At 37.2% G+C, this 130,042-nt stretch overlaps 6 protein-coding genes across 17 annotated transcripts; 3 read left to right on the plus strand and 3 right to left on the minus strand.

Moving 5' to 3' along the window:
- The first annotated feature begins 614 nt into the window (after positions 1-614).
- Positions 615-1,538, plus strand: LOC118347700. Its single transcript, XM_035687731.1, has 2 exons — positions 615-922; positions 1,019-1,538. Exons 1-2 carry the CDS (start codon positions 615-617, stop codon positions 1,536-1,538), a joined length of 828 nt encoding a protein of 275 aa, XP_035543624.1.
- Positions 1,539-16,235: 14,697 nt separating this feature from the next.
- On the minus strand, positions 16,236-88,867 carry LOC109002059 (cellulose synthase-like protein G3). 10 transcript variants are annotated; one of them, XM_035687322.1, is made up of 6 exons: positions 78,128-78,873; positions 41,224-41,376; positions 40,875-41,000; positions 40,308-40,751; positions 17,180-17,527; positions 16,236-16,990 (listed from the first exon to the last, which is right to left on the minus strand). In XM_035687322.1, exons 1-6 carry the CDS (start codon positions 78,740-78,742, stop codon positions 16,436-16,438), a joined length of 2,241 nt encoding a protein of 746 aa, XP_035543215.1. In that variant the 5' UTR covers positions 78,743-78,873; the 3' UTR covers positions 16,236-16,435. The 10 variants fall into 10 exon arrangements, with proteins under 10 accessions (XP_035543215.1, XP_035543219.1, XP_035543221.1 ...); XM_035687326.1 differs by lacking the exon at positions 78,128-78,873 and adding an exon at positions 52,925-53,542; XM_035687323.1 differs by lacking the exons at positions 16,236-16,990; positions 17,180-17,527 and adding exons at positions 37,363-38,121; positions 39,221-39,568.
- A 9,685-nt stretch (positions 88,868-98,552) lies between these two features.
- On the plus strand, positions 98,553-104,073 carry LOC109002090 (cellulose synthase-like protein G3). Of its 2 annotated transcripts, none has more exons than XM_035685671.1 (6): positions 98,553-99,332; positions 101,120-101,272; positions 101,359-101,487; positions 101,882-102,328; positions 102,454-102,801; positions 103,402-104,073. In XM_035685671.1, exons 1-6 carry the CDS (start codon positions 98,655-98,657, stop codon positions 103,954-103,956), a joined length of 2,310 nt encoding a protein of 769 aa, XP_035541564.1. In that variant the 5' UTR covers positions 98,553-98,654; the 3' UTR covers positions 103,957-104,073. The 2 variants fall into 2 exon arrangements, with proteins under 2 accessions (XP_035541564.1, XP_035541566.1); XM_035685673.1 differs by having other exon boundaries at positions 99,166-99,332; positions 101,134-101,272.
- Positions 104,074-104,264: 191 nt separating this feature from the next.
- Positions 104,265-111,847, minus strand: LOC109002091 (cellulose synthase-like protein G3). Of its 2 annotated transcripts, none has more exons than XM_035687900.1 (6): positions 111,192-111,847; positions 108,144-108,293; positions 107,610-107,735; positions 106,610-107,080; positions 105,187-105,534; positions 104,265-104,987 (listed from the first exon to the last, which is right to left on the minus strand). In XM_035687900.1, the coding sequence occupies exons 1-6, from the start codon at positions 111,318-111,320 to the stop codon at positions 104,436-104,438; spliced, it is 1,776 nt and encodes a 591-aa protein (XP_035543793.1). In that variant the 5' UTR covers positions 111,321-111,847; the 3' UTR covers positions 104,265-104,435. The 2 variants fall into 2 exon arrangements, with proteins under 2 accessions (XP_035543793.1, XP_018835237.1); XM_018979692.2 differs by having other exon boundaries at positions 104,265-105,086; positions 111,192-111,837.
- LOC109002092 (cellulose synthase-like protein G2) lies at positions 111,336-111,850 on the minus strand. The gene has a single exon (XM_018979693.2). It carries the CDS (start codon positions 111,834-111,836, stop codon positions 111,363-111,365), a length of 474 nt encoding a protein of 157 aa, XP_018835238.1. The 5' UTR covers positions 111,837-111,850; the 3' UTR covers positions 111,336-111,362.
- Positions 111,851-122,106: 10,256 nt separating this feature from the next.
- On the plus strand, positions 122,107-127,420 carry LOC108994247 (protein FAR1-RELATED SEQUENCE 5-like). Its single transcript, XM_035687732.1, has 8 exons — positions 122,107-122,315; positions 123,581-124,559; positions 124,656-124,886; positions 125,013-125,912; positions 126,002-126,091; positions 126,172-126,246; positions 126,334-126,392; positions 127,273-127,420. Exons 1-8 carry the CDS (start codon positions 122,107-122,109, stop codon positions 127,418-127,420), a joined length of 2,691 nt encoding a protein of 896 aa, XP_035543625.1.
- Positions 127,421-130,042: the final 2,622 nt, after the last annotated feature.

A 130,042-nucleotide genomic window follows, 5' to 3' on the forward strand; every position in this document is an offset into this window, starting at 1 on the left:
GTGAGACCAAAGGAAATGGAGGTATGGGTTTCAAAGACCTTCAGACCTTCAACTTGGCCCTTGTTGCCAAACAAAGTTGGAGAATTTTGACTACAGAGGACTCTCTGCTGCATTTGATCTTTAAATCCAGATATTTTCCAAAAAACAGATTGCAAGAAGCTAAAATAGGATCAAACCCCTCCTTTGTTTGGAGAGGAATTTGGGAGGCCAAGGAACAGTAGGTAAAAGGCTGTCGATGGAGAGTTGGGGATGGGAAGTGTATAAATGTATGGACTGACTACTGGTTGCCACAACACAAGCTAATTCCAAAGCCTGCAACAACTTTGTTGGGTCACCAGAATGATATAGTTGAAAGCCTTATAGACACAGAAACAAGGTGGTGGAATGTGGACAAAATTCAAAGCGTCATACTTGCCCAACAAGCAGCAGAAATTATAAAAATCATGTTAAGCTCAGAACCTGTAGCTGACTGTCTCATTTGGGAACATGAAAAGAATGGTCAGTATAGTGTTAAGTCAGGATACAGGTTGTTCCATTCACAAAAGGAAGGTGGTCAGGTGGGGGAATGATTAGAAGTTCAAAACCAAAGGAAGTTCTGGCCAAAACTCTGGAAGATGAATGTGCCAAGTCGAGTCAAGGTCTTTGCGTGGAGGGCCTGCAAGAATGGACTACCAACTTTGCAAAATCTCAAAACACGCAAGTTTGTTAAGGAAGCTACCTGTGAGTGGTGTAAAGAGGATGATGAAGATACCGATCATGCTCTACTAAGTTGCAAAACTGCTAGGGAGGTGTGGGCTGCGCTGCTTCCAGAGGTCACCAGAGATGCTTCACACAAAAGCTTGTTAGACATTGCAATGCAGATTCAGTTTAGGGGCAATAATGGAGACTTGGAAAAGCTATTTTTGATAGCATGGGGTGTGTGGTATATTTGAAACCAGAGACTACATGCAGAGGTAGTCCTTTCTGCTATATAGGCTGCTGAAAATGCTCTGGTCAACTATAACTCTCACTTACAAAGCCAAAAACCTAATGGTGGAAAGGCAATGTGTCGATGGCTGCCTTCTGAACAAGGAATGCTGAAACTTAATGTGGATGGGGCAGTATTTGCAAGCCAACAAAGGGCGGGGGTGGGAGTTATCCTTCGAGATGACAAAGGTGAAGTTATACTCTCAGCTTGCAAGAAGGAAAATGACATTAATGACCATCTTGAGATCGAACTGATAGCAATCTTGAGAGGCCTCCAGATTTGTCTCCCTCTTGGAATTCCACAACTTGTTATTGAGAGTGACTCTTTGCTCCTGGTTGATGAAATACAAAATGACAAAGCTCCAAGATCACTTCATGGAAATCTTGTGACACAGATAAAACAGCTTATGCAGAGATTACAAAAGTGTTTTATACAACACAGTGGCCGTTTAGGCAATAGTGTAGCCCATGGGATGGCTAGACATGCATGGAATGTTGATGATTTAGTAACTTGGTGGGGTTCTTATCCTCATTGTATTGCCCAAGTTATTTGGTCTGATTCTATGTTGTAACTCTCTTTTCAAAGTATTTGAATGAAAGTTTCCTATTATTAAAAAAAAAAGAAAGAAGAAAAAGAATTAAGCATGCATTAGCGTATAATGAGGCTGCATTACTTGCTCATCCACAACGTCGATGCTAATTATTGTTTCTTTCACATCTTCTAATTCTCCATAAAGATAAGTACTAGAGTTGTGAGGGAGTAAATTACATCAGACTCAAAATGTTCTCAAGACCTAACCCATAAAGGGCCCATCACTAGAAGACAAGATAAGAGAGGGGGAGAGGGGACAATAAGGGACAAGGGGGTGAAGGTGTTAGGAGACAGGGATGTGTCAGGAGAAAGTAGGAAAGAGAGCGAAGGTCAGACACGCCAAGCAAACATCTCTCACTACAATCGAGACGCACACAAGGAGAGGGTTAGATAAAAGGGACATGATGCCTGCGGTTTGAGGGGCTTCTTTTCTTTTGAACACTTGGAGGCTTCTTCGACTGCTTTTTCAACTTCTAGACAGACAGCTCCAGGGAGGACATCTTCTCTAGCAAGTAGATCTCCAACTCTCATTGTATAGTGAGAAATGAGAGGTTATAAGAGATTGTAAACAAGCATATTATAATGGAATCTCCCCTCCCCAAACCCCCGTGGATGTAGGCCTAGTACCGAATTGCTTAAATCTATGTGTCTATCTCTCCTTATTTTCTCTGCATCTAAAGACTGCTCACCGCCATGGATGCATGACACAATAGAGCCACACCGGATCACCACCGAGGGCTCCACACCTCACCGATCGAGGCCCACGCCACCTTAGCACATCTGGGAATAGATCTTCTTCCTTTCCAGGCTACGCCCTTTTTGGTCATTAACAGTGGCGCCGTTTGTGGGATCGAGATTGTTTTTGCACCAGAAGTGGAATAAGGACGATTTCTCGGTGCACTAAATAATCGCCGAAGAAGCATGTGAAAGTTTTAGAGACAAGTATCTTCAATATTTCCACTTTTATTTTTATGAAAAGCACTACTACAGAAAAGGGGCGAGTGAACCTTTCCTCACCCAGGTGATTAAGTGCACTGCACTAATGCTTTTTCATGCACACAACGTGTAAGTTGGGATCCAAACTTCCTGGCCACTTAGGCTGTAAATGCCATTGCTTCGTTTATTTTAAGTACACAGTACATTTGGAATATACTTGGTGCATACACATGCACAGTCGGCAAACACAGTGCACTTAAGTGCACAGTGCTTGCATGGGCATCACGTCCCCACTGTGCATGGCATGCACAGTGCAGGTGCGCTCGGCAGTGTAAGGGGAAGCTCGCGACGGCCTGCCTTGAGTCGGATGAACCCACCGGCAGCCACTAAGTGGGCCTTCGGCAGTCTTTGTCACCGACAGGATGACCCCCGTCGCCAGGGATTATTTGCGGCAGGCCTAACAAGAGCGTGACGCCTACCTCCCGAGGAGCTCACGGGAGCCCGCCATGAGCTCGTGGGACCTGTCGATGGCCACCATTAGGTCTGCCGATGCCTTCTGTACCCACTGGTGGGGCACCTTACACTCGAGGATGGAGCAAGAACTCCACACACGACAACACATGACAGCGGGCAACTAGAAGTGCCACGACCCCACCATGGCACGGCACGGGAGCGGCATCGGCGGTCACCTGCATAACCGCTAGCATCGTCTGTCTCCTTGGGGATGGTACACGACCGCCCCTCAAGGCGGGGACCTCACCGTGCAGGCCCCATGCCCAAAACTACACATGGTTGTTATTTTCCTCGGCCCAGTCGCACCGTGGCACGGTAGGGGTGCCAGCGGCCACCACGTGGACCGCCGACATTTTTTGTCCCCACCTAAAAGCCACCTCTACGGCTAGTAGATGCACTTGTTGGTCATGCACCACGGGCAGGAGCTCCTCGGATAGAACACTCCGCGGCCAGTGCATGTACGCGTTGGCCATGCACTGCGGGCAGGGCTCCATGACCTCCACTCCACAGCCATGGGCTCGTTGCTCAGTCTCCTAGGCCAACCAGTCTCCTTAGCCAGTGCCCACAGCCAGAGATCTCCTTGACCAGTGACAACTCATCATCCAGACCCCACGGCCGGTGAATTTGTCGCCAAGCAACTCATCTGCCAAAGACCTCCGTTCCACGGCCAATACATTTGTCGCCAAGCAGCTCATCAACCACTTGCTCCTCACCCAGGAACTCATCTCCTTTGCTCGGGAATCATCTGCACGGGTGGTAAAAAAAAAGAAATGGAAACCAAAATGATGAGCGAGGAAGAGAAGAAATGGCAAACAACAACTAGCAATTTTGGTTGCAGCTGGCAAACAGCAGCAAGCAAAAATCAGTCATAGCTGCTAAATGCTCTGGTTTGTCTTCTTCAAAACTTATGTGGATTTTTTTTTCACTGTCATAATTGATCCACGTATCATTAAATCTCCATCAACTACTTACCTCCCCCGCGAGGCGAAAGGGATGAGTGTAATACTTAACGCTGCTCTATCCCTCTCACAGAGGAGTGTGGGTCAACCTTCGCCTACCCGAAGATGGAATCTCCACCAACAAAATCTCCATCAACGAAATCTCCATCAGTAACTTACCTCATTACGAGGCAAAATGGATGAGTGTAATGCCTAAAGCTGATCTAGCCCTCTCGTAGAGGAGTGCGGGTCAGTCTATCGACTACCCGAAGATAAAATCTCCACCAACGAAATCTCCATCAGCGAAATCTTCATCAACAACTTACCTCCCCGCGAGGCAAATGGATGAGTGTAATGCCTAAGCCTGCTTTAATCTTCTCGCAGAGGAGTGTGGGTCAGCCTTTAGCTACCTGACAACAAAATATCTATTAACGAAATCTTCATCACTGAAATCTCCATTAATAACTAACCTCCCTGCGAGGAAAAATGGATGAGTGTAATGCATAAGGATGCTTTATCCCTCTCGCGGAGGAGTGAAGGTCAGTCTATCAACTACCCGAAGACAAAATCTCTCTCAACAGAATCTACGACAGTGAAATCGCAATCAGCAACTTACCTCTCAGCGAGGCAAAGGGATGAGTGTAATCCCTAAGACTACTCTATCCCTCTAGCGAAGGAGTGCGGGTCAACCTTCGGTTACCCGAAGACAGAACCACCACCAACGGAATTTCCATCAACGAAATCGCCATCAGCAAGTTACCTCCCTGCATGGCAAAGGGATGAGTGTAATGCCTAAGGCTGCTCTATCCCTCTCGCGGAAGAGTGCAGGTCAGCTTTCGGCTACCCGAAGATGGAATCTCCACAAACAGAGTCTCCATCAATGGAATGTCCACCAACAGAATCTCCTGCAATGAAGTGCCATCTCCAACAACGGAACATCATCCCCAACAACAAGACACCAAATGGATAACGCCTTAGACCATCATAGCACCCTGAAAAGACAGCTCAGGTTTGCAAATTTTGCACTTGGGATTTAAAAATATTTGCATTGACAGGTTTGACTTTGGCAGCATCTCCTACTTACCTTCCCATGAGGGTTAATAGGTGGATCCAACCATAAGGCGGCCCCGCCTACCTCACAAGGAAGTGCGGGTTCAATCTTTCCGGTCTCAACAGCCCGACATTACTTTTCAGATAGCATCTCCACTAGCGAACGCTGAATGTTCGCACTCGTGTCATAACCATTGCCAACGGGTTACCTCTGGAATGAGTCTTTGGAGTTAACATGCCTTCGAGCTCCATAATTTCCTGAAGTGGACCCAGTGGGTCGACAGGCTCCCTGACCACTTTGCGCGGCTTACAACATACTCTAGCATTAACCGTAATTCACATCGAAAAGGAAAGTTCACCAACATCACTAAAACCAAAAATGCCGGGAGGACGTATGCCTTTCGGCAAGACTTAGGGTGAGTCTCGTTTTACAAATTGCTCAACCTTTTTTTACCTTTTTTTTTTTTTTTTTTAATAAAAGTCAACAGGCTAGAAAAGTCAGGGACCGCCCAGTCTCCCAGGTTTCCGAATTGGCGGGCACGTCTCTTGATTGCCTGGCCAACTTTTGCACGCATCTTTTGCGGTTAAGCCTACCTCCCTTTTACCTCGCCAGGACAGGCTTCGCGCTCACACTCCATGCGGTCGGGCCTAGCTCTCGTTCACCTCACTAGGACGGGCTTCGTGCTCGCTCTCCATGCAGTCGTGCTAACCTCCCGCTCACCTCGCAAGACAGAGTTCTCACTCATGCTTCATGTTGCCAAGCCTACCTCCCGCTTACCTTGCCTAGACAGGCTTCGAGCTCGCCCTACATGTGGTCGAGCCTACCTCACCAGGACGGGCTTCGTGCTCGCGCTCGATGCAGTTGAGCCTACCTCCCGCTTACCTTGCCAAGACGGGGTTCGCACTCGCCTCGATGATGTCGAGCCTACCTTCCGATTTGGCACTCTACGCAGTCGAGCCCATCTCCCGCCTAATCCCAGACTCAAAAATCTTTACTACTTAACTCGTGAGGAACGGATGACCAAGGCTAGCTCCTGGAATTTATTTCTCTATGGACGGAGGCGGATCAGGTCGATTGCATATTTTACCTTTGAAGATTATCAAGGTCTGCTTTGGAAAAAATTGCCCTTAAGAATCGCGGGCAACTGTGAGGGGGTAAAATGCACCTAGTCCAAAATGGTTTTCAAGACCCAGCTCATCAAGAGGGCCATCACTAGAAGACAAGATGAGAGAGGGGGAGATGGGACAATAAGGGACAAGGGGGTGAGGGTGTCAGGAGATAGGGAGGTGTCAGGAGAAAGTAGGAAAGTGAGATAGGGTCAGACACGCCAAGCAGACATCCCTCACCAATACCGAGGCACATACAAGCAGAGGGTAAGATAAAAGGGATAGGGTGCCTACGGTTTGAGGGGCTTCTTTTCTTTTGAATGCTTGGAGGCTTCTTCGACTGCTTCTTCAACTTCTAGACAGAGAGTTCTAGGAAGGACATCTTCTCCAGCAAGTAGATCTCCAGCTCCCATTGTACAATGAGAAATGAGAGGCTATGAGAGACTGTAAACAAGCATATTATACTGGAATCACCCCTCCCCAAACCCCCTTAGACATAGGCCTAGTGTCAAATAACGTAAATTTGTGTGTCCATCTCTCCTTATTCCCTCTGCATATAAATTAGGGGTGAGATTTGGCCGGTTCGGACTAGAAAAATGACCGGACCGACATGATCCTGGGTTTGGTCTGTCTCAGTCCAAATTCCATAGGACAAAAGTCATTTGGTCCGGTCCCCAATCTAGGGGTTTTTCACACAGGACCGGACCGAATGAAATAAAAATAATAATTTTTTTTTTATAATTTATAAATATTAATTATATAATTTTATCTAACCTAATCTTATCGCTAACACACCATTAATTAATTATTAACTAATACTAGTATTTATAATAGTTATACTGATACTAATAGTCTAGACTCTAATATGGTTTTAAAAAATAAAAAATAATTAAATACTAATAGTCTAATATAGTCTATAGTTATACTAATATAATTAATAGTTATACTCAATCACTATAACTAATATTACTAATATATAGCTATACTATATTACTAATAGTCTAATACAAATACTATTATATAGTTATACTAATCATAATAACCAAATCACTATAAGTCTATAACTATATATATATAGTATCATTGTATTATTATATTCTTTAACGTATAACTATAATATATAGTACTAGACTACTAGTATATATTAATATATTAACATATTATAAGATATTAAGAGTTATAGTATAAATTACAATATATGTATAAATTTATAATAGTTTGGATACTTAAATAATTTATGCTTATTGCTTCATATACAAATTGTAAAAAGTTGTATATGGCTCATTATGCATTAACTTAGAACTATCATAATACATTGGCATACTCTAAGTTGGTAACAAAGTAATAATTAACATCATCAATATAATTATAACTAAACTAAATCACTATAAGTCTATAACTATAATTATAATTATAATTTATAACTAAATCACTATAAGTCTACTGTCTATATATTATATTAATATCATTATGAGTCTATGACTCATTAACTAATATCACTATGAGTCTATGAGACTAGGGTTGTGCAAAAGACCCGTTAGACCAAGCAACCCGTCTGACTCGATTAGATCCGTCCAACAAAATACGATTTTGCTTAGTGTCGGGTTGAACTCAATAAATGACGGGGCAAACCGACTCTTAACATTCTTCAAGTGTTTTAGACTAAAAACCCTAGGTCAGCCAACTGCTCAACGATTGTGCAAGAACTAAAAACCCAGGAATCTCGAGAAGCTTAGCCTCTCTCTCTTCCACCGGGGCTTCAACTCCTCCAAATGGTACTTGTGTCTTTTTCTTTCCCCTTTTGCTTTTCTATTTTGGCTTTCTTTCCCCGTGCCATCCACAAACGGATTGGTGGGTGGCACAGGAGAGCTGATCGACGAGGGAGAGTAGACGAGCGTTGTACTCATAGGCCTGGTAGATGGAGTCCGCCTCGAGCTCACCGAGCTGCGAGCAGAACCTCTCCTCTGCCTCCTCGGCAACTCTGAGCCTTTCCCAAGCCTTTTGTAACTCCTTCCTCATCTACTACTCCCTCTCTTGACTCTTCCTCAGCTCCCTCTCCAACTCCTCGTTCCTCTTCCTCAGCTTCGCCTCCTCCTCTTCGCTCTTCATTTGACCCGTAATGTCCACCATTTCTCTCTCTTTTTATTTTCTCTTTACCAAGGCTAGAAATTACAGACGTTCCAAGGCCAAAATTGACTCTATTATAGTTTAATAAAATATCAACGTATTATGGGTCAACATTTTAGTCGGTGTATTCTTTTTGACCCGACTCGAATATTATTGGTCGGGTTGTTTGGGGCATGGTATACGGACGGGTCGAGTCAAGGCCAAAACCAGTGCGGGTTGGATGGTGCACAAGCCTATATGAGACTATGACCATATATTATTATATAGTATTACTATCACTATTAGTATAGTATATAGTATTAGTAATAATTTAGTATCAATGTATTATTATATAATATATAGTATTAGTATATATTAATATATTATAAGAGTCATAGGCTTATAGCATATATATAAGCATAATATATATTAGACTATATATGTATAATAGTATAGTATTAATATCACTATAACTATATATACCTAATACAATGATTTATTAATCATATACAAAACTTTAAATTTTAATATATTGAATTATCATAGATTCATAATACATTGAAATACTCGAAGTTTGTAACAAATTAGCATTTAACATTTAACATCATAAATATAATTATCAATCTTTATTTTTTAATGATTTAATTAAATAATCCACATTAAATAGTTTAATTTTACTAATTTAAATAATATTTTTAATTATTTTATGTGCCAAAAAACCACAAGTCAAAAACACACATTATTTGCCATTAAAAAAAGGGCGTCGTTTAAGTCATTATAAAATGAATTCTAAAACTGGGTTGCGTGAAACGGCATCGTTTCATGCAACCCAATTATTTTTTTAAAACTAACGTCCTTGAAACGATGTAATTTAGATGCACTTTTAATCCAAACGGCGTCGTTTCGTTCCACCCCCAGACTTTGTCTCTCTCTCTCTCTCTCCCCATGAGACGGACAATCAGTTTTGTTGACGTCATTTTCCCAATTGCCCCCTCCCATAAGAAAACCCTCGCGCCGCACATCCCCCCTCTCCAGCCCCTCCGTCGCAGGCCCACACACAATTGCAACACCGACGCCGCTCCAGCCCCTCCGTCGTAGGCCCACACACCGACGGCGTTTGGGTACTCTCTCTCTCTCTCTCTCTCTCTCCCTAGTTTTGAATTTTGATGGTGTTGGATTGTTTGGGTGTTGAATCGTTTTGATGGTGCTGAATCGTTTGTTTGATTGTGATGGTCTTGAATCGTTTGTTTGGTTTTTGTTTAGGTGATTTTGAGTTGCTCATTTTGGTGATTTCGTTTGGGTGATTCCATTTGGCTCATTTTGTTTGGAGTTATGTGTTTCAGCATTTGGTCCTCCCCTTGCAAATTGTGGGTTGTTATTCAATGTTTCTATAAATAGAGAAATATATTGTATTTGAAAGATAATGAAAAACAATAAAGCATTTTTGACAGCTTCCTCTTTGTATTCTGTGTATGGCCTTTTCACAAACACTTGGTGGGTCATTGTATTCTTTAGGCTTGAATTAATAAACATATGTTTTAAAAGTTGATATTTCAGAGAAAATCATAACTAATATATCAACTGTTTTCAACTGGAAAAGCATTCTCTTTCTCTTTCTCCACACCAATTACTAATTTACTATGATTTTATTTTTGCGAGTGAAATTGACATTCTAAATGAGTAATGTGTCATTTTCTGATTTTCCCAATCAAAAAATTGACAATCATTGTCTCTTTTGGTCTTGCAATTTTTTCTGCTAGACTACTTTCCTGTTTTGTTTAATTTTAATATACTCTAACATGCTAATTGATGATAATATACTCAATCCTTGATACACTCAAATAAATATTGCAGTACCAATACTGTAAAATAACAATCATTGGATTAGGTCATCTGATAAAATATTGTTCATTACAAACTGTTCATTACAAAATAGTTGATTACAACAGCTTGTTATTATTGTCACGTCCAATTTTAGTCCACTTTCTAACCTCTATGGATCCTTAATTCCTTATTATTAGAATAATATTTCCATAAATATGAACAAAAGTCTCATTGTTTTGCTTGTTTTTTAGAGATGAAGCTTGTGTGAAGGAGTTTAACTTAAAGCAGATGTGGACGAGTCCAAATGTTTAAGTAATGTTTTTTATATTTGTATTAATATGACTTTTCGGTTTATATATTTATAGTTGGATTCAGTCTATCTTTAAGATTGCGTTTAATGTTAAAACTGTTGAACAAACTTATGCTATATCCAAAACCCATGAAAAATGTTGTTTGTTTAATCGAAAATCCATTCATGATTTTCTAATTAATTGTTACAAATTTTCACATATTGGTTCTGTTCAAGTTTCTGTTAAACCCCTTACTCGTAAGGGCATAAATGCTTCTATACTTTTATGTTTAAGGGATGCCGGATTCAAAAAGTTTAAAACTAGCATACTTGGCATGATTCACTCGTCTTTTTTAATGACATTGTTCATTTTGATTGTTTTCCTGATCTAACCATTCCTTTAGATGATCCTAATATTCATAAAACTTTAACTTTGAATATTTTGATATCTGATTATGATATGGATGAAGGGAGTAAATCCCTTTCTGTAGTTTATCGTATTTACTACAAAGTGCTGAAAACTAATTTAAATCTAAAGTTGGTTTGAAGAATTTAGGTGATAAAACTTTTCTAATAGTTCTACCCCTAGTGCTAAAATCCAAATTCTAAAAATGATTCATTGGAAAGATGTTATTCTTCCTAATGATCGCTTATTGGAACATAAATTTCAGCCTGCTAAATTTTTTTCTGATGAGATTAATCTTGATTATATTCACCAATATCTTGATTCTACTGTCAAGATAAGTTTTGATAATAAGGTTAATATACCTTTATTGATCAATGAAAGGAAAAATTATTTTGCTAGATCTATTGCTTCAGAAAATCTAGTAAGGGGAGAGATCAAGATCTTAATGATTTTCTAGAAAGTACTATTAAGCCTAATTTAAAGCTAAAGGGAGTTGCTAGTAATACTTCCCAAGTTAGCACTGCTTATTATACTACTAATAATGAAGATTTATTTAAAAAGGATCAAGCTATTAAAGAAGAAGAAAAAGAAGAAGAGACATCTTCCATGTCTCCTATTTCTTCCGATTTTGCCACTCCTATTATTCACAACTAGCTATCTCTAATAAAAAAAAGCTTTTGAAATTAATATGATTTCTTTGTATGATGAGTATAGTTCTATTAAAAACAAAGAAAAAAGAAAATTATATCATGCTACTTTTGATAACAAAGAAAAATTACGTGTACAAAGAAAATGGAAAGAAAAAAAGCATGATATGCAAAAACGTATATTATTTTTTGATTTTATTGAAAACTACCATATTTCAAAGAATGTTTCTCATAATAGTTTAATTACGGTCAAAAAATCAAATTTTGATACAGAAAACACATATATTATTCGGTCAAGCAGTCCATCTCTTGAGATGATTATTATTAACCATCAAGGATATGAGGTTAAAACTTCCCCTTTTAAAATTCCCATTTTTTATTCAAATGCTCCTATTTCTATTGAGACAAAAAGGATTATAGATCAAAACAATTTTCTCAATAGTTCTTTACATGTTACTGGTCAACAATTGGATCGTATTAAATAAAAATTTGAAAAACCTTTTTCTTCTATTAAGATTGAAAAAATTTTGGTCAACTTACCTGAAACAATGCAAGGTCTAAGTCTTAAGACTAACCAAGCCAAAACATTTTAAAAAACTGACCAAATTCTTTACGATTTACAAAATGTAAAAACTAAGAATACCAAAGTTTATGCTGGTAATATTGCTTGTGTTATTAATAGTAAAGACAAAAAGGTAATCTCTAATGAAGACTCAGAAACTGGATTTTCTAATTTCTCAAAAGATCGGGATATTGCTACACTTGAAGAAAATTTAGGAAAAATTGATTTGGTAAAACCTAAGATAAAAAGGTTTTCAAGCAAACCTAATCCCATGAGTTTTACAAAAAACTGGTACTCCGAACCTACTTCTCTTGATCTACAGTTTGAAGAAAGATTTTTTCAAATATAGTTTTATGTTTCTTCTGACAAACTTTATGAAGGGAATATTGATGGATTATCTAGAAAAGAAATCCTCAATACAATGAATACGATGTTTATGGTTGCTAATGCTTACGTTATTAACCATAATCTTACCCATGTTGAAATTGTTGATTTATTAGTTACTAGATTTTCTGGGACTCTTCATCATTTGTTGGGTAATCATCTTACTCATGATTCAAGAAAAATCATTAGAAATGTTGTTAAGCATGATGATGATGGAATGTCTATTTTTTCTACAACTATAGGTCAGGGTATCCCTGATGGTGTTAACACTCTGATTTATACTGTTGATAAATATTTTCTTGGCACCCCTTCTAATATTACTACTCGTATTAGTGATTATTTGAATAACTTAAGATGTCCTACTATGTCTGACTACAGATGATATCAAAATGTTTTCTTTTCCAGAGAAATGCTACGGGAAGATAGTTTGAAACCACATTGGAAAGAGAAATTTATTGATGGACTACCTCATCTATTTGCTCATAAGGTCAATGATCAACTTACCAACATTACTAGTTTGCTCAATAATGATAATTTCACAAATGGTGATATTTTCAGTACTATAAAAAAAAAAATTGGTATTAGAATGTGAAATGATAAAAAAAAAAAAAAACATTATGAAAATATCTGAAAAATACCAAGAAAGCCAAATATAAAATGAGAAATTTCTTCATTTTCACAAGCCCAACTTTAAAGACTCGAGTCGCAGGAACCTGACCCAAAGACGTATAAAACACAATGTTAACAGGCTGTAAACACCTCACCAAGTGGATACTAACCATGGCAACAAAAAAACATCTCACCAAGTGAGTATTTGCAGTAAACAATCGGAGAGGAATCTCAATGATTAGTACCAGTCAAAACGAAGCTCTTGCTATCAAGAACAACATATTGTAATTTTGTCAAAATTAGACCATAGATGATCCCTCAAAACTCTGATGAAAATTAGAGAAATATTCTCACTCTTTTGTGCGTACGACACTTCTCTCTTTCTTTCTTTTTTTCCTTTTCTTTTCCCACTCCACACACACAACATAACCTACTTATAATAACAAAATCCTAACTCTAACAGCTTACCAAATTTCCCTAAGGGCTTAAATGGGCTTCTCTCACTTGGAGGGACCCACGCAACAAATGTCCCCCTCTCGACTATGTGAGGGGATCCATCAAGCCTACTTTTCCTCTACATACTTCAAGTTTTTGTATAGACAATGGTTTTTTCATTATATATGATCCATTTTCATTATTATGGATTTTCCCAATCTGTATTAACTTCATCTCTAATGCAACACGAATCCAGAATACGTCACATCAATATGCGTAGATCTTGAATGAGAAGTTGAGTTATTCCTGAGATGGATAACACTCTGATTATCATTATAGAGAATATACTTTTCCTGTTCTTGACCTGATTCTTCTAAGAGATTTTTCATCCATAACAACTATTTGCTAACTTCAGTGATGACAATATACTTTGCCTCTGTAGTATACAAAGCAACACATTTTTGCAGTCTGGATTGCCATGACACAACTGCCCTTGAATAAGTAATCAAGTATTTTGAAATAGACTTTCTGGAATCAATGTCACCAGTTATATCTGCATCTGTAAACCCATCAAGTATAGGCTTACGATATCCAAAGCACAGATATGCATTGGAAGTACCTCTGAGATACCTAAGAATCCATTTAACAGCTGCCAATGCTTTTTTCCAGGATTAGAGAGAAATTGACTAAAACCTCTAACAACATGAGCGATAATAGGTGTTGTGCACACCATGACATACATTAAGCTACCCACAACTGATGCATAAGGCACATTTTGCATGTTTTCCTTCTCTTTCTCCCTTGTAAGACTCTACTTTGAACTTAGCTTCGAATAACTTTCAAGTAGAGAACTCATTGTTTTTGCCTTGCCCATATTGAACCTGTCTAGTACCTTCTTGACATAACTCTCTTGAAATAGCCACAGCTGGGCATTCTTTCTATCATGAGAGGTCTTCATACCAAGGATTTGTTTTGTAGGCATGAAGCATTTCATAGCAAAAAAACTTGCTCAACTCTTTTCTCAATTTGTCAAATTTTTCAGAATCACGACCAACTATCAATATGTCATCCACATATAGTAGGAGCATAATAAAGCCACCATTAGAGAACTTTTTGACAAACGCACAATGATCAAAAGTAATTTTATCATACTCGTGCTCAACCAAAGAATCAAATCTTTTATACCACTATCTAGGTGTCCGCTTGAGTTCCAATAAACTCATTTTCAATCGATACACAAGATTTTTTTTCCCTTTTTGTGAAACCCTTTGCTTGCTCCAAATATAATTCCTCCTCCAATTCACCATAGAGGAAAGCAATCTTCACATCAAGCTATTCAATTTCTAAATTATACTAGCAGCCAAACCCAAGAGAATTTTGATAGAAGACATTTGTAGAGGTGTTCATCCAGATTTCAACCCAGGAATCCGGGTATACCCGGACCGGGTTGGTCTGGGTCAAACTCGGGCCGAAATCTCGTTGGATCCCGATTTTTGTACCCAGATTTTTTTTCCTTCAACTTTGGGCTTTTTTCCTTCAACTTTCCCAACAACCAAACAGATTCATTAAACTTTGAGCATGGATGAGTACATACAGAGAGTGTGAAAAGGACGAAGTAAACAAATTTGGGTTTTTTTCCCTCAACTTTCCCAACAACCAAACAGATTCATTAAAATAGAGAATCAATGAATCCATAAACAAGTCGATACCCAATACAGATTAAAAAGAAAAAAACAAGTTTCCAAACATTCCAAAAACCACACGGCCACCAGCAAACAAATGGTCAAAGCATCCATCCACCACCGCACAACCTATCTTAACGATAAATAGTTCACACACCCAATGACCTTGTACTCATGCACAGAAAAATAGTTACAAGGGGGAGAGAGAGAGAGAGCGAGAGAGAGAACCGGAACAATGACTTAGAGGCAAAGGTCGACGGCGAAGGAGATGTGGCGACAAAGTCATGATGGCGGTGGTTAGGGACCTAGGGTTTCTGCTTCTGCCACAGCGCAACAAGAGAGAGAGCGAGAGACTAGAGAGAGAGAGAGAGAGAGAGGTGAGTTGGGGGGTTTATTGGAACAACGACCTAGAGGCAAAGGTTGACGGCGACGGGCTCACGATGGCGGTGACTAGGGTTTCTGCTTCTCCTGCAGTGCAACGAGAGAGAGAGAGCGAGAGACTAGAGAGAGAGAGAGGGAGAGAGAGAGAGAAGTGAGTCGAGGGGGATTTACCAATCAAGGGATTTTTTTTAAAAGACCCGCATACTGGGTCCCAAACCCGTACCCTAACCGTGTTGGTCTAGGTTTTGCAATCCGGGTTTCAGATCCGTTTTTATCCGGGCCGAGACCCGGAATCAAAATCCTATTTTTCGGGTTCCGGGACTGGCCGGGAAAAAATTCGGCCCGAATGAATAGTGCTAGACATTTGTGATGACGTATAGCCAGATGCGATTCAATTTTACTTATATGGCACTTTAATATAAGAACTATCTTCCTTCACCCAAGGATTGTGAGGACACGAAGTGGATCTCCCCAACGATTGCTCCAGAATAATAAGCTGCAATCACACCAACCACCATGGTCTATGCCTTAAGGTTCATAATCTGCTTATCAGTTTGTACTGAAATCGACATTTTTTGCAGCTCCCCCTTGGGGGAAAGGTAGGTAACATTTATTTGTTGCCAGTGCCCGTCTTTTATTTTCTTTTGTGTAGTACTAGTTTTAATGGGTGTTTGTCGGGATCCCTATCCACTATTCATATATTCCTGATCTATCTGTTAATCATTATATGTAGAGCTTGCTTAGAAAAAAAAAATAGAGAAACAACAGAGTCTAGACTCCATACAACAGTGGAAATGCAAAATAGTAGGAAGATGCAATGAAAAAAGCTCTAAATCCCATTTCCTTTTTCACAAGACATTCAACTTTTGCCATGCTTATTTTCAACTCTTAATACCACATAGCACAAATGTTGGCCTACTATATAATTTTCCAAAGGTTACAGATAAATTATATAGTGTTCCACTCATATAAGAGCAAGAATAATATAGACAGTATAAAGCAAATTGGCTAATTTGAATCCGTAAGAGGAAGAGAAACTAGCCCATAAAGAGCCAAAGCTAGACATGTTGAAGTTGCAGTAGTTTTGAATGGTATTCTTCCTTTATCATTCCTCAAGACCATGGCTTCGTAAATTGGCAAGGCATTCAGCACTACAAAACCTGCTAAGAACATCTGCAGAAATAGACCCTCCATTTTGCTACCTCTTAGAACTTGTACAAGCCCCGTAAGAAATGATACCAAGTTGACAATGGCTGCTGTTATTAATGGCACAAACATGTTTGATGAGGCTCCAAACTCGAACATACCTTGCCCATATCTTTTGCTTTGTTCATTATCGATCACTTTGCTGGTCAAACCGAAACCATATGTGGAAATGCCTAAACATTTGAGGAAGAACTCGAGGCATCCATACCCAAAGGATGAGAGCCCCCGTATCATCCACATTCTCTGATCATTCCACCAGTTTTGAACTGTTCCTTCCTCTATCATAAATTCAAGGAGATCTTGTCCATAGGCTCCAAGGACAAGAAACACATACAAGATAAAACTAGGCTCTGATAGCTGCAATATTGTTTCACCAATAAGTAAAATCTAAATGGATGGAAGGTAGAATAATAAAAGGAGAGGCTTAATGTTCAAAAGATTGACCATGAAAAAATGTGCTAGTAATCTTTTTCTATTCATCAAAAACAGTCTTGATTAGTAGCTAAGTAATGAATAAAAAAAATCTATAACCTGTAAAAAGCATACCTTTGGAAATACAGAAAGTCCATGGAGAAGGCATAGTTGGGGGAGGAACGCATAGAGGGTGAGAGGAATAAACCAGGTGGACCAGAAACAATAATGAGTGTAGGCAAGGCCCATAAGAGGGCCCAGAGATCTAATACCGAAGGTTAAGGGACTAAAACTGGAAAAGGCAACCTGGAGAGAACCAATGGACCATCGCTGGACTTGGTTTAGGACATCGACAAGGCTGATTGGTGCATCACCCAAAAAGGCTGCCCTCTTAGGGTTGCAAAATATGGACCTCCATCCCTCGCATTGTAGTCGAAGCCCCGTGAAGAAGTCCTCTACAAGTGATCCATATCTAAAGCCCACCTATATATCCAATTTGTACATCCAATCCATTTATTCTAATTCAAACCATAATTCTCCATTTGAATTCCAATGCTCTACAAATATCCTCTTTATGTTAGAACACAATTAAGTGGATAATTGAGATTCTTGATTGTTTGGATGAATTGAACGGTTCAATACAAAGAGAAATATGTATAGTATTACATGCATATTTGGAGTTCATACTGTCAGAAAATCCTACGTGTACTGCATTAAATGTTGTAGAATCTACATGATGTAATTTAGTTAAAATCATCAATTCATTTCCAATAAAATGAGAGACAATAAGAAAAAACTAAGAGGTTTCCAAGATTGTTTAACTGATGATTGAACCATGTGCTATAAATGGTAAACTCTTTTTTCAAAGAGTTTTATGATCAAGTATTGAAATAGTTTGCGGTTTACCATTTGCACTAGTTTATTTACCTTTTTTAAACCTTCTGCTTCTTATGATTCTGAATTTGATTAGATCAGCCTCTATCAAGCTCCATTACTATTTGACATGTGTAATTTAAAAAAAAAACTACGAAAAAGTTAATTAATAAATAGCAAGTCTTGCATTCTAGTAAATTTAAAGGTTTGAACTACTCCAAATAGAATGAGCTCAGATCTCAGTGTCTTCTGGAGGTTTTCAGGATATTCATCACGATAAACGATGGTCATGAGAAAACACTGACGAGTGAACCACAAGAAAGCAAGGAAAGTATCGGAGACGAGGAAGGAGAGGGAAATGAGAAAGGATCCAAAGGTGGTGGAGTGGATGAGCTTGAGTGCATGGTGATGGAGCAGCACTAAGATGGCACAGAAGTAAACTGCCGCAAACATGCGGTTGAAGGCTGTGCGACTTGCATATCTAAGCCTGTGAAGGAGAGGATCGCGCGCAGGAGAGGTACTCAGGCCCTGATTCATGTCTGTTGGTACTTGGTGGTGTACAACAGTTGCAGGGTACTGACTGTAAGTATAAACTGGGGCTTAATTTATAGGCATGTTTGGAATCTACTTTTTAATTATGAAAAAGAAGTTTGTTCTTCCGGGACTATTTTGATATAGCAGTATATTACTAAAAGAAAATAATTTTTCATGAGACTATATACGATCTATCAACGTTCACAGAACCTTGAAAAACATAATCTTTTCCATTGCTGAACACTTTTATAAATGTGGGGTGGTCTCTCAATGTGAATGTGAGGCAAATCGATTCAGCTAGGTAATTTGCTAATTTCTAAATAAGTAGTTTTGTTTAAACGAAATATTTTAGTTAGAATTTTTTTTTTTTATAAAAATAAATCTATAAACTGACATAACTTGATGTAATACGTTAAATTGTAAAATTATTTTTATTATAAAATAAATTTAATACATCATATAAAATCATATCAATCTGAAATTATTTTTATAAGATATATTTGTGGTAGTAGCTCTTTGTTTAAAAAATGATGTGTCATGTCATGTGTGGTGCGGAGAGAGAAAAAAAAAACAAAACGTGGGAATTTATCTTTTGCAAGAAATCATATGTGGTTTGACTTTATGAAATTTTAGTATGTTATTTTTGTTGGTGACAATTTTGTTTTGATTGGTGCTAATAATTGCAAATTTGAAATTACTTTCTGGATTTTACCGCAAATGCTCAATTGTTGAGATCATTCTCGTTGCTCTAGTTGATATCCACTTATATGGAAATAATTATATGTTGAACCAAAAATATAATTAGTCTTGATGTATTGGCAAGTTCTAGCGATTGCTCTAAAAAAAACAATCTGTAAATCCATTAATATTGATAATAGAAGTTTTAAGTGGATTAAGTCCCATGTTTTTTTCTTTGTTTTGGAAGGTTTTACACGTAAAAATTTTGGTGTCTTGCTTGCCTGTTATTTAATTTTTTTTTATTTTATTTGTGGGTTTATTTTTATTAAATTACCAATTTAATTACATAAAAAATTATAGAAAATATTGTTGTGTTCACTCTAACAAAATGGTAGCATAACTTGATAGGAGATCACAAATAGTATGATTAAACTCAATTCTTCCTAGTGATTAGTCAATTACTTAATTTGAAACACAAGGCTAAAAGACATTATATTACTGTAAAGAGTTATTTTAACTTACTGTTGATTTGGCTGGTGTTCAATAAAAAATAAAAATAAAAATTAATATTTAAAGAAGTTTAGTGAATATTTGAAAAAAAAATTGATATTCGGTAACCCCACTGAGTGGATATAACATCATCCATATATATTTATAATTTTAATTGTAGATATTAAAGTTAAAATAAAGTTGAAAGAGTCAATAATTGATCCTTCGCGACAACTTGCAGCCATATTACCCTCGTAAAAGTGTCATTGTCTATGAGGGCCCGGAGGACTGTGCTTTGCAGTACTGATTGATTTAGGATACATTTCCCTTGGCCAATAACGATTTCCTCGCTAAAACTTCTGAACATATTGATTAGATTAGTTTCAGTCAGTTAGCCAATCATATCAGGGAATTATTTTCTGAATGAAACCTAATAGCAATGTCAGCTTCAGCTAGTGGTACCCATGTCTTATTAGATTTGAATCAGGCTCTTGACTGTAAAATATAAATAAAAAGAGCATTCAGATTTCTCTGGCTCTATTAGGGGTGTAATCGATTTGATCCGGTCTGATTTTAGATAAAATTTAAGACCGAATCAGTATGTACCGGTTTTGTATTTTTCAAAACCGATTACGCACCGATTATCCTCCTAAACCGATACTTCCAGTTTTACCGGTTTCCGGTCCGGTCTGGTCTGGTTTTCCAGTTTTTTTAAAATGTAAATTTCATAATTTTTCATTAAAAATTTGTTTATAAAAAAAAATTTTTGATTTAAAAAAAACTATTTTATACTTTTATTAATATATTAGACTATACAATAGTATTAATATTAGACTATTAGTATAGTTATAAGTTATATATTAGTATTAGTTATAAACTTTTAGTGATTTAGTATTAACATTTTATATAATAATTTATAAATTATAATAAGAAATTATTTCATATATGAATATATATGTTATATATAAAATTTCACATAAAAATTTATGATTATACATTATATATAAACATTATATATATTAATAGTTAATATATATATATATATGATATTTTGTATAAAACTTATATATAAAAATATTATTTTTTATTTTTTTTAATCAACCGGTCCGGTCCGGTCCTGTCCAAAAAATCCCAGAACCGGACCGGAACCGGCCGGTTTTTACGTTTTAAAAACCGGTTCCGGACCTGACCGGTTCAAAACCGGTAAAACCGGTCCGGTTCGGTCCGGTCCGGTCCGATTTTTCAATTTTTCGGTTTGAATTTACACCCCTAGGCTCCACCATTTTGAATGGCATGGGTTGAGTTTGAAAAGTGTCGAATGCATTGTCTTTTTATAGTTTCGATTTGAGTTTAATTGGCGTGGTTATTTGAATTGAATTGTTAATTTGAAAATGGGTCAAGTCTATTCCTGCAAGGGACAATTATTTTTGGAAAGAATATTTAGTTTCATATGCAAACTCTTAGGTTGGAATTAGTGAAATGCTTTAATGAAATAGCCCTGCTGGTAGCTATGAGGGGAGAAATCCCCAGATGCTCAGGATGAGGCCCAGGCTTGTGTAGAAGAATAGGGATGGGCCAGGATGGCACAAAAGGCCCAAGGGGGAGAACGCAGGGCAAGAGTCCTGACAAGAGGACTGGAGACCGTGCAACCTGACACCACTAACCGAAATGGACAAGGGTGCCTCTGCAACCTGATACCACTAACCGAAAAGGACATGGGAGCCCATCCGGAGCCACGCCTCATTTAATGGAGTAGAAACACATCTGACCGAGGCCACGCCGCATTTAATGGTGCAGGAGTAGGCACGCATGGCAAGGCCACGCTGCATTCAATGCACCCCGGGGGATGGCACGCAACGCGAAAGCCCTCCTAGGTGTCAACAACAAATCTGGCTAGGCCTGATAGGACTGGTGGAAAGCAAGAGGTTGGCAAGGATGTGTGATCTTAGTACAAAACCGCATACGGGTCATCATCACCTCGGGATCTGCCTAGAAAAGGTATAAATACCCCTCACCCTATTGAGAGGGGGTGACTTGCATTCTTTAACACTTCTTTGCTATCTCATTCTAGCTCTCACTTTCTCTCTTCACCTTCAACCTTGGACTAACTTGAGTGTCGGAGGTATCACGGCCCTCGAGCTCCCCCACTCTCTTCCTTACAGGGAAGAGCCCGAGTGTTGCTAACGTGGAGTTATCCGGACCCGCGAAACACAACATTAACAATAGCTTTATAGAGTCATGCACAAACAACGTCAATAGTTGCCTTTGTTTATTTTGAACTGTTAGATTTTAGAAAAATATGTTGTAGTACTGGTCTTTGAGTTTAGATTGATTGAAATTTGAATAGTTCATTCTGAGCGTATCATGATGATTTTCTCTCATCATAAAGATTGAATGAAGAGTTGAGATATGCAGACTTTGCCTCATTTGTTTTTACAGATGAGATGATATGAGATAATATGAGTTAAGATGAAAGTTGAATAAAATATTATTAGAATATATTTTTTTTAATATTATTTTTGTTTTGAGATTTGAAAAAGTTGAATTGTTTATTTTATTTTGTATGCAAATTTGATAAAATTATAATAATTAGATGGGAAGAGATGAGATGAGTTGAGAAGAGTTATGAAAACAAACGAGAGTAGGAAAATTATTTACAACTATATTATAGTTTCATATTAAATGAAGTGTAGTTTGTACAATTGATTTTCATTTTTAATGAAGTGACATGTTTGTATTGATTGATTGTAAGATATGTTTTAAGAGAGTTGTAAAAGAATTGTAAGTATATCATTATTCGGTATTAATTAGGTTGTTAATTGGTCTGGTGAACAAAAAGAGTTTTATTACTCGTAACATCTCAACCAAATATCAACGTGACATTATCAACATGATAGTTATTGATATGTATGCCACATCAACTATAAAATTGTCGAGACCAATCCTTTTTATGCCGAAATGTTCAAAGAAACAAGTTAGAAATGTGACTAATAATCACCAAAAACTCTAATTATCGAAACCATCCAGTCTCTAATTTGGGAAAGCATTCAAAATTATGGAGCATGAGAATCTACCAGCTAAGCTTCAGAGAAGAAAATAAAAAATAAAGGAAAAGAGTTTCAAAAGAGAGCTTCTGCAACTTGAATGCAGAGATCAGCTCGTGATTAATATCAACTTCCATTTTTGTAAAGATGCTAAATGGTAAAAAATGGAACATTTTCAAGCATATCTCAATCCATGCAAATCATTGCTACTCGAATGTGTCAAAATGTGCTCAGCTATTAAATATTACTGCATAGAAACCATATTTATTAACTCATACAAAGCATCCCAAAGAGAACTGAGTCAGATAAATCTCGTGCCTTCTGTTGGTAGTGCCTTCTGTTGGTAGTGATTCATCAATGGCTTTTCCCTTTTGAGGGGATTAGTGTTTTCTCTGAATCATTAGGTCTGTGGGTTGGTTTAGATGGGGTTGTGTAATGAGGTATTCATTGATCAGAAGTTGTTTGAGTTTAGAAAGGAGAATGCAAGGTGGTGGAGGATAATAGAAAGTAGTCATCGTGGTGTGAAATATATTTCAGTGGATTGGGAAACTTTGGGTTGGCTGGGTTCTATGGTGAAGGAGTGTGCAATAACATTGGGTACTCAGGAGTTTCTGCGAACTCGTAGAAAAGGGGACACTGTGATAATAGTGAGGAAGGGACGTAACTTTAATGGAAGTTTTATATCCATCTCGGAATTTGGTCGTGATAAGAGGAGAGGATTGATTGTGATTCCGGAAGGAAGAAAGGGGGAGGGATGGAAGAAGCTTGCTGATACTTTAATGGAGATGGCTGATATCCAGTTGGTTGCTGTGAAGAAGAACAAAGGTGAGGGAGGTGCTCCTTCATCGTGGGCAAGAGGTGCAAGGTCGTACAGTGAGGTGCTGAAGAAGGTACCGTATCATGCTGTGTTTGACGTGGTGTCAGGTGCAACCAAGGACGTGCAGCGGCATGGTGTAGCAGAAAGCAGATTGGCGGGGCTAAATGAGGAAAGCATGTTGAAGACGTTAGCTGGATTGGAGGAGAAGATCGGCATTGTGTTAGATGAGATAAACTTTCTAAAACGGTGCGTTAAAGGTAAAAAGGTGGTGGGCCGAAATGGTGGGCTTGGTATGGGTCTGGGCAGCGCGACGGGCTTGGGCAAGGGTCAGGCTTTAGGCCCTGTGAAGGCCTGGAGGGCAGTGGAGACCGTTGGGTCGGGGAAGGTTCTCGGATCCGAGATATCAGACCAGGGACAGCGGGCGGCGCCGATAAGCTCACTACCGGCAACCCTGCCGGCACAGAAGCTGCTGACAACCTTGGTCGAACCCTCTGGTGAGACGGAAAAGGAGATCCGGCTCGGATCCGAGACTTTGGACCAGGGTCTTGTTGCTCCTGTGGCGCCGATAGTTGCTTTATCGGCATCCCTGCCGGCACAGAAGTTGCCGACACCCTCGGTCGACCACTCAGGTGAGACGGTCAAGGAGTTTCGACGGGAAGAGGTCGAGGAGGGGGAGTTTCTGGCGTTAACTCTTGCGTCTGTGGAGAATAGTCTATCGGAACTGTGTGTGGTGGACGAATTCCCAAAAGTGGTGCACGAGCAGTCTGGCTTGAGGGATAGAATTCCAGAAGAGGTGCTCGAGCAGTCTGGCTTGAGGGAGAGAGAGATGTCTCTTTGCGGTGAGGTGTTTTCGCGGGACAGTGAGGTGGTTCAGAGTGGTCTTCCACTTTTGGTGTTGAGTAGTTCTGATGAGTTATTTTCTGGGGATGATCCTTCTCTTAATAATATGGTTTTAAGTGGTGAAACTGTTTCGGTGATTTCAAATAACAGTGTTGGGGAAGAGGGGGCTCTTACTCCTTTATGTACACTCCCCCCCAGTGATTATGGGAGTTGTCCGACGAATTGGATTTTCAAAAAGGTAGAGGAGCTACAGAAAATTTTTGGGGTCTCTTTTGGAGGTTATGAGGAACAATTTATGGCCCTTCTTGTGGCTATTGAAGCTAGCCGCTCGAAATCAGCCTCAAAACAAGATAGGGAACTTAAACGCTTGACATGCTCCATCAATTATGATGTTAAGGAGGGGAGTAGCGGAAGGGTTAGACCAAAAGGGAGGGGTAAGTTAAGCTTTAATGAAGCCTAAGATCATTTCTTGGAATGTAAGGGGTCTCAATGATAGGGACAAACGCATTCGGATCAAAGCGCTATTGAGATTATGGAAGGGAGATTTGATATGCTTGCAAGAAACGAAGTTGGGTTTTATTGATAGAAGTTTTGTGCGTAGTATTTGGGGATGTTCCTATATGGGCTGGTCCTATTTGGCCTCTCAGGGAGCATCAGGTGGAGTATTATTAATGTGGGATAAAAGAGTGTTTGAGGCGATTGAGGAGTGTGTTGGAGAGTTTTCGGTTTCGGTGCTATTCAAAAATGTGAGCGATGGGTGGACTTGGGCTTTTGCAGGGTCTTATGGTCCTAACATAGATAGAGATAGACGACGGTTGTGGGAGGAGTTGGCGGGAATACACTCTTTATGGGATGTGCCGTGGTGTATGGGGGGTGATTTTAATATTACTCGTTTTCCTAGTGAACGATCGGGGCTTCATCGACACACTTTGGCCATGGCGGAATTCTCTGAGTTCATTTTTGATATGGATCTTATGGACCTCCCTTTGGTGGGTGGTGAGTATACTTGGTCTAATGGCCGTGCTTGGTCGAAATTGGATAGATTTCTTGTCTCGCCGAGATTTCTTAGCCAGAAAAGGTTAGCTAGAGTCAGCTCAGACCATTTTCCCATCCTCTTAGATTGTGGTGGCTTTCAAGGGGGTCGCCGGTATTTCAAGTTTGAGAATATGTGGCTTAAGGTGGACGGGTTTGTTGAGTTGGTGAGAAATTGGTGGTCTTCGTACCAGTTTAGTGGCACTCCGAGTTTTATTCTTGCAGGTAAGATGAAAGCTCTAAAGCAAGACCTGAAGAAATGGAACTTGGAAGTTTTTGGTCACATTGACAATCAAAAGTCTATTTTGATGGAGGAGTTGCAGGAGTTGGAGGGTAAGGAATTAATGGGAAGGGCTTCGGAGGAGGAGTTATTGAGAAAAGTAACGGTTGTGGCAGATTTGGAAAGGGGATTGCTTTTAGAAGAGACTTCATGGCGTCAAAAATCCAGAGCTCTCTGGTTGAAAGAGGGTGATAGGTGTACGAAGTTTTTTCACAAAATGGCTAATTCTCATCGACGTAATAATGCGATTGAGTTGTTACATTCAGGTACACAGGTACTATCTTCTTCGGCTGATCTAGAAAGTCACATTGCACATTATTATGAGTCTCTACTTACCGAACCAGTAACTTGGAGGCCGAAGCTTGATGACTTACCGTTTGAGGTAATTGATCCGCAGCTTGTGAGTGTATTGGAGAGACCTTTTGTGGAAGATGAGATTTTCAAGGTCATATCTGGTATGGCTAAGGACAAAGCGCCGGGTCCGGATGGTTTCTCAATGGGTTTCTTCCAAACTTGTTGGGATGTGGTGAAAGGTGATGTTTTGCGGGTGTTCAGTGAATTTCATGCTTATCAAAAGCTTGAAAAATCACTTAATGCGACTTTTATTGCACTCATTCCAAAGAAACATGGGGCGTCGAATATTGAGGATTTTCGCCCAATAAGTTTGATTAGCAGTGTTTATAAGATTATTTCAAAGGTCCTTGCTAATCGGCTTAGTCTAGTACTGGAAAATATTATCTCCAAGCCTCAGAATGCTTTTATTCATGGGAGATATATACTTGATTCGGTGCTCATTGCAAATGAGTGTTTGGATGCTAGATTGAGGGAGGGAAGTCCAGGTATTCTTTGCAAGCTAGACATGGAGAAGGCTTATGACCATGTGAACTGGGATTTCCTTTTGTATTTATTGAAGAGGTGTGGTTTCGGCGATAGGTGGATTTCTTGGATGCGTTTTTGCATTTCAACGGCCCGATTTTCAGTGCTAGTTAATGGCACTCCTGCAGGTTTTTTTCATAGCTCGAGGGGTTTGCGACAGGGTGATCCATTATCTCCCTTTCTTTTTGTCATAGTTATGGAGGCGTTGAGTAAGATGTTGCAGGCTACTGTTAGTGGAGGTTTTTTATCTGGTTTTCAAGTAGGAAATAACTCTGGTAGCTCTTGTATCATTTCACATCTTCTTTTTGCAGACGACACCCTGTTGTTTTGTGAAGCGAATAGGAGTCAGGTCCAAACTTTGCGTGCATTATTACTTTGTTTTGAAGCAGTATCAGGGCTTAAGGTGAACCTTGACAAGTCTGAGTTGGTTCCAGTGGGTGTGGTCCCTAATATACGTAATCTAGCAAGTCTTCTGGGTTGCAGGGTGTCCTCGTTCCCAATGAAATATTTGGGTCTTCCGTTAGGTGCTACTTTCAAGAGTAGAGCTATATGGGATGGGGTGGTAGAAAAGATAGAGAAAAGGTTGGCTGGATGGAAAAGGGTGTATCTATTGAAAGGAGGTCGTCTCACTCTCATCAAGAGTACCCTCACAAACCTCCCCACTTATTTTTTATCCCTTTTCCCTATGCCTGCAGGGGTGGTGAATAGAATTGAGAAACTCTTCAAGGCATTTCTATGGGGAGGCTTAGGGGAGGAGAAGAAAGTTCATTTGGTTAATTGGAAGACAGTATGTTCTCCAGTTGAGTATGGGGGGTTGGGTGTGTGTAATTTGAGAACTTTTAATAAAGTGTTGTTGGGGAAATGGCTTTGGAGATATCATATGGAAGAGGGTTCTTTGTGGAGGGAAATAATAGATGCTAAATATGGGGTTGAATGGGGTGGTTGGTGTTCTCAAGAAGTGAGAGGGGGCATGGAGTGGGGCTATGGAAGTTTATAAGGAAGGGGTGGATTACTTTAGTAAATCATATTCGTTTTGTCGCAGGTGAGGGTAACCGAATCAGTTTTTGGCGGGATGTGTGGTGTGGAGATCATGCATTGGAAAGAGTGTTTCCAGTTTTATATCGTATTGCAGTTAACAAGGACGTTTCTGTGGCGGATGTGCGATTATTTGCTCATGGTTCGCATCAGTGGAATATTCTGTTTAATAGAGATATTCATGATTGGGAATTATCTATGATTTCAGATTTTTTCAGCTTGTTACACTCTTTAGGGTCTACTAGGGCGCAACAAGATAGCTTGAAATGGAGGTCCCAGGATCATAAGAAATTCTCAGTAAAAGTGTTTTATAAAATTTTGACTTCACAGGATCACACCTCATTCCCATGGAGGAACATTTGGAGGTCTCGAGTGCCCTCTAGAGTTGCTTTTTTTGTTTGGAATGCCGCCCTTGGGAAGATCTTAACCACGGATAACTTGAGGAAGAGAGGATGCGTTGTACTGGATTGGTGTTACATGTGTAGAAAGAATGGAGAATCGGTAGATCATCTTTTACTACATTGTGATGTAGCAAGAGGGTTGTGGGATGAGATTTTTCGACGGGCGGTGTGGCTTGGGTAATGCCTAGGCGAGTGGTGGAGCTGATGGGTTGTTGGAGAAAACTGCAGGGCAGTCATCAAGTGGCAGCAGTTTGGAGAATGATTCCGTTGTGTATTATGTGGTGTATTTGGACGGAAAGGAATATGCGCTGCTTTGAAGACAAAGAAAGAACAATGATGGAGCTGAAGAATTATTTTCTGCACACTTTATTGCTTTGGTTTTCAGCTATTGTATTAAATGGGGATGATATACATGAATTCCTATCTTTAGTTTAACGCTCTTAGAATGTATCTAGGTGTTCATCTATATACTTCCTGTGTACTAGGTATATGCCTATTTCATTCACATCAATAAAGTTTATATCTTTACTTATAAAAAAAAAAAAGATAAATCTCGTGTACGGTATTCTTTATTGTAGAGACTTTGTGATCATTTCTTTTCCTCATAGATAGTGTGGTGGGATGCTTGTTTCAGAGCTTTTCTTACACACTTCAATGATTGAATTCAATATTGTTTTGAAGGAAAATATTTCCAAGTTATCCTTGAAGGATAGCGAAACTTCACCTGCCATTCTTAATGCTTCCTCGCCCCCACCAAGTCCCAGCAAGGAAATTCCTTCTCCACTGACCTCCATGTCCACAAATGCTCCCCCGTGTTCAAGCAATTCTGAACCTGGATTGTACGATCAGGAAGACGGATTTTCTTCACTAACATGAAGTCTGGAAAAATCTGGTCTGCTTATGGATCTCAAATTATATGTTTGTATTGCAACATGCCAACTAAGGTGCAAGTTGTGTTAGGGTGAACGCAAAAATGCAACGGAATATTTTCTACCATTGTTTGTGCAAATTAAATTGTCAATCTAGTAACACTAAATTCACAAGCAGAATAAAGAAAATAGGCAACCCACAAGCAAGATACCAAGATTTTTATATAGAAAACTCTCCAATGTGAAGAAAAAACAACGAGACCAGTCCAATTAAACTTCGACTATCAACAATAATGGGGCTAGTTATTTTCCTCCCTAGAGCAATCTCTAGAGGCTACCGGTAAATCAACAATATCTATATTTTTTGTTCAACACATAACCATTACCATTTAGATGGATACTAACCATGCATGGCAACAAAAAAAATCTCACCAAGTGAGTATTTGCATCAAACAATCGGAGAGGAATCTCAATGATTAGTAGGTTGGGTCTTCAAGGCTTCCCACTATTTTGAGTATCATCAAACACCACATGCACATAGATTATTAATAGCATCATATTACATGGAGGGAGAAGGATTAATATGGTACCAAGATGAATCAGAGACTGGTCAATTTAACTGCTGGTAAACCTTCACTAGAGCATTGTTGCTCGATTTGGACTAATAGCCTATGATGATCCAATGGAAGCACTCACACGTCTCAAACAAGTTACCACGATAGTCACTTATAAGGCTCAATTTGAAGCACTTTCAAACAGGTTGAGGGGTCTCTTAGAAATACACATGCTATGTTGCTTTCTGAGTGGGCTAAAGGATGAAATCTGACTTCCCATTCGAATGTTGAACCCACTGAGCCGTAATGCTGCGTTCAGCTTAGCCAAGATACAAGAGGAGTACTTGGCTTGCTTAAAGAAATCTGTGATGGGCTAGGTGGAGAATAGTATGGGTTCATCAAGTTCGAGTTCCAACTTTGGGCCTCAATTTAGTCAACCACAAGGGCATGGACAGAGAATGTTTAAACTAGGAAGGCAATTCTCTTCAGCTCAAGTGGATGAGAAGAGAAAAAATGGGTTGTGCTACCATTTTGAGGAGAAATGGAGCCCCTCCCATATTTGCAAGTCACCAAAAGTTTATTTGCTTCAAGGGTGTGAGGAATAAACAGAGGATAAGGGGGAGGAAGTTTACTTTGATCCGCAAGAGATGATAGACACCCAGCAAGGGTATAAAGTGTAGAAGAAACTGGAAATTTCATTTAATGCCATTACTAGTACTCTTAACCCCAAAACCTTGAAGCTACATGGCTCGATTGGGGGAAAAATGGTGGTTGTTTTAATGGATTCAGGAAGCACATAACTTCTTGGATCCTTCCATTGCAAAAAAGGCTAAACTCTTGGTGGATCCAACAAAAAGGCTAAGTGTAAGGGTGGCAAATGGAGACATGGTGACTAGTGAAGGGGTCTGCCAAAAGGCACCTACAAAATTGCAAGGTACTCAACTTATTATTCCCTTCTATTCGTTGGCTTTTGGAGGATGTGATTCTGTGTTGGGAACACATTGGCTAGGGTGTATCACTTGGGATTTTTCCAAGTTGCTTATGGGATTTCAGTGGGAAGGTAGGAAGGTGGAGTAAGTGGGCCTAAAACTTGGGAAATCATCATTTGAGGAAGGCAAAAGGGTGATGTTAAGTAGTATGAATGGTGCTAAAGGGGTTTTAATTCAACTATGTGCAATGAACCTGCCACCACATCAGGGTAGTGAAATAGATAACCCTTTTAACAGTAAGATAAATCTGTTACTACAACAGTTCAAAAGAGTTTTTGAAGAACCTGTGGGGTTACCACCCAAAAGAGCCCAGGACAATAACATTGTTCTCAAAGAAGGGGCCCCTCCTATTTCAACAAGACCTAATAGATATTCATTTTACCAAAAGATAGAAATAGAGAGAATTGTGACTAAGTTGCTAAAATCTGGAATGATTAGACCAGCCCATTCTCCTCACCTGTTTTGTTGGTTAGGAAGGCATATTGAAATTAGGGCTTATGTGTGGACTATAGGGCCCAAAATCAAGAGACAATCAATGATAAGTTTCCTATCACAATCATTGATGAGTTTTTAGATGAGCTATATGGCTCAGTTGTGTTCTCAAAGATGAATTTGAGGTCTAGATACTAGCAAAGGTGGAGACCCTACTTATTGGTCCAATCTTTTATTGTGAAGATAGACCAACAAGCCTTAAAATTTTTGCTAGAACAAAATGTGAGAACTACAGCACAACATAAATGGGTCATGAAACTCGTCGGGTACAGTTTTAAAATTGAGTTTAAGAGGGGGAGGAAAAATAAGGTGGCAAATGCTCTCTCTAGGAAGCATGAGAAGGATGATGTAGAGGAGGGTAGGTTGGCCATTATCTCGTTCCCAACAACATATTGGATAGAGGAACTTAAACAAAGTTACTCATATGCACCTGAGTTACTTGAATTGTCGAGTAAGTTCCAAGCTAAGCAAGAAGTATCGAGAGGCTACACACTACAGCAGGGGCTGATCCTTAAGAGGGAAACGTTTGAGATAAACCCTATATCTGCATTTAAAGAGAAGGTTTGAGATAAACCCTATATTTGCATTTAGAGAGAAGGTTCTATATTTTATACACAACAACTCACAAGCAGGCCACTCAGGGTTCCTTAAAACCTATCAGAGAGCTAAGCGAGATTTCTTTTGGCATGGCATGAAGAAAGACATAAAAAACCTAGTTAGATGCTGTGATATTTGTCAGGTTAGCAAGCATGAAACCCTCTACCCTGCAGGCCTCTTACAACCTCTACCCATGCCAGATCAGGCCTAGGAAGAAATATCCTTGGATTTTGTGGAGGGCCTCCCATCATCTCAGGGAGCCAATGTTATTTTAGTGGTGATAGGCAGGCTCACGAAATATGGTCATTTCATGACCTTATCACATCCCTACACTGCCACTGATATAGCACAGGTTTTCTTAAAGGAAGTGTTCAAGCTCCATGGTTTTCCCAAGGCCATTATCTAAGATCGAGATCCCACGTTCCTAAGTTCCTTTTGGAAGACACTATTTTCATTACAAGGGACTTACTTAAACTATAGCTTAGCTTATGATCCTTGGAGTGATGGTCAAACCGATGCCTTAAACAAGGCTGTGGAGGAGTATTTGAGGTGCTACATGGGTACTAAACCGAAGCAATGGGCTCAATGACTTCCTCTCACAGAATGGTGGTACAACACTTCATATCACACATTTGCCAAGATGTCACCTTTCGAGGCTCTGTATGGGTATCAGCCTCCCAAGCTCACTACATACGTTCCTGGTACGACTTCTAATGACACCTCTAATAAATTACTCAAAATCAAGGAAAAAATCAAGCAAATCTTAAGGGACAATCTCAACTTTGCTCAACAAATGATGAAAACATATGCAGATCATCGAAGAACAGAGAGGGAATTCACAATAGGGGAGTGGGTGTACCTTAGGTTACAACCCTATCACCAGAAGTCTGTAGCGGCTAGGCACAACCTCAAGCTCTCGCCCACGTTCTATGGTCCCTTCAAGGTGGTTCAACGCCTTGGTGCCGCGACCTATCGCTTGGATCTGCCACCAGAGTTGAGGATAAATCCCGTTTTCTCAAACGGAAGCTAGGATCTCATATACAAGCCCTCCCTTTGCTGCCACTAGTCAATGATTTTGGCAAAGTCCAACCAGAACCTGTGATCGTGCTGGATCACCGCACCACACGCCATGGCAACAGAGCTATTACAGAAGTGGGTTGGAGCTTCGGTCAAGAACAACACTTGGAAAGTTTTGAAGAAACTCCAAGAATCTTACCCCTACCTCGCGGGGCAAGGTTCTTTAAGTGGGTGGGTCTATTATGAAGCCCATGAGGATTGGGTCGAAGTTGATGGGATGATGGAGCCAAATAAAGGAGGATTCAAAAATGGGCCAAGGACCATTACTTAAACGAGTCGTTTTGAAGTTAGACCACTGAAGAAGATTACAGAATAAGAGAGGGAGCAACACTGCGTTTTATATTCAAGTTCTAGAAGACAATTTTTATTCTTAAGTCTAGTATTTTACTATTTTACCCTTGTAATTCAATTTTTAGATTTCCATCTGTAAGCACATAATTGGGAGAGTTAGTTACTTGTTTGAAAGGGTTATGAGGAGGTGGGGGAACAGAGAATATTCATTGATGAAAATTGTAAGGTTCTCGTAGTATGGAGGTTGGGTGTGCTTCAAACAATACTCAATTATCAATACAATTTCCTTGAATCCATTTTATTGTTTTTAGCCATTTATTACATAAATTGCAAAGTCTTTACAGCCTGTAAAGGAAAGGAGAGGAACGCGTGCGGGAGAGGTACTCAGGCGCTGGTCCATGTCTTTTGGTGGTGTATAGCTGTAGTAGAGGAGTGATAGTAGAGATAAACCGGGGCTTAATTTATTGGCCTGCTTTCAAACACAACAAAATAAAACTGGGGCTTAATTTATAGGCATGTTCGGAATCTTCTTGCAAACTTTTTCGACATTCACAGAACCTTGAAAAACACAATAAGTTGTCGGTGGATTCCTGGTGGCCCTGGCAGCATCAACATAGATATGGAAAACGCTTTCTCCCACCGAGAAAAGCTACCAAGAAAATCTGTTTTATTATTATTTTTATTTAATATATAGTTAAGTAAGTGTTTTTTCAATGTATTTGTAAAATTTTCACCTTTTTTCTTTACAAAATATTTAAAGAGATTGAAATAATATTTAAGAAAAAAAAACACAAAAATAAAAAGATAATTTACAGTATGATGCAAGAATCATCTTTCTCCTTTCTCGATTAGCTTATCATCGTCATATAAACCGTTCCAATCTGAGTCACTTTGTGTCAGCTATTTACATGTCGGTATTAATCTAGTAAAGAAACTTAGTAATTTGAAAATACTATTCCAACGTAAAGTTTTTATCGAAAGTTTCTATCCAATTGCATTTTATTTATTTATTTATTTTTTACTTACTGATTAAATAAATTTATGATTTTTTATTTTTAAAAAATATTTAAATACTTTAAAAAAATGTTTAAAAATAAAGAAAAAAAAAGTTTAAAATTTTTTTTTCATCACGCAAGACAAGTTTGATGGTAGACAATTCATGAAGCAATTCTTGAAAAATTTTCAGATGCTTTGCAAAACTTTGTCAAATTCTATACTTTAAATCACAACCCATCTTATCATAAATGCTTTGTTTTGTGGAGTCTTTCGCTTATAAAGACTTTCTAATTTCATTCGCAGACTGTAAGCATATACTTCTTTAGTTACATGATGGAAGACACTTTGATCAACCCATTATCTGATTGACCAACAACTTTCCTATTCAATTTCTTTCATTCATCATTAGTTTTCTTTTCATTGACCAAATCAATATGTTCAAATAACTCTTACCAATACAAAACATCCTCCATCATTGTCTTCTAGATCAAGTAATTGGAAGAAGTGAGTTTAATCATGCTATAAGATGAATCCTCCATTTAATCCACACATATAATTAGCAAAATAATCAACCAAGCTCTGGTACGACTCTATTACGGTGAACACAAAAAAATAGCAAAATATTTTCTACCATTCTTTGTACAAATTATATTGGCAATCTAATAATAATAAATTCACAAGTAGAACAATGAAAATCAAACAACCTACAAGCAAGACGCTAAGATTTTTACGTAGAAAACCTTTCCAATGCGAAGGGAAATACCGTCGAGCCTAGTCTAGTTAAACTTCTACCATCAACAATAATGGAGATACAGATTGTCTTCTCTAAAGCAATCCCTAGAGGCTACTAGTACACAAAAAATATTTATATTCTTGGTTCAACACATAATCATCACCATACAAGTGGTTATTAGCCAATGCAATAAGAAAGATCTCACCAAGTGGCTAGTTGCATTAAACAACAAGAGAGGAATCTCAACAATCAGCACCAACCAAAATGAAGCTCTTGTCATCAGGAACAACATAGTAAAATTTCGTCAAAATCAGACCATAGATGATTCCTCAAAACTATGGTGGAAGTGTGAGAAAAATTTCCACTCTTTTGTATGTATGACATCTTCTCTATCTTTTTTTTTCTCTCATTTATTTTATCTCCCTTCACACGCAATAGACACAACACAACCTACTTATTATAACAAAATCCTAACTTTAACAATTTACCAAATTGGCACTAGAGGCTTAAATGGGCTTAAGGGACCCACCAAACAAGTTGAACTATTGTAAAGGAAATTTCTAGTGTATTTTTTTCACAGATGTTGTGTCTCCCTTGGAGAATTTGAGATCACAAAAGGGTTACTTCAAATTCCAGTATGCAAGCATGTGTTTCATGTTCAATGCATTCGTCTATGATTGCACTCAAACTCAACTTGTCCACTTTGTAGATGCTTGGTCATCCCCATGAAACTTCACAATCCTGCACCACCAAGTATATCTAAGCCCTTCTAGCAAGATGGCACAACTTCTGACTAGACCCCACTAACTTAATCATTAGAACAACAATAGCAGCAACAACAACAAGAAGACAGTCCTATGTCAAACATCACTAATTTATCGAGAGATCACACTCTGATAGCTATTGAATGAGTATGATCTAGTCTCCTGCAGGAAGAATCGGATTAGGAATGTTCATCCGGGTATTGGCTCGGGATTTCGAGTTTCAAAATCGGGCAAGAACTCGGACCTGGTTAGCCAAAGTTTTAAAAACCCGGAACCCGGTTTCGGGTTGCACCCGAACTATTTTTTTAATTTTTATTTTTTAAATCGAAGTCTACATGTTATGAGTATTTTTTCATGAAACTTTTCCTTCCAACCTCAGTCATAAGTTGTCTCGAGCAACTGAAAATACTTGAGATTTATGATAATGCGGTGGATGAAATTGTTGTAGTTGAAGGAGGAGCAAGAGAAGCAGTAGCAATCTGCTTGGTGTTCCCTCGAGTAACTAATTTTGCATATTAACAAATTACAAATGAGTGCATGTTTCAAAATGGTCAATGTTGTAAAAAAAAAAAAAAACCAGGTATTGGGTTTAAAACTTGATACCCGGACCGAGTGTACCAGGATTTTTTATGCGGGTACCGGCCCGGATTTGTTCCGAGCCTGGACCCGAGTAACCCGGTTCTAGACCAGGCCTAAATCGGATAATTCATAATAAAGAATTAGTAGTTTTACCTTGCAAACGCCATAGGAGATTATGCAAAATCAGGCCTTTTCCAAGTTGGAATGGAGTGATTAATTATACACAAGTTTTGCAGGCATGCCAACAGGCACATGCCTGTTGACACTTTACATTCTTGTTGATGTTTTATGGAGTTTTGAGAGAGGAGAGATAAAAAAAAAAATGAATAAAAAATTAAAAAATGAAAATATTATTAAAATATAATTTTTATATATTACTTTTATTTTTAGATTTGAAAAACTTAAATTAATTTTTTTGTTTGTTTAGATAAGATCCGGTTACATAACCAGATCCATTACTGGATCCAGTTTTATATTACCCACCCAGGTCTAATCCGGGCAAATAATCACCCAGATTTTTGAGTTCCAGACTAGATCGGAAAAAAAAATCCGATCTGGTTGTACACTTCTATCCCTTTGGCCCCAAGGTTCAATAAACAAATGATCTATTCGGGTAGACTCGACGATGCGCCAAAATGATGGGCACGTATTCCTTCACACGCGGCCGAAAGTGGCAGGTGGTGACCACACACCTCCCTTCCTTGAAGCCATATCCACTAAACGCACCGGCCCAATCAATTCCCGCCCTCAGATCCTTCATATTTGCCCAACACAATCATGACATGGCCAACGTGTGAGTCTCATGTGCCAGTTTAGATTTAAGAGTTTCAAGCAATTCTTCCAAAAGGACTTTGTCCTCTTTCTTAGTCATTTTCCTAAAATTAGGAGATAACATATCCTTATATAAAAAAAAAAAAAAAAAAGAACCGTTATGGTCTAATTATCACCACCACTCTCATTATCCCTTGGTAGTCTCTGCATGTCACAACCCCCGAGCTCCATCTTTTTTACTTCAGCTCTAAACATGAGAACCCCATGTATTCTTTTAGGAGAGTGCTGAGTTTTGCGATGATGTGTAGCGTGATGCGGTTCAATTTTTTATCTAGCACTTTAATATAAGACCTATCTGCTGTCACCAAAGGATCATGAGGACGAGGAAGTGGATCTCCCCAACGATCGCTCCAGAACAATGAAGTGCAATGCACCAACCACCATCGTCTCTGCCTTTGGGTTCATGATCCGCTTGTAGGATTTTACTAACATTGACACTTTGTGCAGCTTCCCCTTGGGGGGAAAGTTAGGAAAATTTTATTTGTTTCCAATGCCCGTCTTTTATTTTCTTTTGTGTTGTACTAGTTTTAATGAGTGTTTGTTGGGGTTCCCTACCCACTATTCAAATACCTCTATCTGTTAATCATTATCTATAGACCTTCCTTCGACTAAAAACAAATAGGAAACAATAGAGAAATGCAAAATAGTAAGAAGATGCAATGAAAAATGCTCTAATTCCCAGTTCCTTTTTCACAAGACATTCAACTTCTGCTATACTTATTTTGAGCTCTCGCAACCACATAGCACAAAGGCTGGCCTATATAATTTTCCAAAAGGTTACAGATCATAAATTATGTAGTGTTCCACTCATATAAGAGTAAGAATAGTTTAGACAGTAAAAAGCAAATCTGCTAATTTCGATTCCCAAGAGGAAGAGAAACTAGCCCATAAAGAGCCAAAGCTAGACATGTTGAAGTTGCAGTAGTTTTGAATGGTATTCTTCCTTTATCATTCCTCAAGACCATGGCTTCGTAAATTGGCAAGGCATTCAGCACTACAAAACCTGCTAAGAACATCTGCAGAAACAGACCCTCCATTTTGCTGCCTCTTAGAACTTGTACAAGCCCCATAAGAAATGATACCAAGTTGATAATGGCTGCCGTTATTAGTGACACAAACATGTTTGATGAGGCTCCAAACTCGAACATACCTTGTCCATATCTTTTGCTTTGTTCATCATCGATCACTTTACTGGTCAAACCGAAACCATATGTGGAAATGCCTAAAAATTTGAGGAAGAACTCGAGGCTTCCATACAAAAAGGCTGAGAGCCCCCTTATCATCCACATTCTTTGATTGTTCCACCACTTTTGAACTGTTCCTTCCCCTATCAAAAATTCAAGGAGATCTTGTCCGTAGGCTCCAAGGACAAGGAACAAATACAAGACAAAACATGGCTCTGACAGCTGCAACATATTTTCATCAATAAGTAAAACCCAAATGGATAAAACGTCGAAATTGAAAAGGAGAGGCTTAGTTTACATCATTAAAACGATTGAGTGAATGGAATAATTAAAATCTTCTGTCAACTAGGCTTTAATTAGGATAATCATCAACAAATAAAGCAATTAAAACAACCCCTCCCCTTTGACCACCAAACAAAATCTGTAATAATCATATTTTTCAAAAGATAATATTTGGGTTTTGTTCAATTTCAAAATCTAATATCAAATTTATATTAAAAGAAAAATGATTTTAAAAATAAATAAATAAAACCCTTAAAAGATCGACAATGAAATTTTCTTAAGAGAAATTATATTTGCAATCTTAGAGTGTGTGGCCTCTATGCACCCCCTTTGAAAAATGTGGGTAAATCTGGGACCCATGTGAAAAAGTTATTTTTTTAATGGTGGCCCCCACTTTTTTTCTCAAAGAGAGTATGTAGGGAGACTATACACTCCAAGACTGTGTATAGCATTACCCATTTCGTAAACAGAAAAAGCTATATATATGGAAATGTGTTGGTAATATTTTTCTATTCATAAAAATGAGACTTATATTAGTAGCTAATAGCATCCTCATTAGCTTAGGCATACTCCAACTTTAGCTAAAATTTAGCTAATATGTCGAACCTTCACATTGGATTAGGTATTGGTATGTCAATATGTTGAGCTAAGTAACTTACCCAAATGAATTTATATTATTTCTCACTCTTTTGTAAATATATTTTGCATATATTTTAATATTTTGTGTTTGAAAATGAAGTTAATTTAGGTTGATAGATATATTTTATGTATTTTAATACATAGATTGTTGGAAATTATGAAAATAAAAATAAAGAGTATTTAAAAATAAATAATGCATTAAATAAGTAGATAAAATAGTTAAAAAAAATAACATTATTTCATTATTATAAAAAGTGATATGGCTAATCCAATATGTAATTCAAGTTTTGAGTGATTAGCCAAAAGGTAAAAATTGACATATTATATAAACTTGCCTAAACCAATGAGAATGCTATAAAAAAAATTAAAAATAAAAATTTGTAACCTGTAAAAAGCATACCTTTGGAAATATAGAAAGTCCGTGGAGAAGGCATAGCTGAGGGAGGAACGCATAGAGGGTGAGAGGAATAAACCAGGTGGGCCATAAACAATAATGAGTGTAGGCAAGGCCCATAAGAGGGCCCAAATATCTAGTACCGAAGGTTAAGGGACTAAAACTGGAGAACATAACCTGGAGAAAGCCAATGGACCATCGTTGGAGTTGGTTTAGGGCATCGACGAGGTTGATTGGTGCATCACCCAAAAAGGCTGCCCTCTTAGGGTTGCAAAATATGGACCTCCATCCCTCGCATTGTAGCCTAAACCCCGTGAAGAAGTCCTCTATCAGTGATCCATATCTGAAGCCCACCTATATATCCAATTTGTACATCCAATCCATTTATTCTTATTCAAATCATAATTCTCATTTTGAATTCCAATGCTCTACAAATATCTTGTTATATATATTAGCATACAATTTAAGTAGATTGAGATTCTTGATTGTTTGGATGAATTGAATGGTTCAATACAATGAAAAATATGTATAGTATTAAATGCATATATCTGGAGTTCATATTGTCAGAAAATCCTACGTGTGTTGCATTAAATGTTTTAGAATCTACATGATGTGTTTATCTCTTTCAAAAATTTAAATACAATTTAGTAAAAATGATCAATTCATTTCCAATAAAATGAGAGACAATAAGAAAAAGCTAAGAGCTTTCCAAGATGGTTTAATTGATGATTGAGCCTTGTGCTATATATGTCAAACTTCTTTTCAAAGGGTTTTATGATCAAGTACTGAAATAGTTTGCGGTTTACCATTTGCACTAGTTTATTTACCTTTTTTAAACCTTTGCTTCTTATGATTCTGAATTTGATTAGATCAGCCTCTATCACCCTCCATTACTATTTGACACGTGTAGTTAAAAAAAACTATTAAAAAATCAAAACAACAAAAAAGAGGTAAAATTGATAAATAGCATGCAAGTATTGTTTCCTAGTAAATTTTAAAGTTTGAACTACTCCAAATAAAATGAGCTCAGATCTCTAGTTTTTTTATATAATTGAAAGCTACTAATTAACATAAATAATAAGAAAAAGCTTACCTCATAACCCCATTTGGTCTTGTACTCATAGTTACACCCTGCAACCTTGTGTGCCAATTCCAAAACTGGTTGGGATTGGATGAACTTGTTGACAACACTGTTAGGACCAAGTTCGGGGATCTCTGGTGGCACAATGGTTGATGGGCCGCCAAAGAAAGCTCGCCGGTTGAAGAAACATCCGGTTCCAACATAAGTAGGGCCCAACACTCCGTCCAATCCCAAGGGATTACAACGAAACTCTCTTTTATATTCACAACTATAAGTATCATTCTTGTTGATCCCATGAAAGATTTGAGGGAATTGAACATATGCTAATTGGGACATTAGTTTAGGGTCTAATAGGTAACACAATGCATGAAGAGGTGTTCGTGGGTCATTAGAATACATGTCACAATCCAGGTTGAGGATTATGGGTGCGTTGGTCATGGTGGCTGACACTCGAAGCTTCAATACATGATGACAAAGAGAGAGCAAAATTATAAATACATGAAAATTAATGATAAAAAAATGTTAACTGGAACTAACATTGTGGAGCATTTTGGTGTAGATACTGGAAATTAAGCTTACCATGACGTTGAGGGCACCTGCCTTGAAATTGTGGGATGAAGTCCTGCTCTTTTCCCTAGAGACATAGATGAGGCTCGGCATCAAATGGCTGGTCGCATCTTTGTTTTTGCAACTCTCTAATAAGACCTGCTCATGGTTGATTTAAGCTACCAATTAGTATCTAATTAGGAACTAATCAACTTAATACGATAAGAAAAATGCTATTTATACTTATAATTTTTATTTACATAACAATTGTACTGACGTGTCAGTAAAAAAACTAATTAAACAAGTCTTGTATATAAAACTGTAAGTGTGTATATATATATATATATATATATAACGCTACTCAAATGATAAATGTATGTACCTGGATGACAGTGGGATGGTCTTGTCGAGTAAATCCATGATCTGCCCATTTGCTGAAAGCCTTGCGCTCTAGTTCCTCAGTTATATACTCTTCACCAACTTTCCCCTTCTCAAGGACTTTCTCTACCCTTTGTTTCATGCATTCATACATTTTCTGTGATATCATACGTTGAGAACAAGGGGAGTACTAATTATAAGTTAATAAACGAATCGACAATGAGATAATCCTACGTCTAACCCAACAAAGTCAGACACAGAGACTTTCTCAATAGAATGTAGAGAATTGAAATATATGGAAATATTTCAAGGGACGATCATCATGACCACATTCAACAATTGAGGCATTGATTAATGTCTAAATAATAAATTTATTTGAAAATTTTTACACCATACACCATTCAAGTGGTATAATTTATTTAGAATATAAATTTAAAATTTTGAATATTACAAATCAAATTATGTCATGTGGATGATGTATGGTATAAAAGTTTTCAAATAACACTACTCAAGTATTTCCTATTACACATTAAGTGGGATTAATGGGCCCATTTATATAGTATGTTGATTTAACAATATATATATATTATATAGTTCTAAATGTAATATAATTAATCATATAATATGCGAAACATGGAAGATGACATTAATAGACGTGGCAAGATTAACATTAACTTTGTCCCCAAAAAATTACTCTTTAATTTTTCATTCTGAACTAATGATTGGAAACGTCCAAAAAATAGAAACGACAATTATTTTGGTCCATAGGTACTTAATTATCTCTGTCGGCCATATTTATCATGTCTTGGAGCACGCTTCGTCGTCATGCATGTATGGGGCAAAGCAAACACCTTTTTCTTGGTCTTGCTCTACCCTTTCTTTCATGCTTTCGTACATTTTCTGTAATATCGTACGTTGAGAACAAGAGGAGTTCTAATAAGTAAATAAACAAATCGACAATGAGATAATATGCAAAACATGGTAGATGACATTAATAGACGTGGCCAGATATCTTCATTTGGAACTTAAATTCATCTCAACTTATCATTACAATTTTTTTAAATCTCAACATAAAATATAATAAACAATTCAACTTTTTCAAATTTCATAATAATAATAACAATAAAAAATAATATTATAACAATATTTTAATATCTCAACTCAACTCAACTCAACTCAGTTCAACATCCAAACGTAGAAACTTACTCTTTAATTTTTCTCGCTAAACTTATGATTGGAAAAATCCAAATAAGCTTCCCATAAAAAAGACAAACTAAAAATGTGGAGAAGGGGATTTTTCTCCCTACTTGGGTCGTGTGGGGTTTGGCCCCCCTCAGGGCTCAAATTGGCCAGTAGATAGCTTAATACAAAACCAATGAAGGGAAGAGGACAGGGCTGGGCCCGTGGAGGCGCTCTAGATGCAGTGCTAGTCACATCACCTGCTCAGACCACAACCCAAATCGTCGGACAAGCGGGCAAGCCGCATTAAATGGTTTGGGAACCCAACATGCAACGACAGAGCTAGACGTCCACTCACCACCTTGGACAATGTAATGCGCGCACCTCCCACCCCTCACCTGTCGTAGGGGACATACTAGTGACCCACGCACAACGTGGCAGGGCGACGATTGACATGATAGGGGCCTGCCACTAGCACAATGTCCCGTACACTCTTCCATGATCTTGTAGCAGAGGGTAGGGACCACCAAGACCGGGTATATGAATACGTTCGGGGTTCAGGTAGAACTCTTTGAACACTCTCCTTGTACATTCACACCCCAAGAGATAATCCTGACTTAGGCATCGAAGGTGTCCTACACCACTCCGAGCCCTCATCTCCTTGGGTCTTGCTGGTCTCGCGGAAGAATCGCTAAGTTGCCTAGAAACAGATGGAATTGGCTGTCGTCGACGTGAACCAATTGCCGGAGTTTGGAGTTGACCGAAATCGGTAGAGAACTAATTGGCCGGCCGTCGGTAGGAAATGGATGAAACCGACGTAGGCCGGTTAGGTCTCGGTTTGAACTAGGTTCAAACTGCCGAATAGGCTGATAATATATATATATATATATATATATAAATTAGGTAAAATTGTGTCGTTTAAGTGAAATGACGTCGTTTTATACTTATCGTTTAGAAAAACAATTAGAATGAAACGATGCTGTTTGGTTTAATACACCAAACGACGTCGTTTCAATTTAGGGTTTAATACCCCCTTCCCTTCTTCTTTTTCTCCTGATTCTCATTCTCTCTCTCTCTATCCTCTCTCATGTAGTGGCACATCTCACTCTCTCTACCGCCTGCCATGCATCTCTCTCTCATCACACCTCCCCTCTCTCTCTCTCTCTCACATTCATCACGACACCGATGCTAACGAAACACCGTTCTCTCTCTCTTTCTGAGTTTTCTATCTCATTGCGACACTGAAGGGACACTGACGACAAACTGGGATCACACCAAAACCGACATCGCCGATTTTCGCCCTCTTTACTGGTCGAATTTGGCCGATTTTAAACATGTATATAAGATGCCAGTTCGATTTCAGTTTTGGACCGAAACTGAACCGAAATAGTCAGTTTTCACCCCTGCGAAACACCACATCAACAATGGCGCCGTCTATGGGATCTGCGGATTAGCGTGACATTTGTATGCCGGCAACAACGCATTCACAAATCACACACGGATAGGAAGAATCGTCTAGAAATATGGAGGCAAGGATGGTCGAGATGAAGAACATGATAAAGAAGCTGGCCATGGAGGTAAAAAGCTTCTGATTGTAAAATAAAGTCTTGCGAAGGGCAAATGATTAGTTTATGGAAGATGTAGGGCAAGCCCGAATGAACATTCCGAGTCACTAAGCGCTGCAGAGGTTGACGCGTCAAAAGTGGAAATAAGACAGATGCACTATGAGTTACGAGAACTCATGGATAAATATACGGAAATGGCCAAGAAGATGGGCACATCATCCTTTGTGAATCAACTGCTCACTATCACCAACTTACCGTACAACGCGAAAGTCATGGCGCCATCGCTCCCACCCAAGTTCAAGGTTCCTCTGATGGAGATGTGCGATGGGTCTAAGGACCCCCTCGAACGCCAGGAGACTTTTAAGTCCCACATGAACCTTCATGGGTTCTCGGGCGAGATTGCATGTCGGGCTTTTACCATGATGTTGAAAGGCGCGGTGAGGGGGTGGTTCAGGTCGCTACTGCTAGGATCTGTCGACGAATTTGAAGAGTTAGCTTGCCTGTTCCTGACACAAATTATGGCAAGCAGGAAGAGGAGAAGGCCGGCATCGTACCTCTAAATTGTCAAGCAACACGACAACAAGAGTCGGAAGGACGACCAAGATGAGAAAATCACCATGGTCGCCCTGCAGGGAGGAGTCTAGTCGAGGAACCTGTTCATGCAGGAGTTGGCACGACAAACCCCCATGACGCTGGCGACAGACCCCCATGACGCTGAGTTCATGGACCATGTAGAGAGCTTCATCAACGCGAATGACATCCTGCGGGACCTGACGTCTCCCCAGAAAATTGAGCTAGAGCAAGTCGATAAGAAGGCCAGCAGGTTGGCAAAAAGGAAGGCCTGTGAAATAGTCAGGAAAGATTCACAGGACGTTAGGCAAGAAGGCAATAAGTCGGCCCAGGCACATGGCGGGAAACTATCCTGCAAGAAATTGCCCAATAAGGCCAGAGGGGCCAACGGTACTGCTCGTAACACAAGACTGACAATGCAATACTGGGGTGACCGACGCTGAATAGCCTGAGGGCTATCATATTGACTTACCACCTCAAGATCAAGTTCCCCACCCAGTCAGAAGTTGACAAAGTTAATGGCAAGTAGCTATTTGCTCGGGAGTGTTACGCACAGGAGCTAAGAGGTGGGGGACAGGAGGTGCGAACGCTTGGCGAATGGGTTGGTGTCGTGGGGGCTCCACCGCCACCTAACCTAAACGACTAGGATGAAAAGGTCCAAGATGAACAGATCCTTCAGCAGGCTGAGTCGAATGAGCCCCTAGAGTTAATTCCTATGGATCCCTCGAAACCGAGAAACACAGTGCGAATCAAGATCATGATGAGTCCCGAGGTGAGACAGTCCATGAAGCAGCTTCTAGTTGCCCGAGATTGATAGTGCGATCATCAAGCACCGACTATGTGTAGACCCTAAGGCCAAGAAGGTCCAATAGAAGCGGAGGAGCTTCAGTGCTGACAAGTATACTACCATAACTGAGGAAGTTGATCACCTCCTAACGGCGGGGTTTATTTGGGAGGCCCACAACCCCAGTGGGTGTCCAACATCGTGTTGGTGAAGAAATCAAATGGGAAGTGGAGAATGTACATCGACTTCACTGACCTAAACAAGGCTTGCCCAAAGGATAGCTTCCTGCTACCTTGCATTGATTTAATTGTCAATTCCATCGTAGGTCATCATCTACTTAGCTTTATGGATGCCTACTTGGGGTACAACCAGATTCGAATGAACCAGGACTATGAAGAAAAACTACGTTCATCATCGACTAAGGGATTTATTGTTACCGGGCCATGCCCTTTGGCCTGAAGAATGTGGGAGTGACTTACCAACTATTGGTTAATCGAATGTTCAAAAACCAAATAGGCCACAACATGGAAGTGTACATGGATGACATGCTAATCAAGAGCAAAGAACCCATGAACAACTACACGATGTACGAGAAGACTTTGCGGTCCTTCGACGATATAAAATGAAACTCAACCCGCTAAAATGAGCATTCAGAATGGATTTAGAAAAGTTCCTTGGCTTCAGTGTATCGGAGCAGGGAATTGAAGCGAACCTGGAAAAGGTTGCAGTGATAATGAACATGGCTTCTCAATGAACAACAGCGAGGTGCAAAAGTTGGCCAGGTGAGTGGCCACTCTCATTTCCTGCTCAACGATAAATGCTTGTCGTTCTTCAAGTTGCCAAGGAAAGTGTAGGACTGGAATGACGAATGCAACCAAGCATTCAAGAAGTTAAAAGAGTACCTGACTTATATGCCGCTCATTTACCAGGCAGAACCGGGAGAAGATTTGCTGGCATACCTATCAGTGTTGCCACATGTTGTGTTGGCAATCTTGGTTAGAGAAAGAGAGGGCAAATAACATCCTGTTTACTATATAAGTCGCGTGTTCAGAAGAGGCAAGATACCCGTTAATGGAGTTGATGGCTTTCGCCTTGGTGATTGCTGTCAGGTGGTTGAGGCCTTACTTCCAAGCTCACCCCGTGAAAGTTCTCACAAACACTCCCTTAAAAAAAGTCATGTAGAGACCGGACACCTCGGACTGTCTGCTGAACTGGGCCGTTGAATTGAGCGAGTTCGACATGGAGTATTCCCCTCGCACTGCTATAAAGGGGTAGGTGCTGGCAGACTTTGTGGTTGAGTTCACCAGCTTTCCCAAAGAAGTGCCAATAACACTTGTAGAAGAGCCTTGATAGGTCTACGTCGATGGCTCATCCTGACAGGCTAGCGGGGGTGTTGGAGTGTAGATCGTCACGGGAGCCGACAAATAACACAACTACACGATTAAGCTTGCCTTTAAGACGAACAACAATGAAGTCGAGTATGAAGCACTGCTAGCCGAGCTAGCGACAGCCAGAGCTTTGGGAACAATGGAAGTGAAAGTCAGGACAGACTCCCAAGTAGTTGTTAGCCAGGTATGGGGAAAGCTCGCCACCAAAGGCAAAAAACTAAAAGAATATGTTCAGTAAGAAGGAGAGGAGCGCGACTTCTTTCGCTACTTCCACATCCCATAGATACTGAGAGGGGAGAACCAGGAGGCAGACAAGCTAGCGCGAATGGATTTAGGATAAGAAGATCTGCGCCTACCAAAAAATACGGTAACTCAGACAGTGGAGTTCCTAACCATAGGGATCGAGATCTCGATCATTGGTCCAAGAATGGGCATCAGATGTGGTGAACTACCTTAACACCAACGAGTTGTTGAGTGATTGGAAAGAAGCTTGGAAGGTCAGAAATAGAAGAACATGCTTTGCAGTAATAAAGGGGGTCCTGTAAAAAAAGGGTTTCTCCGAACCGCTCCTGAGATGTGTCTCACAGGTTGAGGTCCTGTATATACTGAGCGAGATACATGAAAGAGTCTGCGGCAACAACTTGGGGGGCAGAACGCTAGCCGTAAAAGTAATGAGGGTAGGGTACTAGCAGCTGCAGTAAAGAGTTCGTAAGAAGATGCTAAAGTGCTAGGTAAACGCACCGATCCCATAGTGCTTGGAAGAGGTGTTGACGTCAATCATGTTCCTGGGGCCATTTGCACAGTGGGGGTTGAATCTAGACGAACCACTTTCTCTGGGCAAAGGGGGAGTAAGGTTAGTAGTCGTCGTAGTTGACTACTTTACCAAATGGGTAGAAGCACAAGCTCTAGCAACTATCACCGCAGCCGCTATTACAAGGTTCCTATGGAAATCCGTGGTCTGCCACTTTGGCATCCCTCAAAACATTATAGCAGACAACGACCGACAGTTCGACCTCTCCCATTATCGAGAGTGGTGCGTGGTACTTGAGGTCAAGTTCAAGTACTCTTCCCCGGGCCACACACAATCTAACGGACAAGTTAAGGCGACCAATAAAACCATAATGGGAATCTTGAAGAAAAAGCTAATAAATAAAAAATGAAGATGGGCTGAGGAACTGCCAGAGGTCATGAGGGCATACCGAACGACCGTCGGAACTCCAACAAGAGAGATGCCTTTCGTTTTAACCTACGACAGTGAGGCAGTGACACCAGTGGAAGTGGGGATGCCATCCTACTGAGTGTAACATTTTGACCCAGGCGCCAACATTTGGACCTACTAGAAGATAAAAGATGGGAGGCAAAGATGCAGACGATGAGCAACAAGAGGAAAGTTGAGCAGTACTTCAACAGGTGTGTCAGACCCAAATCCTTCAAGAAGGGTGATTTGGTGTTAAAGGAAACCAAAGTCACAACGCATAAAGAAGGGAAGTTGAGACCATGCTGGGAGGGACCTTACGTACTAACAGCTAGCAATAGGCCGGCGTCATACCGATTGAAAGACGACAAAGGAAATGAACTCCCCCACCAGTGGAATGCTGAGCACCTGAAGACAAGCCGACCTTCATGCTACAAGCCGATTCCTTTGACTCGCCATGAAGTCTGGCTTGGCACAGGTCTCAAGACTTGCCCAGATAGCCCGTCGGACATGTCCCTTGACTTGCCGACTTTCATGCTACAAGCTGAGTCCCTTGACTTGTCGCGAAGTAAGGCCGGGCAAAAGTCCCAGGACTTGCCCATATGGCCCATCGGACACAAGTCCCTTGACTTGCCTACCTTCGTGCTATAAGTCGAGTCACTTGGCTTGCCACAAAGTTAGGCAGAGCACAAGTCCCAGGACTTGCCCAGACGGCCCAACAGACATAAGTCTCTTGACTTGCCGACCTTCGTGCTACAGTCAAGTCTCTTGACTCGCCGTGAAGTAAGGTCAGGCACAAGTCCTAGGACTTGCCCACACGACCCGTCGAACAAAAGTCCATTGATTTGCCGACCTTCGTGCTACTCTCTCAACTCTCTCTCGCATTTACCTAGCTTGTTTTTGAACCAGTCCATCTCCTCTTCCCAAAGCCGGGCTACCAGGTAGAGACGTCCCACCTCCTCCTACACCTTGGTCAAGTTACCCTTGAGAAAGGCTACCCCTTGATGGGTCTTCTCCAACTTGCGCTTGCGCCACTCGCAGTTGGTCTCCAGCTCAGTTACATTTCACACCACGACGTCTCTCTCACGGGATGCCTCCTCCACCTCCTGCTTCGCCTTGTAAACCTCCAGGCAAGCAAGGAGGATAAGGGACCGAAGCACCTGAACCTCCTTTTCGAGCTCCCCCCTCTCCTCCACAATCATGCCAGCCAAATTGTCTGCCCCTTGGAACACACACAAGGTTAAGGACAAAGGTAAAGGAAAAACCAATTAGGAAAGCCAGACTTAGTCCTGTGAATACTTGCAAAAATAGTCCCTTTAACTTTTTGGCCTCACATCCAACGGCCTCAGTCCTCATTGCATCAAAACCTGGGCCTGTCCTCTCAGGATGGCTCCCTTCAGAGGTCACAGACGGGCTGACTCCACCCAACTTCTAGGAAGGGTCAGACGGCCACAGGGTGGATGCCCGTGAAGGGCCGGCACCTTTGAAACCCCTTACAGTCACTTCCCCTCTGCCTAAGGCAGGCCTGGGCTCTATTGTCTTCTTGAATGCCCTCAAAGGGACATCCTAGCAACTTCCCTTTCCTGGTCCCTGACCTTAGAGATTGTTGTCTCCTCCAAGCGACGCTCTGACGTCCTAGGCTCAATCCCCTCGTCCTTGGGTCGCATAGGTGAGTCCTATGAGCCAGGAGACTCTCATACCATCTCTTGCTAAGGCACGACGTTTTCTCCCTCCTTTAGGTTGGGCACCTCTTGCCCTTGGTCGAGAGGTGCCTTGAATGTGGGCTCATCGAAGGTGAAGAATGAGGCGACCTTGAGCTCAGAGGTCTAGCCGAAAGGGGGTGAAGTAATGGAGATTTGGTCTTTGCTGAGATCGACGACAAGGGGATGTCCGAGCTATCTTCATTACGGTTAGGACTCGCGCTTGCCATGACAAAAGAGACGACAACATAAACGTCAACCAAGAACTCGATGGGAACACTCTGTGACACTTTGATGACATCCTCGAAGGGTACCACCATCGTTGAAACCCCCCTCGGGACAGGCTTAAGAAAGGCCTCGAAGAAATCCATCCCAGGAAGCGGAGGGCTCTTTCAAGAAGCGCTGACCCAGGAAATAGGAACGGTCCGAGTGGAAAGTTGGCTATAGATGTTAGAGTCGGTCAGCATGGTGTCTGATATCAAGTCGTTGGGATGGGCCTTGACCCAAGATAGGACGGCCTCCAACCTGGCCTGCCCTTGATAGGATAGAAAAATGGAGATGGACTTGTCATCCGGCATGGCTCCCCAAGCAGCTCAAATCGGGTGGATATCCTACTCAGTATATTCCCAGCCCGAGCCTCACAAAGAAAAGAACTGCTTGGTTGAATCCTTGATGTGAAAAAATTGCTTCTCCAGGCCGGCGATTCGCTTTCAACCACGAGCCTTGAAACTGCAAAGATGACCCATCAAGGTGCAGCACCCTGTACACGGAAGGGAATTCCCCAGCGGTCAAATCGGGATACTCCTCGGTCTCGGGGTTCAACACCAGGTGGAAGATCACAGAGCTCGCGACCAAGAGCTGCCATGCATTTAGGTGGAACTGAGTGGGCGCCAAGCCAAGGAGGTCCAAGACATCGCGAATGGGGTGACATAATGGTAATTGAAGCCTATTTGTGAACATTATAGGAAAAAGGGCCACCTTCTTCACCAGGCTAGCATCGGAACATCCAAGACGACTGAGTCGGTAACGCTGAATGCTCCCCGTAGTGTACAAAAGTCAGTAGGAGAGACTATCGACTCCCAAACTCAACCATTGAAGTGCGGTGACTTCTCTCCCATGACGGATTTCACCTTGCCTTCAAGACCACCAAAAGTCCCCTCAGGGCATACGTAATGGTTCTTCTTGGGGTCAGATCGAGGAACACTCTTGGGAGCCATTTGAGATGAGCAAAAGGTTGAAGTCAATGATGATTAATGAAGAAGAAGGAAGGGGCTCAAAGTAGAAGACAATATGAACACAGAGACGACTAGCTCTCAAGAAGAAAGCAGAGGGAAGTGGAATATGAGGGGGAAACGAGATTTAAATAGAGACTCGCGCTGGTTGGGGTGCCCAACCCAAGAAGTGACAGGAGCCGTTAGAAACAAAACGACAAGAGCGAATCCTGAGATTCATACTACACGCAATAATGATGGAAATAAACTGTCACACATGCCCTGAGTGCAGAAAATGAAGGGATCGCAAACCTGGGAGGCATTGTCCAATTGGTAGTTGCGTGGGAGGCAAACCACCACCCCATGCGTGACAACAACGTGGTTGTAGCCCGTGGTGATAGGCAAAGTGATGCCGACCACGATGAGCATCTTTTGAATTCTCACCGCTCGTGTGCGATGGGAATTCGCGAGGTACTGGGAAGGGGATTTATCTCCTTGCTTGGGTCGTGTGAGGTATGGCCTCCATAGGGCCCAAATCGATCAGTAGATAACCCAGTACAAAATCAATGAAAGGAAGAGGACTACGAGTGGAAACCTGCCACCAACATAGTGTCCCATACACCATTCGACGATCTGCTAGCAATGGGCGGGGACCACCATGACTGAGTATATAAACACTTCTCAGGTTCAGGTAGAACTCTCTGAACACTCTCCTATTACATTCACACCCCAAGAGATAATCCTGATTTAGGTATCGGAGGTGTTCCATACCACTTTAAGCCCTCATCTGCTTGAGTCTTGCATGTCTCACGGAAGAACCGTTAAGTTGCCCAGGCTACAAAATTCGATCTCAACAATATTGGTTCATAGGTACTTAATTATCTCTTGCAGCCATATTTATCACGTCTTGGAGCACTCTTCTTCGTCATGCATATATGGGGGCAAACACATTTTCCTAATCTTTGTACTCTTTTGTTTTTTTTTTACCTCCTCGCAACTTTTCCCATTTGTTTTTGGCTAGCACTTGGCCTAATCAATGAGAACCTTAATTTGGGTCTCAAATGTTTAGGAGACAACCTTAGTTTGGAGAGTTTTACTTGTTTATTTACCATATATATCATTTCTAGGTATTTCTAATTAATTTGTATCGCTAATATTAATGTAATATCTATTAAATATAATTTAAAATCAACATAAAAGATAATAAAAAATAAATTTATTTTTCCTACCTTCCAAACAAGTACTGACAATTGATACATATTCCAAACATGTACTGACAATTACTTTTGTCACGAGCTACAAGTTGGGCTTATACTATCACGTGGACCCGGTAAGATCGAAATATTAAAAATTGAATAATTATACATACAACACTCTTTAAAACACTTTTCACAATACATATAATATAAAATGAAGATATTTTTATAAAATAATATTATAATAATAAATATTTATTATTTTTCTTAAAAATTAATATTGAACACAATTATATGGTCAATTTAGGCCGACTTGATTAATTAATCATTGGGTTACTTTTAGATCATCAATATCGTGTGCTGATTAAATATAATTTAAAATCAACATAAAAGACAATAAAAAATAAATTGATTTTTCCTACCTTCCAAACAATTACTGACAATTGATACATATTCCAAACATGTACTGACAATTACTTTTGTCACGAGCCACAAGTTGGGCTTATACTATCACGTGGACCCGGTAAGATCGAAATATTAAAAATTGAATAATTATACATACAACACTCTTTAAAACACTTTTCACAATACATATAATATAAAATGAAGATATTTTAATAAAATAATATTATAATAATAAATATTTATTATTTTTCTTAAAAATTAATATTGAACACAATTATATGGTCAATTTAGGCCGACTTGATTAATTAATCATTGGGTTACTTTCAGATCATCAATATCGTGTGCTGACCTGATTATTTATGACAAATGATATACAATTGTCATTAGTTTTTTTTTTTCTCTCTTTATTTTTTTCTCTTTTCACGCAAGGCACTAACTCATTATTTAAACAAGACCTTACAATCTATTTACAATTTATCATATTTAATAATTGTTTAATTACTCAGTATTACCTGAATCTCCTCTGCATCAGAGAACCATGAAGAGTGATTTGTTGCAAAATAAGCTTCTGGGCTCCTTTCTATTATATTATTCTTCCTGCAGAATGGTAACCAGTGATATGCAAATTTAGCAGCTTCCATGCAAGCAAAGAGTGTCACCTGCGATCCCCCATCATCCGAGACATAGACCGAAATATTTTCCGTCGGATAGTCATAAGCCATGACTGATAAGACTGTGCTCACCAACCTCATCGGTGGCTCTTTGTACGGATCTGTAGTGCATATAAACACATCCAGTGCCGGAAAGTCCAAAGATTTTTTTAAGAATAGTACCTTCTGGAGATTTTCAAGATATTCATCACGATAAACGATGGTCATGAGACAACACTGACGAGTGAGCCACAAGAAAGTAAGGAAGGTATCGGAGACAAGGAAGGAGAGAGAGATGAGGAAGGATGCGAAGGTGGTGGAGTGGATGAGCTTGAGTGCATGGCGATAGAGCAGTACTAAGATGGCACAGAAGTAAATTGCCGCAAACATGCGGTTGAAGGCTGTGCGACGTGCATGTCTAAGCCTATGAAGGGGGGTAGCGCGCGCGGGAAAGGTACTTAGGCTCTCATCCATGTCTTTCGGAGGTGTACAGCAATTCTAGATCAGAATTGAGGTAAGGATAACCGGGGCTTAATTTATAGGCCTATTTGGAATCTTCTTTTCAATTATAAAAAAGAAGTTTATTTTTGCACAACTGTGTTGATATAGCAGCATGGGAAATGATATTTTCATCTAGACTCGGTCTCGAGAAAGCTGTCGATTGTAGTTTTTTTATTTTACTTAATAGTTACTAGAACTTTTTTAATGAATTTGTAGTTTTTTTTTAAAGCAAATTAAGATTTAAAAAAATATTTGAAAAAAAAATTACACTTGTTGATAGCTTTTCTCAGAAGGGTTTTTAATAATGTTGTGATTCTTTTAAAAAATATTTAAAGATATAAAAAAATGAATGAAAAAAATAAAAAATAAAAAAGACCAAATCATCTTATCGGGACCACTCTCGGACTATAGCAGCACTCTTTTCGTAAACAAGTTGCATGCATGGGGTAGGGGGCTCTAGCATGGAAATCCGATCCAATCAAGAACGTTGACTCAGACTAAATCATCCTCAAATGACAAATACTTGCACGTCATATATAACTAATTAAAAATCCCTTTCTCATGCACATGAAAAATAAAGGTATTAATCCTATATATCTCATTTTGTCCTACCACCTTAAACGTCCTTATATTATATGTTACCCACTTCGTAGAATTAATCCTATATATCCCATTTTATTTCTTCTAGAAACTCGGTTACAAGCTAAAGTAATGAAGAAATATAAATATAGTTTGGGTTTTGATAGTTACTTAGCAGTGAGTAGTGAGGGTAGAAGCGGAGGTTTAGCCTTGTTCTGGATAAAAAAGTTTCAAATTTCGATCCATAATTTCTCTAAATCTCATATCCATGCATTGAATACCTATAGTGAGAGCAGTGATCATGATGCTGCAGGTTGGTATTTGACTGGCATTTATGGTCATCCTGATGTTGCAAGAAGGGAGGAAACTTGGGACTTGATTATCTCATTACGAGTCAGTGCAGACCAAGAATGGTTGATGATGGGTGGTTTTAATGAGATTTTGAGTAATTATGAGAACATTGGTGGTAGGGACAGAGCAGAAAAACAAATGAAGGCCTTTAGACAGACGGTGGACGACTGTGAGGTGCAAGATCTGGGATTCATTGGAAATCCATTCACTTGGTGGAATGGAAGGGAAGTGCAGCATAGCATTTCTGTCAGACTAGATAGATTCATGCAAATGTGCAGTGGAAGATTAAAAATCCATTGGCAAAATTCTACCATGGGATGGCTCCCTACTCAGACCATGTGCCCATTATCCTAAGGCAGGATGCCAGAAGTCACTGCCATAGAAACAAGATCTTTGAATTCGAGGCCATGTGGACTGATGATCCAGGGTGCAGAAAGGTGATTGAGCAGGCGTGGTTTGGACTTACAGGCACAATGAGTTTGTCAACAATCATGGCAAAAATACAACTCTGTGGGGGAGCAACTTACTGCTTGAAATAAAACTAGTTTTGGTAATGTGAAAAGGAACATTGAGATGGCCAGATTGAAGTTCCAAAGGCTGCAACATATGGATCCTTGCTGTCATATGAGAGATGAGCAAAGAACTGCAAGAAATGAGTGAGTAACAGATATGGCTAGAAAGAGATGAATTAATGTGGAAGCAAAGGGCCAAAGTCGTGGCTGCAAGCTGGGGATAAAAACACTCGTTTCTTTCATAATAAAGCCTCCCAAAGGAGAAGAAAGAACCTAATAAAGGGGGTAAAAGACATTACTGGTGCTTGGCAGGTAGGAGACATAAGGGACACTGTAATTGTAGATTACTTCAAAAATATGTTTCAATCCTCAGTCCAGCAAGGTCATGTGGATTTTCTGGAGGATCTGTCAGGAAGAGTCAGCCAAGACATGAATGACTCTCTAACTAGAGTTTTTACAGCAGAGGAGGTTAGAATGGCATTGCTCCAAATGGACCCCACAAGAGCTCAAGGCCCTGATGATATGGCTCCTATCTTCTACCAGAAATACTGGGATGTGGTGGGAGAGGATGTGACTGAAGCAGTGACACTCAATTCAAGACAAATTCCAGCAGTTGTTAATCACATTTTCATCACCTTAATCCCGAAAAAGAAAAAACCTAAGGAGGTATTAGACTACAGGCCAATCAGCATTTGCAATGTTCTTTACAAGTTAATATCTAAATTTCTTGCCAATAGACTCAAAGGCATCTTAGCATAAGTCATTTCACCAACTCAAGCAACCTTTGTTCCAGGGAGGCTTATTACAGATAATGTGTTGGTTGCATATGAAATGGTTCATTTCTTGAGACAAAAGATAAAGGGTAAACATGGCTACATGTCTAGCTCGATATGAGCAAAACTTACGATAGAGTTGATTGAAGATTCTTAGAATTGATAATGTTGAAGATGGGTTTTAAGGAACAATGGGTGAAGTTGATGATGATGTGTGTCAAATCTGCCTCCTTTTCAATTCTAGTTAATGGTGAGCCAAAAGGTCCAATAGTTCCTTCACGAGGATTGAGACAAGGGGATCCCATATCCCCATATATGTTCCTACTTTACACAGAGGGACTGATCTCCCTCTTACAGAAAGCTGAAAAGACAAAGCAAACATGGTGACTAATCTTTTGATCCAACACCTACTAGAAATTTATGAGCAAGCCTTAGGTCAAAGAGTGAATAAAGAGAAAACCTCCATGGTCTTCAGCAAGAATGTGCTCCCTACACAGCAGCAGCAGATACTCAATTTCTAGGGGTTCAAAGCCATCAACAATATGAAGGATATCTTAGTCTCCCTCCTATGGTTGGTAGAGAGAAGAAAAAGGCTTTCTCAGATTTGAAACATAGAGTGTGGACAAAACTGCCAGGATGAAAAGATAAACTGCTATCTTAAGGGGGCAAAGAAGTTTTGATTAAAGTTGTAGCTCTCTCTATCCCTACATACATCATGAGCTGCTTTAAACTGCCCTTAACCATATGCAATGAGCTCGAGAGTATGATGGCAAAATTCTGGTGGGGCCAAAGGAAGAGGAACAAAGAATTCAATGGATAAGTTGGAAGAAGATGTGTGAGACCAAAGGAAATGGAGGTATGGGTTTCAAAGACCTCCAGACCTTCAACTTGGCCCTTATTGCCAAACAAAGTTGGAGAATTTTGACTACAGAGGACTATCTGCTGCATTTGATCTTTAAATCCAGATATTTTCCAAAAAACAGATTCCAAGAAGCTAAAATAGGATCAAACCCCTCCTTTGTTTGGAGAGGAATTTGGGAGGCCAAGGAACAGTAGGTAAAAGGCTGTCGATGGAGAGTTGGGGATGGGAAGTGTATAAATGTATGGACTGACTACTGGTTGCCACAGCACAAGCTAATTCCAAAGTCTGCAACAACTTTGTTGGGTCACCAGAATGATATAGTTGAAAGCCTTATAGATACAGAAACAAGGTGGTGGAATGTGGACAAAATTCACAGCGTCATACTTGCCCAACAAGCAGCAGAAATTATAAAAATCATGTTAAGCTCAGAACCTGTAGCTGACTGTCTCATTTGGGAACATGAAAAGAATGGTCAGTATAGTGTTAAGTCAAGATACAGGTTGTTCCATTCACAAAAGGAAGATGGTCAGGTGGGGGAATGATTAGAAGTTCAAAACCAAAGGAAGTTCTGGCCAAAACTCTGGAAGATGAATGTGCCAAGTCGAGTCAAGGTCTTTGCGTGGAGGGCCTGGAAGAATGGACTACCAACTTTGCAAAATCTCAAAACACGCAAGATTGTTAAGGAAGCTACCTGTGAGTGGTGTAAAGAGGATGATGAAGATACCGATCATGCTCTACTAAGTTGCAAAACTGCTAGGGAGGTGTGGGCTGCGGTGCTTCCAGAGGTCACCAGAGATGCTTCACACAAAAGCTTGTTAGACATTGCAATGCAGATTCAGTTTAGGGGCAATAATGGAGACTTGGAAAAGCTATTTTTGATAGCATGGGGTGTGTGGTATATTTGAAACCAGAGACTACATGCAGAGGTAGTCCTTTCTGCTATATAGGCTGCTGAAAATGCTCTGGTCAACTATAACTCTCACTTACAAAGCCAAAAACCTAATGGTGGAAAGGCAATGTGTCGATGGCTGCCTTCTGAACAAGGAATGCTGAAACTTAATGTGGATGGGGCAGTATTTGCAAACCAACAAAGGGCGGGGGTGGGAGTTATCCTTCGAGATGACAAAGGTGAAGTTATACTCTCAGCTTGCAAGAAGGAAAATGACATTAATGACCCTCTTGAGATCGAAGTGATAGCAATCTTGAGAGGCCTCCAGATTTGTCTCCCTCTTGGAATTCCACAACTTGTTATTGAGAGTGACTCTTTGCTCCTGGTTGATGAAATACAAAATGACAAAGCTCCAAGATCACTTCATGGAAATCTTGTGACACAGATAAAACAGCTTATGCAGAGATTACAAAAGTGTTTTATACAACACAGTGGCCGTTTAGGCAATAGTGTAGCCCATGGGATGGCTAGACATGCATGGAATGTTGATGATTTAGTAACTTGGTGGGGTTCTTATCCTCATTGTATTGCCCAAGTTATTTGGTCTGATTCTATGTTGTAACTCTCTTTTCAAAGTATTTGAATGAAAGTTTCCTATTATTAAAAAAAAAAAAAAAGAAGAAAAAGAATTAAGCATGCATTAGCGTATAATGAGGCTGCATTACTTGCTCATCCACAACGTCGACGCTAATTATTGTTTCTTTCACATCTTCTAATTCTCCATAAAGATAAGTACTAGAGTTGTGAGGAGGTAAATTACATCAGACTCAAAATGGTTCTCAAGACCCAACCCATAAAGGGCCCATCACTAGAAGACAAGATAAGAGAGGGGGAGAGGGGACAATAAGGGACAAGGGGGTGAGGGTGTCAGGAGACAGGGATGTGTCAGGAGAAAGTAGGAAAGAGAGCGAGGGTCAGACACGCCAAGCAAACATCTCTCACCACAATCGAGGCGCACACAAGGAGAGGGTTAGATAAAAGGGACATGATGCCTGCGGTTTGAGGGGCTTCTTTTCTTTTGAACACTTGGAGGCTTCTTCGACTGCTTCTTCAACTTCTAGACAGAGAGCTCCAGGGAGGACATCTTCTCTAACAAGTAGATCTCCAACTCTCATTGTATAGTGAGAAATGAGAGGTTATGAGAGATTGTAAACAAGCATATTATAATGGAATCTCCCCTCCTCAAACCCCCGTGGATGTAGGCCTAGTACCGAATTGCTTAAATCTATGTGTCTATCTCTCATTATTTTCTCTGCATCTAAAGACTACTCACCGCCATGGATGCATGACACAATAGAGCCACACCGGATCACCACCGAGGGCTCCACACCTCACCAATCGAGGCCCACGCCACCTTAGCACATCTGGGAATAGATCTTTCTTTCTTTCCGGGCTGCGCCCTTTTTGGTCATTAACAGTGGCGCCATTTGTGGGATCGAGATTGTTTTTGCACCAGAAGTGGAAGAAGGACGATTTCTCGGTGCACTAAATAATCGCCAAAGAAGCATATGAAAGTTTTAGAGACAAGTATCTTCAGTATTTCCACTTTTATTTTTATGAAAAGCACTACTACAGAAAAGGGGTGAGTGAACCTTTCCTTGCCCAGGCGATTAAGTGCACTGCACTAATGCTTTTTCATGCACACAACGTGTAAGTTGGGATCCAAACTTCCTAGCCACTTAGGCTGTAAATGCCATTGCTTCGTGTATTTTAAGTACACAGTACATTTGGAATATACTTGGTGCATACACATGCACAGTCGGCAAACACAGTGCACTTAAGTGCACAGTGCCTGCATGGGCATCACGTCCCCACTGTGCATGGCATGCACAGTGCAGGTGCGCTCGGCAGCGTAAGGGGAAGCTCACGACGGCCCGCCTTGAGTCGGATGAACCCACCGGCAGCCACTAAGTGGGCCTTCAGCAGTCTTTGTCACCGACCGGATGACCCCCGCCGCCAGGGATCATTTGCGGCGGGCCTAACAGGAGCGTGACGCCTACCTCCCGAGGAGCTCACGGCAGCCCGCCATGAGCTCGTGGGACCTGTCGATGGCCACCATTAGGTCTGCCGATGCCTTATGTACCCACTGGTGGGGTACCTTACACTCGAGGATGGAGCAAGAACTCCACACATGACAACACATGACAGCGGGCAACTAGAAGTGCCACGACCCCACCATGGCACGGCACGGGAGCGGCATCGGCGGTCACCTGCATAACCGCTAGCACCATCTGTCTCCTTGGGGATGGTACACGACCGCCCCTCAAGGCGGGGACCTCATCGTGCAGGCCCCATGTCCAAAACTGCACATGGTTGTTATTTTCCTCGGCCTAGTCGCATCGTGGCATGGTAGGGGTGCCGGCGGCCACCATGTGGACCGCCGACATTTTTTGTCCCCACCTAAAAGCCACCTCTACGGCTAGTGGATGCACTTGTTGGTCATGCACCACGGGCAGGAGCTCCTCAGATAGAACACTCCGTGGCCAGTGTATGTACGCGTTGGCCATGCACTGTGGGCAAGGCTCCATGACCTCCACTCCGCGGCCATGGGCTCGTCGCTCAGTCTCCTAGGCCAACCAGTCTCCTTAGCCAGTGCCCACGGCCAGAGATCTCCTTGACCAGTGACAACTCATCATCCAGACCCCACGGCCAGTGAATTTGTAGCCAAGCAACTCATCTGCCAAAGACCTCCGTTCCACGGCCAATACATTTGTCGCCAAGCAGCTCATCAACCACTTGCTCCTCACCCAGGAACTCATCTCCTTTGCTCGGGACTCATCTGCACGGGTGGTAAAAAAAAAAAAGAAATGGAAACCAAAATGATGAGCGAGGAAGAGAAGAAATGGCAAACATCAACTAGCAATTTTGGTTGCAGCTAGCAAACAACAGCAAGCAAAAATCAGTCATAGCTGCTAAATACTCCGATTTGTCTTCTTCAAAACTTATATGGATTTTTTTTTTCACTGTCATAATTGATCCACGTATCATTAAATCTCCATCAACTACTTACCTCCCCTCGAGGTGAAAGGGATGAGTGTAATACTTAACGCTGCTCTATCCCTCTCACAGAGGGGTGTGGGTCAACCTTCGCCTACCCGAAGATGGAATCTCCACCAACGGAATCTCCATCAACGAAATCTCCATCAGTAACTTACCTCATCACGAGGCAAAATGGATGAGTGTAATGCCTAAAGCTGATCTAGCCCTCTCGTAGAGGAGTGCGGGTCAGTCTATCGACTACCCGAAGATAAAATCTCTACCAACGAAATCTCCATCAGCAGAATCTTCATCAACAACTTACCTCCCCGCGAGGCAAAGGGATGAGTGTAATCCCTACCCGAAGACAGAATCTCTCTCAACAAAATCTACGACAGTGAAATCGCAATCAGCAACTTACCTCTCCGCGAGGCAAAGGGATGAGTGTAATCCCTAAGACTGCTCTATCCCTCTCGCGAAGGAGTGCAGGTCAACCTTCGGTTACCCGAAGACGGAACCACCACCAACGGAATTTCTATCAACGAAATCGCAATCAGCAACTTACCTCTCCGCGAGGCAAAGGGATGAGTGTAATCCCTAAGACTGCTTTATCCCTCTCGCGAAGGAGTGCGGGTCAACCTTCGGTTACCCGAAGACGGAACCACCACCAACGGAATTTCCATCAACGAAATCGCCATCAGCAACTTACCTCCCTGCATGGCAAAGGGATGAGTGTAATGCCTAAGGTTGCTCTATCCCTCTCGCAGAAGAGTGCAGGTCAGCTTTCGGCTACCTGAAGATGGAATCTCCACAAACAGAGTCTCCATCAATGGAATGTCCACCAACAGAATCTCCTGTAATGAAGTGCCATCTCCAACAACGGAACATCATCCCCAACAACAAGACACAAAATGGATAACGCCTCAGACCATCACAGCACCCTGAAAAGACAGCTCAGGTTTGCAAATTTTGCACTTGGGATTTAAAAATATTTGCATTGACAGGTTTGACTTTTGCAGCATCTCCTACTTACCTTCCCGTGAGGGTCAATAGGTGGATCCAACCATAAGGCGGCCCCGCCTACCTCACAGGGAAGTGCGGGTTCAATCTTTCTAGTCTCGATAGCCCGACATTACTTTTCGGATAGCATCTCCACTAGCGAATGCTGAATGTTCGCACTCGTGTCATAACCATTGCCAACGGGTTACCTCTGGAATGAGTCTTTGGAGTTAACATGCCTTCGAGCTCCACAATTTCCTGAAGTGGACCCAGTGGGTCGACGGGCTCCCTGACCACTTTGCGCGGCTTACAACATACTCTAACATTAATCGTAATTCACATCGAAAAGGAAAGCTCACCAACATCACTAAAACCAAAAATGCCAGGAGGACGTATGCCTTTCGGCAAGACTTAGGGTGAGTCTCTTGATTGCTTGGCCAACTTTTGCACGCATCTTTTGCGGTTGAGCCTACCTCCCTTTTACCTCGCCAGGACAGGCTTCGCGCTCACACTCCATGCGGTCGGGCCTACCTCTCGTTCACCTCACTAGGACGGGCTTCGTGCTCGCTCTCCATACAGTCGAGCTAACCTCCCGCTCACCTCGCAAGACAGAGTTCTCACTCACGCTTCATGTCGCCAAGCCTACCTCCCACTTACCTTGCCTAGACAGGCTTCGGGCTCGCCCTACATGTGGTCGAGCCTACCTCACCAGGACGGGCTTCGTGCTCGCGCTCGATGCAGTTGAGCCTACCTCCCGCTTACCTTGCCAAGACGGGGTTCGCACTCACGCTTGATGCTGTCGAGCCTACCTTCCGATTTCGCACTCTACGCAGTCGAGCCCATCTCCCGCCTAATCCCAGGCTAAAAAATCTTTACTACTTAACGCGTGAGGAACGGATGACCAAGGCTAGCTCCTGGAATTTATTTCTCTATGGACGGAGGCGGATCAGGTCGATTGCATATTTTACCTTTGAAGATTATCAAGGTTTGAAGATTATCAAGGTCTGCTTTGGAAAAAATTGCCCTTAAGAATCGCGGGCAACTGTGAGGGGGTAAAATGCACTTGGTCCAAAAAGGTTTTCAAGACCCAGCTCATCAAGAGGGCCATCACTAGAAGACAAGATGAGAGAGGGGGAGATGGGACAATAAGGGACAAGGGGGTGAGGGTGTCAGGAGATAGGGAGGTGTCAGGAGAAAGTAGGAAAGTGAGAGAGGGTCAGACACGCCAACCAGACATCCTTCACCAATACCGAGGCACAGACAAGCAGAGGGTCAGATAAAAGGGACAAGGTGCCTACGGTTTGAGGGGCTTCTTTTCTTTTGAATGCTTGGAGGCTTCTTCGACTGCTTCTTCAACTTCTAGACAGAGAGTTCCAGGAAGGACATCTTCTCCAGCAAGTAGATCTCCAGCTCCCATTGTACAATGAGAAATGAGAGGCTATGAGAGACTGTAAACAAGCATATTATACTGGAATCTCCCCTCCCCAAACCCCCTTAGACATAGGCCTAGTGTCAAATAACGTAAATCTGTGTGTCCATCTCTCCTTATTCTCTCTGCATATAAATTAGGGGTGAGATTCGGCCGGTCCGGACTAGAAAAATGACCGGACCGACACGATCCTGGGTTTGGTCTGTCTCAGTCCAAATTCCATAGGACAAAAGTCATTTGGTCCGGTCCCCAATCTAGGGGCTTTTCACACAGGACCGGACCGAATGAAATAAAAATAATAATTTTTTTTTTATAATTTATAAATATTAATTATATAATTTTATCTAACCTAATCCTATCGCTAACACACCATTAATTAATTATTAACTAATACTAGTATTTATAATAGTTATACTGATACTAATAGTCTAGACTCTAATATGGTTTTAAAAAATAAAAAATAATTAAATACTAATAGTCTAATATAGTATATAGTTATACTAATATAATTAATAGTTATACTCAATCACTATAACTAATATTACTAATATATAGCTATACTATATTACTAATAGTCTAATACAAATACTATTATATAGTTATACTAATCATAATAACCAAATCACTATAAGTCTATAACTATATATATATAGTATCATTGTATTATTATATTCTTTAATGTATAACTAAAATATATAGTACTAGACTACTAGTATATATTAATGTATTAACATATTAAAGATATTAAGAGTTATAGTATAAATTACAATATATGTATAAATTTATAATAGTTTGGATACTTAAATAATTTATGCTTATTGCTTCATATACAAATTGTAAAAAGTTGTATATGGCTCATTATGCATTAACTTAGAACTATCATAATACATTGGCATACTCTAAGTTGGTAACAAAGTAATAATTAACATCATCAATATAATTATAACTAAACTAAATCACTATAAGTCTATAACTATAACTATAATTATAATTTATAACTAAATCACTATAAGTCTACTGTCTATATATTATATTAATATCATTATGAGTCTATGACTCATTAACTAATATCACTATGAGTCTATGAGACTAGGGTTGTGCAAAAGACCCGTTAGACCAAGTAACCCGTCTGACCCGATCAGATCCGTCCAACAAAATACGGTTTTGCTTAGTGTCGGGTTGAACTCAATAAATGACGGGGCAAACCGACTCTTAACATTCTTCAAGTGTTTCAGACTAAAAACCCTAGGGCAGCCAACTACTCAATGATTGTGCAAAAACTAAAAACCCAGGAATCTCGAGAAGCTTAGCCTCTCTCTCTTCCACTGGGGCTTCAACTCCTCCAAATGGTACTTGTGTCTTTCTCTTTCCCCTTTTGCTTTTCTATTTTGGCTTTCTTTCCCCGTGCCATCCACAAACGGATTGGTGGGTGGCACAGGAGAGCTGATCGACGAGGGAGAGTAGACGAGCGTTGTACTCATAGGTCTTGTAGATGGAGTCCGCCTCGAGCTCACCGAGCTGCGAGCAAAACCTCTCCTCCGCCTCCTCGGCAACTCTGAGCCTTTCCCAAGCCTTTTGTAACTCCTTCCTCATCTACTACTCCCTCTCCTGACTCTTCCTCAGCTCCCTCTCCCTCTCCAACTCCTCGTTCCTCTTCCTCAGCTTCGCCTCCTCCTCTTCGCTCTTCATTCGACCCGTAATGTCCACCATTTCTCTCTCTTTTTATTTTCTCTTTACCAAGGCTAGAAATTACAGACGTTCCAAGGCCAAAATTGACTCTATTATAGTTTAATAAAATATCAACGTATAATGGGTCAACATTTTAGTCAGTGTATTCTTTTTGACCCGACTCGAATATTACTGGTCGGGTTGTTTGGGGCATGGTGTACGCACGGGTCGAGTCAAGGCCAAAACCAGTGCGGGTTGGATGGTGCACAAGCCTATATGAGACTATGACCATATATTATTATATAGTATTACTATCACTATTAGTATAGTATATAGTATTAGTAATAATTTAGTATCAATGTATTATTATATAATATATAGTATTAGTATATATTAATATATTATAAGAGTCATAGGCTTATAGCATATATATAAGCATAATATATATTAGACTATATATGTATAATAGTATAGTATTAATATCACTATAACTATATATACCTAATACAATGATTTATTAATCATATACAAAACTTCAAATTTTAATATATTGAATTATCATAGATTCATAATACATTGAAATACTCGAAGTTTGTAACAAATTAGCATTTAACATTTAACATCATAAATATAATTATCAATCATTATTTTTTTAATGATTTAATTAAATCATCCACATTAAATAGTTTACTTAAGTTTAATTTTACTAATTTAAATAATATTTTTAATTATTTTATGTGCCAAAAAACCACAAGTCAAAAACACACATTATTTGCCATTAAAAAAAGGGTGTCGTTTAAGTCATTACAAAATGAATTCTAAAACTGGGTTGTGTGAAACGACATCGTTTCATGCAACCCAATTATTTTTTTAAAACTAACGTCCTTGAAACGACGTAATTTAGATCCACTTTTAATCCAAACAGCCGTTTCGTTCCACCCCGACTTTGTCTCCGACAATCAGTTTTGTTGAAGCCATTTTCCCAATTGCGCCCTCCCATAAGAAAACCCTCGCACCGCACATCCCCCCTCTCCAGCCCCTCCGTCGTAGGCCCACACATCGACGCCGTTTGGGTACTCTCTCTCTCTCTCTCTCTCTCTCTCCCTAGTTTTGAATTTTGATGGTGTTGGATTGTTTGGGTGTTGAATCGTTTTGATGGTGCTGAATCGTTTGTTTGATTGTGATGGTCTTGAATCGTTTGTTTGGTTTTTGTTTAGGTGATTTTGAGTTGCTCATTTTGGTGATTTCGTTTGGGTGATTCCATTTGGCTCATTTTGTTTGGAGTTATGTGTTTCTGCATTTGGTCCTCTCCTTGCAAATTGTGGGTTGTTATTCAATGTTTCTATAAATAGAGAAATATATTGTATTTGAAAGATAATGAAAAACAATAAAGCATTTTTGACAGCTTCCTCTTTGTATTTTGTGTATGGCCTTTTCACAAACACTTGGTGGGTCATTGTATTTTTTAGGCTTGAATTAATAAACATCTGTTTTAAAAGTTGATATTTCAGAGAAAATCATAACTAATATATCAATTGTTTTCAACTGGAAAAGCATTCTCTTTCTCTTTCTCCACACCAATTACTAATTTACTATGATTTTATTTTTGCGAGTGAAATTGACATTCTAAATGAGTAATGTGTCATTTTCTGATTTTCCCAATCAAAAAATTGACAATCATTGTCTCTTTTGGTCTTGCAATTTTTTCTGCTAGACTACTTTCCTGTTTTGTTTAATTTTAATATACTCTAACATGCTAATTGATGATAATATACTCAATCCTTGATACACTCAAATAAATATTGCAGTACCAATACTGTAAAATAACAATCATTGGATTAGGTCATCTGATAAAATATTGTTCATTACAAACTGTTCATTACAAAATAGTTGATTACAACAGCTTGTTATTATTGTCACGTCCAATTTTAGTCCACTTTCTGACCTCTATGGATCCTTAATTCCTTATTATTAGAATAATATTTCCATAAATATGAACAAAAGTCTCATTGTTTTGCTTGTTTTTTAGAGATGAAGCTTGTGTGAAGGAGTTTAACTTAAAGCAGATGTGGAAGAGTCCAATGTTTAAGTAATGTTTTTTATATTTGTATTAATATGACTTTTCGGTTTATATATATTTATGTTTTGTATTGATGTAAATATGAGAGGATGAGACAGTGAGAGCTATGTATTGATGTAATCATATAAATATGCTTTTATTTTTTTTCTTTTTTTATTTGAAGTTTGAAATTTGGATAAATTGGATGATTACTTATTAGTTATTACTTATTAAGGATTTTAATAATTAGGCATTGTTTTAAATTTTTATCTCTATTTTGTTTCAATTTTATTACTATGATTGATAATCTTGTTTCAGTTGTTTGGATAAATATAGAAAATTTATATCCTTTTATAGTAAATCTTTTTAAACTTATTGTATATAGACAAATTTCTTTTTATGATTATTTTTATTTTCCTTTCAAGTTCTTTTTTGGTACTTTTGGCCTTAAAATTGGATAAAATGTTAGTGGGCTGAAAAGTTAAAATGACTGTTGGGCCGAAAAATATAGGATATAACGATTGGGCCAAAGGCCCATTTGGTACAGGGTTGGAAAACCCTGGACTGAATAGGTCCGGTCCAGTCCACAAAACCCTTGGAGACCGACCGGATCGGACCGAGATCACCCCTAATCTAAACACTGTTCACCGCTGGATGTACGCTTGGACACCATACAGTCACACCGGATCACCGTCGGGGGCTCCACACCTCGTCGATCGAGGCCCACGCCACCTCAACGCGTCCGAGAATGGATCTTTCTTCCTTTCCCAGCTACGCCCTTTTTGGACTTTAACAAGAGTTATAAAAAGAATTACAAAGAAAAAAAGACTATAAGTTTACATGGCTTGATTTGTTACGTCATAAGATGGTAAAGAGTCAGGTTATAAAGATCCTTTATTGTAAAAAGAACTAATATTATCTGAATTGGTGCTGCTAAATATCTCTTGTATACACTTGGAAGCTATGTTTTCTTTCGAATCCAACAGGACCAACAACAGAAAATTAAATATTCTTGCCACTGCAACTGTATGTGGGTATTGATCATATTTGCGCGCGCGCGCTCGCACACACACACACAAAGATAGATATATATATATATATATTCCTGATGAAGAACTTGATTGCACTGATTTTAATAAATGAAGTATTCCTAAAACTGATGCTCTCCATTTATTAAAATCAGTGCTATAGTTATTTACAAAATTAGTTGGATTCAGTCTATCTTTAAGATTGCGTTTAATGTTAAAACTGTTGAACAAACTTATGCTATATCCAAAACCCATGAAAAATGTTGTTTGTTTAATCGAAAATCCATTCATGATTTTCTAATTAATTGTTACAAATTTTCACATATTGGTTCTGTTCAAGTTTCTGTTAAACCCCTTACTCATAAGGGCATAAATGCTTCTATACTTTTATGTTTAAGGGATGCCGGATTCAAAAAGTTTAAAACTAGCATACTTGGCATGATTCACTCGTCTTTTTTAATGACATTGTTCATTTTGATTGTTTTCCTGATCTAACCATTCCTTTAGATCATCCTAATATTCATAAAACTTTAACTTTGAATATTTTGATAACTGATTATGATATGGATGAAGGAAGTAAACCCCTTTCTGTAGTTTATCGTATTTACTACAAAGTGCTGAAAACTAATTTAAATCTAAAGTTGGTTTGAAGAATTTAGGTGATAAAACTTTTCTAATAGTTCTACCCCTAGTGCTAAAATCCAAATTCTAAAAATGATTCATTGGAAAGATGTTATTCTTCCTAATGATCGCTTATTGGAACATAAATTTCAGCCTGCTAAATTTTTTTCTGATGAGATTAATCTTGATTATATTCACCAATATCTTGATTCTACTGTCAAGATAAGTTTTGATAATAAGGTTAATATACCTTTATTGATCAATGAAAGGAAAAATTATTTTGCTGGATCTATTGCTTCAGAAAATCTAGTAAGGGGAGAGATCAAGATCTTAATGATTTTCTAGAAAGTACTGTTAAGCCTAATTTAAAGCTAAAGGGAGTTGCTAGTAATACTTCCCAAGTTAGCACTGCTTATTATACTACTAAAAATGAAGATTTATTTAAAAAGGATCAAGCTATTAAAGAAGAAGAAAAAGAAGAAGAGACATCTTCCATGTCTCCTATTTCTTCTGATTTTGCCACTCCTATTATTCACAACTAGCTATCTCTAATAAAAAAGAGCTTTTGAAATTAATTTGATTTCTTTGTATGATGAGTAGAGTTCTATTAAAAACAAAGAAAAAAGAAAATTATATCATGCTACTTTTGATAACAAAGAAAAATTACATGTTCAAAGAAAATGGAAAGAAAAAAAGCATGAAATGCAAAAGCGTATACTATTTTTTGATTTTATTGAAAACTACCATATTTCAAAGAATGTTTCTTAGAATAGTTTAATTATGGTCAAAAAATCAAATTATACAGAAAACACATATATTATTCAGTCAAGCAGTCCATCTCTTGAGATGATTATTATTAACCATCAAGGATATGAGGTTAAAGCTTCCCCTTTTAAAATTCCCATTTTTTATTCAAATGCTCCTATTTCTATTGAGACAAAAAGGATTATAGATCAAAATAATTTTCTCAATAGTTCTTTACATGTTACTGGTCAACAATTGGATCGTATTAAAGAAAAAATTTGAAAAACCTTTTTCTTCTATTAAGATTGAAAAATTTTTGGTCAACTTACCTGAACAATGCAAGGTCTAAGTCTTAAGACTAACCAAGCCAAAACATTTTAAAAAACTGACCAAATTCTTTACGATTTACAAAATGTAAAAACTAAGAATACTAAAGTTTATGCTGGTAATATTGCTTGTGTTATTAATAGTAAAGGCAAAAAGGTAATCTCTAATGAAGACTCAGAAACTGAATCTTCTAATTTCTCAAAAGATTGGGATATTGCTACACTTGAAGAAAATTTAGGAAAAATTGATTTGGTAAAACCTAAGATAAAAAGGTTTTCAAGCAAACCTAATCCCATGAGTTTTACAAAAAACTGGTACTCCGAACCTACTTCTCTTGATCTACAGTTTGAAGAAAGATTTTTCCAAATATAGTTTTCTGTTTCTTCTGACAAACTTTATGAAGGGAATATTGATGGATTATCTGGAAAAGAAAGCCTCAATACAATGAATACGATGTTTATGGTTGCTAATGCTTACGTTATTAACCATAATCTTACCCATGTTGAAATTGTTGATTTATTAGTTACTAGATTTTCTGGGACTCTTCATCATTTGTTGGGTAAGCTTCTTACTCATGATTCAAGAAAAATCATCAGAAATGTTGTTTAGCATGATGATGATGGAATGTCTATTTTTTCTACAACTATAGGTCAGGGTATCCCTGATGGTGTTAACACTCTGATTTATACTATTGATAAACATTTTCTTGGCACCCCTTCTAATATTACTACTCGTATCAGTGATTATTTGAATAACTTAAGATGTCCTGCTATGTCTGACTACAAATGATATCAAAATGTTTTCTTTTCCAGAGAAATGCTACGGGAAGATAGTTTGAAACCACATTGGAAAGAGAAATTTATTGATGGACTACCTCATCTATTTGCTCATAAGGTCAAGGATCAACTTACCAACATTACTAGTTTGCTCAATAATGGTAATTTCACATATGGTGATATTTTCAGTACTATAAAAAAAAATTTGGTATTAGAATGTGAAATGATAATAAAAAAAAAAAAAAACATTATGAAAATATCTAAAAAATACCAAGAAAGCTAAATATAAAATGAGAAATTTCTTCATTTTCGCAAGCCCAACTTTAAAGACTCGAGTCGCAAGAACCTGATCCAAAGACGTATGAAACACAACGTTAACAGGCTGTAAACACCTCACCAAGTGGATACTAACCATGGCAACAAAAAAACATCTCACCAAGTGAGTATTTGCAGTAAACAATCGGAGAGGAATCTCAATGATTAGTACCAGTCAAAACGAAGCTCTTGCTATCAAGAACAACATATTGTAATTTTGTCAAAATTAGACCACAGATGATCCCTCAAAACTCTGATGAAAATTAGAGAAATATTCTCACTCTTTTGTGCGTACGACACTTCTCTCTTTCTTTCTTTTTTTCCTTTTCTTTTCCCACACCACACACAACATAACCTACTTATAATAACAAAATCCTAACTCTAACAGCTTACCAAATTTCCCTAAGGGCTTAAATGGGCTTCTCTCACTTGGAGGGACCCACGCAACAAATGTCCCCCTCTCGACTATGTGAGGGGATCCATCAAGCCTACTTTTCCTCTACATACTTCAAGTTTTTGTATAAACAATGGTTTTTTCATTATATCTGATCCATTTTCATTAGTATGGATTTTCCCAATCTGTATTAACTTCATCTCTAATGCAACACGAATCCAGAATACGTCACATCAATATGCTTAGATCTTGAATGAGAAGTTGAGTTATTCCTGAGATGAATAACACTCTGATTATCATTGTAGAGAATATACTTTTCTTGTTCTTGACCTGATTCTTCTAAGAGATTTTTCATCCATAACAACTCTTTGCTAACTTCAGTGATGACAATATACTTTGCCTCTATAGTATACAAAGCAACACATTTTTGCAGTCTGGATTGCCATGACACAACTGCCCTTGAATAAGTAATCAAGTATTTTGAAATAGACTTTTTGGAATCAATATCACCAGTTATATCTGCATCTATAAACCCATCAAGCATAGGCTTACAATATCCAAAGCACAAATATGCATTGGAAGTACCTCTGAGATACCTAAGAATCCATTTAAAGTTGCCAATGCTTTTTTCCAGGATTAGAGAGAAATTGACTAAAACCTCTAACAACATGAGCGATAATAGGTGTTGTGCACACCATGACATACATTAAGCTACCCACAACTGATGCATAAGGCACATTTTGCATGTTTTCCTTCTCTTTCTCCCTTGTAAGACTCTACTTTGAACTTAGCTTCGAATAACTTTCAAGTAGAGAACTCATTGTTTTTGCCTTGCCCATATTGAACCTGTCTAGTACCTTCTTGACATAACTCTCTTGAAATAGCCACAGCTGGGCATTCTTTCTATCATGAGAGGTCTTCATACCAAGGATTTGTTTTGGAGGCATGAAGCATTTCATAGCAAAAAAACTTGCTCAACTCTTTTCTCAATTTGCCAAATTTTTCAGAATCATGACCAACTATCAATATGTCATCCACATATAGTAAGAGAATAATAAAGCCACCATTAGAGAACTTTTTGACAAACGCACAATGATCAAAATTAGTTTTATCATACTCGTGCTCAACCAAAGAATCAAATCTTTTATACCACTATCTAGGTGTCCGCTTGAGTTCCTATAAACTCATTTTCAATCGATACACAAGATTTTTTTTCCCTTTTTGTGAAACCCTTTGCTTGCTCCAAATATAATTCCTCCTCTAATTCACCATAGAGGAAAGCAATCTTCACATCAAGCTATTCGATTTCTAAATTATACTAGCAGCCAAACCCAATAGAAGTTTGATAGAAGACATTTGTAGAGGTGTTCATTCGGATTTCAACCCTGGAATCCGGGTATACCTGGACCGGGTTGGTCTGGGTCAAACTCGGGCCGAAATCCCGTTGGATCCTGGTTTTTGAAACCCAGAAACCCAGGTTCCGGGTTGTATCCAGATTTTTTTTTCCTTCAACTTTGGGTTTTTTTCCTTCAACTTTCCCAACAACCAAACAGATTCATTAAACTTTGAGCATAGATGAGTACATACAGAGTGAAAAGGACGAAGTAAACAAATTTGGGTTTTTTTCCCTCAACTTTCCCAACAACCAAACAGATTCATTAAAATAGAGAATCAACGAATCCATAAACAAGTCGATACCCAATACAGATTAAACAAAAAAACAAGTTTCCAAACATTCCAAAAACCCCACGGCCACCAGCAAACAGATGGTCAAAGCATCCATCCACCACCGCACAACCCATCTTAACGGTAAATAGTTCACACACCCAATGACCTTGTACTCATGCATAGAAAAATAGTTACAAGGGGGGGGGGGGAGAGAGAGAGAGAGAGAGAGAGAGAGAGAGAGAGCGAGCGAGAGAGACAGAGAGAGAACCAGAACAATGACTTAGAGGCAAAGGTCGACGGCGAAGGAGATGTGGCGACGAAGTCATGATGGCGGTGGTTAGGGACCTAGGGTTTCTGCTTCTGCCACAGCGCAACAAGAGAGAGAGCGAGAGACTAGAGAGAGAGAGAGAGAGAGAGAGAGAGAGGTGAGTTGGGGGGTTTATTGGAACAATGACCAAGAGGCAAAGGTTGACGGCGACGGGGTCACGATGGCGGCGACTAGAGTTTCTGCTTCTCTCGCAGCGCAACGAGAGAGAGAGAGAGCGAGAGACTAGAGAGAGAGAGGGAGAGAGAGAGAAGTGAGTCGGGGGGGATTTACCAATCAAAGGATTTTTTTAAAAAGACTCGTGTACTGGGTCCCAAACCCATACCCTAACCGTGTTGGTCCAGGTTTTGCAATCCGGGTTTCAAATCCATTTTGATCCGGGCCGAGACCCGGAATCGGAATCCTGTTTTCCGGGTTCCGGGCCTGGCCGGGAAAAAATTCAGCCTGAATGAACAGTGCTAGACATTTGTGATGACGTCTAGCCAGATGCGATTCAATTTTACTTATATGGCACTTTAATATAAGATCTATCTTCCTTCACCCAAGGATTGTGAGGACACGAAGTGGATCTCCCCAACGATTGCTCTAGAATAATAAGGTGCAATCACACCAACCACCATGGTCTATGCCTTAAGGTTCATAATCCGCTTATCAGTTTGTACTGAAATCGACATTTTTTGCAGCTCCCCCTTGGGGGAAAGGTAGGTAACATTTATTTGTTGCCAGTGCCCGTCTTTTATTTTCTTTTGTGCAGTACTAGTTTTAATGGGTGTTTGTCGGGATCCCTATCCACTATTCATATATTCCTGATCTATCTATTAATCATTATATGTAGAGCTTGCTTAGAAAAAAAAAATATAGAGAAACAATAGAGTCTAGACTCCATACAACAGTGGAAATGCAAAATAGTAGGAAGATGCAATGAAAAAAGCTCTAAATCCCATTTCCTTTTTCACAAGACATTCAACTTTTGCCATGCTTATTTTCAACTCTTAATACCACATAGCACAAATGTTGGCCTACTATATAATTTTCCAAAGGTTACAGATAAATTATATAGTGTTCCACTCATATAAGAGCAAGAATAATATAGACAGTATAAAGCAAATTGGCTAATTTGAATCCGTAAGAGGAAGAGAAACTAGCCCATAAAGAGCCAAAGCTAGACATGTTGAAGTTGCAGTAGTTTTGAATGGTATTCTTCCTTTATCATTCCTCAAGACCATGGCTTCGTAAATTGGCAAGGCATTCAGCACTACAAAACCTGCTAAGAACATCTGCAGAAATAGACCCTCCATTTTCCTACCTCTTAGAACTTGTACAAGCCCCGTAAGAAATGATACCAAGTTGACAATGGCTGCTGTTATTAATGGCACAAACATGTTTGATGAGGCTCCAAACTCGAACATACCTTGCCCATATCTTTTGCTTTGTTCATTATCGATCACTTTGCTGGTCAAACCGAAACCATATGTGGAAATGCCTAAACATTTGAGGAAGAACTCGAGGCATCCATACCCAAAGGATGAGAGCCCCCGTATCATCCACATTCTCTGATCATTCCACCAGTTTTGAACTGTTCCTTCCTCTATCATAAATTCAAGGAGATCTTGTCCATAGGCTCCAAGGACAAGAAACACATACAAGATAAAACTAGGCTCTGATAGCTGCAATATTGTTTCACCAATAAGTAAAATCTAAATGGATGGAAGGTAGAATAATAAAAGGAGAGGCTTAATGTTCAAAAGATTGACCATGAAAAAATGTGCTAGTAATCTTTTTCTATTCATCAAAAACAGTCTTGATTAGTAGCTAAGTAATGAATAAAAAAAATCTATAACCTGTAAAAAGCATACCTTTGGAAATACAGAAAGTCCATGGAGAAGGCATAGTTGGGGGAGGAACGCATAGAGGGTGAGAGGAATAAACCAGGTGGACCAGAAACAATAATGAGTGTAGGCAAGGCTCATAAGAGGGCCCAAAGATCTAATACCGAATGTTAAGGGACTAAAACTGGAAAAGGCAACCTGGAGAGAACCAATGGACCATCGCTGGACTTGGTTTAGGACATCGACAAGGCTGATTGGTGCATCACCCAAAAAGGCTGCCCTCTTAGGGTTGCAAAATATGGACCTCCATCCCTCGCATTGTAGTCGAAGCCCCGTGAAGAAGTCCTCTACAAGTGATCCATATCTAAAGCCCACCTATATATCCAATTTGTACATCCAATCCATTTATTCTAATTCAAACCATAATTCTCCATTTGAATTCCAATGCTCTACAAATATCCTCTTTATGTTAGAACACAATTAAGTGGATAATTGAGATTCTTGATTGTTTGGATGAATTGAACGGTTCAATACAAAGAGAAATATGTATAGTATTAAATGCATATTTGGAGTTCATACTGTCAGAAAATCCTACGTGTACTGCATTAAATGTTGTAGAATCTACATGATGCAATTTAGTTAAAATCATCAATTCATTTCCAATAAAATGAGAGACAATAAGAAAAAACTAAGAGGTTTCCAAGATTGTTTAACTGATGATTGAACCATGTGCTACAAATGGTAAACTTTTTTTTCAAAGAGTTTTATGATCAAGTATTGAAATAGTTTGCGGTTTACCATTTGCACTAGTTTATTTACCTTTTTTAAACCTTCTACTTCTTATGATTCTGAATTTGATTAGATCAGCCTCTATCAAGCTCCATTACTATTTGACATGTGTAATTTAAAAAAAAAAACTACGAAAAAGTTAATTAATAAATAGCAAGTCTTGCATTCTAGAAAAATTTAAAGGTTTGAACTACTCCAAATAGAATGATCTCAGATCTCTAGTTTTTTTAATATAATTGAAAGCTACTAATTAACACTATGGTGCTAAATAATAAGAAAAAGCTGACCTCATAACCCCATTTGGTCTTGTACTCATAGTTACACCTTGCAACCTTGTGTGCCAATTCCAAAACCGGTTGGGACTGGATGGACTTGTCAACAACACTGTCGGGGCAAAGTTCTGGGATCTCCGGTGGCACAATGTTTGATGGGCTGCCAAAGAAAGCTCGTCGGTTGAAGAAACATCCGGTTCCAATATAATTAGGGCCCAACATTCCGTCCAATCCCAAGAGATTAGAACAAAACGGTCGTTTATATTCACAACTATAGGTATCGTTCTTGTTGATCCCATGAAAGATTTGAGGGAATTGAACATACGCTAATTGGGACATGAGTTTAGGGTCTAATAGGTAACACAATGCACGAAGAGGTGTTCGTGGGTCATTAGAATACATGTCACAATCCAGGTTGAGGATTATGGGTGCGTTGGTCATGGTGGCTGACACTCGAAGCTTCAATACACGATGACAAAGAGAAAACAAAAAAAATACATGAAAATGAATGATGAAAAACAGTTAACAAAAAATATCATTGTGGTTCATTTTGGTGTAGATATAGGCAAGCTTACCATGACGTTGAGGGCACCTGCCTTGAAATTGTGGGGTGAAGTCTTGCTCTTTTCCCTAGAGACATAGATGAGGTTCGGCATCAAATGGTTGGTCGCATCTTTGTTTTTGCAACTCTCTAATAAGACCTGCCCATGGTTGATTTAAGCTGCCAATTAATATCTAATTAGGAACTAATAAAATTAATAAGATAAGAAAAATGTTATTTGTACTAATTATAATTTTTATTTACATAACAATCGTACTGACATGTCAATAAAAAAATTAATACAATGAGTCTTGTATATAAAATTATAAATATATATATATATATATATATATATATATATATATAATGCTACTCATACTATAAATGTACGTACCTGGATTACAGTGGGATGGTCTTGCCAGGTAAATCCATGATCTACCCATTTGCTGAAAGCCTTGCGCTCTAGCTCCTCAGTGATATACTCTTCGCCAACTTTCCCTTTCTCAAGGACTTTCTCTACCCTTCGTTTCATGCTTTCATACATTTTCTGTGATAACGTACATTTTGAACAAGAGGAGTACTGATAAGTTAATAAACGAATTAACAATGAGACAATTCTACGTCTAACCCAACAAAATCAGATACAGAAAGTTTCTCAATAGAATGTAGAGAATTAAAATATACGAAAATATTTAAGGGACGATCATCGTGACCATATTCAACAATTGAGGCATTGATTAATGTCTAAATAATAAATCTATTTGCAAACTTTTACGTCATACACCATTCAAGTGACATAATTTGATTTGAAAGATAAATTTAAAATTTTGAATATTACAAATCAAATTATGTTATATAGATGGTGTGTGGTATAAAAGTTTTCAAATAACACTACTCAAGTGTTTCCTATTACACATTAAGTGGGATTAATGGGCCCATTTATATAGTATGTTGATTTAACAATATATATATATATATATATATATAGTTCTAAATGTAATATAATTAATCATATAATATGCGAAACATGGTAGATGACATTAATAGACGTGGCAAGATTAACATTAACTCTGTCCCCAAAAATTACTCTTTAATTTTTCATTCTGAACTAATGATTGGAAACGTCCAAAAAATAGAAACGACAATTATTTTGGTCCATAGGTACTTAATTATCTCTGTCGGCCATATTTTACTTCCTTGGTGTATTTTCAGTCGAAAACAAACAGAGTCGGTAAGTCCGGATTTTCTGAAATTGTTAAAATTCTGAAATTGGTTCTCATATCTCTGCGTGAAGGCCGGAACGGGGATTTTTGGAAGAGAGAGAACAATTAGAGCATAGAGAATTACCTACTGTGCCGATGTGGCCTGGATTTGGATTTGAAATTTTGGGGGAGACAGGTGAGGTGCTCTCGTGCTTGGGTATGAAATTTTGGTGTAGGCTTTCCGCGTGCTTTAAAAGAAATCTCAAATGCAAAAGTTTCGCCCAAAATTTTTAAAGAAAATGGATTTTGTACGGATTCACTATAAAAATTGTGAAAAATTCAATTTTTCTTAATATGATTTACTTTAAAGCTTATATAAAGTTTATATATTTAGATCTTGTACCTCAACGCCATCTTGTTTGAAAGAAAAAGAGAAGAAAAAAAGAAGAAGAAGAGAACACTAATGTCATGATCAGACAATTGTGTAGACTATTGTGTAAACTGATGTGTGTATATCATTTCATTTCTATTTATTGAGCAGTGATATTTAACAAATGTTTAAATACTCATTATTACCTGAATCTCCTCTGTATCAAAGAACCAAGAAGAGTGATTTGCTGCAAAATAAGTTTCTGGACTCCTCTCTATTATATTATTCTTCTTACAGAATGGTAACCAGTGATATGCAAATTTAGCAGCTTCCATGCAAGCAAATAGTGTCACCTGCGATCCCCCATCATCCGATACATAAACCGAGATCTTCTCCGTCGGATAGTCATAAGCCATGACCGATAAGGTTGTACTCACCAGCCTCAGCGGTGGCTCCTTGTATGGATCGGCGGTGCATATAAACACGTCCAATGCTGGAAAGTCTGAAGAAGATTTTTTTAGGAGTAGTGTCTTCTGGAGGTTTTCAGGATATTCATCACGATAAACGATGGTCATGAGAAAACACTGACGAGTGAACCACAAGAAAGCAAGGAAAGTATCGGAGACGAGGAAGGAGAGGGAAATGAGAAAGGATCCAAAGGTGGTGGAGTGGATGAGCTTGAGTGCATGGTGATGGAGCAGCACTAAGATGGCACAGAAGTAAACTGCCGCAAACATGCGGTTGAAGGCTGTGCGATGTGCATGTCTAAGGCTGTGAAGGAGAGGAGCGCGCGCGGGAGAGGTACTCAGGCTCTCATCCATTTCTTTTGGTGGTGTACAGCAGTTCTAGAGGATTGAAAGTAAGGATAAACTGGGGCTTAATTTATCGGCATGTTTGGAATCTACTTTTTAATTATGAAAAAGAAGTTTGTTCTTCCGGGACTATTTTGATATAGCAGTATATTACTAAAAGAAAATAATCTTTCATGAGACTATATACGATCTATCAACGTTCACAGAACCTTGAAAAACATAATCTTTTCCATTGCTGAACACTTTTATAAATGTGGGGTGGTCTCTCAATGTGAATGTGAGGCAAATCGATTCAGCTAGGTAATTTGCTAATTTCTAAATAAGTAGTTTTGTTTAAACGAAATATTTTAGTTAGAATTTTTTTTTTTTTTATAAAAATAAATCTATAAACTGACGTAACTTGATATAATACGTTATATTATAAAATTATTTTTATTATAAAATATATTTAATATATTATATAAAATTATATCAATCTGAATTTATTTTTATAAAATATATCTGTGGTGGTAGCTTTTTGTTTAAAAATTGATGTGTCATGTCATGTCATGTGTGGTGTGAATAGAGAGAAGAAAAACAAAACGTGGGAAATTATCTTTTGCAAGAAATCATATGTGGTTTGACTTTATGAAATTTTAGTATGTTATTTTTGTTGGTGACAATTTTGTTTTGATCGGTGCTAATAATTGCAAATTTGAAATTACTTTTTGGTTTTTACCGCAAATGCTCAATTGTTGAGATCTTTCTAGTTGCTCTAGTTTTAACTGAATTAGGTCCCATATTTTTCTCTTTGTATTGGAAGGTTTTACACGTAAAGATTTTGGTGTCTTGCTTGTCTGTTATTTAATTTTTTTTATTCTATTTGTGAGTTAATTTTTATTAAATTACCAATTTAATTACATAAAAAATTATAGAAAATATTGTTGTGTTCACTCTAACAAAATGGTAGCATAACTTGATAGGGGATCACAAATAGTATGATTAAACTCAATTCTTCCTAGTGATTAGACAATTACTTGATTTGAAACACAAGGCTAAAAGACATTATATTACTGTAAAGAGTTATTTTAACTTACTGTTGATTTGGCTGGTGTTCAATAAAAAATAAAAAATAAAAATTAATATTTAAATAAGTTTAGTGAATATTTGAAAAAAAAAATGATATTCGGTAACCCCACTAAGTGGATATAACATCATCCATATATATATATATATAAATATATATATATATATAATTTTAATTGTAGATATTAAAGTTAAAATAAAGTTGAAAGAGTCAATAATTGATCCATCGCGACTACTTGCAGCCATATCAGTACTGTGCTTTGCAGTACTGATTGATTGAGGATATATTTCCCTTGGCCAATAACGATTTCCTCGCTAAAACTTCTGAACATATTGACTAGATAAGTTTCAGTCAGTTAGCCAATCATATCAGGGAATTATTTTCTGAATGAAACCTAATAGCAATGTCAGCTTCAGCTAGTGGTACCCATGTCTTATTAGATTTGAATCAGGCTCTTGACTGTAAAATATAAATAAAAAGAGCACTCAGATTTCTCTGGCTCCACCATTTTGAATGGCATGGGTTGGGTTTGAAAAGTCATGTCGAATGCATTGTCTTTTTGTAATTTCGATTTGAGTTTAATTGGCGTGGTTATTTGAATTGAATTGTTAATTTGAAAATGGGTCGAGTCTATTCCTGCAAGGGATAATTATTTTTGGAAAGAATATTTAGTTTCATATGCAAACTCTTAAGTTGGAATTAGTGAAATGCTTTAATAAAATAGCCCTGCTGGTAGCTATGAGGGGAGAAATCCCCAGATGCTCAGGATGAGGCCCAGGCCCGTGAAGAAGAATAGGGATGGGCCAGGATGGCACAAAAGGCCCAAGGGGGAGAACGCAGGGCAAGAGTCCTGACAAGAGGACTGGAGACCATACAACCTGACACCATTAACCGAAAAGGACAAGGGTGCCTCTGCAACCTGATTCCACTAACCGAAAAGGACATGGGAGCCCATCTGGAGCCACACCTCATTTAATGGAGTAGAAACACACCTGACCGAGGCTACGCCTTATTTAATGGTGCAGGAGCAGGCACGCATGGCAAGGCCACGCTGCATTCAATGCGCCTCGAGGGATGGCACGCAATGCGAAAGCCCTCCTAAGTGTCAACAACAAATCTAGCCAGGCCTGACAGGACTGGTGGAAAGCAAGAGGTTGGCAAGGACGTGTGATCTTAGTACAAAGCCCCATACGGGTCATCATCACCTTGGGATTTGCCTAGACAAGGTATAAATACCCCTCACCCTATCAAGAGGGTGCTGACTTGCATTCTTTAACACTTCTTTGCTATCTCATTCTAGCTCTCACTTTCTCTCTTCACCTTCAATCTTGGACTAACTTGAGTGTCGGAGGTATCACGGCCCTCAAGCTCCCCCACTCTCCTCCTTACAGGGAAGAGCCCGAGTGTTGCTAACATGGAGTTGTCCGAGCCCGTGAAACACAACATTAACAGTAGCTTTATAGAGTCATGCACAAACGACGTCAATAGTTGCCTTTGTTTATTTTGAACTGTTAGATTTTAGAAAAATATGTTGTAGTACTGGTCTTTGAGTTTAGATTGATTGAAATTTGAATCAATGTTTTGAATACCGTACCGGATGACGTACCGATCAAGGCACAGGAACGAAATATTTCGGTACCGGTACCGTTTCGAGATAGCGTTTCGGGATAACGTTTCGGGATAGTCAATATATAAATAAATTATATATATAAATATATATAAAAATTATATTTCAAAATAATAGTTTATATATAAATAAATTATATATAAATACATATATATATAAATTGTAAATAGTCTAGTCTGAATTAGGGGTTAAAAAATAAATTTGTAGTTTGAAAAAACGAAAAAAAAAAAAAAAACACAGGCCGAAATATCGGCCGGTACCGGCCAAAATATAGGCCGGTACAGGCCGAAATTTAGGCCGAAACGGCCGGTATTTTGGCCGGTACGGAACACATATAGTATCCGTACCGGCCGGACGGCCGAAACGAAAAATTTCGGCCGTACCAGCCGGTACAGTACGAAATTAAAAACATTGATTTGAATAGTTCATTCTGAGCGTATCGTGATGATTTTCTCTCATCATAAAGATTGAATGAAGAGTTGAGATATGCAGACTTTGCCTCGTTTGTTTTTACAAATGAGATGAGATGAAATAATATGAGTTAAGATGAAAGTTGAATATTATTTTTGTTTTGAGATTTGAAAAAGTTGAATTATTTATTTTATTTTGTATGCAAATTTAATAAAATTATAATGATTAGATGGAAAGAGATGAGATGAGTTGAGAAGAGTTATGAAAACAAACGAGAGTAGGAAAATTATTTACAACTATATTATAGTTTCATAATATTATTAGAATATAATTTTTATATATTACTTTTGTTTTTAGATTTGAAAAACTTAAATTAATTTTTTTGTTTTTTTAGATAAGATCCGGTTACATAACCAGATCCATAATCGGATCCAATTTTATATAACCCACCCGGGTCTGATCTGGGCAAATAATCACCCGAATTCACTTAGATTTTTGAGTTCCAGACTAGACCGGAAAAAAAAATCCGATCTGGTTGTACACTTCTATCCCTTTGGCCCCAAGGTTCAATAAACAAATGATCTGTTCGGGTAGACTCGACGATGCGCCAAAATGATGGGCACGTATTCCTTCACACGCGGCCGAAAGTGGCAGGTGGTGACCACACACCTCCCTTCCTTGAAGCCATATCCACTAAACGCACCGGCCCAATCAATTCCCGCCCTCAGATCCTTCATATTTGCCCAACACAATCATGACATGGCCAACGTGTGAGTCTCGTGTGCCAGTTTAGATTTAAGAGTTTCAAGCAATTCTTCCAAAAGGACTTTGTCCTCTTTCTTAGTCATTTTCCTAAAATTAGGAGATAACATATCCTTATATCCAAAAGGAAAAAAAAAAAAAAGAACCGTTATGGTCTAATTATCACCACCACTCTCATTATCCCTTGGTAGTCTCCGCATGTCACAACCCCCGAGCTCCATCTTTTTTACTTCAGCTCTAAACATGAGAACCCCATGTATTCTTTTAGGAGAGTGCTGAGTTTTGCGATGATGTGTAGCGTGATGCGGTTCAATTTTTTATCTAGCACTTTAATATAAGACCTATCTGCTGTCACCCAAGGATCATGAGGACGAGGAAGTGGATCTCCCCAACGATCGCTCCAGAACAATGAAGTGCAATGCACCAACCACCATCGTCTCTGCCTTTGGGTTCATGATCCGCTTGTAGGATTTTACTAACATTGACACTTTGTGCAGCTTCCCCTTGGGGGGAAAGTTAGGAAAATTTTATTTGTTTCCAATGCCCGTCTTTTATTTTCTTTTGTGTTGTACTAGTTTTAATGAGTGTTTGTTGGGGTTCCCTACCCACTATTCAAATTCCTCTATCTGTTAATCATTACCTATAGACCTTCCTTAGACTAAAAACAAATAGGAAACAATAGAGAAATGCAAAATAGTAGGAAGATGCAATGAAAAATGCTCTAATTCCCAGTTCCTTTTTCACAAGACATTCAACTTCTGCTATACTTATTTTGAGCTCTCGCAACCACATAGCACAAAGGCTGGCCTATATAATTTTCCAAAAGGTTACAGATCATAAATTATGTAGTGTTCCACTCATATAAAAGTAAGAATAGTTTAGACAGTAAAAAGCAAATCTGCTAATTTCGATTCCCATGAGGAAGAGAAACTAGCCCATAAAGAGCCAAAGCTAGACATGTTGAAGTTGCAGTAGTTTTGAATGGTATTCTTCCTTTATCTTTCCTCAAGACCATGGCTTCGTAAATTGGCAAGGCATTCAGCACTACAAAACCTGCTAAGAACATCTGCAGAAACAGACCCTCCATTTTGCTGCCTCTTAGAACTTGTACAAGCCCCATAAGAAATGATACCAAGTTGATAATGGCTGCCGTTATTAGTGGCACAAACATGTTTGATGAGGCTCCAAACTCGAACATACCTTGTCCATATCTTTTGCTTTGTTCATCATCGATCACTTTACTGGTCAAACCGAAACCATATGTGGAAATGCCTAAAAATTTGAGGAAGAACTCGAGGCTTCCATACAAAAAGGCTGAGAGCCCCCTTATCATCCACATTCTTTGATTGTTCCACCACTTTTGAACTGTTCCTTCCCCTATCAAAAATTCAAGGAGATCTTGTCCGTAGGCTCCAAGGACAAGAAACAAATACAAGACAAAACATGGCTCTGACAGCTGCAACATATTTTCATCAATAAGTAAAACCCAAATGGATAAAAGGTCGAAATTGAAAAGGGGAGGCTTAGTTTACATCATTGAAACGATTGAGTGAATGGAATAATTAAAATCTTCTGTCAACTAGGCTTTAATTAGGATAATCATCAACAAATAAAGTAATTAAAACAACCCCTCCCCTTTGACCACCAAAAAAAAATCTGTAATAATCATATTTTTCAAAAGATAATATTTGGGTTTTGTTCAATTTCAAAATCTAATATCAAATTTATATTAAAAGAAAAATGATTTTAAAAATAAATAAATAAAACCCTTAAAAGATCGACAATGAAATTTTCTTAAGAGAAATTATATTTGCAATCCTAGAGTGTGTGGCCTCTATGCACTCCCTTTGAAAAATGTGGGTAAATCTGGGACCCATGTGAAAAAGTTATTTTTTTAATGGTGGCCCCCATTTTTTTTCTCAAAGAGAGTATGTAGGGAGACTATACACTCCAAGACTGTGTATAGCATTACCTATTTCGTAAACAGAAAAAGCTATATATATGGAAATGAGTTGGTAATATTTTTCTATTCATAAAAATGAGACTTATATTAGTAGCTAATAGCATCCTCATTAGCTTAGGCATACTCCAACTTTAGCTAAAATTTAGCTAATATGTCGAACCTTCACATTGGATTAGGTATTGGTATGTCAATATGTTGAGCTAAGTAACTTACCCAAATGAATTTATATTATTTCTCACTCTTTTGTAAATATATTTTGCATATATTTTAATATTTTGTGTTTGAAAATGAAGTTAATTTAGGTTGATAGATATATTTTATGTATTTTAATACATAGATTGTTGGAAATTATGAAAATAAAAATAAAGAGAATTTAAAAATAAATAATGCATTAAATAAGTAGATAAAATAGTTAAAAAAAAATAACATTATTTCATTATTATAAAAAGTGATATGGCTAATCCAATATGTAATTCAAGTTTTGAGTGATTAGCCAAAAGGTAAAAATTGACATATTATATAAACTTGCCTAAACCAATGAGAATGCTATAAAAAAAATTAAAAATAAAAATTTGTAACCTGTAAAAAGCATACCTTTGGAAATATTGAGAGTCCATGGAGAAGGCATAGTTGAGGGAGGAACGCATAGAGGGTGAGAGGAATAAACCAGGTGGGCCATAAGCAATAATGAGTGTAGGCAAGGCCCATAAGAGGGCCCAAATATCTAGTACCGAAGGTTAAGGGACAAAAACTGGAGAACATAACCTGGAGAAAGCCAATGGACCATCGTTGGAGTTGGTTTAGGGCATCGACGAGGTTGATTGGTGCATCACCCAAAAAGGCTGCCCTCTTAGGGTTGCAAAATATGGACCTCCATCCCTCGCATTGTAGCCTAAACCCCGTGAAGAAGTCCTCTATCAGTGTTCCATATTTGAAGCCCACCTATATATCCAATTTGTACATCCAATCCATTTATTCTTATTCAAATCATAATTCTCATTTTGAATTCCAATGCTCTACAAATATCTTGTTATATATATTAGCATACAATTTAAGTAGATTGAGATTCTTGATTGTTTGGATGAATTGAATGGTTCAATACAATGAAAATATGTATAGTATTAAATGCATATATCTGGAGTTCATATTGTCAGAAAATCCTACGTGTGTTGCATTAAATGTTTTAGAATCTACATGATGTGTTTATCTCTTTCAAAAATTTAAATACAATTTAGTAAAAATGATCAATTCATTTCCAATAAAATGAGAGACAATAAGAAAAAGCTAAGAGCTTTCCAAGATGGTTTAATTGATGATTGAGTCTTGTGCTATATATGTCAAACTTCTTTTCAAAGGGTTTTATGATCAAGTACTGAAATAGTTTGCGGTTTACCATTTGCACTAGTTTATTTACCTTTTTTAAACCTTTGCTTCTTATGATTCTGAATTTGATTAGATCAGCCTCTATCACCCTCCATTACTATTTGACACGTGTAGTTAAAAAAACTATTAAAAAATCAAAACAACAAAAAAGAGGTAAAATTGATAAATAGCATGCAAGTATTGTTTCCTAGTAAATTTTAAAGTTTGAACTACTCCAGATAAAATCAGCTCACATCTCTAGTTTTTTTTATATAATTGAAAGCTACTAATTAACATAAATAATAAGAAAAAGCTTACCTCATAACCCCATTTGGTCTTGTACTCATAGTTACACCCTGCAACCTTGTGTGCCAATTCCAAAACTGGTTGGGATTGGATGAACTTGTTGACAACACTGTTAGGACCAAGTTCGGGGATCTCTGGTGGCACAATGGTTGATGGGCCGCCAAAGAAAGCTCGCCGGTTGAAGAAACATCCGGTTCCAACATAAGTAGGGCCCAACACTCCGTCCAATCCCAAGGGATTACAACGAAACTCTCTTTTATATTCACAACTATAAGTATCATTCTTGTTGATCCCATGAAAGATTTGAGGGAATTGAACATATGCTAATTGGGACATGAGTTTAGGGTCTAATAGGTAACACAATGCACGAAGAGGTGTTCGTGGGTCATTAGAATACATGTCACAATCCAAGTTGAGGATTATGGGTGCGTTGGTCATGGTGGCTGACACTCGAAGCTTCAATACATGATGACAAAGAGAGAGCAAAATTATAAATACATGAAAATTAATGATAAAAAAATGTTAACTGGAACTAACATTGTGGAGCATTTTGGTGTAGATACTGGAAATTAAGCTTACCATGACGTTGAGGGCACCTGCCTTGAAATTGTGGGATGAAGTCCTGCTCTTTTCCCTAGAGACATAGATGAGGCTCGGCATCAAATGGCTGGTCGCATCTTTGTTTTTGCAACTCTCTAATAAGACCTGCTCATGGTTGATTTAAGCTACCAATTAGTATCTAATTAGGAACTAATCAACTTAATACGATAAGAAAAATGCTATTTATACTTATAATTTTTATTTACATAACAATTGTACTGACGTGTCAGTAAAAAAACTAATTAAACAAGTCTTGTATATAAAACTGTAAGTGTGTATATATATATATATATATATATAACGCTACTCAAATGATAAATGTATGTACCTGGATGACAGTGGGATGGTCTTGTCGAGTAAATCCATGATCTGCCCATTTGCTGAAAGCCTTGCGCTCTAGTTCCTCAGTTATATACTCTTCACCAACTTTCCCCTTCTCAAGGACTTTCTCTACCCTTTGTTTCATGCATTCATACATTTTCTGTCATATCATACGTTGAGAACAAGGGGAGTACTAATTATAAGTTAATAAACGAATCGACAATGAGATAATCCTACGTCTAACCCAACAAAGTCAGACACAGAGACTTTCTCAATAGAATGTAGAGAATTGAAATATATGGAAATATTTCAAGGGACGATCATCATGACCACATTCAACAATTGAGGCATTGATTAATGTCTAAATAATAAATCTATTTGAAAATTTTTACACCATACACCATTCAAGTGGTATAATTTATTTAGAATATAAATTTAAAATTTTGAATATTACAAATCAAATTATGTCATGTGGATGATGTATGGTATAAAAGTTTTCAAATAACACTACTCAAGTATTTCCTATTACACATCAAGTGGGATTAATGGGCCCATTTATATAGTATGTTGATTTAACAATATATATATATTATATAGTTCTAAATGTAATATAATTAATCATATAATATGCGAAACATGGAAGAAGACATTAATAGACGTGGCAAGATTAACATTAACTTTGTCCCCAAAAAATTACTCTTTAATTTTTATTCTGAACTAATGATTGGAAACGTCCAAAAAATAGAAACGACAATTATTTTGGTCCATAGGTACTTAATTATCTCTGTCGGCCATATTTATCATGTCTTGGAGCACGCTTCGTCGTCATGCATGTATGGGGCAAAGCAAACACCTTTTTCCTGGTCTTCCTACTCTTTTTGGCTAAGCAAGCAGCTTGGTTTCCGTTAATGTGAAGGTTTATTATGTGCGCTTATTAGGATAACAACTTATACGCAATTTAATAGTTTATCATATTTAACAAATGTTTAAATACTCATTATTACCTGAATCTCCTCTGTATCAAAGGACCACGAAGAGTGATTTGCTGCAAAATAAGCTTCCGGGCTCCTCTCTATTATATTATTCTTCCTACAGAATGGTAACCAGTGATATGCAAATTTAGCAGCTTCCATGCAAGCAAATAGTGTCACTTGTGATCCCCCATCATCTGATACATAAACCGAAATCTTCTCCGTTTGATAGTCATAAGCCATGACCGATAAGGCTGTGCTCACAAGCCTCAGCGGCGGCTCCTTGTATGGATCGGCGGTGCATATAAACACATCTAGCGCCGGAAAGTCCGAAGAAGATTTTTTTAAGAGTAGTGTCTTCTGAAGGTTTTCAGGATATTCGTCACGATAAACGATGGTCATGAGAAAACATTGACGAGTGAACCACAAGAAAGCAAGGAAAGTATCGGAGATGAGGAAGGAGAGGGAGATGAGGAAGGATGCGAAGGTGGCGGAGTGGATGAGCTTGAGTGCATGGCGATAGAGCAGCACTAAGATGGCACAGAAGTAAACTGCCGCAAACATGCGGTTGAAGTCTGTGCGACGTGCATGTCTAAGGCTGTGAAGGAGAGGAGCGCGCGCGGGAGAGGTACTCAGGCTCTCATCCATTTCTTTTGGTGGTGTACAGCAGTTCTAGAGGATTGAAAGTAAGGATAAACTGGGGCTTAGTTTATAGGCCTGTTTGGAATCTTCTTTTTAACTATGAAAAGGAAGTCTATTCTTGCAGGACTGTTTTGATATACATCGCAGTATTACTACAAGACAATAATTAGTCTGAGTGGATATGACATCATCCATGTATATATATACTAGCATTAGGCAACGTCCAAGGGACGTTTGCCTAATTTTCTTTTTTATTTTTTTTATTTAGTGATTGAGAAAATATTTTTTTAATGATATTATAAATTTTTTATTTTTTTAAAAATATTTATGATGATTAAAAAAATACATGAAAAAATAAAAATAAAAATAAAAAAATGAAATATATATTTAGGACATATTTTCAGACTATTTTTTCGCTAGTTATAGTAGTTCTCTTTAGTTAATTAAGAATATTATCATATTTAAATTATGTTAAAATTCTAATTATTTATATAGTTATATTTTTTTAAAAATATTTAACAAAATTTGATCATTTATTTAATAATGAAATATTAATATTTTATAAATTAAATTTGATAATTTATTTATGATATGATATTTATATGTTAATTATTTATTTTAAATTAATTTAAATCAGTATTTAAATTTTTACCATTTGATCAAACTTGATTACTTTGAAATTAGTGGTACTTGTGTAAAATCTTGTATGGCGTAAAATTTTATAATTGATAAAAAAAAGCACGTTTGCCACATCTGTCAAATTGAAGAAAAAAATAAAGTGTAATTTTGAATATTAAAATAGTCTAATGTATAAGAATAAAATTATTATTTATTTATGTTCATCATTTATTATGAATATTAAAAAATTTAAATTAATTAGATAGTTTTTTTCTCTTAAAAATATACGTAAAATTTTATCATTTATTTAATGATGAAAAATTAGTATTTTATAAATTAAAGTTGATTTTTAGTGTATGATATAATAAACAGTAATAAGATATACGAAAAAAATATACGAAAAAAAAAACAGTTTATTTATTGTTCATTACTGTTGATGAACAGTAATTAAGGTAATATAAACACTTGCAAAAAAAAAAAAACTTATACACTGTTTATTACTGTTTATGAACAATAATATCAACAATAATAAATAGTACATATATAACGACTTTTAAATATAGGTAGAGATATATATTTATAAATTTAATTGTAGATATTAAAGTTAAAATAAAGTTGAAAGAATGAATAATCGATCCTTCGCGACTACTTGCACTTGCAGCCATATTACCCTCGTAAAAGTGTCATTGTCTATGAGGGCCTGGAGTACTGTGCTCTGCAGTAGTGATCGCTAAAACATCTGAACATATTGATTAGATAAGTTTCAGTCGATTAGCCAATGATCTTTTCAGGGCATTATTTTCTGAATGAAAGCTAGTGGTACCCATATTGTCTTTATTAGATTTGAATGAGGCTCTTGACTGTAAAATATAAATAAAAAGAGCACTCAAGTTTCTCTGGCTCCACCATTTTGAATGGCATGGGTTGAGTTTGAAAAGTCATGTCGAATGCAATTCATGTAGTGGTTCTTTGAACTGAATTATTAATTTGAAAATGGCTCAAGCCTGTTTCTGAAGGGGACAATTATATTTGGAAAGAATATTAATTAGTTTCATATGGAAGCTCTTAGGTTGGAATTATTTTTGTAAAGAATATTTATCATTTGGCCACTGACACTTCACCAGTCCCATTCTTAACAATTTAGAAATATGATATTGCAACAAAGAAAGTGCCTCTCCCGAATATGTATTTAATTCTATATATTAACAATTTAGAAATATGATATTGCAAACAAAAGAAAAAAAAGGTACCTTTCTAGAACACATATATGCATATTGGTGGAGGTTTAATATTACCTATATCTCTCTGTGTTTCTTTAACAATACCACACTAGAAATACTCCATATGCATTTAATTTCATCATACTCTGTTGAGGAGGTACTTTAATTCACACCAATAATATCCTTTTGCTGTTTGTAGTTGTACTCCTTATAATTTGAAAGACGTACTGCATTTTAGGCAGCTCTTTTAATGGGTCAATTCAGAAATTGTTTTCACCAAATTTTATGTGCCTTTGCAATCGGTCCAGCCAATGATGGTCACCGCTACAAGTTCAAGATACGTGGAAGAAATTAAAGAGACCACATCAGATTTGAGAGAAGTTGAATCGGTGTCTATTTATGCACTTTTGAGTGTCATTCTTGATGCTATGTATAAGGAACTTCTTGCCTTTCCATATCGCTACAAGGAACTCATTGTTAAAAACAAATTAATTTATTCTACTTTATTATTACCAGAAAATTTTCAATAAAATGAATTGAAACTAGAAAACAATATGCTAAGAAATAATTAGTAACAAAATGGGCTTGTGTTGAAAACCAACAAGAGTAGAGAGTCAAACCAGTAAAGGAAACAGAGCAGACCGGAGATGTAAACAATATGCTAAGCAATAATTAGTAACAAAATGGATTTGTGTTGAAAAGCAAGAAGAGTAGAGAGCCAAAACAGTAAAGGTAACAGAGTAGACCTGAGATGGTTTAAGTAACTTAAATCGTGAAAAAAGAAACAAAGTAGACATGAGAATGAATAGGACTATGAAGCAAAACCCAACTGAGAATCAGTCATACTCATGAGTTGTCTGTCAGAACAGAGACACGTATATACTCTGTTTTTCTGCTCGAGAAGGTGGTATTGTCCAACGTGTTTGTACACCTTGATAAAGAAACTAAAGTACCAGTGTTTTGGGGTATAAATAGAGCAAAATCTATTGAGAAAGTTTTAGACCTCTTGACAACCAACTTGAATATTTTTTTTATTTATATGTAACTAGGTTTTGCAAGATATAAAGCAAGTTTTAGACCTCTTGACATGCAACTTTGCAGTTTTAATGAACCGGAACCGACGGGACCGACCTATCGTTACACTATTTCAGCTAGCCGAATTATATCCTATGCCATTTGGAGTTTCCGCAACCAAAAAAACAAAACAAAAAAAGAGAAGAAGAAGAAGAAAAGTGTAGGTACCTGCAGCAACATTTAGGCCCGAGTCAAGAGAGTTTGAAGAGCAAAACAAAGTGATCATGATTTGAATATGAGAAATCCTTCAAACCGGTTTGGCTGTTTTAACTCAATCAACAGCCCTCCACGTAAGTTCTCTATTTTACATACTGTGCATTTATCTACACCTAATCAACACCCGATCACAACCCTCCCTCCTATGCCCTCGTTCCTCTTCCACCAAAGCACCCATCACAACAAAAGTGCAAAAAACACAAAGTCGACGAACCTTGTCGTTGAGTTGCGATGGAGCTCGACCGGTTTGAAGGAGTTTGAGGGTATTGCAATACCGATTGGAAGAGTCCAAAAACTATACGCGTCCATGGAATTTCGATTGTACCGAGAGAAATTGCGATAGAAGGAAAAAGAAAGCTATATCGATTGGAATGGTTCAAAAACTATACGAAAGAGGCGAACGATGGTGGGCGACTCTCACATGCATGGCCATCCCTCGCAAAAACTCAATTTCTGAGTTTCTTGAGTTTGCTTTCGACCCAGAACGTTTCTTTGCCTCTGCATTTGCTTTCGATTTCTGATATCTATACATAAATGTTTTCTTTGGTCTTTGAATACTTATGGCTTGTTTACATTGCATGTATAAATATGAAAGTCAATGTTTGAATACTTCGCCCAATGTTTTTTTATGAAACTTGTTTAAGCCCCCTAACTGTTTGATGAAAGTCAATGTTTAAAAAACTGGGGAAGGGGTTTTGTATATTAGGTAGCTCACGAGTGAAGGGATTTTTATTAATTTTCGATTGCAGTTCGAGGAGGTGAAATCGACGCAAATGGATGGTGGGTCTATGATCAGTGGAAGAGGGAAGAAGAAAAGATGCAAGGGAGGGGCTCGTTGGTGAATCCGTGTCTTGCAAATGATCTATTCTATGTGGTTGAGAGTATTGAAATTATTGTGTGATTTCTGACGTGGCAGCAGTTGATAGAAGAGCTGCTCTACTTCATATAATAGCCTGACAACATGGAAGCGGTTCTGTTTGAATATATAGGATACTAAAATATATATAACTTTACATTGAGCTGATTTAGTTTTTAATTAGTAGTGCTCTGATTTCTTTGACCACATTTGTCAAATGCTGAGATATAACCACAATAAGGGGTGTAACCGGTCCAGTCTGGTCTGGTTTTGGACAAAATTTAAAACCGAACCGGTATGTATCGGTTTTGTATTTTTCAAAACTGATTACACACCGGTTACCCTCCTAAACAGGTACTTCCAGTTTTACCGATTTCCGGTCCGGTCCGGTTTACCTGTTTTTTTAAAATGTAAATTTCACAGTTTGTCATTAAAAATTTGTTTATAAAAAAAAACTGATTTAAAAAAATTTATTTTATACTTTTATTAAAAAAAATATGTTCTAACTTTTACTAAAAAAATATGCTTTACTAAAAACTACTTCAATAAAAAATATGCTTTACTACAAAAAATGTGTTTTACTACAAAAAATCAGATTAATTAAAATCTGTTTTAGTAAAAAGTAAAAAATGTTTTCCAAAAAATTGCTTTACTAAAAAACTGTAAAAAAATTGGGAAAAACAAAAAACTGCTTTACAAAGTTACGAGAAATTCAAGAAAGGACATCAACAAGCCTATGAGCCTATGGAATAAAATAAGTTCAAAAGTTTAAATTAGAAGTCCAAAAGTCCAACAAATTACAAGTCCAAAAGTCCAAACACTTACAAGTCTAAAAATCCAACAAATTACAAGTCCAAATTACAATAACTTAGAACATCCAACAAAAAACTTCAATAGCTATGCACCAAGCCACCAACTCCAATAGTCCCTTCAACAATCCTTGAAATTGTATGAAAATAAATCAAACAATTAATTCTAATAAAAAGTTACTAATTACATTAAATAAAAAAAAAAATTAAGGAAATATATTATACAAGTTGACCTACCTTAAATATTATCTCCAGCCAAAGAAGTACGTCTTGAAGAACTCCCTAGGTCATCCATGAGCTCTACACAAAAGGAAAAAAAAAATAAGCAAAATAATTAAAACAAATTCCAAATATGATTTACACTTTAGATATAGTTAAAGAAAAGGTGAATGATGCTAAATACCTGTTTCAATTTTCTCAAACTCCTCAACATCATTCATTAAAGTACGAATGTTAATCGGGACAGAAGAATGAAGCTAATTTTGTGTACAAATAAGAGCTTCTACCATAAATGGAGATAGGCTACTGCGGAAATGATCAAGTACTCGACCTGCTGTGCTAAAAACTGACACCAAGGCCACTGTAGATATCAGAACTGCAAGAACATCCCGCAACTCTTGAAAGCACGCGGTATCTAATGGAGTTGACCTTCCACCAAGTCAACAAGTCGAATTTCACATCATCTTCTTCACATTTTTCAAATAAATATCTCTCCAATTCAGATTTAGTCGCCAAAGAGTTATCCGACTCCAAACACTTCTTAATTTGTGCATGGATTAATGATCTGAAATCACCTTGACCTACCCCAACAGTTGAACTTGTACTACTAGCCCCTCTCTCGCTTGATTGGCTTATAGTTTGATATTGTGCCCCAACATTACTTTCATCATTTTCACAATAACTATCATATAAACAAGCCAATGCATCTTGAACCCGATCCACCAACATAAGAACTTTTGAACTATTATCCTCATATATTCATTCAAAAATATATGTTAGACCACACATTTTATACCAAGGATAAAAAACCAACCCAACATACAACAAAATATTCATTTTTTCAATATTTCCCCAATAATTCTCACATTTAGATTTCATACTAAATGCCATTGTCCTCAAATTAAGAGGCCCTTCCACACACTCCAAATTAATTGCACCTTGAATTGTTGCTAGCTCAAATAAAAAATTATTGCAAGTGACATAATTGGTATCCTAGAAACGCAAGATTGCATCATAAAAAAGTTTCAAAAATTTTGCAAACAACCTACCCTTATTCCAATCATCCATGGTTGGAGGCCCTAACTTTGAGCCCTTCCTTTACCCAACTCACTAACACCATCATCATCATCACTATCATCCTCCCCAACACTCTTAATATATCCCGGATTTTCATCCTCTAATCATTGAAATGCTTTTTGAAACTTTTCAGCCCTATCCAACATCATATAAGTGGAGTTCCAACGGGTTGCTACATCTAAGCATACATCACTTTTACAAGTAATGTCTTCACTGTCACAACATTGCTTAAATGTATTCCACCTTTATGGAGATGATTTTACATACTTCACTGCTCCTCTAATTCTTGCAATTGATTGATCATATTCTTTCAACTCATCCCAAACAATTAAGTTCAAGATATGAGCACAACATCTCATATGCAAGAACTCATATTCCAAAATCGTATCCCTTCTATTTCTTGTCTTTCTTTTGAGATACGAAACTGTCCCATTATTTGAACTTACATTATCAAGTGTAATTGTAAATATTTTGGGCCTCCCCCATTCAAATAAACACATCTCAATTTGTTTACCTAGTGTCTCACCCTTATGGTTCTCAACTTTGTAAAAATTGATAATTTTTTTGTGCATGTTCCAATCTTCATCAATAAAATGTGCAGTGAGACACATGTACTTAAAATTTTGCACGGATGTCCATGTATCCATGGTTAGACAAATGCGCTGCCCCTTAAGAGCACTTTTCAGCTTGTCTTTCTCTCTCAAATAAAATTTATAAATATCTTTTGTAACCGTTACACTTGATAGAATCGCATTCCATTTAGGTTACACAACAAGCATGAATTTTTTAAACCCTTCCCCTTCCACATGTTTAAAAGGAAGCTCATCAACAACCAACATTTCTGCTAAGGTTTCTCTATACGCCTTAACACTAAAAGCAATAGGTACAAGCCCCCTACTGCTTGATCCAGACTGGAAACCCAATATAGATTGGTTTTTATCAATTTTCCTAAGTGGAGACTTCTTACATGTTTTTTCCAAGTGCCCCAACATTGATTTTGTGTCATTTATATTAGGATCACAAGCATAAGTCATCCCACAAAGGTTACATGAAGCCCTAGGTTTCGACTTATCCTCAGTATGAATCTTTGTAAAATAATCTCAAACTACTGATCTTTTCCTACCAATAGATGACTTACTTACATTAGATTTTGGAGAAAGTGAATCATTAGTCGCCATTGATTCCATAGTCCTTTCACTCCTTTCCATTGTAGGTTGAATATTGCCGTATGTTTCTGTTTCATTTGAATAATCCATGTGTGATTCTGTAGTAACAAAAATAAACATTAATTGTTGAGCTTTCAAAGTTTATTCAAACTCAACCTCAATTGATAAACATTAATTTCAGGCCACACTACACAGAAGTTATTCAAGTAGAAAAATTACAAAACCATATAAATGTAATATACTAATTTCACAAACCTAATTTCATATTTAAACAACCCTAATATCACAAATATTATGTATCATAGATTCATAATTTCAAACTAATTTCACAAACCCATAAGGGTGAGACAAATAATAATAAAATAATTTTTTTTTTTTTTAAGAAGAGCCGGTAGCCACACACATAGCAGCCCCGTCCCAATTTTATTAAAAAATCAGCCTCACTTATGGCGGAGGAATACCGTGGTTACATCAATACACTTGGGGGATTACAAGATAATCACTAGGAACTAACCCAAAACCAAGTGTCAAAACCAACCAAGAAAACCATAAAACAACTTCTAACAAACCTAAGGAAAAGAAACACCAAGACCAAGAAAAACCCAGCTCCTGCAAAAAAAAAGACTCAAGCAAAATAAAATTAACCTCAAATAAAGTAGGAAAAACGTACCAGTGACTACGAGATGCACAAATAAGGGATGCCAATTTTGTTTTCCAACAACTAGCAGTTTAATAAAGGGTCAATTAGCAAAGTAGAAAACTTTGTTTAATTGTTTCAAAAATAGTCATTCAATCCATTATAAATAGTGTTACATGTACTTACATTTTTAGATTTATTTTTCATCCATTATATAACAACACTACACATGCATGTACATTGCAGTCGGCTGCAACCAGATAAGGCAACAACCACCAGATCACTACCAATAGCTGGCTTGGTCAACACTCAGCAGCAGCAACCAAAGCATCATTTCATTACTTCAGACAACATCAAATTAAAACGTACAGACCAATTTCCAAGCATTAATCTGAAAACCCTAATATCACAAATCTGAAAACCCAATCATAGATTCACAAAAATCCCAATATCACAAAACTCAATCATAAAAATCCTAATATTACAAAATCCAATCACAAAAATCTTAATATGTAATTTAAAAAAAAAAATTACCAAGGGGCGAGGGGGCAGATTCTGCAGAGAGACGAGAGAGTTGAGAGACAAGAGAGTGACTCAATGAGAGACGGGAGAGTGAGAGACGACCAGACGAGGAGAGTGAGAGACGACTCAGACGACTCGAGAAAGTTGAGAACTTGAGAGACGAGAGAGTGGTCCAGTGGAGAACTTGAGAGACGAGAGTGAGAGATGGCCATACGGGAGAGTTGAGAGCAGAGAACGACTGAGCGAGAGACGAGAGCGTGACGCCGTGAGCTGCGTGAGAGACGAGAGAGTGAGAGTTTGAGATGAGGGACTAGAGGGAGGAGCTGCGGAGAAGACGAGGTCACGAGAGAGTCAGAGACAAATTTAGTTTTAGGGTTTTAACTTTAACCGTTTAAATGTCATGAAAACGGCGCCGTTTGATTGATTTTTAATGTGTTTTTTTTTTAAATGATATTATTAATTTATTTTCAATGTAATACATTTAATAGATTATAGTGATTTAATATAACTATATATAAATATTTGTAATACATTTAATATACTATAGACTTATATATTAGTATAGTTATATAATATATTAGACTATATAATAGATTAACAGTATTAATTATAAATTATATATTTAATATAAGTATTAGTTATAAACTTTTAGTAAAAACTTTTAGTATTAATTATAAGTATAACTATAGTCTATAGTCTATATTAGACTATTAGTATTATTTATAAACTTATATATTAGTATTAACATTTAATGTATAAATTTATAATTATACATTATTTATAAACTTATATATATTAATATTTAATATATATATATATATATAATATTTTGTATAAAACTTATATATAAAAATTTTATTTTTTATTTTTTTAATCAACCGATCCGGTCTAGTCCAAGTCGAAAAATCTCGAAACCAGAACCGACCGGTTTTTACATTTTAAAAAACCGGTTCCGGACCCGGCTGGTTCAAAACCGGTCCGGTCCGATCCGATTTTCCTGTTTGAGTTTACACTCCTTTGCACAACACTTTCGTCCATTTTTTTTTCCCTTTTCGTGGTCTATTAACTAGATAATAGATAATAATTTATTATCTAGTTAATAACACACTTACGGAAACTACATATATAATAATTAATCTGAGCCCTTTTTTGAAGGAACCACGGATTCGAGTCCAGATCAATCAGGCAAAACACCTAATTAATTTATCATAGGGCAGTTCAACTTTATTCTTTTTGGATAATATATACTAAGTGACTGCATGTGTGCACGCTGGCTGCTGTGATTTTTGTCAATTCAAAGACATTGAGAAAGTGGCCCAATTATAAAAACTTGTTCATTATAAATATTTCCAAAAAATCGTTCGAGGCTCCACATGTATCTCGCTACAATTAATAATTATTTGATCAACACGATCAGTCACCACCCCACATGGCTGGTGACGTATAATTCAAGACTTTAGTCTGTTCATTACCCTTATGATCATTGATCGATCATCCATCCTTCTAATACAACAGCAGCAACCCGGATCTAGAAACCAAGGAATGGCGCGCACCACAGCGCCCGGCGCCACCCATGCTTCTCCTCTTAACGCCACCAGGCTCATGCGCCGCACGGCCCTGAACCGTGCATTCGCTGCAGTCTACGCATGTGCCATCGCAGCCCTGTTTTATAACCATGTACTTAAGCTCAGCAACTCCACCTCCTTGATCACCTTCTTCCTCTCCCTCTCCTTGTTACTCTCTGATCTTGTTCTTGCTTTCATGTGGATCACCACCCAGTCTTTCCGCATGCGACCAATCCGCCGTGAGGCATTCCCTGAAAACCTCAAACAAGTCGTTGTCGACGACAAAGGTTTCCCGGCGCTGGACGTGTTCATATGCACTGCGGATCCATATAAGGAACCACCCATGGGCGTGGTGAACACGGCCTTATCGGTCATGGCTTACGAATACCCTACAAATAAGGTTTCAGTCTATGTTTCTGACGATGGGGGCTCGCAGCTTACACTCTTTGCTTTCATGGAGGCTGCCAACTTTGCAAGGCACTGGTTACCCTTCTGCAGGAAGAATGATATTGTGGAGAGGAGCCCCGGCGTGTATTTCTCTTCAGATCATGATCACCCATCTTTCTGCTCTGAAACTGAAAGTATTAAGGTAAGTATATATTGATCACCCTTTCCTTTAAATTCATGAGGTTTGTTCCTTTTTCAATTAGGGCGACAAGGTACTCATTTTTTTAAACTTAATTTGATTGTCTTTTTCAGAAATTTCAAAAATTACTCAAAATTTATATCTATATTTTTTATTATAAAAAATATAAAAGTGTTTTCACCAAAGTTGCGTATTGATCTGATCTCTGTCATTCATTATTTCAGTAGGTGATAAGTATCACCCAGAGAGTCCTCGATATGTATGGAACCTTTCAAAATCCAAAGCTGACATGATCAATCTTGTCAATAAATTGACTCAAACAAAAACTATACGCAATTTATTTTATTGAATTATATATTGGGAATGCAAACTTTCATTATTGTATGCCATAGCTTCGGGATATGATATTAGAGTAACGTTTAAAACATAACATATTTTACTATATATATATTTTAAAGTGACGGTATTTGTATAAAATAATGTTATTTTTATAAATTATTTTTTATTTTAAAATATAATTATATAATGTGTTATGAAAAGTTATTATGTGTGTTTATCATTTTTTATAAAATTATGAAGGATAATAATAGTTTATTATTTCTTATCTCTTGTTTATTATTTTCTTTATTTTTTTAATCTTTTTAATTTTTTTTATTTAATAGTTAAGAAAATGATTATTAGTAAAGTTGTATATTTTTTTAATTTTTTCTTAATGATTAAAGATGTTAAAAAATATTTTAAAAAAAATAATAAATTTTGAAATACATTATACAATAATAAATTGATAATAAGAAATATATAATAAACCTATTATTATCCAATTATGAATGGTAGAGCATGGATATATGGTCAGTTGCTTTCGTAAAAACTTTTATAACGACATTCAACGACCAAATCAAAAGATGCTTAGTTACTACGAGAAAAGGCAATTACAAAACAAAAAAGGGTGAAGAATGGTACTACGTACCGACAATGCAACAAGACAAACAGTTGCCAAACTTCCAACGTACAATTAGAGGCTAGCAATTTTTTATAAATAATTTATTTATGTCTTTTAAGACGGCATATTTTTTTGTTGAACATGAGTAACGATCAAGAAATTGATCGTAAAAATTCTTTTTTTTTTTTTTATCCACCTCTTTATACTATTGTTATTGTTCTAAGGTGTTTGTTAGAAAATTCCACCCCTTCCTCTTGTATCACCTCCTTTAATAAAATATACTTGCTTACTTAAAAAATAAATAAATAATTAGACGCTAGCTATAGCATGTCACATGACTATAGCTAGTAAAACACTTCGAGAAATATTGTTATGAGTGGGCATATTTTGTGGACATATTTAATAGTTATACTATCATATTTTTAAAAAAAAAAAATTCCTTTTAAATATTAAAATATCTAGAAAAAGCAAGCGTATATTTGAACACATCAAAATTACTTGTGATGTAGAGAATGTCGAGATTTATTATATCAACTAATGTATAGTTTTTCAATTTTTTCATAGGAAAAATTATATTTACAATTTGGTGTAAAAGATACACAGTAGTATTCCACATTGATTGAATTTTCTTACTAATTAAATTATATCATGTTAGTATTGTGGAGGTCAGGTATCTACAATACCGACTTGTAAGTAGTAGTATTGTTGTTTTCATAATTATAATATGTCCTATGTACAGGAAATTGTATGTCGCATACCATGTTTATATATATATATATATATAACAAAACTCGTATAATGAAAATAGAAATTAATTAGTGTATTCTTTTTCGGGTGCTAATAAATCTAGACGATGTACTATAGCATGAAGGCGAGGGTAGAGAATATTGTTGAGAGAGGAAAAGTTGGTGAGGAGTACATTGCGAGTGAACAAGAGCAAGAAGCTTTCAACAAATGGACTGCTGGATCATTTACACGTCAAGATCATCCTACCGTTATTCAGGTTATAATTATGCGCACTTTTTTTGAATTAACTGTGTTTCGTATACTACTCTTTGTGACAAGTACTACGGATCGACATGAACACAGGTTCTATTGGACAGCGACAAAGACAAAGACATGATCACAGGCCATGTAATGCCAAATCTTATATATGTCTCCAGAGAAAAGAGCAGGACTTCACCCCACCATTTTAAGGCAGGCGCCCTTAATGTCCTGGTAAGCATCCCTTGCTAAGAGCCAAACCTGTATTATATATAATTAGTTGTCTCCCGGTAATTATCTGGTGATCCATTCATTCTATATATCCCACATATATTAAAGTACTTATATATAATTTGTTTATAGAGTAATTCTACTTCTCATGATATGGCCGGATAGTGTCTCTCTCAGTCAGTCACATATGTTAATGTGCCACAGTTTAAATGATATATTTTTTTTTTTTTGATAAAATAAATTAAATGAAAAATCTCTTAAAATGAGTTATATCAACCGGGGTGTGACTAAAAATATACACACAGATATATATATATATATATATATATAAATATATATTATATAACATGCTTAATTTTTTGCTTGTTTGTTTGGGTCCATGCAATATTAATTGAAGCTTCGAGTGTCGGCTATCATGACGAATGCACCAATCATTTTGACCCAAGATTGTGACATGTACTCCAACGATGCTCAAACGCCTCTACGTGCTCTATGTTACCTATTGGACCCTAAGTTTCAATCAAACTTAGGGTACCTTCAGTTCCCTCAACGATTTAATGGGATCAACAGGACAGACATCTATGCTTGTGCTTTTATGCGTTTGTTTCGAATTAATCCTTCTGGAATGGACGGACTTTTAGGCCCCAATTATGTCGGAACCGGATGCTTTTTCAAACGGCGAGTATTCTTTGGAGCCCCATCATCTTTGGTGCCACCGGAAATTCCAGAACTGAGCCCCGGCCACACTGTTGATGACAAGTCTATCCAGTCCCGACTAACATTGACAATGGCACACCATGTAGCCAATTGCAATTATGAGAACCACACCATGTGGGGCTCTAAGGTCAGCTGAACTCATTATTCAATTCATCTTATCTCAACTCTTAATCTAAAAGAGATTTAAATCTTTGTAAATTTCAAATGGTTTCAAGTGTCAACCACTTTAATTTAAATTAAATATTTGTGCAGATAGGGTTCAGATATGGGTCTCTGGTGGAGGACTTCTACACAGGGTATCGACTAAAGTGTGAGGGATGGAGGTCCATGTTTTTGTATCCTGACAGGGCAGCCTTTTATGGGGATTCACCAATCAACCTTCTTGATGTGCTAAATCAGACTAAGCGATGGGCCATTGGCCTCCTCGAGGTGGCCTTCTCTCGATATTGTCCTTTAACCTTTGGGGCACGGTCCATGGGTCTTCTCATGGGCCTCTCCTATGCACATTATGCCTTCTGGCCCATCTATTCCATTCCAATCACCATTTATGCCTTCCTCCCCCAGCTTGCCCTCCTCAATGGGATTACTATTTTCCCGATGGTATGTTCTCCTACTCACAGCATTTGATATAGGAATATACAATAAATTGAGAAAAAGAAATCAAAAATTGAATAAAGTTGTCAAAAGATATTTGAGATAATAAAATGTGAATGATTGAAATTAAAAAAAAAAATAATAGAAAAGATTTTAAGAACTTCAGCTACCGTATAATTATTTTGAAAAAAAAGACAATATTCATCAACCTTTTAATTATATAAAAATGATTGATATATTTATATATATAATTGAAAAATATAAAAAAATTATTCTCATTAGGCTCAGTTTCGATGCCAAAATCATCTCAATCCATCTCATCTTATCTGTTTATTACAATTTTCACTAATTCTTACGTAAAATATAATAAACAATTCAATTTTTTCAAAATTTTAAAATAATAATAATATTAAAAAAATATTTTAATAATATTTTATTCAACTTTCAACTTTTATGTAATATAACTCACTATCCAAACACCCACAATGCTACGTCAAATGATTATAACTCATGAATGACCATTAATATTATAGCTTACCGCGGTCATAAATTCTTTGTTTTATGCAATATAGTGCCAAATTTATTGAAGTTAAAATTGAGTTGCAGGTCTCAGAGCAATGGTTTCCCTTGTACGTGTTCCTTTTCCTGGGTTCCTACGGGCAGGATTTCCTGGATTTTTCCTCAGCTGGAGGAACCTTGGAGAGTTGGTGGAACGAGCAAAGAATGTGGATGATAAGGGGACCCTCTTGTTACTTGTTTGGTTTGGTTGAGTACTTGCTCAAGTCCATAGGCATTTCCGCACAGGGTTTCAACGTCACCAGCAAAGTTCTGGACGACGAGCAAAGCAAAAGATACGAACAAGGTATCTTTGAGTTTGGAGTCTCATCGCCCATGTTTGTGCCGCTGACAGCGGCGGCGATAATCAACTTGGTCTCCTTTCTTGGGGGCCTCGTGAGAGTTTGCACAGGCAGCAGTAGATGGGAAGGAGCATTCGTGCAGATGTTCATAGCAGGTTTTGTCACCCTTAACTGCTGGCCAATCTACGAAGCCATGGTGTTGAGGAGTGACAAAGGAAGGATGCCTACTAAAACTACTCTGATATCAACTTTTCTGGCATCTGCCCTTTATATAGCATCTTTTCTTGCCCTAAGAAGGAACTGAGATAAGGGCTCTGATCTTTGTGGTTAAAACCTTCTCATTTTATTTACTATTTGAGATTAATAGAAACTTTTGTATTTTCATATGGACTTCTGAATCACAATAATGGTTTTGTAGTTAGATATCTCGTATTAGAGCATTAGTAGTGAATTAGGCATAGTCAATGTTATATATATATATATATGTACCATATGTAAAATAAAAGTAATTTTATAAATTAATGTATATGTATCGTATCAAAACATGTCAATTTATGAATTTATTTTTCTAAAATCCGTTTATAATACTAAAACATTTCTCATAAACTAATATAAGTCGTCCAAGCATGCAGTGCCGTGTAATAAATTGTATAAGAACGTACTTTTTTTTTACATATATACCGTAATAATTCATCATTGTTTGCATACAAATTCTTTTACTCAGTTAAAAGTAGCAATATTGAACCTAGTATAAAATAAACTAGAAAATAAAAGATCGTAATCTCAGCTCGCAGCAAAAGAAGCTGCAGCAACAAGAAGACTTGCCAGAAATGTTGAGATCATGGTAGTTCTAATATGCAGTTTTCCTTTATCTCTCCTCCAGACCACACCTTCATAAATTGGCCAAGAATTCACCACTCCGAAGCCTGCTAAGAAAATCTGCACAAACAGTCCCTCCACCTCCACTTTGCTGCCTCTGAAGATCCATACAAGCCCCCAGACAAATGAGACTAAGTTGACAAATGCTGCCGTTGTTAGTGGCACAAACATGGGTGATGGGACTCCAAACTCAAAGAACCCTTGCATGTATCTTTTGCTTTGTTCATCGTCAAGCACTTTGCTGGTCACATTGAAACCTTGTGTGGGAATACCCACAGACTTGAGAAAGAACTCCACGAATCCAAACAAGTAACATGTGAGGCCCCTTATATTCCACATCCTCTGATCACTCCACCATCTTTGGACCGTTCCACCGTAGAACAAAAAGTCGAGGAGATCCTGCAGATAGGCTCCTAAGAAAAGGAACATATACAATAGAAACCATGACTCTGACACCTGCAACATATTTTTCACTTTGAATATGTCAAACAAATAAAAATCTATGAATATTAGGAAAACTCTATTTCGAGAACACATCCTCCACTCCAACTTGATCTGTTACAAAAAAATATGTCATTACTTGTAAGTAGAAAGACTCTGTTAATCTACGGACTTAGAAAAAGATAGCTTATAAAAAGTGCATGCAGGAACATACACTTGGGAAGATGCTGATTCCCTTGAGGAGAGCTAGCTGGGGGAGGAAGGCATACATGGTGATGGGAATGGACCAGAAGGACCAGAAGCCAACTTGAGCATAAGCAATGGCCATGAGAAGACCGATGGATCTGATGCCGAAGGTTACTTGACTAAACTTAGAGAAAACCACGTCAAGTAGGCCTATGGACCATCGCTTTTGTTGATTCAGCACGTCGACAAGGGTAATTGGTGCGTCACCCAAAAATGCTGCCCCCTTTGGACTGCAGAATATTGACTTCCATCCCTCGCAGTGCAGCCGATAACCCGTGAAGTAGTCCTCAACCAATGATCCATATCTGACACCAATCTGTACAGTTTGCCAAAAAAATTAATTAGTTTGTTAGAGCATCCCATCCGGATGCCTAAAACACTATTATCTCTAAATTATAGGAAAAATTATAGGAAAAAGCTCAAAAATCCCTTCTCATCCCATTCCCTATTTTAGGATTTTGATTTAGGAAATGAACAGTGGTTCCCTAAATATAGGGAACCACTATTCATCCCCTAAATCATTTTTTATTAATATTTTATTTAAATAAATAAAATAAATTCTTTTTTCAATCAACTACATTTTCTCTTATACACATATTTATTATACTTTTAAATAATATTTTTAAAAATAATTTAAATAATTACTAAAATATAAAAATAATAATTTTAAAAATATTATTAAACCCTTAAAAAAATAATTTAAATTTTTATTTAAAATATTCACTATAATAATAGTTCAAAACATAAGAAAAAATATTAAGTAGTGAAGTTTGAAAATGGAAGTGAGAGAAAAAAGTAATAAAAAAATAATAGAAGAATATTATTTTAATAGAATAGAGAAAGGATAGGGAATGGGATGTAGAAGGTTTTTTAAAAATGAGTAAAATTTAGGATAAAATTATAAGGAGTGTCCTTTTTAGCTAAAATTTAGAGAATCGGATGGGAATGCTCTTAGTACAGCTAGAAAGATCCTTCTTAGTTTATTAACAAAGAGTTATTATATATATATATATATATATATATATATATATATATATATACACACACACACTACATTAATATTTCATTCTCATATCAGATAACTATGTTACGTTGATGAAGCTTGCCTCTTTTAGAGAAAAAGAGTTAATCCAAATTATATATTATAGTAGCACTACATGAATATAATGACGTAGAATAAAAGTGGGACGAGAACGTAGTGCATATATAATAATTTTTTTATTAAGAGTTGCGAACATCTCAATATACCCAACTCTCATATATAAAGAATTATATCAATACATAAGTACTAGTGATTAGAGTTAAGATTCATGCCAAATATATAATGCTTGGAGAAAGGCAAAATATACAAGTACGTAATTACTATTAATTATTAAGAATAAGCTGGTTACCTCAAAACCCCATTTGGTCTGGTTCTCATAATTGCAGCTTGCGACCACGTGTGCCAATTCCAGAATTGGTTGGGACCGAATAGGTTTGTCCACAACATGGAAGGGACCTAATTCAGGGATTTCTGGTGGCACAAACGTTGATGGACCTCCAAAGAACGCTCGTCGGCAAAAGAAGCAGCCAGTTCCAACATGGTTAGGCCCAGCTAGTCCATCAAACCCCACCGAGTTGATTTGAAACAAACGTTTATATTCACAAGCATAGGTGTCATTCTTGTTAATCCCATGAAAGTGTTGGGGAAATTGAATGTATCCTACTTCGGTCGACCGATCAAGTTGAGCTTGAGTACTAGTACTACTACTGTTGAGCAGGTAGCATAGCACACGCAGGGGCGTACGAGGATCATTGGAGTACATATCACAATCTAGGGTAAGGATTATGGGAGCATTTGTCATGGTAGCCGATACCCGGAGCTTCATCATGCACGGCCACAAAATTTTAAAAATATATATATATATATATATATATATATATATATATAAAAGACATTAAATCAAACTGACCATGATTTTGGAAAGATTTACCATGCTTTTTGAAGAAAGAAATTAAAGATGAGCTCGTAAGACCATCTCATATCATCTCATCTCATCATTACAACTTTCTCAAATTTTCACATAAAATATAATAAACAATTCAAGTTTTTCAAATTCCAAAACAATAATAATATTAAAAAATTATATTCTAATAATATTTTATTCAACTCATCTAAAATCATCTCATCTTATCACATCTCTTCTCATTATTCAAACGAGCCCTTAACATGCTAGTTTATAAATAAAAAATTGTTTGGTAGTATGGGAGTACTATGAATGATCACGAATTTCTCATATGATCCTATCAATAAACACAAAATTGTTTGCAATCATATGAAATGATAAATATTGTACTAACGTTTATACTCAATAATTAGTCCTGATAAATTTATAGATCACTTATGCTTACCAATGCATTGAGGGCACCAGCTTTAAAATGGTGGGGTGAAATCCTGCTTTTTTGTCTGGAGACATAAATGAGGTTTGGCATCAAATGGCCGGTGATGTCTTTGTCTTTCCTATTCTCCAACAAAACCTGCTCATTCATTGTCCACAACTCCACATGATATACCATCAATCATAGATCCTTAAATATTGTGATCACTTATTAAATAATAAACATTACAAGAAAATTCTTTATTTGTGTTAAGTTATTTTTTGTGAATATAATTATTTCCTATTAAAATAAGTCAGCTTTCGTTACAAATAATTTGATATAAATACTTATTTTTCTTACAGTGAAAGTTATTTTTTATTCTGAATTTTATTATTTTTGGTCACACATTTTAAATAGATTCAAATAAAAATGATTGATATAACTAAAGATGAAATGACATTTATTTTATTCAAAAGTTGAAAATAAAATAAAAAAAAGTCGCAAGTATTAATGATAGCTAGGGATCGATGCAGGTAATTTGGCATGATCCATATTCACAGTACAAACCTGGATCACAGTGGGATGATCTTGGCGTGTAAATCCCTCTGTCCATTTGTTAAATGCTCTGAGCTCTTCTTCTCCAGTCATGTACTCATCCCCAACTTTCCCTCTCTCGACAACATTATCTACCTTGATTTTCATGTTATCGTACATTGTCTGCAACATACAAAAACACTATTGTTTCAAAACTTCTTTTACGACTATAATAAATTTCGTATTTACACATGACAAACTCGTACATATATATATAAGCAAAACTTTGTACCTAAAGTGTAAAAGTTGTTTTTAATTGCAAATTAGTATGGAAGACAAATACGTACCCATCACATCAATATTATAAATTAACCTGAAATAATTTGATTTGTAAAATTGAAACTCTTAAAAAAATTCTTACAAATCAAATTCTATGAATAGTAAAAGCGTTTCATCTCATCATTATAATTTTTTTTAATTTTTACACAAAATATAATAAACAATTCAAATTTTTCAAATTCCAAAACAATAATAATATTTAAAAATAATATTCTAGTAATATTATAAATAGAATTTTTTAAAGTATATACACTGCATGATATGTTTTTGCTTTGAAAATATTCTTTGAGCCCTAGGCAGCTATATCATGCTAATTCATGGTTACTGTTATAATGCGATATAACCATATGATTGAAAATTAAGATGTCAGCTTGAAAATTGTCTCCCGATTATTAATTAAAAATAAGTCTAATGTTGATGCAATCTAATCTAACATGCTCGTTTATAGTAACTAAAGGTTCTATAAAAAATATGCTACTTACTCACAATATTGCGTAAATCACTAAGACTCCGTTTTGATACAATAAGTGTTTCATCTCATCTCATTTAGACCTCGTTTGTTTTCAGGAAACATCTCACCTCATCATTACAACTTTCTCAAATTCTTACACAAAATAAAATAAACAATTCAACTTTTTCAAATTCCAAAACAAAAATAATATTAAAAAATATATTCTAACAATATTTTATTCAACTTTTTAACTTTAATCTCAACTCATCTCATCTCATCTCTGAAAACAAACGAGTTCTTAATTATTACAAATTTTTTAATTTTTCACACAAAATATAATAAATAATTCAACATTTTCAAATCTCAAAACAATAATAATATTAAAAAATAATATTCTAATAATATTTTATTTAACTTTCAACTTTTATCTCAGTTCATCTCATATCAACTTACTATCCTAACGACACTTAAATCTGCTATAAAAAATGAAAGAAATATAAATATATATATATGTATATAATATATATTATATATAAATTAAATATAGCATCCACGTTTGAATGGCAGTTCAAACCATAAGTTTGTGTTTGGATAATGAGGTATTCTCAAGTATTATGTGAATAATAATGATAAAATATTTAATAGTAGTGAAAAGTAGTTAAAAAGTAATAATAAAATAATAAATAGTAATGAGGTATTCTAAGAATACCCCTCATACCCAAAATAGTAGTATAATATCCCTTGTTGCGTGTTTAATTTTTTAAGGTAAGAATCTTTTAAAACAAGTAGTTAAGGCATCGATTAAATATCTTGGATAATTTTATAATATAAAGTGAGAAATATACTACAATTAGTTATAGGTGAAAAGCATTTTCTACTTTTACTCTCAATTGTCCTTTTTCAAAAATGAGGTCAACATATTTTCATGACATATACAGCTTAATTCCTCAAAATAATATTCAGTCAGTTCACAATTTGTTCCTTTTCAGTTAAAGATTAGTGGTCTTGTTCTTACTCAATGGCGTTCATAATTAGAGACTCAGATAACGACTTGGCCTACTTAGCTTGGTTTTAAAATTTAAATTGAAAAACAAAACATAGCAAATAAATTTGTACAAAATCCACATGATATCAATCGATCGTAAACCTAATTAATAAAGTTTGTGTTATGTATATATAGGATGTGATATTTCTAACATTTATTTATCATATTATATCTAGTACTACTAGTGCATGCGTATTAATATGAGCAATATATATTTGCGAATATTTTTGTTATAAACTATCATTATAATAATCTTTTTCCCTCGCATGGAAAAATTATATAGTTGAACTAATTAACACTCAAGGCCTAATTAATTAATTCTTTTATATATATAGTAACATTCATTCTTGAATTCTTTCAACACCAAATAATTAAATGAGCTAATTATGACAATACTTAGGGCTCGATAATTTGGATACTTAGAATATTTCAAAATATCTATAAATAGTAGAGAAATATTTTTTGAATGGTAGTAAAATAATTTGAATTAAGATGTATTATTGTATTTTGGAAAATGAGAGAGAAAAAAGTAGAACAAAAATATTATAAAGCTAAAAAAATGTTTAAATATTATTTTGTGATATTATTTTTATCTTATATTTGAAAAAATTGTATTATTTTTTGTATTTTTTTTAAGAGTTTGGAAAATTCATAATAATTAGAAGAAAAAGTTGAAAATTCGAAATTTAAAAAAGTTTTGTATTTGAGTGATCATGGTGTTTAAGAACCCTTATGTTTCCAAACATACCCCTGTTTTTTATATTTTTGTTTCTTTTTATATATCTGCATATGAGAAATTCTATATGGAAGTCTTGCAACATGTGATTTATCATTTTTTACCTTCTATCTTTTTTTTTTTTTTTTAAGGTAGAAAAATTAAACTCTATTCATTCATAACAGGACATTACAATTTTGATCTAGGATATACAGAATACAAACCAACTAATGCTTTTAAGACTCCTCAGTACATAAATTTCTTTGTGATTGACTTGGTCTAGTCCATTATTGTAACTCTGTACAAACAAACTGTATAGGAGACAATATTCTATTTTAAGATTGATTTTTCATTCTATCTTAATGCATAAATATGTGTGTTTAAATAAAAATAAAACAATGACAAATTACAGGTAGAAATATGTGGTGTAAGGATTACTTGTAGCATTTATAATCTCCATATACATGCATCGATAATAGAATAGATGTGTACTCCAGCATAATATCATTATGTGTGTGTGTAGTGCGTTACCTTGATCATCTTCTCGGCCTCAAAGTTCGGAGAATTATTCCGGGCAAAATATGATTCTGGGCTCCTGTCTACTACGTTATTCTTTCTACAAAAGGGCAACCAATGGGTTGCAAACTTAGCAGCCTCCATGAAAGCAAAGAGAGTGAGCTGCGAGCCCCCATCGTCTGATACTTAGACTGAGATCTTCTCCGTTGGATAGTCATATGCCATGACAGATAAGGCCGTACTCGCCACGCTCAATGGCGGCTCCTTGTAGGGGTCGGCGGTACATATGAACACGTCGAGTGCAGGAAAATCGGATTGATCTTTCACAACCCTGTTGAGGTTTTCGGGGAATTCCCTGCGGTGGATTGGACGCATGCGGCAAGACTGGGTGCCAGCCCACATGAGCGCAAGCACAAGATCAGAGATCAGCATGGAGAGGGAGATAATGGAGGAGGCTAAGGCGGGAGAGTTTATGAGCATGAATGCATGGCGATACAGGAGGGAGAGGATGGCAGACGCGTAAACTGCAGCAAACAAACGGTTGAAGAGAGTGAGGGGAGAGTGCTCAATCTCATAAAGGGGAGGATAGCCTGAGGCTGATGCATGGGTGGTGGACTGCCTGCTGGCAGCGGTGCGGCATCTTGGACTCGTACCCTCCATTATTGTGGCGTACTTTGCATGTGAGTCCGCGTCTTAATTGGTTACTTTATAGGCCTAGCTACTGTGGATATGTGTGTGGGATGACACAACAGTGTTGTGACAACACAGTGAACACACGGTCCAGGGGCTTCGAGAGCACAGTACACACGTACCAGTGGAAAACCGGAGCTGGCAGGGCTCCACACCACTGGTCCTCCCTTCCAATAATGACGTGACACGGCGTGAAGGCCAGTGCTAGACAGTGGGTCCCGACGCGGCCCACCAATACGGCCATTTTATTTTTAATTTTTTTTCATGTATTTTTTTTATCTCTTTAGATATTTTTTAAGAAAAAAAATTTATAATATTATTTAAAAATATTTATTTAGATGAGATTTAGATATTAAGTTGATAAGATAAAATATAAAAATTAAATTATTTATTATATTTTATATAAAAATTTAAAAAAATTATAAAAATTAGATAAAATAAATTGAGGGCTTTTTGTATCTAAATCAGACCTTAATCGTTAAATAAAAAAATAAAAGAAGAATCGAGATCCACTGTCGCGGTAGCAATCATCATAGCGCATAGCATTTTTTCATTGGTTAATGATGTGGTCCAACATATCTCTGAATTATTGTGCAGGAAAGAAAAGGAATGATATTTATAGTTATATATTAAACAATATATATATATATAATTTATATAAAAAAATTAATCTTTTATAATATATATTAATTTTTCTTAAAATCAGTATGCAACACTGACACAATTTATGACTATATTTAAGATTATTTTAAAATAAAAAAATCTCTATTTAGTGTTGGACTCTTGAATAACGACAAGCAAAACCAAACGTACGTATATACATTAGACTATTAACCTCGATATAATATCTCATGTGCTTTTGGAGTACACAATAACTTAACTTTACTTTCTTTTAATGGCACTTCAATAATTACTTTTTCAGATAGATTAATAATGGAAAATGCTAATTTCTTGGATGCTCAAGATAATAAACGTACGTGGATGCTAATCTATTCCACGTACGTGATTTTTTTTTTCTTTTGTTTTTAATCCAATCAGGCATTTCGAGTCCTAGTTCAGGAATACATTTCGACACTTTTCTGCAATTATATATGTATAGATACTGGGGAAGGGTCCAGGTGAGTTAGTCTCGGGGTGCATCTGACATAATAATTTAAATAATAAAAAAATAAAAAGAGCAGTAGTTTATTTGTTTGGAAAAAAAAATACAAAGTTAAAGAAAAATAAAAAATAAAGATTAAAGAAAATCTAAACTTCAGTAAAGTATGTGCATTAGTCTACATCATTATCTATTTACTCTCTATATAATAATAAAATATTATTAATTTAATATTTTTTATTTTTATCACATTTTATAGTTCTACTAATTAGAATATTATTAATAATTATATTCTAATCAAATTAATAATATTCAATACTAATATTAATAATAATTATATTATAATTAAATTAATAATTAATATTATATATTGAGTGTTTTAAGTATTTTATTAGTTAAATTTACTTAAAGTCGAATTTCACAATGAGAATGCTCTAAAGCGTTTCTGTTCTAAAGAGTAAAGTCATTTTAATTTTTTTTATTTTAAAAAAATTGAAGCAAAAAAAAAAAAAGAATGAAAATGAGTACACTGTCAGAACAAAAGGGATATGACAAAGAGACGTTAATTCATATGCGTCACGGGGCTATTAAAGGTCTTTTGATAAAACATGATCATTCATTAAATTTTACAAGTGAGCTACATGTCAAATAGTCAAGGGTCTTAAGGACCTTTTGGTAAAATAGAATCCTTCATTAAATTCTACAAAGGAGCTACAAGTCAAATGGTCAAGAATTTTAAAGGTCTTTTGGTAAAACAGGACTTAACGGAGTTAACAGAAAAAAAAGAAAAGTTAACAAAAAAAAATAAAAGTTACTATTCACAGTTAGATAACCACTTATTATAATAGAGTAAATATATATATATATATATGAGAAATTCTATTTGTAGTCCACATTTGAAGATTGCATATGCAAACCCTTTATGCCTGAAAATTATATATATCAATCATGCCAGCAACAAGGTCGTCACTGAGAAGATATTCAAGCCTGAAAATTAAGATATTTCCAAGGGGTTTTCATATTGGAAAATGACAATTAAGTTGCTTATTAGCCTTTGTTTTTATAACTTTGTTTGTTTTATAAAAGGAGATATTTTGTTATAATTAAGTTGACATATAAAATTACTTATATTAGCGCACCATGTAAACAATATGATTAATTTGAGATTACAAAATCATTTGTCTTATATATAAAAATGTACCTTTCATTGCAAAGAGTGTTGTAAAAGGAGTTCTCTCTCTATCATTATTATTTAATTTACAGCTAATACGTACTCAAAGTTAGTAATGGCATGATCAAGACACCCAAGGGTTACAGGTCCTCTGCTCATGATCAGTCGGTATCAGTGCAACCTCCAACTTGGTTGGAGTAGTACTGGAGCAGACGGCGTTCAGCAATAATGGCATGAAAATGCTGTATCATTGTCTACGACCGCCAGCATGCTTCTTCTTAACTGTCATGATCAATTATTTCATCTCAACTAATAAATGCTGATGCACCCCAAAATTCCAAATCTCTCTCTCTCTCTCTATCCTTCCTTTAGCAGAGTCGAAGAATATGAGACTTAAATATTCTCTTTGGGTTATCCCCTCAATTTTCGAGCACTGTTATATATCATGAATTGTCGTGGAGTGTTTTTTAAGAGGCACTGTATTTACCCCTCTTATATCATGTATTTAATTTCAATGCATGCATGATCTTTAATTTCTCTAAAAAAAAAAAAGAAGAAGAAACAGATAGTGATTCTTTAATATTTGCACAACAAGGTTATATATAGGAGTTTATAAGCTTGGAAATAAATGCTAATAACCTTATTGATTCGTTTGTTGGCTGGTTTTATAATACTTAGATCTCAACTCAATTCTTTTGTTATCGATGAGTCTCTAAACATCCACTCCATCTCATTCAACCTTTGAAATCATCTTATCTAATCTCAACATTCAAACACCATTCAAACACAAATATTTTTTAATTTCAAATTTTCAAGTTTTCAAGTTTTTCATCTAATCGTTACAATTTTCTCAAACTTTCAAACAAAATACAAAAAATAATTCAACTTTATCAAATCCCAAAACAAAAATTATATTATAACCCTCTTTTAACTTTTTAATTTTTTATTCAACTTTTTTTCTTTCCTTTTTCAAAATCCCTTAAAAATCTTAACTCAAATCATTTTACTATTATTCACAAATTCTATCACTACTATTAATATATTTCTCTTCTCATCTCATCTGTGTAATCAAACAAGGCCTAAAGTTCAATCTAAGGGAACTATAAATCTAGGAAACTATGAAATAATGTTCGAGCTACTCAGGCATACATAATGACAATGAAATACACACACGTGCATGCGTACGTACACGTAACGCCGGCCTATTTTCATATGATCTCTGTTAATGACAACGTGGTTGCGGTATGTTCTGTTTTTCTAATCAAGCTGCTTATATTGAAATTGTAATTATAAGAGGTACATAATGTCTCAAAGAGGGTTATTTTGTCATTGACAATATATAATAAACATCTAAGAATAGTATCAAGGGGTATACTACCAAAAGTTAAATTGGTCGCTATCCATTGCGTCACAGAGTGCGCCACAAAGTGCGCATATCAATTTTGTGATCAATGAAGATTTTGACAAATGTCATCTATGATGGGAGTAATTTGTCGTATTGGTGAAGGCAAGGCACCTCATTTTTGTTTGCTTTTATGACAAGTTGTGCATCACCTTCTAGGAAAAATAGGCTCTTTGGGAGTTCTTTTGCCAATGGTGATGCTAGGAAAGCTACTGAGGCTTTGACTATGAATGGATTGGTTGTTAGAATTTTTTTGGTCCATATTTCCAATATATTTCCTTCTGAGTCTTGACACACTGCTGAAGATGTAGAGAATGAGTCTCTTATTACTGCATCAAAAGATAAACTCCATTGGTTCAGTGGTGGAGGTTCCCAACTTAGCCTTTGATGGACTTTTGATTTGTGCTCCCATGCTTGTTTATAGGCTTGGTACATATTTTCCAGCTAGATTTTTCTTTTTCTAAGTGAAAGGACAGCATGATTGTGAACGATATCGTTTCTTTGCCTCCAAATAAAATCTAGCACTATTAATGCCAAAATCTGGAATGGATATATTTCTGAGGCATTTAGTCCCAAGATTGATGCTATATTGATTATCATTTGTATCTAGTATGACATTGAATTTATCGACAGTAAGGCAAGGTCTAGTGGCCAGCTGTTTTGATGTCATAGTATACGAGTGATTGGATATACGAGTTATTGGACATTCAATGAATAAATGGATCGTTGTTTCTTCTTTTTCATTACATAGGGGACAATTTCTAGGCTGAAGATTTGGAATAATGTTACTTAGTTTACCCTGGTGGGAAACATGTTCTATATTATTTTCCAAAATAGTAGTTTGTGATATCTGGACCTTTTGCTGCTATGTGGTAGGCAGTTTTCACGAAAAAATTTTCATTGTGGTTCGGATTCCAAATTATTGAGTCTTATCTTTGGCTACTCAAAGGGAGAGACATTTTATGGATTCCTATAATGTTATCTTGCTCAAATAGAGTTAGCATTTTCTCAATATTCCAAGAGCGAGGATTATTGGTAATGATATCAGAGACTTTCAGGAGTGGGTGTAGCTCATTCATTTGATGCAGAGGCTTTGGTTTGAGATTTTCCAATGTTGGGATCCAAGGTTCTGACCATTCGTTGACTAATAATCCATTGAAGATTTGATAGCAATTGTCTTATGAAAGTAGTTCTCTTGTCTTGAGAAGTCCCTTCCATAACCATGAGTTCAATGTTTTGGTTGTACATTCCGAAAATCTGTTGTATTTAAGTATTTTTTTTTTCCAGAGGACCTCATGCCATAAAGCAATATTTGTTTGGCTCATATCTTATCCCGTTTTTGCTAAAAGCACCAAGTTCAAATTCTCCATTGATCTCAAACTGAGCCCACCTGAATTTTTAGGTTGATAAATAAGTTTACATGACTTTAAAGTCAGATTGTGTTTCTCATCTTTGCGGAAGCCACACCAGAAATTTCTAAAGCTTGTATTCAACTACTTGCACATTGATTTTGGCAGCATAAGAGACAACATTTGATATGAAAGAATTGTGCTTTCCACTAATCTAATTAGCACTATCCTACCTGCTTATGAAAGTAATTTTGACTTCCAACCCTCTAAAATATTGTTGATTTTCTCCATTAAATCTTTGAAACTCTCTATTTTGGCTCTGTTGAAAGAGGTTGGAAGTTTTAGATATTTCATTCTAGATGAAGATGACTTGTTTGACAGTATCTAAGTGATTGTAGCTTTGATTGTGAGATTAGTTTTTCTAGTGATAAAGATTGAGAACTTGTTGAGATTGATTTTTTGTCCTGGCCAATCTTGATATTTCCCCAAATTTTTGGATATTACTTTAGCACTTTTTTCATTTTCATTTTCGAATATGATTAGATCGTCTGCAAATGATAGATGAGAGATTGGGAGACTATTCTATTTAGCATAATACTTCAAATTTTCCTTGGACCTATAATCTGGTTATTAGTCTGGATAGCACCTCCGTGCTCAAAATAAATAGAAAATGCAAGATGAGGTAACCTTGTCTGAGATCCCTTTGAGTTTTGAAAAAACCTTTGGGTGATCCATTAATATGGATTGAAAATGAGGATGTTGTGAAACATTCTTTAATCAGATTGATCCAAGTATTACTAAATTCCAAAACTTTCATCACTGTGAACAGAAAGTCTTATTCTTTGCAATCGAAAGTGTTTTCCATATCAAGCCGTTTGAAGAGGGGAGATAATGTAGGGAAGGGTGGTTTTGAAACGGTGGGCCAAAATTTTAGTGATGGTGTTGTAAATTACATTGGTCAGACTAATTGGTCGATAATGATAGGGTGAGCTTGGATTAGGAATTTTGGAGATGAGAGCAATATTGTTATGATTAATCTACTTCAAAAGCTTACCATTTTGGAAGAAATTTTGCACTGCATTGATGATTTCACTTTTGATAATAACTCAATAGTGTCTATAAAAGAGAACAATCATTTCATCTGGCCTTGGGGCTTTTTGCTTTGAAATTTATTTTAGGGCCGCAAATATTTCATCTTCACTAAGCAGGCACTAAGGAAATCATTTCCTGATCCGTGACTTGCTTTTTGAAAAGATTTTCAAGTTGGGGGGCTGTCGGGTTTGTAGTAGTATTTATGGACCGGAAATAATTAATGAAAGTAAATTCAATAATAGATTGACTCATCGACCAATTACCTAGGCCCAATTTGATAGAGTCGATCGCATTGCTCCATCTTCGAATAGTAGTTGATAGGTGATCAAGTTTGATGTTGAGATCCGAGGTGGTTAGCCATGAGATTCTGAATCTTTAACGCCATAAAATTTCTTCATTCTTTAATTGTTCTTGGAGATTATATTGAAGTTGTTTTTCTCTTGCCATATTTTGAATGTTGACTTGAATTTTTTTGAAATGGACTTTGTTCCAGTGTTGAAGTGCATCTTTTATGGCCCTGATTTTTTTGCAGAGTATATAAGCTAGAGTTCCTATGAAATGTTTGCTCCATGCTTCTTAAATTATTATTTGACTGAGTAGTTCATGAATCCAGAATTCTTCAAACTTAAAAGAATATGTCTGTTGCTGGTGAACTCTAGTTTTTAAAAGTAGTAGATGGTGATCCGATGTCGAAGAAGTCAGATATTGCAGTGTGGCATCTGAGAATAACAGTCTTCATTGTTGGTTTGTGATACCATGATCCAGTCTTTCATGTATAAGTGCACTGCCTTATCTATTGTTAGTCCACGTAAATGAAGGGCCTATGAAGCCGATATCAATTCATCTATGACTTTCCATAAGATTCATCAATCCTCTAGTAGAGGTGGATGTGAAAGGGCGCCCCCCAAATTTTTCAGATTGGTTGAGTAGGTCATTAAAGTCACCTATACAACACCATGGTCATGTGAATGCTCTGAAAATTGAATCCAAAAGTTTCCAAAATCTTGCTTTAAAATACCACTAAGCATGGGCATATACAAATGTAACTAGCCAAGAACGACAGGGAGGATAAGAGTAAATCAAAATGGAGATAGCATTCATATTAATATTAACAGGTTCAATATCTACACCTGGACGCCATAAAAGCAAAAGGCTTCCTTTGTTCTAAGAGGATGAAAAATTTTCAAAATGGTGAGAACCAAAACTATTCACAATAGATAAGGTGTGTTCTGCAGGCTCCATAGTTTCTGACAAAAAGATATCAGAATTATATTTCCTAATATTGGTCTTTAGAGATCGGATTGCTTTGTGTCGGGCGAGTCCCCTGCAACTCCAAACCATTGTCTGCATTTAGCTGGTGGAGGCTTTTTTTAGCTTGCCTTTTCAGTTTTTTTAGATTTTTCAGACATGATTGAGTGTGACCTAAGGTACAGGGTAGACCATGAATGCACCTTGAATTTTTTTAATTTTTCTTGTAGATCCAGATTGCATTTCCAATGGCATGAAAACTAGAGTTAAGTCAACTGTGATGGAATCAGGAATATCTTTTGTGGGTTCATTGGCCTCACTTGTGGATTGATTTTTTTGTTGCTTTTTCTTTAAAAGGTTGTGGGTCATCAGGTGTGGGGGGGAATGCATTGCTTTTTAGTAAGCTTATCAGAGTTGAATGAAGTCAACTGGGAAGCCTCTGTGGAAGCAGTTGAGCTATTGGAATAGATCACATTTTTGGTAACGTCTATTGGTATAATTTGTGGGCTTGGGAGAATTGGACTACTCAGTTTGGATTGGGTAGCTGATTGGACTTGTTTATTTAGAAATGAGCCCTGTAGAATAAAGTTAGAGAAAAGAGAGTTGGGCTCGTTGTGTTGGGCTGAGAGAGGATGGGCCTTGTGCTTGCCTTGTTGTGCCTAGTACACTAGTACTGCTGATGCATCTGTCTCCAATGTGAACACCAGCCAGCCTTCTTCGTAGCTGTTAAAGGAGATAAATTCCCTTCCTAAGGTGCCAAATTGGTCAGGGCATGCATAAAGACTATAATTAGCCCCTTTTGATGGGAGGTTTGATCTAAATCCTTCTCTGATCGAGCTAGGGATGGTTGGTGCCGATGGTCAACAAGAATAAGTTTTGTGCTTGCTTGGCCCAAGTTGAATCAGTGCATTCAAGTAGTACCACTGAACAAAACAATGTATGGTTATAATTATTATAAATTTGCAATGAACTATATCTTTTTATTTTTATTTTTTTATTTTTAGATTGAGAATGCAAAGATAATGTACCAATCAACACAAAATGCCACCTTTAATTTGAACCATTGTTGGAACCTATCGAGGCACAACCAAAATGGCAAGTGCATATGATGTATCTGTCAACAAGGAGAAAAGGAAGCTGCTCTAGCATTCCAGAGTCTATACAAATAGGGGATGACAATATTTGCGAGAGCGTGTCTATCAATGCCGAGAGACCACCAAGCAAGAAAGCTGAAGAAGGGAAAGAAAAATGAAACACAAAGAATTGTCACCTACTAATTTTATTGGTATGTTAAGTTACACAGAAAGTGATAAGAAGATAATGATGACTGAAAGACGGGAAGCGGTAAGCAGTAAGCCAAGCTGAGAGGATAGGTCTGAATTGATACACCTTAAGAAGAAGAAGATGGAGATGGGAATCATGAGTTTGGATGTTGATAAGATGAATGTAGTGCAACAAGAATACTTCAATACTCTTTAAATGGAAATAATTGATAAGCAAAAGAAAAGATCACCATCTTAATCTTAATATATTTGGTGTTTATTTTTGCACATTGTAGTGGTTGGAGTAGTTTTAACTTTTGAGTTTTACTACTCATTATTCTCATACACCACACTTTTTTCTATTTTTTTATTTTTAAAATTTTATTTTATTTTATTCTTTTTAAAATTATTGAATTATTCTACTTATCATCCATATATCATACATTTAATAAGAGAAAAAAAAAGTGCGGTGTGTAGTGTGTGTGGATGATGAATAGAAATTTTCAGAACTTTTTATGTATGGTAACTTGATATTTTGATCCATGGTTTGAGGTCTGGTAACTTTTTATGGCTGGACAGACGTGAATTTTTTTTCTTTTATGTATATGCTAAGTGTAGTGGCTGGACAGATGTATATGTTGATCTTTTAATGTATATACTGAGCAATTATTTGGGGCAGCAAGTTATTTGGTTGATTCATAATGTATGGATAGATGTTGATTTCTATACTGTTGGATATGAAAGTTCCGAGTTGATTTTCTGTATTTTTTTATATGTGTTTGACAATGAAGTTAATTTATGGTTGTTTGATAGGTTTTATGTATTTTGATTGGTAGATTATCGAAAAGATAAATACTTTAGGTATAAAAAGATTATGCAAAAGTAAATTTATAAATTAACGTGGCTTAATGTAGTATGTCAGATTATAAGTTATTTTTAATTTAAATTAGATATAACGCATCACGTAAAACGATTTATTTTTATGTAACCTAGCAGTTCTTAAAAAATTTTAAAAATTAAAAAATAATCCACACAAACACACGAGAGAGAGAGAGAGAGAGAGAGAGAGAGAGAGAGAGAGAGAGAGAGAGAGAGAGAGAGAGAGAGAGAGAGATGTAAGTATCGTTGCATCCTTATGCACGAGCAGTAATATTATGCAAGTTCAACACCAGAAAATAAAGCTTCAACGAAAATGCCAAACCCATAAAGTCACACCAAGTAATAAATCGATCGATCGAGTGAGTTCAAATAATGGTGATATATATATATATATATTCTGCAACTGGATCGGAGATCCACATGTGTGGGTGTAATTCAAATTGGGTTTTGTCTTTCATGATTCGTCTTTTTCTATGGGAAATAAGATGAGTTTAGTATCCTAAAACAAAGACATCTCAGGCACAAGGGTTCTGAGGGATTACTTCCATAATTCTTCCTACTATATGTACTGTGCGAAAAGTATATATTACAAAAATAAAATACTCATGTAGAAAAAAGAACAGTTCTTCTGGGGGCAACCGGGGTTGCGTCCCCGCTGCGTGCCCCGCGCATGCCAGATCAGCTTTAATGAATTTAAAAAAAAAAAAAAAAAAAAAACAAAGAAAGCGGGAAATCGAAATGGGTCTCCATTTTCATCCATCTGCGCCTCTCGAACCCGAGTTTCTCCATCTGCGCCTGTCCGGTTCTCCATCTGCGCCTCTCCCGAACCCGAGTTTCTCTCTTCCACAGTCTCGCTGCTCTTGCATAGCTTATCTTCCATTTCCGTCGGTTGTTGCAGTCGCCGTTGTGGGACAGTCCACATCTCTGAGTCGCGGTCGTCGTCGCGGGTGAGAGAGCGAGTGGTCGCCGTCGTGGGGGAGAGAGCGACTGGTCCATCGTCTTTGAAGGTAGCCGAAGACTCAGATTTTCATTTTTTTTTTCTTTAATCTGGTTTGGCTGCTGAAACAAAGAGGAAAGATGTTTTTGTTGCAAATGTTTTTCTCCATTTAATGTTTGGTCTACTTTACTTCAATTTTGAAATTTATGCGATTTTTTTTCGCTGAAAATTACCGATTGAACTTTCGGTAATGCTTGAGTTTAGCAGCGAGAACAAATATAGATTGTTTATTCCTAAAGCTCTAGACAATAAATTGTTTTGTTTTGTGAATTCGATCTCTGTTTGGATCTTTATGATATAGGGATTTCAGGTTTTTTTGTTCGTCAAATTTCTGCATTTTTGTTCATCTCGACTTTGGTTAGATTGCGAATTGAGTTATATATTTTAATCCAGTAAACCTTGAATTTCAGATTTTTGTTGTGTAATTCATGCCTGCAAGATATGAAGGAAATTTGGTCGATTGAAATATGTGTTGATGATATATAAGGTTGATCGATGTCCTGATTTTTATTATGGTGGTGTGCCCTGGTATTCTGAGCTGCTATGGAGATTGCCCTTGTCATTTCTTATATTTGTTCTTGTAGAGATTGCTTAGTCTGGAATTGCCGATTATTATTGAGTTGGTTATATGTTTTAGTGGTCATAGTATGAAATCCTTGCATTTCACGAGACTAACATTATGGGGGGTGTAGTTGGTTTTGGCCTGGTGGCCTTAGGCTTTGGTGGATGATGGAGGTCTTTTGAGTTTGGGCAAGTCTTGTGTGGTACTCCTATGAATGATGGAAGAAAAACTGGATCAGAGTTGGGAAAACAAAAACCTCATTTACTTGAGTTATTGCTTCTCATCATGCAATGGGCAGTCCCAAGTTAATGATCTTCTTGTGTTTTATGTGATACAAAAAACTCTGACATCGTGGACCCATGCTTGTTATAATTATATTTTAAAATATGATAGATGAGATTTCACATTATTTGTTAGATGGAAATTCTTATAGTTTATAAAACTAAATGGATTCCATTAAATGAAACATTCACCTATTCTTTTACCAACATATTTTATAGAGCTTTTTTTTTTTGTATAATTTATGCCTCCTTTTTGGGACCTTCTAATCTTATAGTCCATTGACACCACAACTAATTTTGTGCACATCAATCTTATTCCATACACTTACGTACTTTTCTAATTTTTAAGATTTGCGTTTGGTTGCCTCTCAGTATGGGAAACGGTAAAGAACATCCATCTATGCTAACACCATTTCCTCCAACTCCTCTCATCAATACAAGCTCCACTACAAGCATACTAGTTGGGTCAGACCCTAATAGACCTGGTGGTGGGGAAACTGAAGCGCCATGTACATCCTCTACAGTTGAAGAAATTAATAAGGATAGACCAAATCCACAGGAAACCAAGGATTGCAGTGCCGGGACATCTCAGAATGTTAAAATTGATTGTGATGATATGATTGAGGAGCCAAAGTCGGGGATGGAGTTTGATTCTCTTCAAGATTTAGTGAGTTATTATAAGGAGTATGGTAAGAAGTGCGGGTTTGGAGTGATGACAAAAAGGACTGAGAGGGAAGAAGATGATACTGTTAGGTATGTCACCCTTGCATGTGCGCGTGGTGGGAAGGCCCGTAATAGAACTTTCAATGTCGCCAACCCACGTCCGACAAGAAAAACGGAATGTAAGGCAAAGATTAATGCCTTAAAATCTGACGGAAAACTGCGGTTGACTATGGTTCATAATATCCATAATCACGGGCTTAGTCCAAAGAAAGCTCGTTTCTTTCGATGTAATAGAGAAGTGAGTGATGCCGTAAAAAGAGTTCTAGATACAAATGATATGGCTGGTGTCCGAATGAACAAGAGTTTTGGATCTCTTGTTGTTGACGCAGGCGGGTACGAGAACCTCCCGTTTCTAGAAAAGGATTGTCGTAACTATATCGACAAGGCAAGACATCTACGACTTGGCGCAGGTGGTGCTGGTGCACTTCGAGAGTATTTTTGTAGGATGCAGTACAAAAATCTTGGGTTCTTTGCGTTGATGGATTTAGATGATGAAGGGAGGTTAAAGAATGTCTTCTGGGCAGACCCACGTAGTAGAGCAGCCTACCAATATTTCGGTGATGTGGTCACATTCGACACTACATACCTGACCAATAGATATGGGATGCTGTTTGCACCATTTGTTGGTGTAAACCACCATGGGCAGTCAATCCTCTTGGGAGCAGGCTTGATTTCTAGTGAGGATACTGAGACCTTTGTGTGGTTATTCCAGACTTGGTTGCAGTGTATGGATGGTATAGCTCCTAAAGCTATTATCACTGACCAAGATAGAGCGATGAAAAATGCAATTGGTATTGTTTTCCCAAATACCCGACATAGATTTTGTTTATGGCATATACTGAAGAAAGTGCCGGAGAAGCTTGGCTCCTATGGTTCCTACAAAACTGGGATGAAAAATACATTGATGAAATGTGTATATGACAGTCAAAGTATTGATGAGTTTGAGACAAGTTGGGTGCAGTTAATTACCACGTACAATTTGCATGAATGTACGTGGTTACAAAGTCTATACGTTGATCGTGAGCATTGGGTTCCAGCATTCTTGAAAGACTGTTTTTGGGCTGGAATGAGTACAACGCAGCGGAGCGAGAGCATGAATGCCTTCTTCGACGGGTATGTTAATGCTAAGACGAACCTCAAAGAGTTTGTTGACCAGTTTGATAACGCATTGAGAAAAAAGATTGAGAATGAAAATGCCGCGGACTTCCACTCATTCAGTGTCACAACCCCCTGCATATCTAGGTCTCCAATTGAGAAGAGGTTTCAAGAATTGTACACAAATTCTAAATTCAAGGAAGTACAACAGCAAGTTACCGGTATGATCGATATGAATCCAAAGTTACATGAGAGCATTGGTGCAATACAAACATATTTGGTAAAGGATGAAGTTCATTTGGCAGAGTTCACTAAGCAAGTTACATATTCTGTGGACTTTATTGAAAAAGATTCAGCTGCAAAGTGTTCTTGTGGATTATTCCAGATGAGAGGGATATTGTGTAGGCACATTTTGGCCGTATTTAGATGTAACGAGATTACATATTTGCCAGATAGTTATGTTTTAGATCGATGGAGGAAGGATATCAAACGGCGATACACGTTGATCAATAGTAGTTATGATGCGGGGGAACAACGGGCAGATTCTAATAGATATTCAGAGATGTTGAATATCTATTATCAGATGATTACTCTTGCAGCAGGTTCGAAAGAGCATACTCAGGATGCAAAAGCTAAGTTATATGCAATGATTGAGTTGTATCGTGCCAATCAAGAACCCCCATCTCTGACCCAAACGGGTTCCAATGTTCCAATATCAGCAGGGGGCACAACTACTGTTGGTGGTTCTGGGCAAGTACGTAGTCCAAATATTGTACGTGGGAAAGGCAGACCCCCATCTCTGAGGAGAGCATCCAGGATGGAGAAGGATATGCGAAAAGTTAAAGCGAAGATCAAAAAAGCACAAGGAAAGGGAAAACGCAAAGAGGTGCATCTATTTAATATGACATGTATGTTTATATTTTACATAAGCAAATATGAAAATTAAATCACATTTATTTGTTATTTCACTGTTAGGGAGATGTACGAGATACACCTATATTGAGCACACAGAGATCCTTATTTGGCCATGAGGAGAATGAACTGGCCAATGCTGGATACGTGCAGGTATTTTGTAGAAGTACATAAACCTTCTTGAAATTGCTTGCTGTACAAATTGGCTGGTTCTTATAAGTATTTTTGACCAGGCCAATCCAGAATCCACAGTTTTTGACATTGGTGGAACCCAAATCCGAGGAATAGGGATTCAAAGTCAAGAAAGTGTTAGTATATCCCTACTTTTTGTTTTTATATATTAATGGAAATGGTTACAAATAAGACATTAATATACACGTTTACTTGGATTACAGATGCAAATTGGATTGGATGGATCACAGCCGATTGACTTTGGGTTGGATGGATCACAACCGTTGGAATGATTCGACCCATGAGGTATTTTCCCACTTTGTAGGTCGAATTTTATTTTTGTTTTCGTAGAAGGATGACGTAAAAAAAGATGTTAATGCTATAACATTTTTGAATCTGAAAATAGAAGTTTAATATCAAAGTCTAAAACTTGAGTATTTGGGAACTTGAATCTGAAAATATATTTTCGTTAGAATCTGAAAGTTGATTTGAATCTGAAATTTTCCATCATGATTTGAATCTGAAAATAGAAGTTGAATATCAAAGCTTGTTTCTTGAGTATTTGGGAACTTGAATCTGAAAATATATTTTCGTTAGCATCTGAAAGTTGATTTGAATCTGAAATTTTCCATCATGATTTGAATCTGAAAATAGAAGTTGAATATCAAAGCTTGTTTCTTGAGTATTTGGGAACTTGAATCTGAAAATATATTTTCGTTAGAATCTGAAAGTTGATTTGAATCTGAAATTTTCCATCATGATTTGAATATGAAAATAGAAGTTGAATATCAAAGCTTGTTTCTTGAGTATTTGGGAACTTGAATCTGAAAATATATTTTCATTACAATCCGAAAGTTGATTTGAGCCTTCTTGAAATTTCCATCATGATTTGGTCCTACTGTTCCTGTCTTTTGTAGTTTGTACTTATTTTTCCTTTGTCTGCTCCAATATATTTTAGTATACATAGGCCTCGTGGATTAAGTTTACACTGCCCTAATTTAAGGGTGGCAGTGGGGTAGGGTGTGGAACTAGGGCCTAGGGGCCTTTTTAGCTTCCTCTGTTAATTTGTAGACATAGATGTATTCCTTCTAGTTATGCGATAGATTTTTTATCCAATTCTGTTATTGCACTATACATATTTTTTGGTTTTTTCTTTCCCCTAGTATGATGTTATTTAATGGCTTGTCTCCAGTTGAGGAGTATGAGAGGTCGTGGGAGCAGAACGAGGAATTGGGTCTGAACGATATTGACACGTCTTCAACCGATGCTGCATATAACTTGACTGATACGAAAATGGGGGAATTTTTATAAGTGTAAACAATTTTGTTTTCATCATATTCCCTCTTGTTTTGAAGGGAAAGCAAAATGGAACATTGGTCTTAAGTGAAGTCTTGAATTGCAATTGTTGTACACAATTTGGGTATTATTAAATCGTGCGTCAGTTTGGTTGAAACTTGGAACAATACAAAAGCTGAAAGTAACAGATTCCTAGTACATTTGCATAGGAGAAAGTAAGAGATCCTGATGATCCTAGATGTTCTTAACTTCAAGCATTGAAAAATTGATGTCTCGAGAGGTTTACAGTTCACATTTACATTTACAGTTCACATTTACACCACAGTTCACATTTACACCACATTTACATTTACATTTACCCTCCCTCCCTGCTGAATTACAGTTCACATTTACACCACATAAACAACACATTCCACTACAAATGGAAATTTAATACTAATCAGATGGAAATTCATTCCACTACTCAGAATCCAATACTCATCAAATGGAAATTCATTCCACTACTCATAATCCAATACTCATCAAATGGAAATTCATTCCACTACATTGCTAAAATGGTTTATATTTACATCAAGTACACAGTCCAATAAGCATATTTACATCAACTAAACAGTCCAATAAGTACACCTAGTTGCATGTTACTTAAATAATACCAAGTAACATACAACTACAAATAAAAAACCCCAATATAACCGAAGTAGTATGCGTCCACGCCTCATTTCAGTTTGTTGTTCCAGAAGCTCCTTCTCTCTATTGGATACCACCAGCTCTCTCTTCTCGATTTCATCCACTCTTTTACGGAGCTCAGTCTTCGTCTTTTCCACATCGTCCATCATCTTCTCGACCTCATTCTCCTTCCTTAATAGTTCATTGTTTCTTTCTTAAAGTCGGAACTCAATTTCTTCATTACCATCTGCCCACTTGAAAAATTTACAGTATGGTAATCCCTAATCATTTTATACATATAACAAAAATATTAGATATATAACATATTCATCACTATAATTTACAAATGTTAGAACTAGAAATAATGTAATTACCTCTGTATTGTACTTTGGACACCCTAAGAAGGGTCGTCCTGGATTTCTTCTAGTACTTGAATATTTCAATGTGGCATCGACCTTACAGAAGCAGTGTGTTTGTCCCAAAATACGTTTTGGAAATGATGAAGAAGACATTGATGATGATAATGATGATGATGATGACATTCTAACATGAATATGCCATCCATGAGGTCTATAATTTACAAGTAATTGCTTATAAAAAGAAAGAGGAGGACTATCCTCTAAACCTACCTATTGCTGATTGATAAAACTAAACAATATTTAATAAATCACATTGAATTAAATCTGCAAAGTAACAAAACCAGATCTAAATATAATATACAATTTCTATTTTTAACTCTTATCAATATTAATGGTTTGATCATGGTGCATATTGTGTAAATGATAGAAACACAGACAATAAGCAAACTGTGCACCGGCACAAATTGGTTACAGGAGATACACAATGCATAAATGTTGAAGAAGTTTCACATGATAGTGACAATAACCCCATCAATAACACCAGCAACCTCTAATTATAAATTTAAATTTAATACAACACCACCAATAACACCATCAACATCTCAAGATAAAATTAAATTTAAACAACACCACCAAAAACACCATCAACCTCTAATTATAAAGTGCTTACAGCAACACTACCAATCTCCGACAACCATCCATAACCACGAAATTCATAAACCAACACCATCATCTTAATTAATGAGTCGACCTAACACAACAATAGAAACCAACACCAGCAACAATAGAAACCAACACAACAATAACACCAGCAACCTCTAGTTATAAATTTAAATTTAAAACAACACCTCCAATCTCCAACAACCACTTGCAAAATATTCATACCCACGAAATTCATAAACAATTACAACAATAAAGAAACAGCAAACTACAATATCAAACTGCAGATATCAAAAATTGGAGAATATAACCTTACTCGGGAGCTATGTTCACTCTCACCACTGTGTCACTGGCAGTGAGGGAATCTCGTGTTAGGGTTTCGGGTTAGGGTTTCGGGTTAGGGTTTCAGGTTAGCTTCGGGTTAGGGTTTCGGATCAGGGCTTCGGGTTAGGGCTTCTTCGGGTTAGGGTTTCAGGCTTCGGTTTCGGGTTAGGGTTTCAGGCTTCGGCTTCGGTTAGGGTTTCGAGTTAGGGTTTCGGGACTTTGTGGGAAGGGGATATCAGACCTGTGGCTTCGTGGATTCGTAGGTGTCACTCTGTGATTTCATGGAGAAGACAAAGAGAAACACAAACCCTAACCAATGGCTCTATCTTTTCATGGAGAACACGAAGAGAAACACAAACCATGGTTTCTCTCGGCAGAGAGAAATGTGATGGAGAAAAAATCTCACAAACCTAACCCCTGATTTCTTTCGGAGAAGAGAATAGAGGCTTGGAGGAGAAGAAATCTAGGGATAGACAGAAATTTTTCTCACAAACCTAACCCCTGATTTCTTTCGGAGAAGAGAATAGAGGCTTGGAGGAGAAGAAATCTAGGGATAGACAGAAAGATAGTGGGGAGAAGACGAAGAGAAACACAAACCTTGGAGAAGACGAAGAGAAACACAAACCCT

Source organism: Juglans regia, chromosome 2 (assembly GCF_001411555.2).
Source record: "Juglans regia cultivar Chandler chromosome 2, Walnut 2.0, whole genome shotgun sequence".
In the NCBI taxonomy this organism is placed as follows: domain Eukaryota; kingdom Viridiplantae; phylum Streptophyta; class Magnoliopsida; order Fagales; family Juglandaceae; genus Juglans; species Juglans regia.

Excerpts from the sequence above, each read along its gene's own strand:
- LOC109002059 (XM_035687322.1), bottom strand. The coding sequence starts at position 78,742 with ATGGATGAGAGCCTGAGTACCTCTCCCGCGCGCGCTCCTCTCCTTCAC. Across the intron at positions 41,377-78,127 it reads TTGATACAGAGGAGATTCAG|AAAATGTATGAATGCATGAA; the intron begins GTAATAATGAGT and ends ATGATATCACAG. Across the intron at positions 41,001-41,223 it reads ACCATCCCACTGTCATCCAG|GTCTTATTAGAGAGTTGCAA; the intron begins GTACATACATTT and ends AACCATGAGCAG.
- LOC108994247 (XM_035687732.1), top strand. The coding sequence starts at position 122,107 with ATGGGTCTCCATTTTCATCCATCTGCGCCTCTCGAACCCGAGTTTCTC. Across the intron at positions 124,887-125,012 it reads ATGAGTTTGAGACAAGTTGG|CGGAGCGAGAGCATGAATGC; the intron begins GTGCAGTTAATT and ends AGTACAACGCAG. Across the intron at positions 126,092-126,171 it reads CCAATGCTGGATACGTGCAG|GCCAATCCAGAATCCACAGT; the intron begins GTATTTTGTAGA and ends ATTTTTGACCAG.
- LOC109002090 (XM_035685671.1), top strand. The coding sequence starts at position 98,655 with ATGATCATTGATCGATCATCCATCCTTCTAATACAACAGCAGCAACCC. Across the intron at positions 99,333-101,119 it reads CTGAAACTGAAAGTATTAAG|ACGATGTACTATAGCATGAA; the intron begins GTAAGTATATAT and ends TAATAAATCTAG. Across the intron at positions 102,802-103,401 it reads GGATTACTATTTTCCCGATG|GTCTCAGAGCAATGGTTTCC; the intron begins GTATGTTCTCCT and ends ATTGAGTTGCAG.
- LOC118347700 (XM_035687731.1), top strand. The coding sequence starts at position 615 with ATGAATGTGCCAAGTCGAGTCAAGGTCTTTGCGTGGAGGGCCTGCAAG. Across the intron at positions 923-1,018 it reads TTGATAGCATGGGGTGTGTG|CCAAAAACCTAATGGTGGAA; the intron begins GTATATTTGAAA and ends TCACTTACAAAG.
- LOC109002092 (XM_018979693.2), bottom strand. The coding sequence starts at position 111,836 with ATGGAGGGTACGAGTCCAAGATGCCGCACCGCTGCCAGCAGGCAGTCC.
- LOC109002091 (XM_018979692.2), bottom strand. The coding sequence starts at position 111,320 with ATGGAGGCTGCTAAGTTTGCAACCCATTGGTTGCCCTTTTGTAGAAAG. Across the intron at positions 108,294-111,191 it reads AGGCCGAGAAGATGATCAAG|ACAATGTACGATAACATGAA; the intron begins GTAACGCACTAC and ends TGTATGTTGCAG. Across the intron at positions 107,081-107,609 it reads CTGGTGCCCTCAATGCATTG|CTCCGGGTATCGGCTACCAT; the intron begins GTAAGCATAAGT and ends TGCATGATGAAG.